Here is a 144,179-nt window from a genome sequence, read left to right as displayed (position 1 = left end):
AGCAAAAATACACTCCCCTATGGGTGTGACGCGGCTACTATCTGCTCGCAGCAGTGCAAAAAACCCCTAGCGTGTGATCATGTCTGAATTAGGCCCATGGTTTTGCCCATTAGCTAACAAATTTGCTGCTGCGATCAGGTCTGAATTAGGCCCTGTGTCCCTTGTTTGCTTTGAATCTTGATTGTAATCTGTTCTGAATGTCTGACATCCAACAGCTCAGTCCAGTGTTAAATGGCGTGGGAGGGAGTTATATCAAATGCAAAACATGCAAGATCCTATGCTGGGAAGATGACGTTTTGCCTCATTTTGGAATCCGAGCAATGTGGGAAAACTCAAACTGACGCTTGGATACCCTCGGATCCCTGAAGTTCGGGCAGGCTTGGTTTTCATTAAACCAGGTCTTCACATCTCTATTTAATATGTTTATAAAAAGAAAATAAATATACATTATTGCTTATTTATGTTGAAGGTTTCCTTTCTTTTACAGTATTAATAGTATTTTTGTACTTTCCAATTATTATATTTTTTTTATGTATCATTTACCTACATTTATACAGCAAATACAGAATTGTGGCAGATATTCTATTTTTAAAATAGGTCCTATGTGTAAATAGAACTATAGAGGCCCGAGGTTTGCATTTGCCAAAGGGAAAAGCATCAGTAAGCACCCAAATCTAGAGATTTACTTGCTGAATTCCTGTGGTATAAAGATTATAATAATCTCACACAGTAATCTTCCTTCATTCTGATGTTGAACTCTATTCTCTTTTCAAATATTTTCTTTCTGAGTAAACTTCTTTTAAATATTACCATTAATCCTATTAGTTCTCAGCAAAAATACTACACTTTCCCTGTCTGCTGTTATCATATGCATTTCTCCAAATTACTCATAATATTAACACATGTTCCAATTCACCTGGCAGCTGTTACAGTATAGAAGAGGGTGATGTATCAGCTTGTTAGGGATCCCATGTGTTAATACTTTCACAGGAAAGCTACAATTTTCCAGCTTTTAACTTACATTTACTTTGGAGTCAGGCTGCCAGTACATCTGGAGTACAATGATTCATAGGAACAGAAACATATAGCTGGTTTACAGCACTTAGCATCCACTAGATAGAAAGGGGTGGATTTTTTGTGCAACCATCATATAAATTAGTCTCCCATTTTTATATTTATTAATCATAAGAGCCTTACATTAGGTATATAATTTATAACAGCATTTAAGGATACATGCTGTTTTCATTTACAGAGAACAATGAACTCCAAGGATTATTTCCTTATAATCTACCCTTCAGAAAGAATGTATTACTTATTTTAATACATAATTGTTAGCAATGAAGAGTATAATAACATATAACATTATTATACTAGTAAATTGCAGTGCATATACTGTAGTTCTGAATAATTAAGCTGACCACATGGGAGTCTATGGAACCATTTACTCTTTCATCTTACAGTAAGCAAATAAAATGAAAAGAAAATTAGAGATGTTTGCGGACCCTCCGAATTTTAGTTTTGGTTCTAATTCATTTCTCAAAACCATTCTCAAGTGATTTGGTACGGTTTTGGATTCCTTTTAAATCGATAAATAAGAACTGACAACAGACCCGAGCCACCACTCGGAATCCCAAAGTGATTTCGAACTGAGACTCGATTCGACTTGGAACCCCTAAGTTCTGATGTGTTCATATTTCAGGAAAACCGAACCACGTATCTCTAAAAAAAAAAAAATTCAGTTGAGCACATGATCACACTTTTCATCTGCTGAATTATTAAGCAGTCCATATATAAACATATTTTAAACATATTTACAATGTTCATTTTTTCTCAGACAAGGAACACATTGCTATGAACATGCAATTAAACAAATACAGGCAAATACTGTAAATTCATTGTAAGAATACTTATTAATTGAATCTGGATTCTAAACTGAATCTTTGTTGAGAACTCAATTGCTTTTAAACGTAGAAACAAAGACACATACAATAGAATTTGACAGCAGATAAGAACCACTTTGTGCATTTTGTCTGACCATGTACATACAAATACTTACACACTAGGGTTCATTTTTATTTTGATTGGGAGCCACTTACCTACCAGTATATTTTATAAGTGTGGAAGGAAATAGTTTCAAACCACTGGAACATTGGACTCTATAGAGGAAATATATGAAACCGTCAAGAGAGATAAAGTGAAGAAGTTGAACATAGTGACCAATCAGCTTATAGCTTTCATTTATCTAGCACATGTTAAGAAATGACAGAAGCTGGTTGGTTGCTGTGAGCAACTTCTTCACTTGATCTCCCTCCAAGGTTTTATACATCCCCCTGTAAGTTGTACGTCCTTGGAGATGTTGGGATTTTCTCTAAATCAATTGGACAATTGGTGTAATAAGTAAATCCCCTGTGATCTTTTGGGGTTACTTCCTGCTCCATAGAAATCTCTTTGGAGGCAATCCAAGGTTGTTCAACCAAAATCTCCTGAACTGATTAAACAGGATGCATTTAATGTGCCGGCTCTCAGGATCCTGGTGGTCAGGATACCTGCACCGTAATCCCAACAGCCGACAATGCTGCCTGCTGGAATCCTGCGCACCAGGACTATTCCCACTTGTGAATGTCCATGACACCCATTTACAGGTGCCTTTCATTCCTTTGAATGTTCCTATATCTTTTTTGTTCTGGGATGGGCAGCAGATATCTGGTTCAATTTCTTAATAGTTGTGTCACTTGAATTTTCTCACTAGTAGTGCCACTTAAATTTTCCATACCATAGCTACTCACAGCAAAAGCTAAGCTGTTCTGCTGTTTTGTGCTATATAATGTACATTTTCTATATTTTTAATTAATATGTTAGTGTTTTTAGATCATTACTATGAAAATGTGACCCCCAAGTACACTGTACACTTCAGTAATGGCTGGTTGGACTCATGTGCCCTGGCTGTGTTTTGGTCTTTTATAAAACTGCATATTAGGGATAAATACTGTATGTTATAGAAAGGAAGATGTAGATTGTACTGTATAAATCATTATGTGTTATATAGAGGGATAGATGAAGAACGGGGAATGCTGCAGAGACCAGGAAGGGTGTAGGTAGGCCACCCACGCATCGGTGTAAAGGGACTGGTGAGTGATGCTCATGAGATGATGAATACTGGATCTGGGAGAGAGATACAGGGAGGTGCTGAGATGGAGCACCATTTCCACACGGCATGCTGAGACTGCTGTCACTACGAAGGCCCAGCTAGAGGAAGCCTCAGCCCATTGAAATCTGCAAAACAGGGGATGGGAGTAAGATTCTGTCTGGCGCCCCCCCCCCCCCATTGTGGGACCTTTTGCATGTGCCTTTTGGCACCTGGGAAGGGGAGTGGCCTCTCAGAATGGGGATGGTCTTATGACAGTGGGTGACTGGGGAGGCAGAAGGTGTCAATGTCTCTTGCCATCTAATCTCTCCCACTTGTGTTTCCAGCCATCAAGTATCCCCCCAACTCATGTCTCCAGCCATCAAATTTCCCCCAGTTGTGTGTCTCCAGCAATCCAATCCCCAACATATCTCTTTAACAAGCTCTCATAATGTTTTTACCTTTGCGGTCCTCCTCCTCTGCCTCACATCTTTGTGGACTACTCTCTGCTGTGAATGTCACTGATGTGACTTCAGGTCACGCCAGCATAACACTGATAGAAGCAGCAGGAGCTGTATGTTTGGTTCTGGGCTGAACAGGCTTTTTGCTGCTTCTCTGCTACCTTTCATATACTGTAATATGTTTGGCAATGGTGCAGCAGTGCTTGAAGGCCTGTACATCCAATCATAGGACAGCCACTGTCAGCTGGGAAATCTGGATCTGGTGAAGTGGAATTTATATGTTCAGCCTGCCCAGATGGCCATAGGGTTTTCCAGATGCCCCTAGGAATTTAACTATACTGCCTATGCCTAGGACTGACTCTATATACAGATATAACTGTGGTACCCTGAAAATGTTTTGTGTGTAAGCCCCTTTAACATACATGTCAGTGGTTGTACCTGATGTTTCATGTTGGCTGGCACAGCAGGGGTTAAGGCAGGCATTCCCAACCACAGTCCTCAAGGCACACCAACGGTGCAGGTTTTAGTGATATCCAAGCTGCAGCACAGATGGTTAAATCAAAGTAACTGAGCTACTAATTAAGTCACCTGTGCTGAAGCCTGGATATCACTAAAACCTGCACTGTTGGTGTGCCTTGAGGACCGTGGTTGGGAATGCCTGGGTTAAGGGATGGACCAGAGTCGGGTCACAAGTTCTGTTGATGAAGTGGCAGGATCTGATTGGACAGCAGAGGAGAGAGCAAGTGGGGCCTTGTAGGAAGAAGAGGGCGTAAACACTGGGAGTTGGAAAGAATTGAGAGAACACTGGGAGAAGGTATGATTTGAGGAATGAAGCTGGACAGCCGTGTAGTGAGAGCCGGGTGGTCATGCAGGGCAGTGAAGAGCAAAGCTGTAGAGTCAAGGCAGCAGGGAAATTTGATCCTTGGGATAATTACTACAGAGACATTTGATTGCTGGGAATTTCAAGATCCGTTTGCTATCCACATCCCTGTGTAAAATCGTACTACAGTGACATTTTCTGGTCTGACCCAGAGAGTCAGGTGCTGGAATCCAGGATCAGTATTTCTTGCAGAAAGTGGCTTAACCCCTTGTGCAGTTTAAACCACAGCCCCATTGCAATATTGTGGCACTGTAGGATCTTTGGGTTCCACCATAAATTGCTGGTGAAGATTTTGAAAATTTATTTACAGACACTTAGAGATGTAGGGATTGTTTTTCATGCAAATTGTATCATCTTCTTAATTGTCTTCTTTGCAACAGTATCTTTTGGAATATGCATGTATCTGTGATTAGACTGATTGAATTCTTTAATTATTGGGTTGTCCAGTGAATTGTAAGCTGTAGGTAAGCCTTATTTTCATCATATCATAAAAAGGGATTTTATTCTTCATTGTAATTGTCTTTTTCCATTGTTATATTGTGATTGTCTAATTGCTGCCATGCAACCAATAATCACCTTCTATCCAGAATTCCTTGCGGCACAATAAAGAAAGTTTCCTATGGAGATTGTTGTCCTTGAACTCTCTGCTTGTGTATCAATCTGTCCTACCTCTCTAAACCACATACAATGAAAAAGGTACAGGGAAAATGTCTTAGGGAAAGGGTCCATCACAAAGTCACCGAACACCTGTGATACCTCTTCCAACCACATAGACACCTGCCAGCCACGGGGTGTTACATAACCAGTGAAATCCTAAAATCACCGGAGAATTAATAAACTGATATACTAGAGATGTGCACTTGAAATTTTTCGGGTTTTGTGTTTTGGTTTTGGGTTCGGTTCCGCGGCCGTGTTTTGGGTTCGACCGCGTTTTGGCAAAACCTCACCGAATTTTTTTTGTCGGATTCGGGTGTTTTTTTTTAAAAACACTAAAAAACAGCTTAAATCATAGAATTTGGGGGTCATTTTGATCCCAAAGTATTATTAACCTCAAAAACCATAATTTACACTCATTTTCAGTCTATTCTGAATACCTCACACCTCACAATATTATTTTTAGTCCTAAAATTTGCACCTAGGTCGCTGGATGACTAAGCTAAGCGACCCTAGTGGCCGACACAAACACAGGGCCAATCTAGGAGTGGCACTGCAGTGTCACGCAGGATGTCCCTTCCAAAAAACCCTCCCCAAACAGCACATGACGCAAAGAAAAAAAGAGGCGCAATGAGGTAGCTGTGTGAGTAAGATAAGCGACCCTAGTGGCCGACACAAACACCGGGCCCATCTAGGAGTGGCACTGCAGTGTCACGCAGGATGTCCCTTCCAAAAAACGCTCCCCAAACAGCACAGGACGCAAAGAAAAAAAGAGGCGCAATGAGGTAGCTGTGTGAGTAAGATAAGCGACCCTAGTGGCCGACACAAACACCGGGCCCATCTAGGAGTGGCACTGCAGTGTCACGCAGGATGTCCCTTCCAAAAAACCCTCCCCAAACAGCACATGACGCAAAGAAAAAAAGAGGCGCAATGAGGTAGCTGTGTGAGTAAGATAAGCGACCCTAGTGGCCGACACAAACACCGGGCCCATCTAGGAGTGGCACTGCAGTGTCACGCAGGATGTCCCTTCCAAAAAACCCTCCCCAAACAGCACATGACGCAAAGAAAAAAAGAGGCGCAATGAGGTAGCTGTGTGAGTAAGATAAGCGACCCTAGTGGCCGACACAAACACCGGGCCCATCTAGGAGTGGCAATGCAGTGTCACGCAGGATGTCCCTTCCAAAAAACCCTCCCCAAACAGCACATGACGCAAAGAAAAAAAGAGGCGCAATGAGGTAGCTGTGTGAGTAAGATAAGCGACCCTAGTGGCCGACACAAACACCGGGCCCATCTAGGAGTGGCACTGCAGTGTCACGCAGGATGTCCCTTCCAAAAAACCCTCCCCAAACAGCACATGACGCAAAGAAAAAAAGAGGCGCAATGAGGTAGCTGTGTGAGTAAGATAAGCGACCCTAGTGGCCGACACAAACACCGGGCCCATCTAGGAGTGGCACTGCAGTGTCACGCAGGATGTCCCTTCCAAAAAACCCTCCCCAAACAGCACATGACGCAAAGAAAAAAAGAGGCGCAATGAGGTAGCTGTGTGAGTAAGATAAGCGACCCTAGTGGCCGACACAAACACCTGGCCCATCTAGGAGTGGCACTGCAGTGTCACGCAGGATGGCCCTTCCAAAAAACATTCCACAAACAGCACATGACGCAAAGAAAAATTAAAGAAAAAAGAGGTGCAAGATGGAATTGTCCTTGGGCCCTCCCACCCACCCTTATGTTGTATAAACAGGACATGCACACTTTAACCAACCCATCATTTCAGTGACAGGGTCTGCCACACGACTGTGACTGAAATGACGGGTTGGTTTGGACCCCCACCAAAAAAGAAGCAATTAATCTCTCCTTGCACAAACTGGCTCTACAGAGGCAAGATGTCCACCTCATCATCATCCTCCGATATATCACCGTGTACATCCCCCTCCTCACAGATTATCAATTCGTCCCCACTGGAATCCACCATCTCAGCTCCCTGTTTACTTTGTGGAGGCAATTGCTGCTGGTCAATGTCTCCACGGAGGAATTGATTATAATTCATTTTAATGAACATCATCTTCTCCACATTTTCTGGATGTAACCTCGTACGCCGATTGCTGACAAGGTGAGCGGCGGCACTAAACACTCTTTCGGAGTACACACTTGTGGGAGGGCAACTTAGGTAGAATAAAGCCAGTTTGTGCAAGGGCCTCCAAATTGCCTCTTTTTCCTGCCAGTATAAGTACGGACTGTGTGACGTGCCTACTTGGATGCGGTCACTCATATAATCCTCCACCATTCTTTCAATGTTGAGAGAATCATATGCAGTGACAGTAGACGACATGTTCGTAATCGTTGTCAGGTCCTTCAGTCCGGACCAGATTTCAGCATCAGCAGTCGCTCCAGACTGCCCTGCATCACCGCCAGCGGGTGGGCTCGGAATTCTGAGCCTTTTCCTCGCACCCCCAGTTGCGGGAGAATGTGAAGGAGGAGATGTTGACAGGTCGCGTTCCGCTTGACTTGACAATTTTCTCACCAGCAGGTCTTTCAACCCCAGCAGACTTGTGTCTGCCGGAAAGAGAGATCCAAGGTAGGCTTTAAATCTAGGATCGAGCACGGTGGCCAAAATGTAGTGCTCTGATTTCAACAGATTGACCACCCGTGAATCCTTGTTAAGCGAATTAAGGGCTCCATCCACAAGTCCCACATGCCTAGCGGAATCGCTCCGTGTTAGCTCCTCCTTCAATGTCTCCAGCTTCTTCTGCAAAAGCCTGATGAGGGGAATGACCTGACTCAGGCTGGCAGTGTCTGAACTGACTTCACGTGTGGCAAGTTCAAAGGGCATCAGAACCTTGCACAACGTTGAAATCATTCTCCACTGCGCTTGAGACAGGTGCATTCCACCTCCTATATCGTGCTCAATTGTATAGGCTTGAATGGCCTTTTGCTGCTCCTCCAACCTCTGAAGCATATAGAGGGTTGAATTCCACCTCGTTACCACTTCTTGCTTCAGATGATGGCAGGGCAGGTTCAGTAGTTTTTGGTGGTGCTCCAGTCTTCTGTACGTGGTGCCTGTACGCTGAAAGTGTCCCGCAATTCTTCTGGCCACCGACAGCATCTCTTGCACGCCCCTGTCGTTTTTTAAATAATTCTGCACCACCAAATTCAAGGTATGTGCAAAACATGGGAGGTGCTGGAATTTGCCCATATTTAATGCACACACAATATTGCTGGCGTTGTCCGATGCCACAAATCCACAGGAGAGTCCAATTGGGGTAAGCCATTCCGCGATGATCTTCCTCAGTTGCCGTAAGAGGTTTTCAGCTGTGTGCGTATTCTGGAAACCGGTGATACAAAGCGTAGCCTGCCTAGGAAAGAGTTGGCGTTTGCGAGATGCTGCTACTGGTGCCGCCGCTGCTGTTCTTGCGGCGGGAGTCCATACATCTACCCAGTGGGCTGTCACAGTCATATAGTCCTGACCCTGCCCTGCTCCACTTGTCCACATGTCCGTGGTTAAGTGGACATTGGGTACAGCTGCATTTTTTAGGACACTGGTGACTCTTTTTCTGAGGTCTGTGTACATTTTCGGTATCGCCTGCCTAGAGAAATGGAACCTAGATGGTATTTGGTACCGGGGACACAGTACCTCCAACAAGTCTCTAGTTGGCTCTGCAGTAATGATGGATACCGGAACCACGTTTCTCACCACCCAGGATGCCAAGGCCTCAGTTATCCGCTTTGCAGTAGGATGACTGCTGTGATATTTCATCTTCCTCGCAAAGGACTGTTGGACAGTCAATTGCTTGGTGGAAGTAGTAAAAGTGGTCTTACGACTTCCCCTCTGGGATGACCATCGACTCCCAGCAGCAACAACAGCAGCGCCAGCAGCAGTAGGCGTTACACGCAAGGATGCATCGGAGGAATCCCAGGCAGGAGAGGAATCGTCAGAATTGCCAGTGACATGGCCTGCAGGACTATTGGCATTCCTGGGGAAGGAGGAAATTGACACTGAGGGAGTTGGTGGGGTGGTTTGCGTGAGCTTGATTACAAGAGGAAGGTATTTACTGGTCAGTGGACTGCTTCCGCTGTCACCCAAAGTTTTTGAACTTGTCACTGACTTATTATGAATGCGCTGCAGGTGACGTATAAGGGAGGATGTTCCGAGGTGGTTAACGTCCTTACCCCTACTTATTACAGCTTGACAAAGGCAACACACGGCTTGACACCTGTTGTCCGCATTTTTGTTGAAATACTTCCACACCGAAGAGCTGATTTTTTTGGTATTTTCACCAGGCATGTCAGTGGCCATATTCCTCCCACGGACAACAGGTGTCTCCCCGGGTGCCTGACTTAAACAAACCACCTCACCATCAGAATCCTGCTGGTCAATTTCCTCCCCAGCGCCAGCAACACCCATATCCTCCTCATCCTGGTGTACTTCAACACTGACATCTTCAATCTGACTATCAGGAACTGGACTGCGGGTGCTCCTTCCAGCACTTGCAGGGGGCGTGCAAATGGTGGAAGGCGCATGCTCTTCACGTCCAGTGTTGGGAAGGTCAGGCATCGCAACCGACACAATTGGAGTCGGACTCTCCTTGTGGATTTGGGATTTCGAAGAACGCACAGTTCTTTGCGGTGCTACTGTTTTTGCCAGCTTGAGTCTTTTCATTTTTCTAGCGAGAGGCTGAGTGCTTCCATCCTCATGTGAAGCTGAACCACTAGCCATGAACATAGGCCAGGGCCTCAGCCGTTCCTTGCCACTCCGTGTGGTAAATGGCATATTGGCAAGTTTACGCTTCTCCTCCGACAATTTTATTTTAGGTTTTGGAGTCCTTTTTTTACTGATATTTGGTGTTTTGGATTTGACATGCTCTGTACTATGACATTGGGCATCGGCCTTGGCAGACGACGTTGCTGGCATTTCATCGTCTCGGCCATGACTAGTGGCAGCAGCTTCAGCACGAGGTGGAAGTGGATCTTGATCTTTCCCTAATTTTGGAACCTCAACATTTTTGTTCTCCATATTTTAATAGGCACAACTAAAAGGCACCTCAGGTAAACAATGGAGATGGATGGATACTAGTATACTTATGGATGGACTGCCGAGTGCCGACACAGAGGTAGCTACAGCCGTGGACTACCGTACTGTGTCTGCTGCTAATATAGACTGGATGATAATGATATGAAATCAATATATATATATATGTATATATAATATCACTAGTACTGCAGCCGGACAGGTAGATAATATATTTATTAGGTAATGATGACTGATGACGGACCTGCTGGACACTGTCAGCTCAGCAGCACCGCAGACTGCTACAGTAAGCTACTATACTATAGTAGTATGTACAAAGAAGAAAGAAAAAAAAAAAACCACGGGTAGGTGGTATACAATTATGGATGGACTGCCGAGTGCCGACACAGAGGTAGCTACAGCCGTGGACTACCGTACTGTGTCTGCTGCTAATATAGACTGGATGATAATGATATGAAATCAATATATATATGTATGTATATATAATATCACTAGTACTGCAGCCGGACAGGTAGATAATATATTTATTAGGTAATGATGACTGATGACGGACCTGCTGGACACTGTCAGCTCAGCAGCACCGCAGACTGCTACAGTAAGCTACTATACTATAGTAGTATGTACAAAGAAGAAAGAAAAAAAAAAAACACGGGTAGGTGGTATACAATTATGGATGGACTGCCGAGTGCCGACACAGAGGTAGCTACAGCCGTGGACTACCGTACTGTGTCTGCTGTTAATATAGACTGGATGATAATGATATGAAATCAATATATATATATGTATGTATATATAATATCACTAGTACTGCAGCCGGACAGGTAGATAATATATTTATTAGGTAATGATGACTGATGACGGACCTGCTGGACACTGTCAGCTCAGCATCACTGCAGACTGCTACAGTAAGCTACTATACTATAGTAGTATGTACAAAGAAGAAAGAAAAAAAAAAAACCACGGGTAGGTGGTATACAATTATGGATGGACTGCCGAGTGCCGACACAGAGGTAGCTACAGCCGTGGACTAACGTACTGTGTCTGCTGCTAATATAGAGTCTAGACTGGATGATAAATTATTGATAATGAGATGAAATCAATATAATATCACTAGTACTGCAGCCGGACAGGTACTATATATATTTATTATGTAATGACTGATGACGGACCTGCTGGACACTGTCAGGTCAGCAGCACCGCAGACTGCTACAGTAAGCTACTATAGTAGTATGTATAAAGAAGAATGAAAAAAAAAAAAAAACCACGGGTAGGTGGTATACAATATTATATATATATATATATTATATACAATTATATATATATATATATATATATATATTAAACTGGTGGTGATTGATTATTAAACTGGTGGTCAGGTCACTCACGTTGCAACTTGCAACTAGTACTCCGAGTCCTAAGCAGACAATCACAAAATATATTATTATACTGGTGGTCAGTGTGGTCACAACAATGGCAGTGTGGCACTGACTCTGGCAGCAAAAGTGTGCACTGTACGTTATATGTACTCCTGAGTCCTGCTCTCAGACTCTAACTGCTCCCCACTGTCAGTGTCTCCCCCACAAGTCAGATAATACAATACACTTACAGTCACACTATCTAATCTATATCACTTCAGCAAGTAGTATAGTAGTATAGTAGTACTCCTCCTAATAATGCTCCCCAAAATTACTACTACTGTGTCTCTCTCGTCTGTACTGTGTCTCTCTCTTCTCTAAACGGAGAGGACGCCAGCCACGTCCTCTCCCTATGACTCTCAATGCACGTGTGAAAATGGCGGCGACGCGCGGCTCCTTATATAGAATCCGAGTCTCGCGATAGAATCCGAGCCTCGCGAGAATCCGACAGCGGGATGATGACGTTCGGGCGCGCTCGGGTTAACCGAGCAAGGCGGGAAGATCCGAGTCGCTCGGACCCGTGAAAAAAAACATGAAGTTCGGGCGGGTTCGGATTCAGAGGAACCGAACCCGCTCATCTCTATGATATACTGTAGGCTCTGAATTAAGACATCCAACTGATAAAGGTGAGAAATGCTATGTTTTATTTAAATGGACATCCTGATGGATGTTTAATTTTTATTTTTGATCAATGAAATTACCTGCAACTCTTTAGTGCTACCAGTCCAAAATGTCCACAAGGATAAAAAATAATATACAGTATACAGGAAATTGTAGGGAATTTGGTGCACTGTTTTTAAAATAACCTGAGGAATCCTCCATGTCACTCCTCCAGTTTCCCTAATTATTGAGTGTCTACAGCTCTGTACTGTCAGTTTAATTGCAGCTCTATTCTCTATGCTTAATTGCTGCAGCAGCACAGAGCCGGCCCTAGGTATAGGCAAACTAGGCAATTGCCTAGGGCATTTGGTATGCCTAGGGGCACCAGCAGCTTCTGTTGATTAAAATGATATGCGGCATGCCTATATTCTGTGTGTAGCATTTTGTATGCAGATACAGCCACAGTTGCACACAGTACAGCATGTTGCATATCATTTTAATCAGCAGAAGCTGCTTGTGCATCTTAGCCAAATTGCAATGCAAATTAGGTGCGTTTTCATCAAAAAAGGCGCCCAACGTTAGCAGAGTTGCCATCTCCTGCTTCATGGCATATTGAGGCAAGATATATGAGAACACACCTATATCCAAGCATAGGCAGAGATCACAGTGTTAGTTGCCGTGTGAGTGCTGTGTGTGGGTAGGTTTGTTGTGCAATAGTGTTTGGCATATGTGTAAGGGGCATTATGCGTGTCATTATGTGTGTAAGGGTATTACTAATGTGTGGCATTATATGTATAAAGGTGCTCTACTGTGTGGTGTTACGTATAGAAAGGGCACTATTGTGTGGTATAATGTGAATAAAGAGCAATATGGTGTGGTGTAATATGAATAAGGGGTACTACTGTGAGGAGTAATGTTTATAAGGTAAAGTGGTACTACTGTGTGATGCAACGTGAATAAGGCACACTATCGCATGATAAAATATAAATAAAGTTGCAGTACTGTCTAGCGTAATATTAATTGGGGGTACTATTGTGTAGCCATGCCCCTTCCCAGCAAGAACACGCCCCTTTTTAGGCTGTGCGCCGAATGTGTGCACTGTTTCTATTTAAAATATATGTGTGAGGGGTGGTGGTGCTGGGAAAGGGGTGCAAGGTCAGAAACAGAACAAGTTGTGGTGCTAGGGGGCACCAGCCAAAATCTTGCCTAGGGCATCATATTGGTTAGGGCCGGCTCTGCAGCAGCACACCTGTTGGAGAAATGCCTTGTTAACTTACTCCAGCATGTGGTTTCTTGTTAAAGTCAGGTGCCTGGTGCATGTGCAGCAGCACAGTTGCACTGAGTTAGTAATTAAAGAGGGCTTGTCTGTACTGAACCTTGTCATTGGTTAGTGCTCCCTTTATATTACCAGTGTGTCCATTATTCCATGTTGGTCATAGAATTGGGTTGCTGTGTGGACCTTTAGTCCTCAGTAGAGATGTGCAGCAGGCATTTTTCGGGTTTTGTGTTTAGGTTTTGGATTCAGATCCGTGGTCGTGTTTTGGATTCGACGCATTTTGGCAAAACCTCCCTTAAGAATTTTTGTCGGATTCGGGTGTGTTTTGGATTCGGGTGTTTTTTTTCAAAAACCCCTCAAAAACAGCTTAAATCATAGAATTTGGGGGTAATTTTGATCCTATAGTATTATTAACCTCAATAACCATAATTTCCACTCATTTCCAGTCTATTCTGAACACCTCACACCTCACAATATTATTTTTAGTCCTAAAATTTGCACCGAGGTCACTGGATGACTAAGCTAAGTGACCCAAGTGGGCGGCACAAACACCTGGCCCATCTAGGAGTGGCACTGCAGTGGCAGAAAGGATGGCACTAACACAAATAGTCCCCAAATAGCACATGATGCAAAGATAAATAAAAAAAAGAGGTGCAAGATGGAATTGTCCTTGGGCCCTCCCACCCACCCTTATGTTGTATAAACAGGACATGCACACTTTAACAAACCCATCATTTCAGCGACAGGGTCTGTCACACGACTGTGGCTGAAATGACTGGTTGGTTTGGGCCCCCGTAATACCAAAATATTATATTCCACTTAGGCGCTCCTCGGATCTAACATGTCATACATGTCATCAGTGGCGGTTCTTGCCACGGGCAAGCGGTACTTTTGCCCGGGGCACCGCCTTCCGGAGGGCGCCGGCGCCGCACCAGTGCAAGATCCGCCACTGTGCCCCCCGCAGTGCCCTGCTGTGCCCCCCCGCTTTGAAGGGAACCAGACGCGTAGCGTCTAGTTTCCCTTCATTGAGAGGACCTTAGTTGTGCGGTGCGCGATGACGTCATCGCGCACCGCACAGCAAAGGTCCTCTCCATGAAGGGAAACTAGACGCTGCGGTCTAGTTTCCCTTCGTCTAGAGGACCTTTGCTGTGTGATGCGCGATGACATCATCGCGCACCGCACAGCATAGTGGCACAGACACTAGGGGTCATAATTGACCTCTAGTGTCTATGCTGTTCTATGGGAGAGACGTAATAATGTCTCTCCCATAGATCGAAGAAAAGAGAGTAGAGGAGAAGAACGGCGCCACCGGCGGAGGGGGTCTGGATCAGGAACGGGGATTGTAAGTATACTTTTTATTTATTTTTATTTTTTCTTTCAGCACGTTGACCACGCCCCCAATTGAAGCCACGCCCCCATATTTTGCCCGGGGCGCCACAAATCTTAGAACTGGCCCTGCATGTCATATACAGGATATCTTTAATGTCACAACCTATATACTGTAGCTTGATGTTCCTCAATAAATGGGAAACAACAAGGATACAGAGGATATAAAAGAAAAAACACACAATAATGTAGAAGTCCTTTTATGAACTGTGAAGAAAAGCTGATTTCAATGCATCACACTCACAAGGTTTTCCAGGAAAAACAAGCACAAAGAGTTTTCTTTATAGTACGAATTTTCTCAGGATGGATCCACAAATGGTCAATGATCCACTTTCACCTTTTTCCTAAAGGTATGCGTCAGGATACCTCCAACACATGGACAACAAAGAGAAGAAGGCGATAGTGCAATAATCCCTTAAACAAATGGATATTTATTTTTCTACACATGCACTCACATAATAAATGAAAAAAAAAGCATATCACACAGCGTTGTCCCAAATTTCCCCCACAGAAGTCCACACTGGCTGGCTGAGTAAGTGATAAAACAGCAGGTGCAGTCAGAGTTCCGGTTACTCACGGCTCCCCTCCAGGTGGAATAGTGAAGGAATAGTAGGATAACGTCGGCGTGCAGGGACAAGTCCGCTTTATTGGTTTGGGCCCCCACCAAAAAAGAAGCTATCAATCTCTCCTTGCACAAACTGGCTCTACAGAGGCAAGATGTCAACCTCCTCCTCATCGTCCGATTCCTTACCCCTTTCACTGTGTACATCCCCCTCCTCACAGAGTATTAATTCGACCCCACTGGAATCCACCATCACAGGTACCTGTGTACTTTCTGGAGGCAATTGCTGGTAAATGTCTCCACAGAGGAATTGATTATAATTCATTTTGATGAACATCATCTTCTCCACATTTTCTGGAAGTAACCTCCTTTGCCGATCGCTGACAAGGTGACCAGCTGCACTAAACACTCTTTCGGAGTACACACTGGAGGGGGGGCAACTTAGGTAAAATAAAGCCAGTTTGTGCAAAGGCCTCCAAATTGCCTCTTTTTCCTGCCAGAATACGTACGGACTGTCTGACATGCCTACAGTGATGCTGTCACTCATATAATCCTCCATCATTCTTTCAATGGTGGCAGAATCATATGCAGTGACAGTAGACGACATGTCAGTAATCGTTGGCAGGTCCTTCAGTCCAGACCAGATGTCAGCTATCGCTCTTGACTGCCCTTCATCACCGTCAGCGGGTGGTTTTGGAAATGTTATCATTTTCCTGGCAGCTCCAGTGGTGGGAGAAAATGAAGGAGGAGCTGTTGGCATGTCATGTTCCGCTTGACTTGACAATTGTCTCACTAGCAGGTCTTTGAACATCTGCAGACTTGTGTCTGCCGGAAAAAGAGATACAACGTAGGCTTTAAACCTAGGATCGAGCACGGTAGCCAAAACGTAGTGCTCTGATTTCAACAGATTGACCACCCATGAATCCTGGTTAAGCGAATGAAGGGCTCCATCCACAAGTCCCACATGCCTAGCAGAATTGCTTCGTTTTAGCTCCTCCTTCAATCTCTCCAGCTGCTTCTGCAAAAGCCTAATGAGGGGAATGACCTGACTCAGGCTGGCAGTGTCTGAACTGACTTTACGTGTGGCAAGTTCAAATGGTTGGAGAACCTTGCACAACGTTGAAATCATTCTCCACTGTGCTTGAGTCAGGTGCATTCCCACTCTTTTGCCTATATCGTAGGCAGATGTATAGGCTTGAATAGCCTTTTGCTGCTCCTCCATCCTCTGAAGCATATAGAGGGTTGAATTCCACCTCGTTACCACCTCTTGCTTCAGCTGATGGCAGGGCATATTCAGGAGTGTTTGCTGGTGCTCCAGTCTTTGGCACGCGGTGGCTAAATGCCAAAAGTGGCCAGCAATTCTTCGGGCCACTGACAGCATCTCTTGCATGCCCCTGTCGTTTTTAAAAAAAATTCTGCACAACCAAATTCATTGTATGTGCAAAACATGGGACGTGCTGGAATTTTCCCACATGTAATGCACGCACAATGGGGGTAATTCTGAGTTGATCACAGCAGGAACTTTGTTAGCAGTTGGGCAAAACCATGTGCATTGCAGGGGAGGCAGATATAACATGTGCAGAGAGAGATAGATTTGGGTGTGGTGAGTTCAATCTGCAATCTAAATTACAGTGTAAAAATAAAGCAGCCAGTATTTACCCTACACAGAAACAAAATAACCCACCCAAATCTAACTCTCTCTGCAAATGTTAATCTGCACCCCCCCCCCCCCCCCTGCAGTGCACGTGGTTTTGCTCAACTGCTAAACAGTTTCCTGCTGCGATCAACTTGGAATTACCCCCAATATTGGTTGCATTGTTCGATGTCACAAATCCCCAGGAGAGTCCAACTGGGGTAAGCCAATCTGCGATGATGTTCCTCAGTTTCCGTAAGAGGTTGTCAGCTGTGTGCCTCTTATGGAAAGCGGTGATACAAAGCATAGCCTGCCTAGGAACGAGTTGGCGTTTGCGAGATGCTGCTACTGGTGCCGCCGCTGCTGTTGTTGCTGCGGGAGGCAATACATCTACCCAGTGGGCTGTCACAGTCATATAGTCCTTAGTCTGCCCTGCTCCACTTGTCCACATGTCCGTTGTTAAGTGGACAGTGGGTACAACTGCATTTTTTAGGACACTGGTGACTCTTTTTCTGATGTCTGTGTACATTCTCGGTATTGTCTGCCTAGAGAAGTGGAACCTAGATGGTATTTGGTACCGGGGACAGACTACCTCAAACAATTCTATAAGTCCTTGTGAACTAACGTCGGATACTGGACGCACGTCTAACACCAACATAGTTGTCAAGGCCTGAGTTATCCACTTTGCAACAGGATGACTGCTGTGATATTTCATCTTCCTCGCAAAGGACTGTTGGACAGTCAATTGCTTACTGGAAGTAGTACAAGTGGTCTTCCGACTTCCCCTCTGGGATGATGATCGACTCCCAGCAGCAACAACAGCAGCGCCAGCAGCAGTAGGCGTTACACTCAAGGATCCATTGGAGGAATCCCAGTTAGGAGAGGACTCGTCAGACTTGCCAGTGACATGGCCTGCAGGACTATTGGCTTTCCTGTCTAAGGAGGAAATTGACACTGAGGGAGTTGCAGGAGCTTGGGTAAAAGAGGAAGAAGGGATTTAGTTGTCAGTGGACTGCTTCCGCTGTCACCCAAAGTTTTTGCACTTGTCAATGACTTTTTATGAATGCTCTCCAGGTGACGTATAAGGGAGGATGTTCCGAGGTGGCTAACATCCTTACCCCTACTTATTACAGCTTGACAAAGGCAACACACGGCTTGACATCAGTTGTCAGCATTTCTGTTGAAATAATTCCACACCGAAGAGGTGATTTTTTTTGTATTTTGACCGGGCATGTCAATGGCCTTATTCATCCCACGGACAACAGGTGTCTCTCCGGGTGCCTGACTTAAACAAACCACCTCACCATCAGAGTCATCCTTGTCAATTTCCTCCTCAGCGCCAGCAACACCCATATCCTCATCCTGGTGTACTTCAACAGGACATCTTCAATTCAACTATTAGTAACTGGAATGTGGGTGCTCCATCCAGCACTTGCAGGGGGCATGCAAATGGTGGAAGGAGCCACTTCTTCCCGTCCAGTGTTGGGAAGGTCAGGCATCGCAACCAACACAATTGGACTCTCCTTGGGGATTTGTGATTTAGAAGAATGCACAGTTCTTTGCTGTGCTTTTGCCAGCTTAACTCTTTTAATTTTTTTAGCGGGAAGATGAGTGCTTCCATCCTCATGCGAAGCTGAACCACTAGCCATGAACATAGGCCAGGGCCTCAGCCGTTCCTTGCCACTCCGTGTCGTAAATGGCATATTGGCAAGTTTACGCTTCTCCTCAGATGCTTTTAATTTAGATTTTTGGGTCATTTTACTGAACTTTTGTTTTTTGGATTTTACATGCTGTCTACTATTAGTGATGAGCGGGTTCGGATCCTCGGGATCCGAACCCGCCCGAACTTCACCTTTTTTTTCACGGGTCCGAGCGACTCGGATCCTCCCGCCTTGCTCGGTTAACCCGAGCGCGCCCGAACGTCATCATCCCGCTGTCAGATTCTCGCGAGATTCGGATTCTGTATAAGTAGCCGCGCGTCGCCGCCATTTTCACACGTGCATTGAGATTGATAGGGAGAGGACGTGGCTGGCGTCCTCTCCGTTATAGTAGAAAAAGACTGAGTATAAAGACTGAGTGACTTACTTATAATTGTGGGGAGGATTGGGGACGGGGAGCAGCTGTTAGGGAGTACAGTGCAGGGTTTTGATTATACCACCAGTGAGTTTAATCCTTTGTTTGTTTCTCTACCTGAAAAATACGCTCCACCATATCTGTGCTAACTCAGTGTGCTGCACTGCTGCATGATATATCTGTGCTGAGTGCACTGCTCACACTGCCTAATTGTGGGGACTGGGGAGCAGTTATAGCAGGAGTACAGTGCACAGTTTTGCTGACAGTGACCACCAGTCCAGTATACGTTTGTCTGCCTGAAAAACACTCCTGTCTGTGGTGGCTTTTTTTTTCTTCATACTAGTTTAGCAGTCTGCTGACAGTGTCCACCAGGTCCGTTATTATTTATTATACAGTATATTATATTTATTTTATATATATCTAGCAGTACGGTAGGCCACGGCTGTACCTACCTCTGTGTCGTCAGTGCACTCGTCGTCCATAAGTAATATAATACTATACTATCCATCCATCTACATTGTATACCTGTGGTGGCTTTTTTTTTCTTCATACTAGTTTAGCAGTCTGCTGACAGTGTCCACCAGGTCCGTTATTATATTATACAGTATATTATATATATATATAAGCAGTACGGTAGGCCACGGCTGTACCTACCTCTGTGTCGTCAGTGCACTCATCGTCCATAAGTAATATAATACTATACTATCCATCCATATACATTGTATACCTGTGGTGGCTTTTTTTTTCTTCATACTAGTTTAGCAGTCTGCTGACAATATCTACCAGGTCCGTTATTATATTATACAGTATATTATATATATATAAGCAGTACGGTAGGCCACGGCTGTACCTACCTCTGTGTCGTCAGTGCACTCGTCGTCCATAAGTAATATAATACTATCCTATCCATCCATCTACATTGTATACCTGTGGTGGCTTTTTTTTCCTTCATACTAGTTTAGCAGTCTGCTGACAGTGTCCACCAGGTCCGTTATACAGTATATTATATATATAAGCAGTACGGTAGGCCACGGCTGTACCTACCTCTGTGTCGTCAGTGCACTCGTCGTCCATAAGTAATATAATACTATACTATCCATCCATCTACATTGTATACCTGTGGTGGCTTTTTTTTTCTTCATACTAGTTTAGCAGTCTGCTGACAGTGTCCACCAGGTCCGTTATACAGTATATTATATATATATAAGCAGTACGGTAGGCCACGGCTGTACCTACCTCTGTGTCGTCAGTGCACTCGTCGTCCATAAGTAATATAATATAATACTATACTATCCATCCATCTACATTGTATACCTGTGGTGGCTTTTAGTTGTGCGCATTAAAATATGGAGAACAAAAATGTGGAGGTTAAAAAAATAGGGAAAGATCAAGATCCACTTCCACCTCGTGCTGAAGCTGCTGCCACTAGTCATGGCCGAGACGATGAAATGCCATCAACGTCGTCTGCCAAGGCCGATGCCCAATGTCATAGTACAGAGCATGTAAAATCCAAAACACAAAAGATCAGTAAAATGACCCAAAAATCAAAATTAAAAGCGTCTGAGTAGAAGCGTAAACTTGCCAATATGCCATTTACGACACGGAGTGGCAAGGAACGGCTGAGGCCCTGGCCTATGTTCATGGCTAGTGGTTCAGCTTCACATGAGGATGGAAACACTCATCCTCTCGCTAGAAAAAAGAAAATACTTAAGCTGGCAAAAGCACAGCAAAGAACTGTGCGTTTTTCGAAATCACAAATCCCCAAGGAGAGTCCAATTGTGTCGGTTGCGATGCCTGACCTTCCCAACACTGGACGGGAAGAGCTTGCGCCTTCCACCATTTGCACGCCCCCTGCAAGTGCGCCTCTTTTTTTCTTTGCGTCATGTGCTGTTTGGGTAGTATTTTTTTGATGGGCCATCCTGCCTGACACTGCAGTGCCACTCCTAGATGGGCCAGGTGTTTGTGTCGGCCACTTGGGTCGCTGAGCTTAGTCACACAGCTACCTCATTGCATCTCTTTTTTTCTTTGCGTCATGTGCTGTTTGGGGAGTATTTTTTTGAAGGGCCATCCTGCCTGACACTGCAGTGCCACTCCTAGATGGGCCAGGTGTTTGTGTCGGCCACTTGGGTCGCTTAGCTTAGTCACACAGCTACCTCATTGCGCCTCTTTTTTTCTTTGCGTCATGTGCTGTTTGGGGAGTATTTTTTTGAAGGGCCATCCTGCCTGACACTGCAGTGCCACTCCTAGATGGGCCAGGTGTTTGTGTTGGCCACTTGGGTCGCTTAGCTTAGTCACACAGCTACCTCATTGCGCTTCTTTTTTTCTTTGCGTCATGTGCTGTTTGGGGAGTATTTTTTTGAAGGGCCATCCTGCGTGACACTGCAGTGCCACTCCTAGATGAGCCAGGTGTTTGTGTCGGCCACTAGGATCGCTTAGCTTAGCCATCCAGCGACCTCGGTGCAAATTTTAGGACTAAAAATAATATTGTGAGGTGTGAGGTATTCAGAATAGACTGGAAATGAGTGTAAATTATGGTTACTGAGGTTAATAATACTATGGGATCAAAATGACCCCCAAATTCTATGATTTAAGCTGTTTTTTAGGGTTTTTAAAAAAAAACACCCGAATCCAAAACACAACCGAATCCGACAAAAAAAATTCGGTGAGGTTTTGCCAAAACGCGTTTGAACCCAAAACACGGCCGCGGAACAGAACCCAAAACCAAAACACAAAACCCGAAAAATTTCCGGTGCACATCACTATCTACTATGACATTGGGCATCGGCCTTGGCAGACGACATTGGCCCTCATTCCGAGTTGTTCGCTCATTGACGATTTTCTCTATATTGCAATTAGTCACTTACTGCGCATGCGCATGGTTCGCAGAGCGCATGCGCTTAGTTATTTTACTCAAAAGTTAGGTATTTTACTCACAGCATTACGAGGATTTTTCTTCGTTCTGGTGATCGGAGTGTGATTGACAGGAAGTGGGTGTTCCTGGGCGGAAACTTGCCGTTTTATGGGTGTGTGTGAAAAAATGCTGCAGTTTCTGGGAAAAACGCGGGAGTGGCTGGAGAAACGGGGGAGTGTCTGGGCGAACGCTGGGTGTGTTTTTGACGTCAAACCAGGAACGAAACTGACTGAACTGATCGCAGTGTAGGAGTAAGTGTCGAGCTACTCAGAAACTGCTAAGAAATTTCTATTTGCAATTTTGCGAAACTTTCGTTCGCAATTCTGCTAAGCTAAGATTCACTCCCAGAGGGCGGCGGCTTAGCGTGTGCAATGCTGCTAAAAGCAGCGAGCGAACAACTCGGAATGAGGGCCATTGATGGCATTTCATCATCTCTGCCATGACTAGTGGCAGCAGCTTCAGCACTAGGTGGAAGTGGATCTTGATCTTTCCCTATTTTACCCTCAACATTTTTGTTCTCCATTTTTTAATGTGTGGAATTATATGCCATATCTGGAATTAGACGGCAGTAACGTCTGGAATTAGATACCATTAGATAGATACCAGATACCACTGTGACTGGAATGATGATGACCTATGCACAGTGACAGGACACTACCACAGCACCCTACAGCAGCAAGATGCAGCACAAGACACTGGACTTTTACTCACCACAATGCAGCACAAGACAATGAGTAGTGATACTGAGCACTGATGAGGATACTAGAACTGACACTGGGAAGCGAGAACAGCAATGGACTATTGTACTGCAGTATTATATACTGGTCACCACAATGCAGCACTGATACTGAGCACAGATATTGAGCACTGTTGAGGATAATAGAACTGACACGGAGCAGCAAGATACAGCAAAGGACTATTGTACTGCAGTATTATATACTGGTCACCACAATTCAGCACTGATACTGAGCACAGATATTGAGCACTGTTGAGGATAATAGAAATGACATGTAGCAGCAAGATACAGCAATGGACTATTGTACTGCAGTATTATATAATTGTCACCACAATGCAGCACTGATACTGAGCATAGATATTGAGCACTGTTGAGGATACTAGAACTTACACGGAGCAGCAAGATACAGCAATGGAGTATTGTACTGCAGTATTATATACTGGTCACCACAATGCAGCACTGATTCTGAGCACAGATATGGAGCACTGTTGAGGATAATAGAACTGACACGGAGCAGCAAGATACAGCAAAGGACTATTGTACTGCAGTATTATATACTGGTCACCACAATGCAGCACTGATACTGAGCACAGATATTGAGCACCGTTGAGGATAATAGAACTGACATGTAGCAGCAAGATACAGCAATGGACTATTGTACTGCAGTATTATATACTGGTCACCACAATTCAGCACTGATACTGAGCACAGATATTGAGCACTGTTGAGGATAATAGAACTGACATGTAGCAGCAAGATACAGCAATGGACTATTGTGCTGCAGTATTATATAATTGTCACCACAATGCAGCACTGATACTGAGCACAGATTTTGAGCACTGTTGAGGATACTAGAACTTACACGGAGCAGCAAGATACAGCAATGGACTATTGTACTGCAGTATTATATACTGGTCACCACAATGCAGCACTGATACTGAGAACAGATATTGAGCTGATATTAGCTTATAATGGGCTTTTCAGGCAGAGAATGTAGCCACGTCCTCTCTGCTCAATCTACAAATGCACGAGTGAAAATGGCGGCGACGCGTGGCTCTTTATATGGAATCCGAATCTCGCTAGAATCCTACAGAGTGGGATGATGACGTTTTACCCGTTCGGATTTTGCGAGTAAGGTGGGAAGAACCGAGGCTGCCTCGAACCCGTGTAAACCACGTGAAGTTCGGGGGGGTTTGGTTCTCGGTGTACCTAACCCGCTCATCTCTAGTACTCAGTATCAAGTCCTAGTCCTGTTGGAACACTGGGCCTAATTCAGACCTGATCGCTTGCTAGGGGTTTTTTGCACTGCTGTGAGCAGATAGTCGCCGCCCGTACGGGAGTGTATTTTTGCTTTGCAAGTGTGCGAACGCATGTGCAGCCGGGCGGTACAAAAAAGTTTTGTGCAGTTTCTGAGTTGCCCAGAACTTACTCAGCCCTTGTGATCACTTCAGCCTGTCCGGTCCCAGAATTGACGTCAGACACCCACCCTGCAAACACTTGGTCACACCTGCGTTTTTCCAGACACTCCCTGAAAACGGTCAGTTACACCCACAAACGCCTTCTTCCTGTCAATCGCCTTGCGATCGGCTGTGCGAATGGATTATTCATACTACAATCCATCGCACAGCAACAATCCGCTTTGTACCTGTGGGATGCGCCTGCACATTGCGGCGCATACGTATGCGCAATTATGACCTGGTCGCAGCGCAGTGAAAAAACCTAGCATGCGATCAGGTCTGAATGACCCCCACTGCTTCTTAGCTATAGTTCCGCAGAATCCTTCTTTGTTTGTCCTTGCAATCAGCCCATCATTTATGTCCCTGTTTTATGTGTTTATGTGAGTGCATTGTGTGGTTCTTGTGAGAGACTGTCAGTTCCATTCTACTACAGTCTCTCTCAGGCCTCTCACTATGGGGGTCATTCCGAGTTGATCGAGCACAGCTACGGTCATGTTCCCTGACATGCCGGGGGACGCCCAGCACAGGGCAAGTCCGCCCCGCATGTCAGACTGGCCCCCCTTCCCGCACAAATACAAATGCATCTCACAGTGGCGATGCCTTTGTATTTGAGAAGTAACTCCCGGCCAGCGCAGCTCCTGCGGCTGGCCGGGAGTTGTTTGTCGCTCCCGCTGGCCGGGAGACATCACGCAGCTGCCGCGGCCCGCCCCCCAACGGTCCGGCCACGCCTGCTTTGGCCGGACCACTCCCCCTAAACGGCAGCTTAACGCCGCCGTTTAGCCCCCACCCGTCCAGCGACCGCCTCTGTCTCAGAGGCGATCGCTAGGTAACGAAAGCTGCCATGCGCCGGCGCACTGCGGCGCCTGCGCAGTTCCGACCCGATCGCTGCGCTGTGACAAACTGCAGCGAGCGATCGGGTCGGAATGACCCCCTATGTACATAGTCTCAGCTCTATCAGTCTGTCCTCAGAGCAATTCCTTGTTTCAGTCTGTCCTTGTTTATTTTCTACACTGCTCCTTTGTGTTGGTGCTGAGGTTGCCAGTAGTAACCAGCGGTGTATCTAGGAGTCCGAGCTCCCCTGGCAAAGTAAGGGACCAGCGCCCCCCTAGACCAGTTACCAACCCCAGTCGGAATTTCAACTGTCGGGATGCCGCTGTCGGCCTTCTGATCACTGGCATCGCCAGGGCCGTTTCTAGACAATTTGGCTCCCAGTGCGAGATTTCAAAATGCGCCCGCCCCCCCCCCCCCCCCCTATTGCTCTAAAAAAAAAAAAAAAAAAGTGTGCCCCCCCCCCCCATATAGCCATAAAAAGAAAAAGCATGCGCGCGCTCCCGACAAGGGTGTGTGGCCTGATTAAAATGGGCGTGGTCTCATTAAAGTGGGCATGGCCTCATCTGATATCATCACACCCACCACAGTGGGGAAAAAAATAAGATTTTACTTACCGATAAATCTATTTCTCGTAGTCCGTAGTGGATGCTGGGGACTCCGTAAGGACCATGGGGATATAGCGGCTCCGCAGGAGACAGGGCACAATAATAAAAGCTTTAGGATCAGGTGGTGTGCACTGGCTCCTCCCCCTATGACCCTCCTCCAAGCCTCAGTTAGGATACTGTGCCCGGACGAGCGTGCATAATAAGGAAGGATATTGAATCCCGGGAAAGACTCATACCAGCCACACCAATTACACCGTACAACCTGTGATCTGAACCCAGTTAACAGTATGATAACAACGAAGGAGCCTCTGACAAGATGGCTCACAACAAGAATAACCCGATTTTTGTAACAATAACTATGTACAAGTATTTCAGACAATCCGCACTTGGGATGGGCGCCCAGCATCCACTACGGACTACGAGAAATAGATTTATCGGTAAGTAAAATCTTATTTTCTCTGACGTCCTAGTGGATGCTGGGGACTCCGTAAGGACCATGGGGATTATACCAAAGCTCCCAAACGGGCGGGAGAGTGCGGATGACCCTGCAGCACCGAATGAGAGACTCCATGTCCTCCTCAGCCAGAGTATCAAATTTGTAGAATTTAGCAAACGTGTTTGCCCCTGACCAAGTAACTGCTCGGCAAAGTTGTAAAGCCGAGACCCCTCGGGCAGTCGCCCAAGATGAGCCCCCTTCCTTTTGGAATGGGCTTTTACAGATTTTGGCTGTGGCAGGCCTGCCACAGAATGTGTAAACTGAATTGTATTACAAATCCAGCGAGCAATCGTCTGCTTAGAAGCAGGAGCACCCATCTTGTTGGGTGCATACAGGCTAAACAGCGAGTCAGATTTTCTGACTCCAGCCGTCCTGGAAACATATTTTTCAGGGCCCTGACAACGTCAAGTAACTTGGAGTCCTCCAAGTCCCTAGTACCCGCAGGTACCACAATAGGTTGGTTCATGTGAAAAACAGAAAACACCTTAAGGAGAAATTGAGGACGAGTCCTCAATTCTGCCCTGTCAGAATGAAAAATTAAGTAAGGGCTTTATATATGATAAAGCCGCCAATTCTGACACACGCCTGGCTGAAGCCAGGGCTAATAGCATCGTCACCTTCCATGTGAGATATTTTAAGTCCACAGTGGTGAGTGGTTCAAACCAATGTGACTTTAGGAAACTCAAAACAACATTGAGATCCCAAGGTGCCACTGGGGCACAAAATGAGGCTGTATATGCAGTACCCCTTTTACAAACATCTGAACGTCAGGCACTAAAGCCAGTTCTTTCTGGAAGAAATTCGACAGGGCCGAAATTTGAACCTTAATGGACCCTAATTTTAGGCCCATAGACAGTCCTGTTTTCAGGAAATGTAGGAAACGACCCAGTTGGAATTCCTCTGTAGGGGCCTTCTTGGCCTCACACCACGCAACATATCTTCACCAAATGCGGTGAAAATGTTTTGCGGTTACATCCTTCCTGTCTTCGACCAGGGTAGGGATGACTTCATCTGGAATGCCCTTTCAGGATCCGGCGTTCAACCGCCATGCCGTCAAACGCGGCAAGTCTTGGAACAGACAAGGCCCCTGCTGGAGCAGGTCCTTTCTTAAAGGTAGAGGCCACGGGTCTTCCGTGAACATCTCTTGAAGTTTCGGGTACCAAGTCCTTCTTGGCCAATCCGGAACCACGAGTATCGTTCTTACTCATCTCCCTCTTATGATTCTCAGTACTTTTGGTATGAGAGGCATAGGAGGGAACACATACTCTGACTGGTACACCCACAGTGTTACCAGAGCGTCCACCGCTATTTCCTGAGGGTCCCTTGACCTGGCGCAATATCTGTCTAGTTTTTTGTTCAGGCGGGACGCCATCATGTCCACCTTTGGTTTTTCCCAACGGTTTACAATCATGTGGAAGACTTCCCGATGAAGTCCCCACTCTCCCGGGTAGAGGTCATGCCTGCTGAGGAAGTCTGCTTCCCAGTTTTCCACTCCCGGAATGAACACTGCTGAGAGTGTTATCACATGATTTTTCGCCCAGCGAAGAATCCTTGTAGTTTCTGCCATTTCCCTCCTGCTTCTTGTGCCGCCCTGTTTACGTGGGCGACTGCCGTGATGTTGTCCCACTGGATCAATACCGGCTGACCTTGAAGCAGAGGTCTTGCTAAGCTTAGAGCATTGTAAATTGCCCTTAGCTCCAGTATATTTATGTGGAGAGAAGTCTCCAGACTTGATCACACTCTCTGGAAATTTTTTCCTTGTGTGACTGCTCCCCAGCCACTCAGGCTGGCATCCGTGGTCACCAGGACCCAGTCCTGAATGCCGAATCTGCGGCCCTTTCATAGATGAGCACTCTGCAGCCACCGCAGAAGAAACACCCTTGTCCTTGGAGACAGGGTTATCCGCTGATGCATCTGAAGATGCGATCCGGACCATTTTTCCAGCAGATCCCACGGAAAGGTTCTTGCGTGAAATCTACCGAATGGGAACGCTTTGTAAGAAACCACCATTTTTCACAGGATCCTTGTGCAATGATGCACTGATACTTTTCCTGGTTTTAGGAGGTTCCTGACTAGCTCGGATAACTCCCTGGCTTTCTTCTCCGGGAGAAAACATCCTTTTCTGGACTGTGTCCAGAATCATCCCTAGGAACAGTAGACGTGTCGTCGGAAAAAACTGCGATTTTGGAATATTTAGAATCCACTCGTGCTGTCGTAGAACTACTTAAGATAGTGCTACTCCGACCTCCAACTGTTCTCTGGACCTTGCCTTTATCAGGAAAGCGTCCATATTTCTTTTAAGAAGAATCATCATTTCGGCCATTACCTTGGTAAAGACCCGGGGTGCCGTGGACAATCCAAACGGCAGCGTCTGAACTGATAGTGACAGTTCTGTACCACGAACCTGAGGTACCCTTGGTGAGAAGGCAAATTTGGACATGTAGGTAAGCGTCCCTGATATCCAGTGACACCATATCGTCCCCTTCTTCCTGGTTCGCTATCACTACTCTGAGTGACTCCATCTTGATTTGAACGCTTGTATGTAAGTGTTCAAATATTTCAGATCTCACCGAGCCGTCTGGCTTCAGTACCACAATATAGTGTGGAATAATACCCCTTCCCTTGTTGTAGAAGGGGTACTTTGATTATCACCTGCTGGGAATACAGCCTGTGAATTGTTCCCAATACTGCCTCCCTGTCGGAGGGAGACGTTGGTAAAGCAGACTTCAGGAACTTGTGAGGGGGAGACGTCTCGAATTTCCAATGTACACCTGGGATACTACGTGTAGGATCCAGGAGTCCACTTGTGAGTGAGCCCCCTGCGTGCTGAAACTCTTGAGATGACCCCCTACCGCACCTGAGTCCGCTTGTACTGCCCCAGCGTCATGCTGCGGACTTGGCAGAAGCTGTGGAGGGCTTCTGTTCCTGGGAATGGGCTGCCTGCTGCAGTCTTCTTCCCTTTCCTCTACCCCTGGGCAGATATGACTGGCCCTTTTGCCCGCCTGCCCTTATGGGGACGAAAGGACTGAGACTGAAAAGACTGTGTCCTTTTCTGCTGAGATGTGACTTGGGGTAACAAAAGGTGGATTTTTCAGCTGTTGCCATGGCCACCAGGTCCGATGGACCGCCCCTTTATACGGCAATACTTCCATGTGCCGTCTGGAATCTGCATCACCTGACCACTGTCGTGTCTTCGTCTGGCAGATATGGACATCACATTTACTCTTGATGCCAGAATGCAAATATCCCTCTGCGCATCTCGCATATATAGAAATGCATCTATAGTCAATAAAATCTTGTCCCTGTCAAGGGTATCAATATTTTCAGTCAGGAAATCCGACCAAGCCCCCTCAGCGCTGCACATCCAGGCTGAGGCGATTGCTGGTCGTAGTATAACACCAGTATGTGTGTATATACTTTTAGGATATTTTTCAGCTTCCTATCAGCTGGCTCCTTGAGGGCTGCCGTATCTGGAGACGGTAACGCCCCTTGTTTTTATAAGCGTGTGAGCGCCTTATCCACCCTAAGGTGTGTTTTAATTTATCTGATTCAGGAAAAACTACAAGTAGTTTATTCACACCCTACATAATACCCTTATTTGTGGTACTTGTAGTATCAGAAATATGTAACACCTCCTTCATTGCCCTTAACATGAAACGTGTGGCCCTAAAGGAAAATACGTTTGTTTATTCACCGTCGACACTGGAGTCAGTGTCCGTGTCTGTGTCTGTGTCAACCGACTGAGGTAAATGGGCGTTTTTACAAGCCCCTGACGGTGTCTGAGACGCCTGGACAGGTACTAATTTGTTTGCCGGCCGTCTCATGTCGTCAACCGACCTTGCAGCGTGTTGACATTATCACGTAATTCCTAAATAAGCCATCCATTCCAGTGTCGACTCCCTAGAGAGTGACATCACCAATACAGGCAATTTGCTCCGCCTCCTCACCAACATCGTCCTCCTACATGTCGACACACACGTACCGACACACAGCACACACACAGGGAATGCTCTGATAGAGGACAGGACCCCACTAGCCCTTTGGGGAGACAGAGGGAGAGTTTGCCAGCACACACCAAAAACGCTATAATTATACAGGGACAACCCCTTATACAAGTGTTTTCCCTTATAGCATTTTTATATATGTAATCATATCGCCAAATAAGTGCCCCCCCTCTCTGTTTTAACCCTGTTTCTGTAGTGCAGTGCAGGGGAGAGCCTGGGAGCCTTCCTCACAGCAGAGCTGAGCAGGAAAATGGCGCCGTGTGCTGAGGAGAATAGGCCCCGCCCCCTTTTCGGCGGGCTCTTCTCCCGGAGTTTGTGAGATCTGGCAGGGGTTAAATACATCCATATAGCCTCAAGGGCTATATGTGATGTATTTTAGCCTTAAAAAGGTATTATACATTGCTGCCCAGGGCGCCCCCCCCAGCGCCCTGCACCCTCAGTGACAGTTGGTGACTGTTGGTGAAGTGTGCTGACAACAATGGCGCACAGCTGCAGTGCTGTGCGCTACCTTATGAAGACTGAAAGTCTTCTGCCGCCTGTTTCTGGACCTCTGGACCTCTTCAACTTCGGCATCTGCAAGGGGGGTCGGCGGCACGGCTCCGGGACGAACCCCAGGGTGAGACCTGTGTTCCGACTCCCTCTGGAGCTAATGGTGTCCAGTAGCCTAAGAAGCAAATCCATCCTGCACGCAGGTGAGTTTACTTCTCTCCCCTAAGTCCCTCGTAGCAGTGAGCCTGTTGCCAGCAGGTCTCACTGAAAGAAAAAAACCTAATTTAAACTTTTATTCTAAGCAGCTCAGGAGAGCCACCTAGATTGCACCCTTCTCGGCCGGGCACAAAAATCTAACTGAGGCTTGGAGGAGGGTCATAGGGGGAGGAGCCAGTGCACACCACCTGATCCTAAAGCTTTTATTATTGTGCCCTGTCTCCTGCGGAGCCGCTATATCCCCATGGTCCTTACGGAGTCCCCAGCATCCACTAGGACGTCAGAGAAATAAAAATAAAAAAGTCCCCTTTTTACACATTACAGCAGGCAAGTGTCCCCATATTACACAGCGCGGCAGGCAGGTGTCCCCATTTTACACAGCGCGGCAGGCAGGTGTCCCCATTTTACACAGCACGGAAGGCTGGTATCCCCATTTTACACAGTACGCAGGCAGGTATCCCCATTTTACACAGTATGCAGGCAGGTGCCCCCATTTTACACAGTACGCAGGCAGGTATCCCCATTTTACAAAGTGCAGCAGGCAGGTATCCCCATTTTACACAGCGCGGCAGGCAGATATCCCCATTTTACACAGCACGGCAGGCAGATATCCCCATTTTACACAGCACGGCAGGCAGATATCCCCATATTACACAGTACGCAGGCAGGTGCCCCCATATTACACAGTACGCAGGCAGGTGCCCCCATATTACACAGTACGCAGGCAGGTGCCCCCATATTACACAGTACGCAGGCAGGTGCCCCCATATTACACAGTACGCAGGCAGGTGCCCCCATATTACACAGTACGCAGGCAGGTGCCCCCATATTACACAGTGTGGCAGGCAGGTATCCCCATAGGCAGGTGCCCCCATATTACACAGTGTGGCAGGCAGGTATCCCCATAGGCAGGTGCCCCCATATTACACAGTGTGGCAGGCAGGTATCCCCATAGGCAGGTGCCCCCATTTTACACAGTGCGGCAGCGGCAGGCAGGTTTCAAGCTGAGGAGAAGGAAGGGGGAGAGGGGGGGGAGAGAGAGAGAATACTTACGTCTTCCCGCTCTTCGGTCCCGCCGCCTCACGTCCCTCGCGCCGGCCGCCTCCTCCTTCTTGCTTCTCCTTCTCGCCTCTCCCGAGCGCTCCTGCTCGGGGGGGGGGCTTTGCGGAATGACGCGTTTGCGTCGTGACGTCACGACGCAACGCGTCATTCCGCGAAACTCCGCCCCCCGAGCAGGAGCGCTCGGGAGAGGCGAGAAGGAGTAACAAAGTGCCGCGGCGGGCGCCCCGTGCGGTTGCACGGCTCGCCCGCCCCTAGAAACGGCACTGGGCATCGCAACAGCCGGCATTTCATACCCAACCCCACATATATAACCCTTAGTACGTATATAGTATACAGCACCCCCATATTATCCTCCAATACACACAGCACACCCATATTTCTCCTAGTACAGTATAAACAGCACCCCCATATTACCCCCCAGTACACACAGTATCCCATGTTACCTCCAGTACACGGTGTCCCCATATTACCCTCACCCCAGTACACATAGCACCCCTGTATTATCCCCAATACATTCAGCACCCCCATATTGCCCCTCCATACACATAGCACCCCTATATAATCACTAGTAAATTCAGCACCCCCATATCACCTAGTACATTCATCACCCCCATATTGCCCCCCAAAACACAGTGCCCCCATGGTACCTGGCTTTTTTCTTTCCTTTGAAGGGCTTTAAGGGTGGCTGAGTGCGGGCGGCATAGGCTTACAGCCGCATGGCCACCGCAGAGGAACAGTGCCGGGTCCAGCGGCACCCTCTGTCCTGAGTGTTAGGCTTTGAGCACAGCCACATCCTGCTCTGTGAGGAGAACAAAGCCGCCAGTGAGGAAGGATAGGGGGCGGGACCATGCATTGTGGTCATAGACGCTTGCGCTGATGCTGCTGCATGGCCCCGCCAGACATCTCCAGGTTCCAGCTTCTGCCTCCGCCGCACATGTGACCACAGGCACAGCTCAGAGAGCAGTGCCCTAAGTACGTATAGCAGCGGCGCTGTCACTGCTGATGAGTGAGGGTGCCGGGCCAGGATGGCATCACCAGGCGGCGCCCCCTCCTCGGCAAGCGCCCCTGGCGTGTGCCATCCTGGCCAATGCGTAGATACGCCCCTGGTAGTAGCATCCACTGGCCTGGAGCGTTCTGTGTTTGTACTGTACGTCTGTTTTGCTCTCCCTCTCTGCAGGCAATTGTTAAACACTTCTGTGGTTGCCAGTAGCAACTACTGTGGGTTCGGAGCATTGCTTGTCATTTATGTACCAGTTGATATGTATCTTATCCAGTCCTGAGCCCACTGTGTGTTATACTTCTGCTATTTACCAGTACCTGCCAGTCCAGTCTTGTCTTATCTAGAGATGTGCACTTGAAATTTTTCGGGTTTTGTGTTTTGGTTTTGGGTTCGGTTCCGCGGCCGTGTTTTGGGTTCGACCGCGTTTTGGCAAAACCTCACCGAATTTTTTTTGTCGGATTCGGGTGTGTTTTGGATTCGGGTGTTTTTTTCAAAAAACACTAAAAAACAGCTTAAATCATAGAATTTGGGGGTCATTTTGATCCCAAAGTATTATTAACCTCAAAAACCATAATTTACACTCATTTTCAGTCTATTCTGAATACCTCACACCTCACAATATTATTTTTAGTCCTAAAATTTGCACCTAGGTCGCTGGATGACTAAGCTAAGCGACCCTAGTGGCCGACACAAACACCGGGCCCATCTAGGAGTGGCACTGCAGTGTCACGCAGGATGTCCCTTCCAAAAAACCCTCCCCAAACAGCACATGACGCAAAGAAAAAAAGAGGCGCAATGAGGTAGCTGTGTGAGTAAGATAAGCGACCCTAGTGGCCGACACAAACACCTGGCCCATCTAGGAGTGGCACTGCAGTGTCACGCAGGATGGCCCTTCCAAAAAACCCTCCCCAAACAGCACATGACGCAAAGAAAAAAAGAGGCGCAATGAGGTAGCTGTGTGAGTAAGATAAGCGACCCTAGTGGCCGACACAAACACCGGGCCCATCTAGGAGTGTCACTGCAGTGTCACGCAGGATGGCCCTTCCAAAAAACCCTCCCCAAACAGCACATGACGCAAAGAAAAAAAGAGGCGCAATGAGGTAGCTGTGTGAGTAAGATAAGCGACCCTAGTGGCCGACACAAACACCGGGCCCATCTAGGAGTGGCACTGCAGTGTCACGCAGGATGGCCCTTCCAAAAAATACTCCCCAAACAGCACATGACGCAAAGAAAAATTAAAGAAAAAAGAGGTGCAAGATGGAATTGTCCTTGGGCCCTCCCACCCACCCTTATGTTGTATAAACAGGACATGCACACTTTAACCAACCCATCATTTCAGTGACAGGGTCTGCCACACGACTGTGACTGAAATGACGGGTTGGTTTGGACCCCCACCTAAAAAGAAGCAATTAATCTCTCCTTGCACAAACTGGCTCTACAGAGGCAAGATGTCCACCTCTTCATCATCCTCCGATATATCACCGTGTACACCCCCCTCCTCACAGATTATCAATTCGTCCCCACTGGAATCCACCATCTCAGCTCCCTGTGTACTTTGTGGAGGCAATTGCTGCTGGTCAATGTCTCCACGGAGGAATTGATTATAATTCATTTTAATGAACATCATCTTCTCCACATTTTCTGGATGTAACCTCGTACGCCGATTGCTGACAAGGTGAGCGGCGGCACTAAACACTCTTTCGGAGTACACACTTGTGGGAGGGCAACTTAGGTAGAATAAAGCCAGTTTGTGCAAGGGCCTCCAAATTGCCTCTTTTTCCTGCCAGTATAAGTACGGACTGTGTGACGTGCCTACTTGGATGCGGTCACTCATATAATCCTCCACCATTCTTTCAATGGTGAGAGAATCATATGCAGTGACAGTAGACGACATGTCCGTAATCGTTGTCAGGTCCTTCAGTCCGGACCAGATGTCAGCATCAGCAGTCGCTCCAGACTGCCCTGCATCACCGCCAGTGGGTGGGCTCGGAATTCTGAGCCTTTTCCTCGCACCCCCAGTTGCGGGAGAATGTGAAGGAGGAGATGTTGACAGGTCGCGTTCCGCTTGACTTGACAATTTTCTCACCAGCAGGTCTTTGAACCCCAGCAGACTTGTGTCTGCCGGAAAGAGAGATCCAAGGTAGGCTTTAAATCTAGGATCGAGCATGGTGGCCAAAATGTAGTGCTCTGATTTCAACAGATTGACAACCCGTGAATCCTTGTTAAGCGAATTAAGGGCTCCATCCACAAGTCCCACATGCCTAGCGGAATCGCTCTGTGTTAGCTCCTCCTTCAATGTCTCCAGCTTCTTCTGCAAAAGCCTGATGAGGGGAATGACCTGACTCAGGCTGGCAGTGTCTGAACTGACTTCACGTGTGGCAAGTTCAAAGGGCATCAGAACCTTGCACAATGTTGAAATCATTCTCCACTGCGCTTGAGACAGGTGCATTCCACCTCCTATATCGTGCTGAATTGTATAGGCTTGAATGGCCTTTTGCTGCTCCTCCAACCTCTGAAGCATATAGAGGGTTGAATTCCACCTCGTTACCACTTCTTGCTTCAGATGATGGCAGGGCAGGTTCAGTTGTTTTTGGTGGTGCTCCAGTCTTCTGTACGTGGTGCCTGTACGCCGAAAGTGTCCCGCAATTCTTCTGGCCACCGACAGCATCTCTTGCACACCCCTGTCGTTTTTAAAAAAATTCTGCACCACCAAATTCAAGGTATGTGCAAAACATGGGACGTGCTGGAATTTGCCCATATTTAATGCACATACAATATTGCTGGCGTTGTCCGATGCCACAAATCCACAGGAGAGTCCAATTGGGGTAAGCCATTCCGCGATGATCTTCCTCAGTTGCCGTAAGAGGTTTTCAGCTGTGTGCGTATTCTGGAAAGCGGTGATACAAAGCGTAGCCTGCCTAGGAAAGAGTTGGCGTTTGCGAGATGCTGCTACTGGTGCCGCCGCTGCTGTTCTTGCGGCGGGAGTCCATACATCTACCCAGTGGGCTGTCACAGTCATATAGTCATGACCCTGCCCTGCTCCACTTGTCCACATGTCCGTGGTTAAGTGGACATTGGGTACAACTGCATTTTTTAGGACACTGGTGAGTCTTTTTCTGACGTCCGTGTACATTCTCGGTATCGCCTGCCTAGAGAAGTGGAACCTAGATGGTATTTGGTAACGGGGGCACACTACCTCAAGAAATTGTCTAGTTCCCTGTGAACCAACGGCGGATACCGGACGCACGTCTAACACCAACATAGTTGTCAAGGCCTCAGTTATCCGCTTTGCAGCAGGATGACTGCTGTGATATTTCATCTTCCTCGCAAAGGACTGTTGGACAGTCAATTGCTTACTGGAAGTAGTACAAGTGGGCTTACGACTTCCCCTCTGGGATGACGATCGACTCCCAGCAGCAACAACAGCAGCGCCAGCAGCAGTAGGCATTACACTCAAGGATGCATCGGAGGAATCCGAGGCAGGAGAGGACTCGTCAGAATTGCCAGTGACATGGCCTGCAGGACTATTGGCATTCCTGGGTAAGGAGGAAATTGACACTGATGGAGTTGGTGGGGTGGTTTGCGTGAGCTTGGTTACAAGAGGAAGGGATTTACTGGTCAGTGGACTGCTTCCGCTGTCACCCAAAGTTTTTGAACTTGTCACTGACTTATTATGAATGCGCTGCAGGTGACGTATAAGGGAGGATGTTCCGAGGTGGTTAACGTCCTTACCCCTACTTATTACAGCTTGACAAAGGCAACACACGGCTTGACACCTGTTGTCCGCATTTCTGTTGAAATACTTCCACACCGAAGAGCTGATTTTTTTGGTATTTTCACCAGGCATGTCTATGGCCATATTCCTCCCACGAACAACAGGTGTCTCCCCGGGTGCCTGACTTAAACAAACCACCTCACCATCAGAATCCTCCTGGTCAATTTCCTCCCCAGCGCCAGCAACACCCATATCCTCCTCATCCTGGTGTACTTCAACACTGACATCTTCAATCTGACTATCAGGAACTGGACTGCGGGTGCTCCTTCCAGCACTTGCAGGGGGCGTGCAAATGGTGGAAGGCGCATGCTCTTCACGTCCAGTGTTGGGAAGGTCAGGCATCGCAACCGACACAATTGGACTCTCCTTGTGGATTTGGGATTTCGAAGAACGCACAGTTCTTTGCGGTGCTTTTGCCAGCTTGAGTCTTTTCATTTTTCTAGCGAGAGGCTGAGTGCTTCCATCCTCATGTGAAGCTGAACCACTAGCCATGAACATAGGCCAGGGCCTCAGCCGTTCCTTGCCACTCCGTGTGGTAAATGGCATATTGGCAAGTTTACGCTTCTCCTCCGACAATTTTATTTTAGGTTTTGGAGTCCTTTTTTTACTGATATTTGGTGTTTTGGATTTTACATGCTCTGTACTATGACATTGGGCATCGGCCTTGGCAGACGACGTTGCTGGCATTTCATCGTCTCGGCCATGACTAGTGGCAGCAGCTTCAGCACGAGGTGGAAGTGGATCTTGATCTTTCCCTAATTTTGGAACCTCAACATTTTTGTTCTCCATATTTTAATAGGCACAACTAAAAGGCACCTCAGGTAAACAATGGAGATGGATGGATACTAGTATACTTATGGATGGACTGCCGAGTGCCGACACAGAGGTAGCTACAGCCGTGGACTACCGTACTGTGTCTGCTGCTAAAATAGACTGGATGATAATGAGATGAAATCAATATATATGTATATATAATATCACTAGTACTGCAGCCGGACAGGTATATATTATATATTTATTATGTAATGACTGATGACGGACCTGCTGGACACTGTCAGCTCAGCAGCACCGCAGACTGCTACAGTAAGCTACTATAGTAGTATGTATAAAGAAGAAAGAAAAAAACAACAACCACGGGTAGGTGGTATACAATTATGGATGGACTGCCGAGTGCCGACACAGAGGTAGCTACAGCCGTGGACTACCGTACTGTGTCTGCTGCTAATATAGACTGGATGATAATGAGATGAAATCAATATATATGTATATATAATATCACTAGTACTGCAGCCGGACAGGTATATATTATATATTTATTATGTAATGACTGATGACGGACCTGCTGGACACTGTCAGCTCAGCAGCACCGCAGACTGCTACAGTAAGCTACTATAGTAGTATGTATAAAGAAGAAAGAAAAAAAAAACAACCACGGGTAGGTGGTATACAATTATGGATGGACTGCCGAGTGCCGACACAGAGGTAGCTACAGCCGTGGACTACCGTACTGTGTCTGCTGCTAATATAGACTGGATGATAATGAGATGAAATCAATATATATGTATATATAATATCACTAGTACTGCAGCCGGACAGGTATATATTATATATTTATTATGTAATGACTGATGACGGACCTGCTGGACACTGTCAGCTCAGCAGCACCGCAGACTGCTACAGTAAGCTACTATAGTAGTATGTATAAAGAAGAAAAAAAAAAAAACAACCACGGGTAGGTGGTATACAATTATGGATGGACTGCCGAGTGCCGACACAGAGGTAGCTACAGCCGTGGACTAACGTACTGTGTCTGCTGATAATATAGACTGGATGATAATGAGATGAAATCAATATATATGTATATATAATATCACTAGTACTGCAGCCGGACAGGTATATATTATATATTTATTATGTAATGACTGATGACGGACCTGCTGGACACTGTCAGCTCAGCAGCACCGCAGACTGCTACAGTAAGCTACTATAGTAGTATGTATAAAGAAGAAAGAAAAAAAAAAACAACCACGGGTAGGTGGTATACAATTATGGATGGACTGCCGAGTGCCGACACAGAGGTAGCTACAGCCGTGGACTAACGTACTGTGTCTGCTGATAATATAGACTGGATGATAATGAGATGAAATCAATATATATGTACATATAATATCACTAGTACTGCAGCCGGACAGGTATATATTATATATTTATTATGTAATGACTGATGACGGACCTGCTGGACACTGTCAGCTCAGCAGCACCGCAGACTGCTACAGTAAGCTACTATAGTAGTATGTATAAAGAAGAAAGAAAAAAAAAACAACCACGGGTAGGTGGTATACAATTATGGATGGACTGCCGAGTGCCGACACAGAGGTAGCTACAGCCGTGGACTAACGTACTGTGTCTGCTGATAATATAGACTGGATGATAATGAGATGAAATCAATATATATGTATATATAATATCACTAGTACTGCAGTCGGACAGGTATATATTATATATTTATTATGTAATGACTGATGACGGACCTGCTGGACACTGTCAGCTCAGCAGCACCGCAGACTGCTACACAGTAAGCTACTATAGTAGTATGTATAAAGAAGAAAAAAAAAAAAAAAAACACGGGTAGGTGCTAGGTGGTATACAATATTATATATATATTATATACAATTATATATATATATATATATATATATAATATATATTAAACTTATAAACTGGCGGTGATTATTAAACTGGTGGTCAGGTCACTGGTCACACTATCAGCAACTTGCAAGTAGTACTCCTGAGTCCTAAGCAGACAATCACAATATATATTATACTGGTGGTCAGTGTGGTCACAAACAATGGCAGTGTGGCTGGCACTCTGGCAGCAAAAGTGTGCACTGTACGTTATATGTACTCCTGAGTCCTGAGTCCTGCTCTCAGACTCTAACTTCTCCCCACTGTCAGTGTCTCCCCCACAAGTCAGATAATACAGTCACACTATCTCTCTCTATCACTTCAGCAAGTACTAGTAGTAGTAGTACTCCTCCTAATGCTCCCCAAATTACTACTGTGTCTCTCTCTGTCTCACTCTCTTCTCGAATCTCTATAAACGGAGAGGACGCCAGACACGTCCTCTCCCTATGAATCTCAATGCACGTGTGAAAAATGGCGGCGACGCGCGGCTCCTTATATAGAATCCGAGTCTCGCGATAGAATCCGAGCCTCGCGAGAATCCGACAGCGTGATGATGACGTTCGGGCGCGCTCGGGTTAACCGAGCAAGGCGGGAAGATCCGAGTCGCTCGGACCCGTGTAAAAAAAACTGAAGTTCGGGCGGGTTCGGATTCCGAGGAACCGAACCCGCTCATCTCTAGTCTTATCCAGTCCTGATTGCACTGTGTTATACTCCTGCTATTTACCAGTACCTGCCAGTCCAGTCTTGTCTTATCCAGTCCTGATTGCACTGTGTTATACTCCTGCTATTTACCAGCACCTGCCAGTCCAGCTCTATCTAGTCCTTGTCTAGTGTGTGCCCGTCTGTACAGCTTTAACCCACTCCGTGCCAGGTGGGTGTCTACTCCAGCATATTTCCTTGCATTTGCCCAGCCTCCAGTAGTTTCCTTGTCCGCATTAAGACCTGGGGGAATCTGAGTACTGGGTGCACTTAATCCACCTGGGAAAGACGGCTGCTAAAAGTGAAGCTTTAGTACGCTGGTGACTTGAGGATTGCTGGGCTTGCGCAATACTCCATCCAGATACATTCCCTGGATCATTTCTATCAACGCTCAGTCCTGGTTTACTCCCCAGATCGTAACATGATGCTATAACAAAGATAAGTGTGATACCTATAAATAATCTGGTCTATTCATTGAAATCATACTGTTATGTTTACCTTCCATATAGTGATGAGCGGGTTCGGTTTCTCGGAATCCGAACCCCCCCGAACTTCACGCTTTTTACACGGGTCCGAGGCAGACTCGGATCTTCCCGCCTTGCTCGGCTAACCCGAGCGCGCCCGAACGTCATCATCCCGCTGTCGGATTCTCGCGAGGCTCGTATACTATCGCGAGACTCGGATTCTATATAAGGAGCCGCGCGTCGCCGCCATTTTCACACGTGCATTGAGATTGATAGGGAGAGGACGTGGCTGGCGTCCTCTCCGTTTAGAATAGAAATAGATAGTGAGAGTGAGACACTTGATTTACTGGAGCTTAGGAGTACTCAGAGAGTGCAGAGTTTACTAGTGACTGACCAGTGACCACCAGTGCAGTTTTATTATTATTTAATATAATCCGTTCTCTGCCTGAAAAAAAAATGATACACAGTGACACAGTATACCATATCTGTGCTCAGCCTCAGTGTGCTGCATCATCTATGTATATCTGACTGTGCTGAGTGCTCACTGCTCACACAGCTTAATTGTGGGGGAGACTGGGGAGCAGTTATAGCAGGAGTACATATATTTAACAGTGCACACTTTTGCTGCCAGAGTGCCACTGCCAGTGTGACTGACCAGTGACCAGTGACCACCAGTATATTGTGATTGTCTGCCTGAAAAAGTTAAACACTCGTCGTGTGGTGTTTTTATTCTATAAACGCATTCTGCTGACAGTGTCCAGCAGGTCCGTCATTATATAATATATACCTGTCCTGCAGTAGTGATATATATATATATATTTTTAATATCATTATCATCCAGTCTATACTAGCAGCAGACGCAGTACGGTAGTCCACGGCTGTAGCTACCTCTGTGTCGGCAGTCGCTCATCCATAATTGTATACCTACCTGTGGTGGTTTTTTTTTTTTCTATCTTCTTCATACTAGTAGTTAACTTTAGGAGTCTGCAGTGCTGACAGTGTCCAGCAGGTCCGTCATTATATAATATATACGTGTCCAGCTGCAGTAGTGATATATATATATTTTTTATATCATTATCATCCAGTCTATATTAGCAGCAGACGCAGTACGGTAGTCCACGGCTGTAGCTACCTCTGTGTCGGCAGTCGCTCGTCCATCCATAATTGTATACCACCTACCTGTGGTGTTTTTTTTTCTATCTTCTTGATACTAGTAGCTTACTTTAGGAGTCTGCAGTGCTGACTGTGTCCAGCAGGTCCGTCATTATATAATATATACCTGTCCAGCTGCAGTAGTGATATATATATATTTTTTATATCATTATCATCCTGTCTATATTAGCAGCAGACGCAGTACGGTAGTCCACGGCTGTAGCTACCTCTGTGCCGGCAGTCACTCGTCCATCCATAATTGTATACCACCTACCTGTGGTGTTTTTTTCTTCTTCTATCTTCTTGATACTAGTAGCTTACTTTAGAAGTCTGCAGTGCTGACTGTGTCCAGCAGGTCCGTCATTATATAATATATACCTGTCCGGCTGCAGTAGTGATATATATATATTTTTTATATCATTATCATCCAGTCTATATTAGCAGCAGACGCAGTACAGTAGTCCACGGCTGTAGCTACCTCTGTGTCGGCAGTCGCTCGTCCATCCATAATTGTATACCACCTACCTGTGGTGTTTTTTTTTCTTCTATCTTCTTGATACTAGTAGCTTACTTTAGGAGTCTGCAGTGCTGACAGTGTCCAGCAGGTCCGTCATTATATAATATATACCTGTCCGGCTGCAGTAGTGATATATATATATTTTTTATATCATTATCATCCAGTCTATATTAGCAGCAGACGCAGTACGGTAGTCCACGGCTGTAGCTACCTCTGTGTCGGCAGTCGCTCGTCCATCCATAATTGTATACCACCTACCTGTGGTGTGTTTTTTTTTCTATCTTCTTGATACTAGTAGCTTACTTTAGGAGTCTGCAGTGCTGACAGTGTCCAGCAGGTCCGTCATTATATAATATATACCTGTCCGGCTGCAGTAGTGATATATATATATTTTTTATATCATTATCATCCAGTCTATATTAGCAGCAGACGCAGTACGGTAGTCCACGGCTGTAGCTACCTCTGTGTCGGCAGTCGCTCGTCCATCCATAATTGTATACCACCTACCTGTGGTGTTTTTTTTTTTCTATCTTCTTGATACTAGTAGCTTAGTTTAGGAGTCTGCAGTGCTGACAGTGTCCAGCAGGTCCGTCATTATACAATATATACCTGTCCGGCTGCAGTAGTGATATATATATATTTTTTATATCATTATCATCCAGTCTATATTAGCAGCAGACGCAGTACGGTAGTCCACGGCTGTAGCTACCTCTGTGTCGGCAGTCGCTCGTCCATCCATAAGTATACTAGTATCCATCCATCTCCATTGTTTACCTGAGGTGCCTTTTAGTTGTGCCTATTAAAATATGGAGAACAAAAATGTTGAGGTTCCAAAAATAGGGAAAGATCAAGATCGACTTCCACCTCGTGCTTAAGCTGCTGCCACTAGTCATGGCCGAGACGATGAAATGCCATCAAAGTCGTCTGCCAAGGCCGATGCCCAATGTCCTAGTACAGAGCATGTAAAATCCAAAACACCAAATATCAGTAAAAAAAGGACTCAAAAATCTAAAATAAAATTGTCGGAGAAGAAGCGTAAACTTGCCAATATGCCATTTACCACACGGAGTGGCAAGGAACGGCTGAGGCCCTGGCCTATGTTCATGGCTAGTGGTTCAGCTTCACATGAGGATGGAAGCACTCAGCCTCTCGCTAGAAAAATGAAAAGACTCAAGCTGGCAAAAGCACAGCAAAGAACTGTGCGTTTTTCGAAATCACAAATCCACAAGGAGAGTCCAATTGTGTCGTTTGCGATGCCTGACCTTCCCAACACTGGACGTGAAGAGCATGCGCCTTCCACCATTTGCACGCCCCCTGCAAGTGCTGGAAGGAGCACCCGCAGTCCAGTTCCTGACAGTCAGATTGAAGATGTCAGTGTTGAAGTACACCAGGATGAGGAGGATATGGGTGTTGCTGGCGCTGGGGAGGAAATTGACCAGGAGGATTCTGATGGTGAGGTGGTTTGTTTAAGTCAGGCACCCGGGGAGACACCTGTTGTCCATGGGAGGAATAGGGCCATTGACATGCCTGGTGAAAATACCAAAAAAATCAGCTCTTCGGTGTGGAAGTATTTCAACAGAAATGCGGACAACATTTGTCAAGCCGTGTGTTGCCTTTGTCAAGCTGTAATAAGTAGGGGTAAGGACGTTAACCACCTCGGAACATCCTCCCTTATACGTCACCTGCAGCGCATTCATCATAAGTCAGTGACAAGTTCAAAAACTTTGGGCGACAGCGGAAGCAGTCCACTGACCAGTAAATCCCTTCCTCTTGTAACCAAGCTCACGCAAACCACCCCACCAACTCCCTCAGTGTCAATTTCCTCCTTCCCCAGGAATGCCAATAGTCCTGCAGGCCATGTCACTGGCAATTCTGACGAGTCCTCTCCTGCCTGGGATTCCTCCGATGCATCCTTGCGTGTAATGCCTACTGCTGCTGGCGCTGCTGTTGTTGCTGCTGGGAGTCGATGGTCATCCCAGAGGGGAAGTCGTACTCGTAAGACCACTTTTACTACTTCCACCAAGCAATTGACTGTCCAACAGTCCTTTGCGAGGAAGATGAAATATCACAGCAGTCATCCTGCTGCAAAGCGGATAACTGAGGCCTTGGCATCCTGGGCGGTGAGAAACGTGGTTCCGGTATCCATCATTACTGCAGAGCCAACTAGAGACTTGTTGGAGGTACTGTGTCCCCAGTACCAAATACCATCTAGGTTCCATTTCTCTAGGCAGGCGATACCGAAAATGTACACAGACCTCAGAAAAAGACTCACCAGTGTCCTAAAAAATGCAGTTGTACCCAATGTCCACTTAACCACGGACATGTGGACAAGTGGAGCAGGGCAGGCTCAGGACTATATGACTGTGACAGCCCACTGGGTAGATGTATGGACTCCCGCCGCAAGAACAGCAGCGGCGGCACCAGTAGCAGCATCTCGCAAACGCCAACTCTTTCCTAGGCAGGCTACGCTTTGTATCACCGCTTTCCAGAATACGCACACAGCTAAAAACCTCTTACGGCAACTGAGGAAGATCATCGCAGAATGGCTTACCCCAATTGGACTCTCCTGTGGATTTGTGGCATCGGACAACGCCAGCAATATTGTGTGTGCATTAAATATGGGCAAATTCCAGCACGTCCCATGTTTTGCACATACCTTGAATTTGGTGGTGCAGAATTATTTAAAAAACGAGAGGGGCGTGCAAGAGATGCTGTCGGTGGCCAGAAGAATTGCGGGACACTTTCGGCGTACAGGCACCACGTACAGAAGACTGGAGCACCACCAAAAACGCCTGAACCTGCCCTGCCATCATCTGAAGCAAGAAGTGGTAACGAGGTGGAATTCAACCCTCTATATGCTTCAGAGGTTGGAGGAGCAGCAAAAGGCCATTCAAGCCTATACAACTGAGCACGATATAGGAGGTGGAATGCACCTGTCTCAAGCGCAGTGGAGAATGATTTCAACGTTGTGCAAGGTTCTGCAACCTTTTGAACTTGCCACACGTGAAGTCAGTTCAGACACTGCCAGCCTGAGTCAGGTCATTCCCCTCATTAGGCTTTTGCAGAAGAAGCTGGAGACATTGAAGGAGGAGCTAACACAGAGCGATTCCGCTAGGCATGTGGGACTTGTGGATGGAGCCCTTAATTTGCTTTACAAGGATTCACGGGTGGTCAATCTGTTGAAATCAGAGCACTACATTTTGGCCACCGTGCTCGATCCTAGATTTAAAACCTACCTTGGATCTCTCTTTCCGGCAGACACAAGTCTGCTGGGGTTCAAAGAACTGCTGGTGACAAAATTGTCAAGTCAAGCGGAACGCGACCTGTCAACATCTCCTCCTTCACATTCTCCCGCAACTGGGGGTGCGAGGAAAAGGCTCAGAATTCCGAGCCCACCCGCTGGCGGTGATGCAGGGCAGTCTGGAGCGACTGCTGATGCTGACATCTGGTCCGGACTGAAGGACCTGACAACGATTACGAACATGTCGTCTACTGTCACTGCATATGATTCTCTCCCCATTGAAAGAATGGTGGAGGATTATATGAGTGACCGCATCCAAGTAGGCACGTCAGACAGTCCGTACTTATACTGGCAGGAAAAAGAGGCAATTTGGAGGCCCTTGCACAAACTGGCTTTATTCTACCTAAGTTGCCCTCCCACAAGTGTGTACTCCGAAAGAGTGTTTAGTGCCGCCGCTCACCTTGTCAGCAATCGGCGTACGAGGTTACATCCAGAAAATGTGGAGAAGATGATGTTCATTAAAATGAATTATAATCAATTCCTCCGTGGAGACATTGACCAGCAGCAATTGCCTCCACAAAGTACACAGGGAGCTGAGATGGTGGATTCCAGTGGGGACGAATTGATAATCTGTGAGGAGGGGGATGTACACGGTGATATATCGGAGGATGATGATGAGGTGGACATCTTGCCTCTGTAGAGCCAGTTTGTGCTAGGAGAGATTAATTGCTTCTTTTTTGGTGGGGGTCCAAACCAACCCGTCATTTCAGTCACAGTCGTGTGGCAGACCCTGTCACTGAAATGATGGGTTGGTTAAAGTGTGCATGTCCTGTTTACACAACATAAGGGTGGGTGGGAGGGCCCAAGGACAATTCCATCTTGCACCTCTTTTTTCTTTCATTTTTCTTTGCGTCATGTGCTGTTTGGGGAGTAGTTTTTGGAAGGGCCATCCTGCGTGACACTGCAGTGCCACTCCTAGATGGGCCAGGTGTTTGTGTCGGCCACTTGGGTCGCTTATCTTAGTCACACAGCTACCTCATTGCGCCTCTTTTTTTCTTTGCGTCATGTGCTGTTTGGGGGGTGTTTTTTGGAAGGGCCATCCTGCGTGACACTGCAGTGCCACTCCTAGATGGACCAGGTGTTTGTGTCGGCCACTTGGGTCGCTTATCTTAGTCACACAGCTACCTCATTGCGCCTCTTTTTTTCTTTGCGTCATGTGCTGTTTGGGGGGTGTTTTTTGGAAGGGCCATCCTGCGTGACACTGCAGTGCCACTCCTAGATGGGCCAGGTGTTTGTGTCGGCCACTAGGGTCGCTTATCTTAGTCACACAGCTACCTCATTGCGCCTCTTTTTTTCTTTGCGTCATGTGCTGTTTGGGGGGTGTTTTTTGGAAGGGCCATCCTGCGTGACACTGCAGTGCCACTCCTAGATGGGCCAGGTGTTTGTGTCGGCCACTAGGGTCGCTTATCTTAGTCACACAGCTACCTCATTGTGCCTCTTTTTTTTCTTCTTTGCGTCATGTGCTGTTTGGGGAGTAGTTTTTTGAAGGGCCATCCTGCGTGACACTGCAGTGCCACTCCTAGATGGGCCAGGTGTTTGTGTCGGCCACTAGGGTCGCTTAGCTTACTCACACAGCTACCTCATTGCGCCTCTTATTTTTCTTCTTTGCATCATGTGCTGTTTGGGGAGTATTTTTTGAAGGGCCATCCTGCGTGACACTGCAGTGCCACTCCTAGATGGGCCAGGTGTTTGTGCCGGCCACTTGGGTCGCAAAGCTTAGTCATCCAGCGACCTCGGTGCAAATTTTAGGACTAAAAATAATATTGTGAGGTGTGAGGTGTTCAGAATAGACTGAAAATGAGTGGAAATTATGGTTATTGAGGTTAATATTACTTTGGGATCAAAATGACCCCCAAATTCTATGATTTAAGCTGTTTTTTAGGGTTTTTTGAAAAAAACACCCGAATCCAAAACACACCCGAATCCGACAAAAAAAATTCGGTGAGGTTTTGCCAAAACGCATTCGAACCCAAAACACGGCCGCGGAACCGAACCCAAAACCAAAACACAAAACCCGAAAAATTTCCGGTGCTCATCACTACTTCCATAGTCCCCTGGGCCTGATCAATTTAGCAAATCTTTGAACCAGTATCCTGAAACACAGCCATGTGATGCTTACATTTGACCAATTTTGTATATACCTTACCAGACTGGTGCAGATGCAGCACTCTGAGAGCCTTGTACACATTGGAGCAGGGGTCAGGGAACGTTTTTACCTTTTACCCCAAAATATATTTATATACACCGATGTTACCCCTTTGATTTGAAAGGAAGGAAATCATAAATTAATGTGCATATATACCGGTTATCACTGTTTATATGGCATTTCTGAGATACTGTGTGTGTGTGTGTGTGTGTGTGTGTGTGTGTGTGTGTGTATATATGTGTGTGCGTGTGTGTGTGTATATATGTGTGTGTGTGTGTGTGTGTGTGTGTGTATATATATATATATATATATATATATATACAGGCAATTGGTGCGGCACTCACAGATATAGACGACAGACACAAAGAATTTGTATCAACGTTTCGGTTTTTACCGCCTTCAGGATATACAAACAAGTTAAAAAACGCTTACCTTTTATTCCTACATCACCCAGTGAGAGGGACGCTCCTACTGGCGCTGGGGCCGGAAGCGGGATGCGGCTCCTGTCAGCGTCGCGACCTAGACACATCACTGCTGCAGCTGAGCGGCGCATGTCAGTGACACACCCATCACCATGACAACTGCATCAACAATCATTAGAACAACTAGAAAAGACACAGAACATTTAAATACAGTAACAGTGCAAATATAAATGTCACCATAATAGAGAAGAACACATTCAAAACAATGTATACCATTAAAGCTGTATTAGATCAATAATAAAGTATGTTGAAAGAATAGTTAATCTATGAGGTGCAGTGCCGTAACTAGACATTTTAGCGCTGTGTGTAAGAAACAGTATCGGCAACCCCCCCCCTTACATACAAAGCAGGGCTGCTGCGCACCTAAAATATATAGGGGCGTGGCTTCATGTGAAAGGGGCATGACCACAGAGCTCCCTTTCACACATTACAGCAGGCAGAGCTCCCTTTCACACATTACAGCAGGCAGAGCTCACTTTCACACATTACAGCAGGCAGAGCTCCCTTTCACACATTACAGCAGGCAGAGCTCCCTTTCACACATTACAGCAGGCAGAGCTCACTTTCACACATTACAGCAGGCAGAGCTCCCTTTCACACATTACAGCAGGCAGAGCTCACTTTCACACATTACAGCAGGCAGATCCCAGTTTTTACACATAACAGCAGGCTGAGTCCCCCTATTTTACACATTAGGAAGGCAGTCCCCATTTTTTACACATTCGGGATGGTTAGAGCAGGTGAGAGGAATGTAGGGGGAGGATTAGAGAGAGAGCGAGTGAGAGGAACGCAGGTGGAGGATTACGGAGAGAGCGAGTGAGAGGAACGCGGGGGGAGGATTAGGGAGAGAGCAGGTGAGAGGAACGCAGGGGGAAAAAATGCAGGGGGAGCATTAGGGAGAGAGCGAGTGAGAGGAACACAGGGGGAGGATTAGGGAGAGAGCAGGTGAGAGGAACGCATGGGGAGGATTGGAGAGAGAACCAGTGAGAGGAGCGCAGGAGGAAGATTAGGGAGAGAGCAGGTGAGGAACGCAGGGGGAGTATTAGAGAGAGCAAGCGAGAGGAATGCATGGGGAGGATTAGGGAGAGAGCGAGTGAGAGGAACGCAGGGGGAGGATTAGAGAGAGAGCAGGTGAGAGGTACGCGGGGGAGGATTAGGGAGAGAGCGAGTGAGAGGAACACAAGGGGAGGATTAGGGAGAGAGCAGGTGAGAGGAACACAGGGGGAGGATTAGGGAGAGAGCAGGTGAGAGGAACGCATGGGGAGGATTGGAGAGAGAACCAGTGAGGAACGCAGGAGGAAGATTAGGGAGAGAGCATGTGAGGAACGCAGGGGGAGGATTAGAGAGAGCGAGTGAGATGAATGCAGGGGGGGGATTAGGGAGAGAGCGAGTGAGAGGAACACAGGGGGATGATTAGGGAGAGAGCATGTGAGGAACGCGGGAGGAGGATTAGGGAGAGAGTAGGTGAGGAACGCAGGGGAAGGATTAGGGAGAGAGCAGGTGAGAGGAACGCGGGGGGGAGGATTAGGGAGAGAGTGAGTGAGAGGAATGCAGGGGGAGGATTAGGGAGAGAGCATGTGAGGAACGCGGGAGGAGGATTAGGGAGAGAGTAGGTGAGGAACGCAGGGGGAGGATTAGGGAGAGAGCAGGTGAGAGGAACGCGGGGGGGAGGATTAGAGAGAGAGCAGGTGAGAGGAACGCGGGGGGGAGGATTAGGGAGAGAGTGAGTGAGAGGAACGCAGGGGGAGGATTAGGGAGAGAGCATGTGAGGAACGCGGGAGGAGGATTAGGGAGAGAGTAGGTGAGGAACGCAGGGGGAGGGTTAGGGAGAGAGCAGGTGAGAGGAACGCGGGGTGAGGATTAGGGAGAAAGTGAGTAAGAGGAACGCAGGGGGAGGATTAGGGAGAGAGCAGGTGAGAGGAACGCGGGGTGAGGATTAGGGAGAAAGTGAGTGAGAGGAACGCAGGGGGAGGATTAGGGAGAGAGCAGGTGAGGAACGCAGGGTGAGAATTAGAGAGAGAGTAGGTGAGAGGAACGCGGGGGGAGGATTAGGGAGAGAGCAGGTGAGAGGATCGCGGGGGGCAGGATTAGGGAGAAAGTGAGTGAGAGGAACGCAGGGGGAGGATTAGGGAGAGAGCAGGTGAGGAACGCAGGGGGAGGATTAGGGAGAGAGCAGGTGAGGAACGCAGGGGGAGGATTAGGGAGAGAGCAGGTGAGAGGAACGTGGGGGGAGGATTAGGGAGAGAGCAGGTGAGAGGAACATGAGGGGAGGGCTTGGGATAGAGTTGAGCGGCATACAGAAGGGAGGAGAGTTATGGAGAGAGCAGGTGAGAGGCCCACAATGGGGAGGAAACGGGGGGGCTGTAATAAGTCCCTAACCTGCGGTGGTGTTGTGCCCACGTGTAAGTCTGACTCCTGGTCCTGCGCTGACAGGTGCTGGTGTATGGGTCCATTTGCTCCATGCCTTCCCCGGCTCTTCCGCGGCTGCAGCTCCCATGTCAGGCTCCATACGCTGGCTGGGCTGGCTAAGTCAGAAGAGGCTGTTTCTGGCTGCCCTGGGAGCACATGATGACGTCACGCCCGGCGTTGAGCAGCGCCGATGAGGGGAGAAAGGATACTCAGCGCCTCAGCCTCCTCCCCTGAAGATCAGCTGCTGCTGCCGGGTGACGCCTCCAGCCCTCCACAATAGTAAAGCTAGTGAGAGGAGCTTCGGCGGCGTGGCGCAGCCCAGTCAGGGATGGTGGGGGTGGCAGGAGGGGGAATGTAGAGGCGATCCCAGCGCCTACCGGACTAGCAGTTCTCCATCTCCACTTTGCTCCTCGGGCAGCGGGCAATAATGTCACGTTGCCCTGCGGGTGCATGTGGAGATTTTTCCGCCCTACAGCGCATAGCGCTTTGTGCAATGCCCCTCTTGCCCATACCTAGTTACGACACTGACGAGGTGTAATGGTATTAATAAAACCAGCATAATACTCATAGATACTTCTTATATGCATTAATCCCTGTATTACAAGAACACAGACCATGATATGGTTTCATTAAGCCCGCGGGGGCTCAATGTATCAAGTCTGTAAATCCACTTATTCTCACGCTTAAGTAACAGACGATTACGGTCACCTCCTCTATGTAGAGGTGGAATGTGATCAATCATCCTATATTTAAGACTGGTCAAACTATGTCCATTTTCCTGAAAATGCAGAGCTACCGGCTGTTCCCTCTTTCCGCTATTTATCGCGGCCCGACTTGCGGACCTATGTGCTGACATCCTCTCTTTAAACTTACATTGGGTCTTTCCAATGTAAGAAAGCCTACATAGGAACAAGATCTGATATACTACAAATGTACTGAAACAATTAAGATGGTGTCTTATCTGGTACATTTTACCTGAGTGGGGGTGGGGAAATTTATCTCCAGGTATCAAAAAACTGCAAGTGCACCTAAAGCACCCCCATTTTTTGTTTGCAAGAAAATGGGTTGCTTTATTTAAATCAGTAATGTCAGTTCGCATGAGCAAATCCTTAAGGTTTCTATCTCTGGTATAACAGGGAATAACTGCATATTGATCAAGATGAAGGAATGTATCAGTCTGTACAATTGGCCATCGATTTTTGGTAGTTCTTTTAATCTCTGGAGATAGATCATTGTATCTGCTAACAATAGGAAATTTATCAGATAACATCACCTTATCTTTTTTACATAAGAGGGAATTCCTATCCAACCTTAATTAATCCTGCACAACACAGTATTACACATTAACAGTAACCATCTGCGTGAACTAATGTTGGGTCTCCCCTATTCACAGATGGTAAGAGTACGCAGGATTAATTCAGACCCTGAATTAGTATGTAAACAACTGGATGAAACAGTTCAAAAATTTATGGAGAGGGGATATGATTATAAGAATCTTCTTAATATAAAAGAAAAGGTATTAAGGTTGGATAGGAATTCCCTCTTATGTAAAAAAGATAAGGTGATGTTATCTGATAAATTTCCTATTATTAGCAGATACAATGATCTATCACGAGAGATTAAAAGAACTACCAAAAATCGATGGCCGATTGTACAGACTGATACATCGCTTCACCTTGATCAATATGCAGTTAGGCCCTGGTTTTTTTTTTTATAAATCTGTTTTATTGAGGTTTTACAATACAACAAAATAAGAAGACATCAGGTGTAAAAGATATATCAGGCATGTAAGGCAGGTGACAGGCAATCCAAAGGAGTAGCAGGAACAGTAATAATAAGGAATAAAATTGCATACAGTGTGGAGGCGATTAAAGCAGGTACCTGGTCTAGGAAAAAACAGAGGCAAGTGACCGATCATATTTTAAGACTCCTAGAGTGAGGTCCTCCCTGGTTGCCTTGGGCAAATCTGCCAATACAATTCCGATTAACAATAAACCTGATATATCAGTCAAACTTAACTAAACGAATCCTGTGGGGGGGTGGGGGGGGGGGGGGTGTCACACATAAGGGGTAAGAAAAAAGGGGAGGGGAGGGGTAGTACAAGGTCAGATGTTCAGCTATGACGGTGGAGACTGTAATGAGATTTGTCGGAGCAGGTACCATTCAGTCGATTCAAAGACCGTGGATATGTGGGCTTGCGTGGAACGAGGGAGTGAGTCAATATATGTTTCCCATCTAGCATAGAATTTAACAACATCTGTTTCTATATGTACCAATGCAGATCTACGATCAAAATATAGTATTTGTAACATTTTCCTGTGTACTTCCGATAATGAAGGCTTAGATCTGGAGATCCAATGGGTGAGAATGATCTTTTTAGACACAGTGACCAATATGTTCAGCAACGGTATGTGCCTTTGTCCATGAGTACCCAAGTCCCACTGAGAGAAATTCACACATAAACAAGCTAAAGGGTCGGGTGTGACTCGAGTGTGGGGTAGAGTGTTGATACAGGTGAGTACCTTACCCCAGAATTTCCTAATGTGGCCACATTCCCAGAAATTGTGATAGAAAGTTGCTGAGTGATAACCACATTTAGGGCATTCCCCTGAAATCAAAGGGTTGTATCGGGCATGGTGGATTTGGGGGACATAAGCCCTTTGTAGGGTTCGGAGATGGACTTCTTGTAAATAAGCAGAGGACAGGGTTTTCATAGTTGAGCAATAAAAAGTGCTTAGAGCTGCAGAGTCAGTAAGGGAGGGAATATCTTTCTGCCATTGGGACAATAACATGGACCATCTATGGGGTGAGGTTATGTCAGTGAGGAGGTTGTACAGCATCCTGGTGCGAAAGGGTACACGTTCACACAAGGTAATCACTGATTATAGTGGATCCGGGGGGCCAGAGGGGGGTGAGGTGTGGACCCTGGAATGAAGAATGGAGGTAAGATAGTGTCGAGCCTGTAAATACATGTAGAAATGTGATTGTGGGATGTCATACTTATCCTGGAGGGAATAGAATAGGACAAAATGTCCCCCCGGGGTCGTAGACTTTGGAGGAACATGATAATCCCTTAGTCCTCCAGAGTTTAAAGATAGAGTTTGTGAGAGATGGAGGGAATGCAGGATTACCCCAGAGAGGAACTCGCCGTGTGGACATATGATTCCTGTGGAACAGTTTATTTATTTTAATCCATGCAGAATAGATATCATGGAATAGCGGGGAGCCAAGGATGTGGGGAGGGATGGATTTCGGAATAGAGTGGAGGAGTGCGCTGGGGGAAAAGGGAGAAAACATGGCCTCATCTAAAGCGGGGTCTGTGTAAGCGTGACAGTCTGTCAGCCAATCAGCAGCCCAACGAAAAAGGGCAGATAGGGAATATGAGAGGAAGTCAGGTAGGCCGACTCCCTCCACGGTACGGGGAGCAGTCAGTTTTTTGAAAGCTATGAGGGGTCTCTTACCTTTCCAGAGAAACTTGGTAAGGATTTTGCGAATGTAGGCCAGATCTCTCGTGGAAAGGTGTATGGGTAACATCTGCATGAGATAATATAGGCGTGGGAATAACACACTTTGTAGAACTGCCACTCGGCCCAAGAGTGAAAGGGGTAAAAGTTTCCTAGAGTCAAGGGTAGTGGTAAGTTTATGTAGCATGGGTGTGAAGTTGGCTTCATATAAGGTGGATAAGTCTGATGGGATTTGTATTCCCAAATAGGTGATCTTATCTAGAGCAGTTTTAAACGCCAGCGTCAAGGTAGGAACAGGTTGGGTGATGGGCGCACGAGGGGTCCCCAGGGGTAGTAACTCCGATTTAGAAACATTGATACGATAGCCTGAGGTTTTCCCGAAAGACGATATGAGGTGGAGAATCTCTGGGATGGAGACGTCAGGTTCAGAAATAAAAAGAAGCATATCGTCTGCAAATAATGCAACCTTGAGCTCCACATCACCAATCCGGACCCCCTGGAATTTCCTGGACTCTCGCAATGCTATCGCCAGAGGTTCCAGAGCAATATCAAACAATAAAGGAGATAGTTGGCATCCCTGCCGCGTACCTCTACCTATTGGGAAGGGAGGAGACAAAACACCATTGCAGGCTACCTGAGTTTGGGGATGGGTGTATAGAAGTCTAATCCAGTCAATGAAAGCCGACTGGAAGCCAAAGCGTGCTAAGGAGTGGTACAGATGGGGCCATTCAACTAGATCAAACACCTTCTCCGCGTCGAGGGAAAGGATATAAGAGGGGTCAGAGGTGGCGGAGGATGCCTGAACCGCTGATAACACGCGTCTGACATTGACTTCCGAGTGTCTGCCCCATATAAAGCCCGTTTAATCTGGATGGATGATGCGGGGAAGGAGTAGTTTTAACCGATCAGCCAGAATTTTGGTCAGTAACTTATAGTTAAGGTTTAGTAGGGAGATGGGACGATAGGATCCCGTGAGGGTGAGGTCTCTGCCCGGCTTTGGTAAAACTTTAAGGATGGCTGAGTTGAAGTGTGGAGGGAGAGTTTGAGATGTAAGCATAGAGTTAAGCGCATGCAGTAATGGGGACTCTAGTTTTGGCAAGAGCAGCTTGTAAAAATCAGCAGAGAAAGCATCTGGTCCTGGGGCTTTGTCACATTTGAAATGACCAATAGTCTGGCGGATCTCTTCCAAGGTAATCGGGGATGTTAGTGACTGGCTAAGCTCCGGAGGCAATTCAGGTACAGGCAGGGAGTCCCAATTATTGGGAGAAGCAGAATCCATAATCAAGTCTGGGGGGGATGGGCGGGGAACTGTGGGGGAGTAGAGATCAGTTTAAAAGGAGCGCATGATTGCAGAGATCTCAGCATTAGTGGTAGTCAGTTTGACCGATTCTGTCATCAGTGGTCGCGTAGACAGGGGAGGATGAGAGTCACGCAAGAGGTTAGAAAGTAATTTACCCGTCTTGTTTCCAAATTTGTGGAACCGATAGCTAACATTGAACATATATTTATCTCCGAGTGTCAACAGGAATTCGTCAAAGTGTGTTTTTGCCAAGAGATAATTATGTTTAGTGGTATCGTTTGGCATGGACTTGAACTGCTGAAAGGCTGAGGTCAGGGCCGTCTGGAACTTGAAATAGTGTTCAGTGTGTTTTCTGCGTAAACCAGCCACGTAAGACATTATCTCCCCCCGCAGTACAGATTTGGCTGTCAACCAAATGAGCATGGGGTCAGAGTCTGCATGTGATGCATTATCAGAGGCATATGTTTCCCAGGCCGCTTCAAGTCTATTCCGAAATTTCAACGATTTGGATAGATAGGAGGGGAATTTCCAAAGTCTGGGGGTGTCCTGCAATTCCGAAATTTGGATAGAGGCCATCACGAGGGCATGGTCAGAAAGGGATATTGGGTCTACGAAAGCATCCACTATGTTAGGAAAGAGGGTGTGAGACGTGAATATGTAATCAATTCAGGATAGGGTGTGGTGGGCAGAGGATAGGCAGGTATACTCCCTATCAGTGGGATGGAGAGCCCTCCAAACATCCACCAATGAGAGTCTATCTGCGAGTGAAGGCATGCCTAGTTTTGGGAGGGTCAGGCCTTTAGGATGAGTGGAAGATCTATCTAACAGTAGGGACGTCACCAGATTAAAGTCTCCACACAGTATGATAGAGGAGGAAAGGTGTGGCAATGAGTGATTGGAGAAATTTCTTGGTATAGGTAGACGGTGCGTACACATTACAAAGTGTCAGAGGCTGTCCGTAAATCTTAAGGGTCAGCAGCACTGTCCTACCTGATGCATCAGAGCGAGTTGTTAAATCTTCATAGGGAATATGTTTTTTGATAAGGATGATTACACCTCTAGCTTTTGAGTTATAGGAACTAAAACATAGGACAGACCAACCTAAGGTGTTTAATTTTGCTACTTCATCTGGAACTAGATGGGATTCTTGTAGGAAAGCTAAGTCAACGTTTTGTTTGTTCAAATAAATGAGTATCTTCCTTCGTTTTGCTGGTGAATTGAACCAGCCTACATTCCACGAGCCAAGCGTCAAAGTAGGCATGGCACGAGGAAGGGAGTCAAAGTATTGCCACAGCTTTCATCATCTAAATAATGCAGGAAAACATAGGCTAATGTTGCGGAGGGGGGGAGGGGGGTTGCAAGGAAAGAGGGGGAGGGAAGGAGGGGGGAAGACAAACAAGACATACAACATGGTAGTTCTAAATGACGAGTCAGGACTTCCCATAAAATAATTTAGCATAAAGAAAGCTATAAACCATATTAAGATAACAGCCGGTAGTGGAGCATGAGGGAGGAGCTCCGCCCACCCAGCCACCTCCGCTAGGAGTGAGGAAATAGTGGCTTTGCCCTGCATTTATATAAAACATGCATGGTGAAGTTGGCCCTAAGTTATACCAGAGCAAAAAAAAAAAAGAAAAAAGATATACAGTTAATAATTAAACTGATGCTCCGCAATAATAAGAGAACCATGGTCCCTGATACTCTAGGTCGTATCTGCAGTATGATATGTCGGGGATATCAGCAGCTGAGACTAGGAAGCCACACATTGTAACAAAACATATTAATATCGAAAAAGAACAATAAAATATGAAATATGAGGATACAGCCTGGGCCTGTGGCGGAGGCATAAAGCATCATAACAAAGCATAACAATGGCATGTGAGACAACGTAATAATGGAAAACAGTGTCGCACAATTATGATAGAGAAAAAAAACCTTCAGGTAGATGGTGAATCGCTGATGTCAGCATCTGGGGGTCGAGAAAGTTCGCTTAGGAAGGCATGAGCATCTGCTGGGGAAAGGAAGTCCTTATAGGAGGAGCCATCATAGATGCGTAAACGGGCTAGATAGAGCAAGCCAAACTTGCGTCCCTCTGTTACGAGTTGGGAGCAAATGGGTGAGAATGCTTTCCGGGCCCTCGTTAGTTGTACAGAGTAGTCCTGGAAAATAAAAAGCCTATGACCCTCCCATTGCAGGTCCTTGACACGTTGTGATGCCGACCAGAAAGCAGTCTTATGTAGAAAGTTCAAGCAGCGGAACAGCGTGACCCTCGGGCGAGGCTTTTTCGGGGTGGGGGCCGGGCCCACACGATGTACTCTCTCAATCACCAGATCCCGACAGTCGTGTTCAATTCCTAGAAGGGTGGGAAGCGTGGTACGGACAAAGTGGGCAAGTGCTGGGCCTTTTACAGATTCAGGTAGGCCCACAAGCCTGATATTATTTCTCCTCGATCTGTTTTCGATTTCATCAAGCTTGTTCCATATGTGGTAGTTGTCTGAAGTCAGAGATTTCACAGCCTGCTGTAATTCATCCACATTATGCATGGCAGCTCCCAATTGGTTTTCAGTGCGGATACACGATTCTGCAGCTGCTGCAGTTGCTGCGTAATATCAGCCACAGCCTGAGTGAGGAGGGGGGTCATGGCGGACCGGATGGCGTCCACCACGTCGGCATATGATACCGGAGTGTCAGCAGCGCGGTCCGACGAAGGCACTATCACTGCGGCCACCTTCTTTGGTGCTGGGGAGACCGGGTCAGGGCCAACTTCGGGGGTCATTGTCCCCGCCGCGCTTTTCCTGGCACTGCGGCTGCGCGCCGGCCACGGCTACGGGCGTCACAAAACGGTCCATAAGGGCTGCGGGTGTGAGGGGGGTGCCAAGCAGGGCAAATGGAGGCCGTCAAAGGCCTTTAGAAGGTGTTTGCTGGCGGGTTGTGGCGGAGCTCCGGGAACTGCTGCCTCACGCCATCAACCCGGAACTGGAAGTCTCCCGCAGTTATGCACTGTTATACCAGAGTTAGAAACCTTAAGGATTTGCTCATGCGAACTGACATTACTGATTTAAATAAAGCAACCCATTTTCTTGCAAACAAAAAATGGGGGTGCTTTAGGTGCACATGCACCACTTGCAGTTTTTTGATACCTGGAGATAAATTTCCCAACCCCCACTCAGGTAAAATGTACCAGATTAGACACCATCTTAATTGTAACTAGAGATGTGCACCGGAAATTTGTTGGGTTTTGTGTTTTGGTTTTGGATTCGGTTCCACGGCCGTGTTTTGGATTCGGACGCGTTTTGGCAAAACCTCCCTTAAAATTTTTTGTCGGATTCTTGTGTGTTTTGGATTCGGGTGTTTTTTTTCAAAAACCCCTCAAAAACAGCTTAAATCACAAAATTTGGGGATAATTTTGATCCTATAGTATCATTAACCTCAATAACCATAATTTCACTCCTTTCCAGTCTATTCTAAAATTTGCACAAAGGTCGCTGGATAACTAAGCTAAGTGACCCAAGTGGCCGGCACAAACACCTGGCCCATCTAGGAGTGGCACTGCAGTGTCAAACAGGATGGCACTTAAAAAAATTGGCCCCAAACAGCACATGATGCAAAGAAAAGAGAAAAAGAAGTGCACTGTGGTCGCTGGATGGCTAAGCTAAGCGACACAAACACCTCAATATCACAGTAATTATTTGTTCTAATCAATGGTATTATTGTTCCAAATCACTGGAAGAAAATGACAAAATCATAGGAATTATTTGTTCTAATCAATGGTATTATTGGTCCAAATCACTGGAAGAAAATGACAAAATCACAGGAATTATTCGTTCCAATCAATGGTATTATTGGTCCAAATCACTGGAAGAAAATGACAAAATCACTGGAATTAAATGGCAGTAATGTCGGGAATTAAATCAAATGGCAGTACCACTGGACATATACGGAAGTTTCAGACAGGATGGCACTAAATAAAATAGTCCCCAAACAGCACATGATGCAAAGAAAAGAAAAAAAGAGGTGCACTGTGGTCGCAGGATGGCTAAGCTAGGCGACACAAACAACTCAATTAGAGATGTGCACTTGAAATTTTTCGGGTTTTGTGTTTTGGTTTTGGGTTCGGTTCCGCGGCCGTGTTTTGGGTTCGACCGCGTTTTGGCAAAACCTCACCGAATTTTTTTTGTTGGATTCGGGTGTGTTTTGGATTCGGGTGTTTTTTTTTCAAAAACACTAAAAAACAGCTTAAATCATAGAATTTGGGGGTCATTTTGATCCCAAAGTATTATTAACCTCAAAAACCATAATTTCCACTCATTTTCAGTCTATTCTGAACACCTCACACCTCACAATATTATTTTTAGTCCTAAAATTTGCACCGAGGTCGCTGGATGACTAAGCTAAGCGACCCTAGTGGCCGACACAAACACCTGGCCCATCTAGGAGTGGCACTGCAGTGTCACGCAGGATGGCCCTTCCAAAAAACACTCCCCAAACAGCACATGACGCAAAGAAAAAAAGAGGCGCAATGAGGTAGCTGTGTGAGTAAGATAAGCGACCCTAGTGGCCGACACAAACACCTGGCCCATCTAGGAGTGGCACTGCAGTGTCACGCAGGATGGCCCTTCCAAAAAACACTCCCCAAACAGCACATGACGCAAAGAAAAAAAGAGGCGCAATGAGGTAGCTGTGTGAGTAAGATAAGCGACCCTAGTGGCCGACACAAACACCTGGCCCATCTAGGAGTGGCACTGCAGTGTCACGCAGGATGGCCCTTCAAAAAAATACTCCCCAAACAGCACATGACGCAAAGAAAAATGAAAGAAAAAAGAGGTGCAAGATGGAATTGTACTTGGGCCTTCCCACCCACCCTTATGTTGTGTAAACAGGACATGCACACTTTAACCAACCCATCATTTCAGTGACAGGGTCTGCCACACGACTGTGACTGAAATGACGGGTTGGTTTGGACCCCCACCAAAAAAGAAGCAATTAATCTCTCCTTGCACAAACTGGCTCTACAGAGGCAAGATGTCCACCTCATCATCATCCTCCGATATATCACCGTGTACATCCCCCTCCTCACAGATTATCAATTCGTCCCCACTGGAATCCACCATCTCAGCTCCCTGTGTACTTTGTGGAGGCAATTGCTGCTGGTCAATGTCTCCACGGAGGAATTGATTATAATTCATTTTAATGAACATCATCTTCTCCACATTTTCTGGAAGCAACCTCGTACGCCGATTGCTGACAAGGTGAGCGGCGGCACTAAACACTCTTTCGGAGTACACACTTATGGGAGGGCAACTTAGGTAGAATAAAGCCAGTTTGTGCAAGGGCCTCCAAATTGCCTCTTTTTCCTGCCAGTATAAGTACGGACTGTCTGACGTGCCTACTTGGATGCGGTCACTCATATAATCCTCCACCATTCTTTCAATGGGGAGAGAATCATATGCAGTGCCAGTAGACGACATGTCCGTATCCGTAATCGTTGGCAGGTCCTTCAGTCCGGACCAGATGTCAGCATCAGCAGTCGCTCCAGACTGCCCTGCATCACCGCCAGCGGGTGGGCTCGGAATACTGAGCCTTTTCCTCGCACCCCCAGTTGCGGGAGAATGTGAAGGAGGAGATGTTGACAGGTCGCGTTCCGCTTGACTTGACAATTTTCTCACCAGCAGGTCTTTGAACCCCAGCAGACTTGTGTGTGCCGGAAAGAGAGATCCAAGGTAGGTTTTAAATCTAGGATCGAGCACGGTGGCCAAAATGTAGTGCTCTGATTTCAACAGATTGACCACCCGTGAATCCTTGTTAAGCGAATTAAGGGCTCCATCCACAAGTCCCACATGCCTAGCGGAATCGCTCTGTGTTAGCTCCTCCTTCAATGTCTCCAGCTTCTTCTGCAAAAGCCTGATGAGGGGAATGACCTGACTCAGGCTGGCAGTGTCTGAACTGACTTCACGTGTGGCAAGTTCAAAGGGCAGCAGAACCTTGCACAACGTTGAAATCATTCTCCACTGCGCTTGAGACAGGTGTATTCCACCTCCTATATCGTGCTCAATTGTATAGGCTTGAATGGCCTTTTGCTGCTCCTCCAACCTCTGAAGCATATATAGGGTTGAATTCCACCTCGTTACCACTTCTTGCTTCAGATGATGGCAGGGCAGGTTCAGGCGTTTTTGGTGGTGCTCCAGTCTTCTGTAAGTGGTGCCTGTACGCCGAAAGTGTCCCGCAATTCTTCTGGCCACCGACAGCATCTCTTGCACGCCCCTCTCGTTTTTTAAATAATTCTGCACCACCAAATTCAAGGTATGTGCAAAACATGGGACGTGCGGGAATTTGCCCATATTTAATGCACACACAATATTGCTGGCGTTGTCCGATGCCACAAATCCACAGGAGAGTCCAATTGGGGTAAGCCATTCCGCGATGATCTTCCTCAGTTGCCGTAAGAGGTTTTCAGCTGTGTGCGTATTCTGGAAACCGGTGATACAAAGCGTAGCCTGCCTAGGAAAGAGTTGGCGTTTGCGAGATGCTGCTACTGGTGCCGCCGCTGCTGTTCTTGCGGCGGGAGTCCATACATCTACCCAGTGGGCTGTCACAGTCATATAATCCTGACCCTGCCCTGCTCCACTTGTCCACATGTCCGTGGTTAAGTGGACATTGGGTACAACTGCATTTTTTAGGACACTGGTGAGTCTTTTTCTGACGTCCGTGTACATTCTCGGTATCGCCTGCCTAGAGAAGTGGAACCTAGATGGTACTTGGTAACGGGGGCACACTACCTCAAGAAATTGTCTAGTTCCCTGAGAACTAACGGCGGATACCGGACGCACGTCTAACACCAACATAGTTGTCAAGGCCTCAGTTATCCGCTTTGCAACAGGATGACTGCTGTGATATTTCATCTTCCTCGCAAAGGACTGTTGGACAGTCAATTGCTTGGTGGAAGTAGTAAAAGTGGGCTTACGACTTCCCCTCCAGGATGACCATCGACTCCCAGCAGCAACAACAGCAGCGCCAGCAGCAGTAGGCGTTACACGCAAGGATGCATCGGAGGAATCCCAGGCAGGAGAGGACTCGTCAGAATTGCCAGTGACATGGCCTGCAGGACTATTGGCATTCCTGGGGAAGGAGGAAATTGACACTGAGGGAGTTGGTGGGGTGGTTTGCGTGAGCTTGGTTACAAGAGGAAGGGATTTACTGGTCAGTGGACTGCTTCCGCTGTCGCCCAAAGTTTTTGAACTTGTCACTGACTTATTATGAATGCGCTGCAGGTGACGTATAAGGGAGGATGTTCCGAGGTGGTTAACGTCCTTACCCCTACTTATTACAGCTTGACAAAGGCAACACACGGCTTGACAAATGTTGTCCGCATTTCTGTTGAAATACTTCCACACCGAAGAGCTGATTTTTTTGGTATTTTCACCAGGCATGTCAATGGCCCTATTCCTCCCACGGACAACAGGTGTCTCCCCGGGTGCCTGACTTAAACAAACCACCTCACCATCAGAATCCTCCTTGTCAATTTCCTCCCCAGCGCCAGCAACACCCATATCCTCCTCATCCTGGTGTACTTCAACACTGACATCTTCAATCTGACTATCAGGAACTGGACTGCGGGTGCTCCTTCCAGCACTTGCAGGGGGCGTGCAAATGGTGGAAGGCGCATGCTCTTCACGTCCAGTGTTGGGAAGGTCAGGCATCGCAACCGACACAATTGGACTCTCCTTGTGGATTTGGGATTTCGAAGAACGCACAGTTCTTTGCTGTGCTTTTGCCAGCTTGAGTCTTTTCATTTTTCTAGCGAGAGGCTGAGTGCTTCCATCCTCATGTGAAGCTGAACCACTAGCCATGAACATAGGCCAGGGCCTCAGCCGTTCCTTGCCACTCCGTGTGGTAAATGGCATATTGGCAAGTTTACGCTTCTCCTCCGACAATTTTATTTTAGATTTTTGAGTCCTTTTTTTACTGATATTTGGTGTTTTGGATTTGACATGCTCTGTACTATGACATTGGGCATCGGCCTTGGCAGACGACGTTGCTGGCATTTCCTCGTCTCGGCCATGACTAGTGGCAGCAGCTTCAGCACGAGGTGGAAGTCGATCTTGATCTTTCCCTATTTTTGGAACCTCAACATTTTTGTTCTCCATATTTTAATAGGCACAACTAAAAGGCACCTCAGGTAAACAATGGAGATGGATGGATACTAGTATACTTATGGATGACGAGCGACTGACGACATAGAGGTAGCTACAGCCGTGGACTACCGTATTGTGTCTGCTGCTAATATAGACTGGATGATAATGAGATAAAATTAAAATATATATATATATCACACTAGTACTGCAGCCGGACAGGTATATTTTATGTAATGACGGACCTGCTGGACACTGTCTGTCAGACTCAGCACTGCAGACTCCTAAAGTAAGCTACTAGTATCAAGAAGATAGAAAAAAAAAAAAAACCACGGGTAGGTGGTATACAATTATGGATGGACGAGCGACTGCCGACACAGAGGTAGCTACAGCCGTGGACTACCGTACTGTGTCTGCTGCTAATATAGACTGGATGATAATGAGATAAAATTAAAATATATATATATATCACACTAGTACTGCAGCCGGACATGTATATATTATGTAATGACGGACCTGCTGGACACTGTCTGTCAGACTCAGCACTGCAGACTCCTAAAGTAAGCTACTAGTATCAAGAAGATAGAAAAAAAAAAACCACGGGTAGGTGGTATACAATTATGGATGGACGAGCGACTGCCGACGCAGAGGTAGCTACAGCCGTGGACTACCGTACTGTGTCTGCTGCTAATATAGACTGGATGATAATGAGATAAAATTAAAATATATATATATCACACTAGTACTGCAGCCGGACAGGTATATATCATGTAATGACGGACCTGCTGGACACTGTCTGCAGAATGCGTTTATAAAAACACCACACGACGAGTGTTTAACTTTTTCAGGCAGACAATCACAATATACTGGTGGTCAGCAGACAATCACAATACTGGTGGTCAGTGGTCACTGGTCAGTCACACTGGCAGTGGCACTCTGGCAGCAAAAGTGTGCACTGTACTTAAAATATGTACTCCTGCTATAACTGCTCCCCAGTCTCCCCCACAATTAAGCTGTGTGAGCAGTGAGCACTCAGCACAGTCAGATAATGATATACAGTATTACATATGATGCAGCACACTGGGCTGAGCACAGATATGGTATGTGACTGTGTCACACTGTGTATCGTTTTTTATCAGGCAGAGAACGGATTAATTAAACTGGTGGTCACTGGTCACACTATCAGCAGCAAGTAGTACTCCTCCTAATAATATGCTCCCCAAAATTTGTGTCTCTCTCTAGTACTCTAGTCTAAACGGAGAGGACGCCAGCCACGTCCTCTCCCTATCAATCTCAATGCACGTGTGAAAATGGCGGCGACGCGCGGCTCCTTATATAGAATCCGAGTCTCGCGATAGAATACGAGCCTCGCGAGAATCCGACAGCGGGATGATGACGTTCGGGCGCGCTCGGGTTAACCGAGCAAGGCGGGAAGATCTGAGTCGCTCGGCCCCGTGTAAAAAAACCTGAAGTTCGGGCGGGTTCGGATTCCGAGGAACCGAACCCGCTCATCTCTAAACTCAATATAACAGGAATTATTTGTTCTAATCAATGGTATTATTGGTCCAAATCACTGGAAGAAAATGACAAAATCACAGGAATTATTCAATCTAATCAATGGTATTATTGGTCCAAATCACTGGAAGAAAATGACAAAATAACTGGAATTATTTGGCAAGATCACTGTAATTAATAATTATAAATCACTGATATTAATTGGTAAAATCTCGCTATCACCTGCGAAGTGAAGTGGAATCTAGATGGGATTTTGTACCGGGGACACAATAACTTCATCAATTGTCTACATCCCAATGCACTAATGGTGGAAAATGGGTGCACGTCTAACAGCGCACTGATTATACTGATAACTGATTATACAGATCACTGATGATACTACGGAGAACTGACACTGAGCAGCGAGACAGCACTGGACTATTGTACTGTAGTATCCTGGTCCCCACAACGCAGCAAAGATATTGAGCACTGATCCGGAGAATAGAACTGAGTCTGACACGGAGCTGCAAGATACAGCAATGGCCTAATGTACTGTACTACTATATACTGGTAGTCACCAAAATGCTGCACTGTACTACTATATACTGCTCACAACAATGCAGCACAGATATGGATACTAGAAGTGACACAGAGCTGCAAGATACAGCAATGGCCTATTGTACTTTACTACTATATACTGGTGGTCACCAAAATGCTGCACTGTACTACTATATACTGCTCACAACAATGCAGCACAGATATGGATACTAGAAGTGACACAGAGCTGCAAGATACAGCAATGGCCTACTGTACTGTACTACTATATACTGGTGGTCACCAAAATGCTGCACTGTACTACTATATACTGCTCACAACAATGCAGCACAGATATGGATACTAGAAGTGACACAGAGCTGCAAGATACAGCAATGGCCTACTGTACTGTACTACTATATAATGGTGGTCACCAAAATGCTGCACTGTACTACTATATACTGGTCACACAACAATGCAGCAGATATTGAGCACTGACCAGCATACTAGAACTGAGTCTGACACGGAGCTGCAAGATACAGCAATGGCCTACTGTACTGTACTACTATAATATACTGGTGGTAACCATAATGCAGCAGACTGAGCACAGATATTGAGCTTTTCAGGCAGAGAACGTAGCCACGTCCTCTCTGCTCAATCTACAATGCACGAGTGAAAATGGCGGCGACGCGCGTTTATTTATATGGAATACGATACTCGCGAGAATCCGACAGTGGGATGATGACGTTCGGCCTCATTTGGGTTAACCGAGCAAGGCGGGAAGATCCAAGGCTGCCTCGGACCCGTGTAAAACACGTGAAGTTCGAGGGGGGGGGGTTCGGATCTTGACAAACCGAACCCGCTCATCTCTAATTGTAACAGTACATTTGTAGTATATCAGATCTTGTGCCTATGTAGGCTTTCTTACATTGGAAAGACCCAATGTAAGTTTAAAGAGAGGATGTCAGCACATAGGTCCGCAATTCGGGCCGCGATAAATAGCGGAAAGAGTAAACAGCTGGTAGCTTGGCATTTTCTCGAAAATGGACATAGTTTGTCCAGTCTTAAATATAGGATATACAGGGGGCGTGGCTTGGCAGCAGACCCGAGCAGATGTGTTGAGCTGGAGCTCCTGCCTTGGGATCAAATTTTATATTAATCACACTGCTCCCTGGTGATCTGGGGTATACTCTCCTGTATAACAGAGACCCCCTGCAACAGCTGGTGAGGTTTGTGGAGCCGACGGGTGTACCCTGCAGATATAAGAAGTGAGGCCTACCAACTCCTAAGAAGCAGGGGCCTCAATTTGTGCACGGCCCGAAACAGAAGACCCTCAGCTTCAACTTGTTCCCGGATATGCCCTTTGGCTCTCCCTGCCGCCCTAGGATCAGCTCACAGCTGTGAAAAGGTAACCTGCTGTGTGGGCCCCCCCCCCCGTTTTTACAGCTCCCTGCAACTGCGGCCTGCTGCACCTCCAGAGACCGGGGACTCGAGTGGCGAGACTGCCCGAAAACGAGCTCCGTGGGCGCGGTGCAGCCCAACGAAGGCTTCCGACGGCCTAAAGACATATCCCCAGCCCGCGGTGACCCTTCCTGCTGCCCCTATACCTTAGCGGGATCCCCCTGGGGACCCGCCAGCCGACTTCCCTGTGCCGCGCTGCCTGTAGCATCCTCCGGCGGCGCGCGGCCTACACGTCCTCCAGGAGCCGGGGCCTGGAGTTAGGAGGCTCCCCGTCGCGGACTTCCGGGAGTCGCGGATTGCGGCTATCTGGGGCCCGGACTGCATACCCTGGTCCCCGCTGGTCTCCACACTCCCCCACCACCCCTCCTACAGATCTGCCCGAGCTCTTACCGGAGGTGGTATCCCCGGGGGGGCCTCTCTGCTCCTGTGCCCTGTGCTGAGACAGCCATCACCCCTTCTCTGCTGGGAGAAAAAAAAAAAAAAAGAAAGGGGATTCTTCTTGCTGCTGCTTGCATAACAGCCTGCCTGACCTGCACAGGTACGAGCTCCGGAGCCATCTGATCGCCGCTGACCTCGGTGCCGCATATTGGGGGTCAGCTGCACTATTATCACAATCATAAAGCCACCAGCTCCTGTCTCTCCCCCCCTGATACAGCATACTCCACACTTGCTTCAGCCTGCAGGGAGTCAAGCTTCTGGATAGCAACATTCCGGGGCGGCTCCTGTCCTTGACACATTACCCGAGATGATGACCTGATACCGCAATTTGTCCTACCTGGACCGCGACAGCTTTCTTAATACCCACCGCACCCCCTTTTTTCTTTTTTCCTTTTTTTTTCTGTATCTCCTCTTTCACGTTTGTGCCGTCCCGCTTATCCTATTAGTCCACAATGGCGCAAAAAAATAAAAAAAACTCACAGGCCCCCACAAACTTTTTTGGGCCAAAAGCCAAAGGCCCTTCTCCTCCTGCATTGCTCACGGACTCTCCTTCCTCCCCCTGCTCATCGGAGACGGGTATAGACCCACAGATCCAAGCAGTTATGACAAGTTTACTTGAGGGGGTCCAATCTGCCTTTAAGCAAGAACTCTCCACAGCTATTGCTGACTTTAAATCTGACCTCACGGCCCTGGGCAATCGTACGGACGCTCTCGAATCTAAGACGGACGACCTCTGCCGTTCTCAGCAACGTCTAGACTCAGAACTCTCTAGACTCCAGGATGAGATGGAGGATCTCAAGGAAAGACAAGAAGATCTGGAGAATCGCTCCCGTCGCAACAATTTGCGTATTCGCAATGTAGCGGAGTCGATTCTTACCTCGGCCCTACCGTCCTTTTTGAAAGACTTCTTTCAACATGTATTGCCTGACCTCTCCGACAGCGATTGTATTTGCGATAGGGCCCACAGAGCGCTCCGAGCGAAACCAGCTTCCTCACAACCACCCAGGGATGTCATAGTACGTCTACATTATTTTCGCTCGAAGGAACGGATCCTAATGTCTGTACGAGACTCCCCAGTGATTGACTTCCGGGATATGCAACTGCAGGTCTTCCAGGATTTAGCCCCGTCCACTATCCAGAAACGACGAGATCTTCAGCCCGTTACTAGGATACTACGGCAACATCAAATACGGTACAGATGGGGATTCCCTTTCATGCTGCAGATTACAGTGAACAATTCCACCCACTCCGTTAAAACTTTAGCACAGGGTCAAGAATTGTTGACTAAGCTGGACCTCCTCCCTGTACCGTCACCTGACAGCGAGACCGCCTCTTCCTCCGGTCAACAACACCTTCGGATCCCACCGCCTGAATGGACAAGGGTGACCCGTCATCGCAATGGCACTACTGGCCCTCCCTGATCCTAGTAGACACTCTTGCTTACAACACGATAGTTCTCACGATTCTAGAGAAATATTTCCTTCTTAAATGTTTTTGCTGGCTGGTGGGGGCCACGGCCCCCGTCTTACTTCTTTCATTCAAATGTTACTGGTTTTGATTCGGCTCCTAGAGCTTTGACATTGGTTATAAGTTGAGCCTAGCTCTATGTTATTGTGCTGGGATGGCTTTGCTTACCCCGATTTTCCCTGGTCTCCTTCTCCTTCCCCCATTCCCCCCCCCCCCTTTTTTTTGGCCCCTGTGCACCTCCCTCTTTTCCCTTGTCCCCCCCCCCTTTTTTTTTTTTTTTTTCTTTTCTCTCTCTACGACACAGTACGTTTTTCTTTAGTGTGTGCTTTGGGTTATATTGTTGAATTTTCGGCAGCTGCCGACACAACTGTTGCGGTCCAGATGGACCTAGTTTTGTTTTTTCTGCTCCCACCACCCCCGTGCTCCCTTTATCTGCGATTAAGTTTATAATGTCTATTATTCGTATAGCGGTCCTTGACTGGGACCCTATGTTTCAGGGTTTTTTCCCGTATGGGTTCTCTATCACTCTCTCTCTCTATATATCTATGCTCCTTCTTTCTTGCTTTCCCTTTACTTCCTCTTTCTCTCTTCCTCCCCGGGATGGGTCTCCGTTGATTCTTTTCCATTCTCTGGTATCACATGGCTCTTAAGCTGTTCTCTGTAAATGTTAATGGGCTTAATTCACCCAAGAAACGTACAGTGATGTTGTCCGCCTGTAGGAGGGAAAAAGCTGACATAGTCTTCCTTCAAGAGACCCATTTCACTGGTACTCACTCTCAACTTCAAGGTAAGCAGTTTGCACAAACCTTTTTTGCCTCGGCTGATTGTAAAAAAAGGGGGGTAGCTATACTGATTCATCGTAATATCCCATTTGTACATACTGCAACAATAGCTGACCCCGCAGGCAGATACATTGTGGTAATTGGTACACTTCGCACAGAAACCCTAACACTTGTGTCTGTGTATGCCCCGAATAAAGATCAATCAATTTTTTTCCGCACACTCTTTCAGCGTCTTAACAGAGTAGCGCAGGGCCACATTATTTTAGGTGGGGATTTTAATACTGTGATCGATCCCCTCTTAGATAAATCTAACCCTCCTAAAAATAAAATGGAAGCATCTCCGACTGAGGCCTCTCTCACGTTAATTTCCTCCCTTGCACAGCTTAATCTGAGAGATACATGGCGTCTTAAACATTCCACGGCTAGGGATTATACTCACTTTTCTGCACCTCACCAACATTATTCCCAGATCGACATGATCCAAGTGTCACAATCACTCACAACACTGATTTCTGATGCAGGTATCACCCCTTGCTCATGGACGGACCACGCGGGGGTCTATATCCTCATAGAAATCTATAGAACCCCTAATAAAGCACGTAAATGGCGTCTAGATGACACCCTTCTTTCGCATCCCTCCACTCTTTTAGACACCAAATCAACATTGGAATTTTTCTTCAAGGAAAATACCTCCCCAGAAGTCTCTCCTAGTCTGGTTTGGGAAGCGCACAAAGCTACTATCCGAGGTCACTTCATGTCCAAGGCCTCTGCTATACGTAAGAAAGCAGCACAGGAAATTTCCTCATTAGAATCAAAAATCTCTGCGCTCCTAACCCAACATAAAATTGCCCCGAGTGACTCCATACGCTCCCAAATTGAAAACCTCAGAGGTCAGTTAAATGCTCTTTTATCGAGACGCGCAGCTGCTATATTACAAAAGCTCCGTCAGAAATTTTATGATAAGGCGGATAAAATTGATAGTCTCCTAGCTAACAAATTGAGGAGCAAACGCGCTATGGGAATGATAGAAAAACTTCACTCCAGTACACTAAATATGCCTACTTATGACCCAAAGCAGATGGTAGAGGAATTTCGGGAGTTTTATAGCTCCTTATATAATCTTCCTGCCCCTCCTCTCTCCTCTGATGGTCCAGGGGTATATGCTCATACCTATTAAACACCCCCCTGCCATGTCTGACAGAGAGACAGATCTCTCTTCTTAATGAGTCCATCTCGTTGGAAGAGACGGTTGCCGCTATCAAATCTATGCGATCGCCAGCCGCTCCTGGCCCAGATGGCTTCACCGCCCAATATTACAAAACTTTTCATGCAGAATTGGCCCCTTATCTTACCTCGCTTTTTAATAAAGTTTTAGAGGGGGCATCGTTTGCACCAGCAACTGTACACGCTGACATTATTGTGATCCCGAAACCGGAGAGAGACCCCACACAATGTTCCAATTATCGCCCGATATCACTACTAAATGTTGATCTTAAGATTTACGCAAAAATTTTGGCCAATCGATTAGCTCCCCTGCTTACGCAATTGATACACCCAGACCAGGTGGGCTTTATCTCTGGCCGTCAAGCCTCCGATAATACCAGGAGAGCTATAGATCTGATATGTTCTATCCATAAACAAAAACTACCCTCATTGTTACTAGCACTGGATGCCGAGAAGGCTTTCGACAGGATATCTTGGTCCTTCACCTTCTCAGTACTCCGAAAGATGGGCTTCTCTGGCAAATTTCTAGAAGGTGTATCAGCGCTTTATAGATCCCCTACTGCCACGGTTTCTGTCAATCGCCTCACCTCCGCCGCTTTCGGAATCACTAATGGCACTAGACAGGGATGCCCACTCTCCCCCCTACTATTTGCCCTGGTTATGGAACCACTGGCGGCAAGGATCCGAGCTAATATAGATATAGCTGGAGTGCGGGTAGGCCATTCTGAGCATAAAATTGCATTATACGCAGACGAAATCCTCTTGTCCCTTGGATCCCCGACTCAGTCGCTGCAGCCGCTCCTTTCTGAAATCGACCTCTACTCTAAGCATTCAGGTTATAAAATCAACACGAGTAAAACCGAAGTACTGAATTTTTACATCCCTGGCCCGGTTAAACTCTCTCTAGAAAAATCCTTCCCATTTCAGTGGCATAAAAAAAAGATTAAATACCTAGGCATTTTTCTGACGCATACCCACCACCAACTATACCAGGCTAATTTCCCTAGACTTTTAGACCGCATTAAATCAGATTTGTCCTCCTGGTCCAGCCTTTTTATCTCTTGGATAGGTAGAGTGAATTCAGTGAAAATGAACGTGCTCCCTCGGATACTATACCTCTTCCAAACTCTCCCGATATTTATCCCTCCATCTGCCTTTAAATTCTTACAGTTTCACACATCACAATTTATATGGGCAAATAGGCGTCCCCGAGTCCGACTGAAACTATTACAACGCCCCTCATGTAGTGGTGGACTAGGCATCCCAGATTTTAAAAGATACTACTTAGCTGCACAGCTCTCACAATGTGTGCAATGGTGTAACCCAGAGTCACAGAGGGTCTGGATAGCTATAGAAGCTGCCGAACTAGGTCTCTCCACTCTTTCTTCTCTTCTTTGGCTCCCGAAACCCCGCCGCCCTAGAAACGTGGCCTCTCACCCCCTGGTGTCCCGCTCACTGATGATTTGGGACTTTGCCAATAAGAAACACAGGTTAGCCCCGGCACCCTCCCCCATCATCCCTATCTTACACAACCCAGCATTTTCCCCTGGTACACACAAGTCACTATTTGCCCCCTGGCAAGATAGAGGTATTCTATATCTAAACGATATCACCAAAGACACTAGTTTTCCCCAGTTCTCCCGGATTCAGGAAGATATTGACATCCCATCCAAATATTTTTATCAATATTTACAACTCAGGCACTTTCATTCCGCAACGAGCCACATCCTCTCCAGCAGACCCCTGACCACATTCGAGGCAACATGTTTCAGACGTCACTCAACTAAAGGTTTAATTTCCCTCTTATATACCACTCTCGATGGTGAACCACCCTCTCAACGTGATCCACATGAGAGGGCGTGGGAACTAGATCTGGGCTCGGCCTTAGATGATGAGGAATGGTCTGAGGCTTGGGGTAACGCTGCATCTAGCTCCATATGCGTTCGCGTCAAAGAGAACGTTTACAAACTATTGTATAGATGGTACTATGTACCATCTCGCTTAAGCAAAATGTACCCAGATACATTGGATAGATGCTGGAGAGGATGTGGCGCAGAGGGCTCTTTCCTGCATATATGGTGGTCGTGCCCTAAAATCGTAGGTGTGTGGAGAGATGTGATTGATCTTATTACTAACTTGTTACGGATTCCCATTACCTATGATCCTAAATACATTCTTCTCCCCGTAAACCTGCCAACGCTGACTAACCATCAAAATAAACTGATGCGGCATATAATTTCGGCAATGACATGTCAACTGGCCGCGGACTGGAAAAACCCCATTCCACCTTCTATGCAGTCTATAATCGCCCGCATATGGTACGTTTACCGTATGGAATATATGACCAGTATCATTAATTGCTCCTCTAAGTCATTTGATAAAATATGGGGACCTTGGTTGACTACACAACATGCCCCTTCACCTTTTAACTAATATTCTATGTTATACCCGATGGAACCCTCCCGGGGATTCCAACTCCAATCTACTATACTATATCCTTCTGTACCTTCCTTCTTCTCTTCCCCTCCTCTCTTTCTTCTCATATCTTATCCTATACTACTAATCAATACTAGCCGGTTGGACCTCCAACCGACTGCTATTCTCTCTCTCTTATTATACCCGCTCTCAGGGTCAAAAATGGATCATTTTCACTCGACACCAAATATATGTACCGACTGTTAAACTATGTTTGTACTGTATTATGCTACAATTGACATCTGTTGGTCTTTGTTTGCTGTCTGTGATCCCATTAATAAAAATTATGTTTAAAAAAAAAAAAATATAGGATATACAGATACAGAAAGAGTTATACTGGCGCCGGCTGTTGGTCAAATAATGAAATTACAATTAATATATATAAAATATGACACTCAATTTATTTATACATTCATAAAAGAGAAAAGAATACTCCCATTTCTCAAAGGAATAAAATATAGCAATTGCTAAAGTTCATATATCTAAAAAATGCAAGGTGCCACTGTTTCCCTTCCAAATAAATTGTCCACGGCTTCTGGCTAAGACTCTATTCCAAATTGCTCACAAGTCAATAGATGACACAATTGTTACCAGACTTGCTTCCGGATAAACGTCCCCCTAGGTATCTCGTGCAAATAAGATCCAGATGGCAGAAGGGAAAGGTCCGGGTCTGTGATGAGCTTGTGCTGGAATTTTGTCCAGTGGATACAAGGAGTCCATAAATCGCCAGGGAATTGATAAAACTAAATCCAATGCAGAGTGTGGCACAATGCGTTTTGCTGGTCTAGTCACTACCAGCTTCCTCAGGAGCATATGCTCCTGAGGAAGCTGGTAGTGACTAGACCAGCGAAACGCGTTGAGCCACACTCTGCAGGACCACTGGCATTGGATTTACTTTTATCAATTCCCTGGCGATTTTATGAATGTATAAATAAATTGAGTGTCATATTTTATATATATTAATTGTAATTTCATTATTTGATCAACAGCCGGCGCCAGTATAACTCTTTCTGTATCTGTATATCCACTTTAGGGAATTGACCTTCCCTATACAGGCTGCCGTTGACAGCGCACTCTCTTTTTCTTTTTTCTTTGCACTTAAATATAGGATGATTGATCACATTCCACCTCTGCATAGAGGAGGTGACCGTAATCGTCTGTTACTTCAGCGTGAGAATAAGTGGATTTACAGACTTGATACATTGAGCCCCCGCGGGCTTAATGAAACCATATCATGGTCTGTGTTCTTGTAATACAGGGATTAATGCATATAAGAAGTATCTATGAGTATTATGCAGGTTTTTGTTTATTATTACCATTATACCTCGTAGATTAACTATTCTTGCAACATACTTTAGTATTGATCTAATACAGCTTTAGTGGTATACATTGTTTTGAATGTGTTCTTCTCTATTATGGTGACATTTATATTTGCACTGTTACTGTATTTAAATGTTCTGTATCTTTTCTAGTTGTTCTAATGATTGTTGATGCAGTTGTCATGGTGATGGGTTTGTCACTGACATGCGCCGCTCAGCTGCAGCAGTGATGTGTCTAGGTCGCGACGCTGACAGGAGCCGCATCCCGCTTCCTGCTCGGCGGCTGGCGCCGGCGCCCGCCAGTAGGAGCGTCCCTCTCACTGGATGATGTAGGAATAAAAGGTAAGCGTTTTTTAACTTGTTTGTATACCCTGAAGACGGTAAAAACCGAAACGTTGGCTTTGTGTCTGTCGTCTATATCCGTGAGTGCCGCACCAATTGCCTGTACATGTGTTGCTGTCTGCTCAGCTTGTGAGGGCACCGGGACAGTTTTCTTTGGATTTCGTGAGTGCCAGTTACTTTGTTTGGTCTATATATATATACACACACATACTTGAAACTGGAAAGAATGGCAACACTCGGAGACAGCTTGCAGAAGTAGAAACTTTGAGATTTTAATTTTCGTCTTCATCTGTACCTCACCTTGACAAAAGGGCAGGTGTAGCCCCCGAAACGTCGGCATTATGAGAAATTAAAATCTCTAAGTTTCTACTTCTGCAAGCTGTCTCCGAGTGCCGCCATTCTTTCCAGTTTCAAGTGTGCATACTTTTGGAAGGCACCGGGGCACCATATCCTGTACCAGGGAGTGCCGGTTCATCTTCTCTCTCCCTATATCTATATCTATATATTGTTTTGTTATATCATTGTTATTTCCAATTGTAAAGCTCAACAGAATTTGCTGCGCTATATAAGAAACTGTAAATATATATATATATATATATATATATATATAATTGAATTTTTTTTATTATTATTTTCACCAATTATTTTTTGGCAATGAATGGGTTAACTAACACTTTCTCCCCAAAATGCCAGAATGAATGTAATAAAGATGGATGAGTGGGGAAGGGGGGACATGACTTTTAGGAGACAGATGGTCACGTCCTCACCTTAGTAATGTCAGTGGGAATTTCCCACTGTTATGTGGGCCACTGTCTGATCCTGGCGGAACTCCGTCAGCAGTCAGCCACAGAACACTTCAAGTTCTGTGTGTGGGTTGATGGGCCGTGGGCAGGAGAACAGTGCAGGGTGGGCGTGAGGGAGCGCGGTGTAACGTCAGCACGTCACACTGCGGCTAGGAGCACAGCGCAGGGCGGGCAGGAGGGAGCGCGGTGTGACGTCAGCACGTCACATCGCGAGCCAGCCGGTGCTGGACGCGGCTGTGTCTCGGCAGCGCGACTGTCCATTACCCCCAGGAATTTCATTTTTACCCCATTCGGGTTAAATTACCCCTGTTCCCTGACCACTGTATTAGAGTATCTGTGATGGTTGGAATGGCCTCTGAGACCAGGGGAGCCCACACCGCACTTACCTTTCCAGAGTACAGAGTCAGTGCTGTAGCCATGGCAAAAAAAAACTGACAAATCAGATTCCGTGCATGCGCAGCAGTGATTTGTCGCAGGAACATGCCATGCGCCATGTTTCTGGAAAGTGTGAGTGCGCAGTAGACTCTGGCATAATGCACTGCTGCGACCAGGTAATCGCCGCCTACAGGGGGAGGGGGTAAGGGCTTTGCAGGGATGCCATGGGCTGTGCAGTGAGCTGCGCAAACAAAAGTTTGTGCAGTTTCTGAACAGCCCAGGACTTACTCAGATGCAGCGATGATCAGGGCCGGCGGTGACGTCAGGATCCCTCCTCTGCAACGACTGGGCACACCTGCATTTTTCACGACACTCCCAGAAAATGGTGAGTAGCCACCCAGGAACGCCTCCTGCCTTTCAATCTTCTTAAGATCGCCCCTGCGATTGCTTTCGTAGTTGAAGCTGCCGCTCTCGAGTGACCCATGTCGCCAGGCAGCAACGTGTCTGCGCACTGCGGGTCACACGCATGCACAGTTCAGACCCATTTGCATGGCTGCGAGAAAATGTAGCATGCGAACGGGTCTGAATGAGGCCCATAGAGAGGAGAGGGCTCAGAGTCTGCATATGGGCTCCCTCCTCTGCTAATCCACCCCTGCCTGCACAGTTGTAGAATGGCCCCACCTCACAAGAGTTACAGATTGATGAGCAGGACCTTGCTTCACTCTGCTGCCCAGTCAGGATCTGGCTCCCTCTTGATACTGCAAATAGCTCAAAGCAGAGCTCTGGATACCCACTATGGGGGAGATGTATTAAGGGGTCTATTTACTAAGCCTTGGATGGAAATAAGGTGGATGGAGATAAAGGACCAGCCAATCAGCCCCTATCTGCCAAGTTACAGGCTGTGTTTGAAAAATGACAGTTAGGAGCTAATTGGCTGGTTCTTTATCTCCATCTACTTTACCCCCATCCAAGGCTTAGTAAATAGAACCCTAAGTCTTGGAGAGTAATATAGTGGAGAGAAAGTACCAGCCAATCAGTTCCTAACTGCCATGTTTAAGGCTGTGCTGTGTGAAAATTGACAGGAGCTGATTGATTGGTACTTTATCTGACTCCACTGTATATCTCTCCAAGGCTAAGTATATAGACCCCTTTATTTCTCTCCACTTTAGCTCTCTCACGTAGGATTAGTAATCTGCCCCACAGCGGGAGATGTACTAAGCCTTGCAGAGTGATAAAGTGGATTCAGATAAAAATCAACCAATCAGCTCCTAACTGTCATTTTCAAACACAGCTTGTAACATGGCAGTTGCTAGCTGATTGGCCAGTACTTTATCTCTCTCTACTGTTTCACTTTCCAGGATTTAGTACACTCTTTAGAGAAAGTTTCCTGTGTACCGTTACTGATAGTGTGCCTTTGCAATGTCCTGGGTTGGGTTGCCTTGGCTGTTAACCAGGCTTATTGTAGAGGATAGTTGTTCTCGAGTTGGTGAGATAACACTGGTAGCTTGTCTGTTATGTGCTATGTCAACATGTGCTATGTTGCTCTGGTGACCAGGGCCCGATTCAGACCTGATCACTGCTGTGCGAAATCGCACAGCGGACGATTACCAAATGACTGCACACCGAGCCGGCCATAGGCATAGGCAAACTAGGCAATTGCCTAGGGCATTTGATATGCCTAGGGGCATCAGCAGCTTCTGCTGATTAAAATGATGGCCCTCATTCCGAGTTGTTCGCTCGTTATTTTCCTTTGCATCGGTGTGATTTTCCGCTAATTGCGCATGCATAATGTTCGCACTGCGGCTGCGTCAAGTAATTTGCTAAGAAGTTTGGTATTTTACTCACGGCATTACGAGGTTTTTTCTTCGTTCTGGTGATCGGAGTGTGATTGACAGGAAATGGGTGTTTCTGGGCGGAAACTGGCCGTTTTATGGGAGTGTGTGAAAAAACGCTGCCGTTTCTGGGAAAAACACGGGAGTGGCTGGAGAAACAGGGGAGTGTCTGGGCGAACGCTGGGAGTGTTTGTGACGTCAAACCAGGAGCAAAACAGACTGAACTGATCGCAGTGGCAGAGTAAGTTTGGAGCTACTCAGAAACTGCTAAGAAATGTCTATTCGCAATTTTGCTAATCTTTCGTTCGCAATTCTGCTAAACTAACATACACTCCCAGAGGGCGGCGGCTTAGCGTGTGCACTGCTGCGAAAAGCGGCTAGCGAGCGAACAACTCGGAATGAGGGCCGATATGCGGCATGCCTATATTCTGTGTTTAGTAGAGATGAGCGGGTTCGGTTCCTCGGAATCCGAACCCGCCCGAACTTCAGCTTTTTTTACACGGATCCGAGCGACTCGGATCTTCCCGCCTTGCTCGGTTAACCCGAGCGCGCCCGAACGTCATCATGACGCTGTCGGATTCTCGCGAGGCTCGGATTCTATCGCGAGACTCGGATTCTATATAAGGAGCCGCGCGTCGCCGCCATTTTCACACGTGCATTGAGATTGATAGGGAGAGGACGTGGCTGGCGTCCTCTCCATTTAGATTAGAAGAGAGAGAGTGAGATTGAGACAGAGACACTTGATTTACTGGATCTTAGGAGTACTAGAGAGTGCAGAGTTTACTAGTGACTGACCACTGACCAGTGACCACCAGTGCAGTTTTATTTAATATAATCCGTTCTCTGCCTGAAAAAAACGATACACAGTGACTCAGTCACATACCATATCTGTGCTCAGCCCAGTGTGCTGCATCATCTATGTATAATATCTGACTGTGCTCACACAGCTTAATTGTGGGGGAGACTGGGGAGCAGTTGTAGGTTATAGCAGGAGCCAGGAGTACATATTATTAAAATTAAACAGTGCACACTTTTGCTGCAGGAGTGCCACTGCCAGTGTGACTGACCAGTGACCTGACCACACTGACCACCAGTATAGTATACTATATTGTGATTGCCTGAAAAAGTTAAACACTCGTCGTGTGACTTGTGTGGTGTTTTTTTATTCTATAAAAAACTAATTCTGCTGACAGACAGTGTCCAGCAGGTCCGTCATTATATAATATATACCTGTCCGGCTGCAGTAGTGATATATATATATATTTTTTATATCATTATTTATCATCCAGTCGCAGCAGACACAGTACGGTAGTTCACGGCTGTAGCTACCTCTGTGTCGGCACTTGGCAGTCCATCCATAATTGTATACCACCTACCCGTGGTTTATTTTTTCTTTCTTCTTTATACATACTACATCTCATTATCATCCAGTCTATATTAGCAGCAGACACAGTACAGTACGGTAGTCCACGGCTGTAGCTACCTCTGTGTCGGCACTCGGCAGTCCATCCATAATTGTATACCACCTACCCGTGGTTTTATTTCCTTCTTTATACATACTACATCTCATTATCATCCAGTCTATATTAGCAGCAGACAAAGTACAGTACGGTAGTCCAAGGCTGTAGCTACCTCTGTGTCGGCACTCGGCAGTCCATCCATAATTGTATACCACCTACCCGTGGTTTTTTTTTCTTTCTTCTTTATACATACTACATCTCATTATCAACCAGTCTATATTAGCAGCAGACACAGTACAGTACGGTAGTCCACGGCTGTAGCTACCTCTGTGTCGGCACTCGGCAGTCCGTCCATAATTGTATACCACCTACCCGTGGTTTTTTTTTCTTTCTTCTTTATACATACTACATCTCATTATCATCCAGTCTATATTAGCAGCAGACACAGTACAGTACGGTAGTCCACGGCTGTAGCTACCTCTGTGTCGGCAATCGGCAGTCCATCCATAATTGTATACCACCTACCCGTGGTTTTTTTTTTCTTCTTTATACATACTACATCTCATTATCATCCAGTCTATATTAGCAGCAGACACAGTACAGTACGGTAGTCCACGGCTGTAGCTACCTCTGTGTCGGCACTCGGCAGTCCATCCTTAATTGTATACCACCTACCCGTGGTTTTTTTTTCTTTCTTCTTTATACATACTACATCTCATTATCATCCAGTCTATATTAGCAGCAGACACAGTACAGTACGGTAGTCCACGGCTGTAGCTACCTCTGTGTCGGCACTCGGCAGTCCGTCCATAATTGTATACCACCTACCCGTGGTTTTTTTTTCTTTCTTCTTTATACATACTACATCTCATTATCATCCAGTCTATATTAGCAGCAGACACAGTACAGTATGGTAGTCCACGGCTGTAGCTACCTCTGTGTCGGCACTCGGCAGTCCATCCATAATTGTATACCACCTACCCGTGGTTTTTTTTTTCTTCTTTATACATACTACATCTCATTATCATCCAGTCTATATTAGCAGCAGACACAGTACAGTACGGTAGTCCACGGCTGTAGCTACCTCTGTGTCGGCACTCGGCAGTCCATCCTTAATTGTATACCACCTACCCGTGGTTTTTTTTTCTTTCTTCTTTATACATACTACATCTCATTATCATCCAGTCTATATTAGCAGCAGACACAGTACAGTACGGTAGTCCACGGCTGTAGCTACCTCTGTGTCGGCACTCGGCAGTCCGTCCATAATTGTATACCACCTACCCGTGGTTTTTTTTTCTTTCTTCTTTATACATACTACATCTCATTATCATCCAGTCTATATTAGCAGCAGACACAGTACAGTACGGTAGTCCACGGCTGTAGCTACCTCTGTGTCGGCACTCGGCAGTCCATCCATAATTGTATACCACCTACCCGTGGTTTTTTTTTTCTTCTTTATACATACTACATCTCATTATCATCCAGTCTATATTAGCAGCAGACACAGTACAGTACGGTAGTCCACGGCTGTAGCTACCTCTGTGTCGGCACTCGGCAGTCCGTCCATAATTGTATACCACCTACCCGTGGTTTTTTTCTCTTTCTTCTTTATACATACATACTACATCTCATTATCAACCAGTCTATATTAGCAGCAGACACAGTACAGTACGGTAGTCCACGGCTGTAGCTACCTCTGTGTCGGCACTCGGCAGTCCATCCATAATTGTATACCACCTACCCGTGGCTTTTTTTTCCTTCTTTATACATACTACATCTCATTATCATCCAGTCTATATTAGCAGCAGACACAGTACAGTACGGTAGTCCACGGCTGTAGCTACCTCTGTGTCGGCACTCGGCAGTCCGTCCATAATTGTATACCACCTACCCGTGGTTTTTTTTTCTTTCTTCTTTATACATACATACTACATCTCTTTATCAACCAGTCTATATTAGCAGCAGACACAGTACGGTAGTCCACGGCTGTAGCTACCTCTGTGTCGGCACTCGGCAGTCCGTCCATAATTGTATACCACCTACCCGTGGTTTTTTTTTCTTTCTTCTTTATACATACATACTACATCTCTTTATCAACCAGTCTATATTAGCAGCAGACACAGTACGGTAGTCCACGGCTGTAGCTACCTCTGTGTCGGCACTCAGCAGTCCATCCATAATTGTATACCACCTACCCGTGGTTTTTTTTTCTTTCTTCTTTATACATACATACTACATCTCTTTATCAACCAGTCTATATTAGCAGCAGACACAGTACAGTACGGTAGTCCACGGCTGTAGCTACCTCTGTGTCGGCACTCGGCAGTCCATCCATAATTGTATACTAGTATCCATCCATCTCCATTGTTTACCTGAGGTGCCTTTTAGTTGTGCCTATTAAAATATGGAGAACAAAAATGTTGAGGTTCCAAAATTAGGGAAAGATCAAGATCCACTTCCACCTCGTGCTGAAGCTGCTGCCACTAGTCATGGCCGAGACGATGAAATGCCAGCAACGTCGTCTGCCAAGGCCGATGCCCAATGTCATAGTACAGAGCATGTCAAATCCAAAACACCAAATATCAGTAAAAAAAGGACTCCAAAACCTAAAATAAAATTGTCGGAGGAGAAGCGTAAACTTGCCAATATGCCATTTACCACACGGAGTGGCAAGGAACGGCTGAGGCCCTGGCCTATGTTCATGGCTAGTGGTTCAGCTTCACATGAGGATGGAAGCACTCAGCCTCTCGCTAGAAAAATGAAAAGACTCAAGCTGGAAAAAGCACCGCAAAGAACTGTGCGTTCTTCGAAATCCCAAATCCACAAGGAGAGTCCAATTGTGTCGGTTGCGATGCCTGACCTTCCCAACACTGGACGTGAAGAGCATGCGCCTTCCACCATTTGCACGCCCCCTGCAAGTGCTGGAAGGAGCACCCGCAGTCCAGTTCCTGATAGTCAGATTGAAGATGTCAGTGTTGAAGTACACCAGGATGAGGAGGATATGGGTGTTGCTGGCGCTGGGGAGGAAATTGACCAGGAGGATTCTGATGGTGAGGTGGTTTGTTTAAGTCAGGCACCCGGGGAGACACCTGTTGTCCGTGGGAGGAATATGGCCGTTGACATGCCTGGTGAAAATACCAAAAAAATCAGCTCTTCGGTGTGGAAGTATTTCACCAGAAATGCGGACAACATTTGTCAAGCCGTGTGTTCCCTTTGTCAAGCTGTAATAAGTAGGGGTAAGGACGTTAACCACCTCGGAACATCCTCCCTTATACGTCACCTGCAGCGCATTCATAATAAGTCAGTGACAAGTTCAAAAACTTTGGCCGACAGCGGAAGCAGTCCACTGACCAGTAAATCCCTTCCTCTTGTAACCAAGCTCACGCAAACCACCCCATCAACTCCCTCAGTGTCAATTTCCTCCTTCCCCATGAATGCCAATAGTCCTGTAGGCCATGTCACTGGCAATTCTGATGATTCCTCTCCTGCCTGGGATTCCTCCGATGCATCCTTGCGTGTAACGCCTACTGCTGCTGGCGCTGCTGTTGTTGCTGCTGGGAGTCGATGGTCATCCCAGAGGGGAAGTCGTAAGCCCACTTGTACTACTTCCAGTAAGCAATTGACTGTTCAACAGTCCTTTGCGAGGAAGATGAAATATCACAGCAGTCATCCTGCTGCAAAGCGGATAACTGAGGCCTTGACAACTATGTTGGTGTTAGACGTGCGTCCGGTATCCGCCGTTAGTTCACAGGGAACTAGACAATTTATTGAGGCAGTGTGCCCCCGATACCAAATACCATCTAGGTTCCACTTCTCTAGGCAGGCGATACCGAGAATGTACACGGACGTCAGAAAAAGACTCACCAGTGTCCTAAAAAATGCAGTTGTACCCAATGTCCACTTAACCACGGACATGTGGACTAGTGGAGCAGGGCAGGGTCAGGACTATATGACTGTGACAGCCCACTGGGTAGATGTATGGACTCCCGCCGCAAGAACAGCAGCGGCGGCACCAGTAGCAGCATCTCGCAAACGCCAACTCTTTCCTAGGCAGGCTACGCTTTGTATCACCGGTTTCCAGAATACGCACACAGCTGAAAACCTCTTACGGCAACTGAGGAAGATCATCGCGGAATGGCTTACCCCAATTGGACTCTCCTGTGGATTTGTGGCATCGGACAACGCCAGCAATATTGTGTGTGCATTAAATATGGGCAAATTCCAGCACGTCCCATGTTTTGCACATACCTTGAATTTGGTGGTGCAGAATTTTTTAAAAAACGACAGGGGCGTGCAAGAGATGCTGTCGGTGGCCAGAAGAATTGCGGGACACTTTCGGCGTACAGGCACCACGTACAGAAGACTGGAGCACCACCAAAAACTACTGAACCTGCCCTGCCATCATCTGAAGCAAGAAGTGGTAACGAGGTGGAATTCAACCCTCTATATGCTTCAGAGGTTGGAGGAGCAGCAAAAGGCCATTCAAGCCTATACAATTGAGCACGATATAGGAGGTGGAATGCACCTGTCTCAAGCGCAGTGGAGAATGATTTCAACGTTGTGCAAGGTTCTGATGCCCTTTGAACTTGCCACACGTGAAGTCAGTTCAGACACTGCCAGCCTGAGTCAGGTCATTCCCCTCATCAGGCTTTTGCAGAAGAAGCTGGAGACATTGAAGGAGGAGCTAACACGGAGCGATTCCGCTAGGCATGTGGGACTTGTGGATGGAGCCCTTAATTCGCTTAACAAGGATTCACGGGTGGTCAATCTGTTGAAATCAGAGCACTACATTTTGGCCACCATGCTCGATCCTAGATTTAAAGCCTACCTTGGATCTCTCTTTCCGGCAGACACATGTCTGCTGGGGTTGAAAGACCTGCTGGTGAGAAAATTGTCAAGTCAAGCGGAACGCGACCTGTCAACATCTCCTCCTTCACATTCTCCCGCAACTGGGGGTGCGAGGAAAAGGCTCAGAATTCCGAGCCCACACGCTGGCGGTGATGCAGGGCAGTCTGGAGCGACTGCTGATGCTGACATCTGGTCCGGACTGAAGGACCTGACAACGATTACGGACATGTCGTCTACTGTCACTGCATATGATTCTCTCAACATTGAAAGAATGGTGGAGGATTATATGAGTGACCGCATCCAAGTAGGCACGTCACACAGTCCGTACTTATACTGGCAGGAAAAAGAGGCAATTTGGAGGCCCTTGCACAAACTGGCTTTATTCTACCTAAGTTGCCCTCCCACAAGTGTGTACTCCGAAAGAGTGTTTAGTGCCGCCGCTCACCTTGTCAGCAATCGGCGTACGAGGTTACATCCAGAAAATGTGGAGAAGATGATGTTCATTAAAATGAATTATAATCAATTCCTCCGCGGAGACATTGACCAGCAGCAATTGCCTCCACAAAGTACACAGGGAGCTGAGATGGTGGATTCCAGTGGGGACGAATTGATAATCTGTGAGGAGGGGGATGTACACGGTGATATATCGGAGGATGATGATGAGGTGGACATCTTGCCTCTGTAGAGCCAGTTTGTGCAAGGAGAGATTAATTGCTTCTTTTTTGGGGGGGGTCCAAACCAACCCGTCATATCAGTCACAGTCGTGTGGCAGACCCTGTCACTGAAATGATGGGTTGGTTAAAGTGTGCATGTCCTGTTTTGTTTATACAACATAAGGGTGGGTGGGAGGGCCCAAGGACAATTCCATCTTGCACCTCTTTTTTCTTTTATTTTTCTTTGCGTCATGTGCTGTTTGGGGAGGGTTTTTTGGAAGGGCCATCCTGCGTGACACTGCAGTGCCACTCCTAGATGGGCCCGGTGTTTGTGTCGGCCACTAGGGTCGCTTATCTTACTCACACAGTCAGCTACCTCATTGCGCCTCTTTTTTTCTTTGCGTCATGTGCTGTTTGGGGAGGGTTTTTTGGAAGGGACATCCTGCGTGACACTGCAGTGCCACTCCTAGATGGGCCCGGTGTTTGTGTCGGCCACTAGGGTCGCTTATCTTACTCACACAGTCAGCTACCTCATTGCGCCTCTTTTTTTCTTTGCGTCATGTGCTGTTTGGGGAGGGTTTTTTGGAAGGGACATCCTGCGTGACACTGCAGTGCCACTCCTAGATGGGCCCGGTGTTTGTGTCGGCCACTAGGGTCGCTTATCTTACTCACACAGCTACCTCATTGCGCCTCTTTTTTTCTTTGCGTCATGTGCTGTTTGGGGAGGGTTTTTTGGAAGGGACATCCTGCGTGACACTGCAGTGCCACTCCTAGATGGGCCCGGTGTTTGTGTCGGCCACTAGGGTCGCTTATCTTACTCACACAGCGACCTCGGTGCAAATTTTAGGACTAAAAATAATATTGTGAGGTGTGAGGTATTCAGAATAGACTGAAAATGAGTGGAAATTATGGTTTTTGAGGTTAATAATACTTTGGGATCAAAATGACCCCCAAATTCTATGATTTAAGCTGTTTTTTAGGGTTTTTTGAAAAAAAACCCGAATCCAAAACACACCCGAATCCGACAAAAAAAATTCGGTGAGGTTTTGCCAAAACGCGGTCGAACCCAAAACACGGCCGCGGAACCGAACCCAAAACCAAAACACAAAACCCGAAAAATTTCCGGCGCTCATCTCTAGTGTTTAGCATTTCATATGCAGATACAGCCACAGTCTCACACAGTATATAGGCATGCTGCATATCATTTTAATCAGCAGATGCTGCTTGTGCATCCTAGCCACATAGCAATGCAAATAAGATGCATTTTCATTAAAAAAATATGCCCAACGTTAGCACTGAGGCAAGATTTATGAGGACACATCTGTATCCAAGCAGAGGCAGAGGTCACAGTGTTAGTGGCAGTATAAGTGCTGTGTGCATGTGAGTGGGTTGGTTGTGCAGTAGTGTTCAGAATATGTATAAGGAGCATTATGTTTGTCATGTAAAAATGCATTAATAATGTGCAACATATGTGTAAGGGGCACTATGTGTGTCATTATGTGTATAAGGGCATTAATAATGTGCGGCATATGTGTAGGGGGCACTATGTGTGTCATTATGTGTATAAGGGCATTAATAATGTGCAGCATATGTGTAAGGGACATTATGTGTAAAAGGGCATTAATAAAGGTTGTCATAATGTGTAAGGCGCATTATGTTTATAATGACATTAATAATGTGTCTCATATGTGTAAGGGGCATTACTGTGTGGCATTATGTGTTTAAGGTGCTTTACTATGTGGCATTATTTATAGAAAGGGCACTACTGTGTCGTCTAATGTGAATAAAGAGCAATAGGGTGTGGTGTAATGTGAATAAGGAGCAATTCAGTGTGATGTAATGTGAATAAGGGGCTCTACTATGAGGAGTAACGTAAAGTGATACTACTGTGGGATGTAATATGAATTATGGACACTATCGCATGATCAAATGTGAATAAAGTTGCAGTACTGTGTGGCGTAATTGGAATTGTGGTTACTATTGTGTGGCCATGCTCCTTGCCAGCAAAAACACACCCCTTTTTGGGCTGTGCGCCAAATGTGCGAACTGTTCCTATTTAAAATATAAGGGGTACAAACACCTGGGAAAGAGGTGCAAGGTCAGAGGCGGATCCAGCCGTGGTGCTAGGGGGCACCAGCCAAAATCTTGCCTAGGGCATCATATTGGTTAGGGCCGGCTCTGACTGCGCATGTGTATGCACTGCAATGTGCATGCACAATGCCAAACAGCGACAGTATTTTGTGAAAATCTCGATCACAAGGTGTTCGCAGGGTGATTGACAGGAAGAGGATGTTTGTGGGTGGTAACTGCCTGTTTTCTGGGAGTGTCAGGAAGAACGCAGACATTTCCAAGCTTTTTCAGGGAGAGTGTGTGATGTAAGTTACGGACCTGATCAGCCTGTTTGTATCGCACTGTAGGAGTAAGTATTGGGCTACGCATAGAGTAGAAAAATCATTCGATGATGAGTGAGTTGCGAACGGATTTGCAGCTGTCCGCTGTCTGTCAAAGTTTTCGCACGGCGTACACATGCATTCACACACTTGCATGGGGCGGGTTTTCACTCTCTATGGGTGGTGGCTATCTGATCGCAGACCGCTGCAAAAACGCACAGCAGTGACTAGGTCTGTATTGGGCCCTCAATACAGTGAGGGCTCTGATTTAGTTATTAGTTATTATTACTCCTGAGTTGCTGCATTTAAGTGCTAGCTGTGCCAATGGAGATATTGCTTGAGTGATAAATAAGTAAACTTGATAGAAAATTACTAACAGCTATTAATAAAGTTCATGCACCATAGTTATCTAGAGATAATTTTGAATTCAATAATCATTTATTAACTTGGGTCTATTCTATTTTTGATCATATTATTGCACATTTGATGAAATTTTTGCTGCTAATCCACTGACATTCTCTGAACTTTCATTACTTTTGAATATTTTTGGGGATTTGTTTGTTGCTGTGTTTAAAATTCTGTATATATGATTTATTTTATGAAATGTCAGTGCTACGTTTGAGGATGCTGGATTACGGGAGGGGCAACAGAGGCGGTCATCCCAGGGCCCCCACACATTAGGGCTCCCCATATATTAGGGTCCCCCACACACAGCTCTTTCAAGAGGTACCCCTTCAAAGGCTGATCTGTTTAGTAACAGCCCTAGCAGCTGTTTGGGAGGTCGACCATCTCCAGTGATTCTCACGATACGGTAAAGTGAAATCCACAAAAAAAAAAAGCATTAAAAATAATTATTCTATTCTGCTAATGCCATCTGAGGATACCATTATCAAAACAGCGAAAACTACCTCAATTCTTGATAAATAAGTTTTCCAGTTGGGGTTGTAGTTAATAATAAACCCATGATTGTATTGATAGGTGAATATTAGCCCTTTAGCATGCAAAACACCTATTTTCTCATGAAAAGGCACTTTATTCCCCTTTGATAAATTGGCCCCTGTGTACTAAACTTCTAAAACTACTTTTTGAGGATGGGATGCTTTCCAAAAGCCATTGTGTTGTTCTGGCATCTCAGGACAGAATTTGCCAACCAACCCCTGCATCAGTCCATATATCTCAAGTAGACCGAAAAGTAAAACCACCGAACTTCCGGTTTCCGAGTTAATTTGAGTCCAGACTCTGTATTTCCTGCCAGATCCAAAAATGGGGCAAAACGACATCCTCTCCGCATCGGATCTCGAGTGTTTTGGATTTGATAAAAGTCCCTTCCTCGGGGTTTGGATGCCATTTGACACAGAACGCCATATGTAGGGTGTGGGGTGGGCTGCAGTGTGATTAAGTGCTACTGTGACTGTGTTTAAGGACTGTGGGATACTAGTCAGTGTCACACTTAGTGTTATTAGTGAGCTAGGGCTTTGGGCTGTAGCACTGCCTGTGACTGTGTCACTGTCATCATCATCAGTAAAGGGCTGTGGGCTACTGTGTCAGTGTCCTCGTCTTCAGTGGACTAGGAATGTGGGCTGCAGCACTGTCTGTGACTGTATCACACTGCCAGTGTCATCAGTGAATGACTGAGGGCTGCAGTGTGACTGTCAGTGAAGATTAAGGGCTGTGGACTACAGTATCAGTGTCATCAGTGAAAGAATGTGGGCTGCTGAACTGTGACTATGTCAGTGCTAGGAAAATTATCAGTGAAAAAAAATGTGTGTGTACAAGACAGATTCAGGCAGTGTACTTAAAAATATAACGTTCAGTAGGTGCCACCGTTACTTACTGCAGTGTTAAAAAAAACAAAAAACGTGTTGTTGTCCAGGCACTGTACTTAACTGTACAGGCTGCTTTTTCACACAGCGGGCGATCTGGGTGGTCATTCCGAGTTGTTCGCTCGGTAATTTTCTTCGCATCGCAGCGATTTTCCGCTAATTGCGCATGCGCAATGTTCGCACTGCGACTGCGCCAAGTAAATTTGCTAAGAAGTTTGGTATTTTACTCACGGCATTACAAGGTTTTTTCTTCGTTCTGGTGATCGTAATGTGATTGACAGGAAGTGGGTGTTTCTGGGCGGAAACTGGACGTTTTATGGGAGTGTGTGAAAAAACGCTACCGTTTCTGGGAAAAACGCGGGAGTGGCTGGAGAAACGGAGGAGTGTCTGGGCGAACGCTGGGTGTGTTTGTGACGTCAAACCAGGAACGAAACTGACTGAACTGATCGCACTGGCAGAGTAAGTCCCCGAGCTACTCAGAAACTGCAAAGAAATTTCTATTCGCAATTTTGAAAACCTTTCGTTCGCAATTTTGCTAAGCTAATATTCACTCCCAGTAGGCGGCGGCTTAGCGTGTGCAATGCTGCTAAAAGCAGCTTGCGAGCGAACAACTCGGAATGAGGGCCCAGGTCTCAACTGCACATGCGTATGCACAGCAAAGCGCAGACGCGTATCACGGGTACAAAACGGATCACCGGGTTTGTGCGAAGAATCCATTTACATGGGCGAACGCAAATAAATGGACAGGAAGAAGGCATTTGTGGGTGTCAAATGACCGTTTTCAGGGAGTGGTTGGAAAAACGCAGGCGTGTCCAAGCGTTTGCAGGGAGGGTTCCTGACGTCAATTCCGGTCCCGGACAGGCTGAAGTGATCGCAGCGGCTGAGTAAATCCTGGGCTGTGCAGAGACTGCACAAGATCTGTTTGTACAGCTCTGCTACACATGCGTTCGCACACTTGCACAGCTAAAATACACTCCCCTGTGGGCGGCGACTATCTGATCGCAGCAGTGCAAAAATTGCTGAATTCACAGGTCTGAATTAGACCCAAAGGCTGAAGAACAATCTGTGTACAGTATGTGTGGAATTATTTTTACCCAAATCCTGACATTTGTGAAGGCATCTGTATCATTTGTGCGGCCAAAGTTAATAGAGGTATTGACATTAACCATTTAGGCAGCACCTCCCTGTTACATCATTTACAGCTAATTCATGGAAGTTATTTATCAAAATCTGAAAACAATCAAAATCCTGTAAAATATTAATAAGCAGTCGAGTATAAGCTACCAGCAGTTTGGACCAGCATATGCAATCTCCACAACCAACACCCTCATCATCAGTGCCGTTTCTTGCGACGGGCGAGCCGTGCAACCACACGGGGCGCCCGCCGCGGCACTTCTTCTGCTTTCTGTTGCCCCCCTCCTCCCTCTTCCCGAGTGCCCAGCTCAGGAGGCGGAGTTTCGTGGAATGACGCGGTTGCATCGTGACGTCACAATGCAATTGCGTCATTCTGCGAAACTCCGCCCCCGAGCTGGGTACTCGGGAAGAGGAAGGAGGGGGAGCCAAGCTACAGGAAGGGCCGGCGGGGTGAGGGAGAGGTGACCAAAGAGCGGGAAGAACCGCTTCAAATGTAAGTCTCTCTCTCTCTCTCTCTCTCTCTCTCTCTCCCCCCACCCTTCCTCCTCTGCCACATGCCTAATGAATAAAATGGGGACTCTTGCTTGCCTAATGTATTAAATGGGGACTCTTGCCTGCCCTATTGGTAAAATGGGGTTTCTTGCTGCCGTAATGTGTAAAATGGGGACACTTGCTTGCCGTATTGTGTAAAATGGGGACTCTTGCATGCCGTATTGTGTAAAATGGGGACTTTTGCCTGCCGTAATGTGTAAAATGGGGACTCTTGTCTGCGGTGTTGTGTAAAATGGGGAGACTTGCCTGCCGTATTGTGTAAAATGGGGACACGTGCTTGCCGTAATGTGTAAAATGGGGACTCGTGCCTGCCGTAATGTGTAAAATGGGGACAATTGCCTGCCGTAATGTGTAAAATGGGGACAATTGCCTGCCGTAATGTGTAAAATGGGGATTTAATGTATCAAGGGCATTGCGGTGTATGGCATAATATAATTTTTTTTCCTGTGGTCGCCGTGATCGGTCGGCGCAAGATCAAAAACTGGGGTGTAAGGTAGTCTATTCAGACGAGGCCATGCCCATTTTAACAAGACCACGCCCACTTTATTGAGGCCACACACCCTTGTCGGGAGCACGCATACTTTTTCTTTCGATATCTATATGGGAGCACATTTTTTTATGTCAATTGGAGGGCGCATTTTTAAATCTCGCACTGGGAGCCAAATTCGCTAGAAACAGCCCTGCTCATCATCAACCTCCTTCTTAATGATCAGAGGTCATCCTTCCAACAATTGTTTTGACTTGCTTTGTTGTTGTGTTTGCCACGGCAGGGAGCAATGATTTGCTTCCATGGGTCTCCAATGATAAGTGAATGGATAGCAGATGGCTTCCACTATGCCACGAGCTGCATGCTACCGTAAGAGGACACTGTAAGAGGACACATCTGTAGTTTCGCCAGCCAAACTTTGGACAATGGGGGTAATTCTGAGTTGATCGCAGCAGGAATTTTGTTAGCAGTTGGGCAAAACCATGGCCCTCATTCCGAGTCGTTTGCTCGGTAATTTTCTTCGCATCGCAGCGTTTTTCTGCTTAGTACGCATGCGCAATGTTCGCACTGCGACTGCGCCAAGTAATTTTGCTATGAAGATAGTTTTTTTACTCACGGCTTTTTCTTCGCTCCGGCGATCGTAGTGTGATTGACAGGAAATGGGTGTTACTGGGCGGAAACACGGCGTTTTATGGGCGTGTGGATAAAAACGCTACCGTTTCCGGAAAAAACGCGGGAGTGGCTGGAGAAACGGAGGAGTGTCTGGGCGAACGCTGGGTGTGTTTATGACGTCAAACCAGGAACGACAAGCAGTGAACTGATCGCAGATGCCGAGTAAGTCTGAAGCTACTCTGAAACTGCTAAGTAGTTTGTAATCGCAATATTGCGAATACATCGTTCGCAATTTTAAGAAGCTAAGATTCACTCCCAGTAGGCGGCGGCTTAGCGTGTGTAACTCTGCTAAAATCGCCTTGCGAGCGAACAACACGGAATGAGGGCCCATGTACACTGATGGGGAGGCAGATATAACATGTGCAGAGAGAGTTAGATTTGGGTGTGGTGTGTTCAATCTGCAATCTAAATTGCAGTGTAAAAATAAAGCAGCCAGTATTTACCCTGCACAGAAACAAAATAACCCACCCAAATCTAACTCTCTCTGCACATGCTATATCTGCCTCCACTGCAGTGCACATGGTTTTGCCCAACTGCTAACAAAATTCCTGCTGCGATCAACTCAGAATTACCCCCAATATTGGTGAACAATATTGTGTACTGTGAGCCTGAGGTGGTAAATATTGACTAGAAATTATTAGGAATTATTGTTAATGAGGTTAATAATATGGTAGGAACAGAAAATTGCCCAAATTACATGATTTTAGCTGTTTTTAGCAATTAAAAAAACACAGGGGTCAGCTCATATCTCTAATCTCAAATTACGTTGAATTTTAATTAAAATACAAAACTGTGTTTTATTTCTCGACAGCATTGATGAATATTCTGGTGATACGTACAAATAAAACTTGCTTACATTCAGGGTTGGCCCACAGGGATACAGGGGAAACCCGGTGGGCCCTATTGCTTGAGGGCCCACATTCTCTTCTAGCGATCTGGTTCCAGCATGTGCACTATTTATGAATTATACATAGGTTACATTTAGTGACGAGCGGGTTCTGTTCCTCGATATCCGAACCCCCCCGAACTTCACCCATTTTACACGGTTCCGAGGCAGACTCGAGCGCGCCCGAACGTCATCATCCCGCTGTCGGATTCTCGCAAGATTCGTATTCTATATAAGGAGCCGCGCGTCGCCGCCATTTTCACTCGTGCTTTGGAGATGATAACGAGAGGACGTGTCTGCGTTCTCTCAGTTTCTGTATTCAGTGTGCTGCAAATATATGTGCTCAGTGTGCTGCAAAAATCTGTGCTCAGTGTGCTTGCAAATATCTGTGGCCAGTGTGCTGAAAATATCTACGTTCTCTGCCTGAAAAACACTCCATATCTGTGCTGCATTGCAGTATATAGTAGGGGGACAGTGCAGCATTTTGCTGTGACCACCAGTATATATAGCAGTACGGTAGAGTAGTCCATTGCTCTACCTCTGTGTCGTCAAGTATACTATCCATCCATACCTGTGCTGCATTTTAGTTGTGCGCAGTATATAGTAGGAGGACAGTGCAGAATTTTGCTGTGACCACTAGTATATATATAGCAGTACGGTACAGTAGTCCACTGCTCTACCTCTGTGTCATCAAGTATACTATCCATCCATACCTGTGCTGCATTTTAGTTGTGCGCAGTATATAGTAGGAGGATAGTGCAGAATTTTGCTGTGTCCACCAGTATATATATAGCAGTACGGTACAGTAGACCACTGCTCTACCTCTGTGTCGTCAAGTATACTATCCATCCATACCTGTGCTGCATTTAATAGTGTGCAGTATATAGTAGGAGGATAGTGCAGAATTTTGCTGTGACCACCAGTATATATATAGCAGTACGGTACAGTAGTCCACTGCTCTACCTCTGTGTCGTCAAGTAAACTATCCATCCATACCTGTGCTGCATTTTAGTTGTGCGCAGTATATAGTAGGAGGACAGTGCAGAATTTTGCTGTAACCACCAGTATATATATAGCAGTATGGTACAGTAGTCCACTGCTCTACCTACCTCTGTGTCGTCAAGTATACTATCCATCCATACCTGTGCTGCATTTTAGTTGTGCGGAGTATATAGTAGGAGGACAGTGCAGAATTTTGCTGTGACCACCAGTATATATATATAGCAGTACGGTACAGTAGTCCACTGATCTACCTCTGTGTCGTCAAGTATACTATCCATCCATATCTGTGCTGCATTTTAGTTGTGCACAGTATATAGTAGGAGGACAGTGCAGAATTTTGCTGTGACCACCAGTATATATATAGCAGTACGGTACAGTAGACCACTGCTCTACCTCTGTGTCGTCAAGTATACTATCCATCCATACCTGTTCTGCATTTTAGTTGTGCGCAGTATATAGTAGGAGGACAGTGCAGAATTTTGCTGTGACCACCAGTATATATATAGTAGTACGGTACAGTAGTCCACTGCTCTACCTCTGTGTCGTCAAGTATACTATGCATCCATACCTGTTCTGTATTTTAGTTGTGCGCAGTATATAGTAGGAGGACAGTGCAGAATTTTGCTGTGACCACCAGTATATATATAGCAGTACGGTACAGTAGCCCATTGCTATTGATATATTACTGGCATATAATTCCACACATTAAAAAATGGAGAACAAAAATGTGGAGGGTAAAAAAGGGAAAGATCAAGATCCACTTCCACCTTGTGCTGAAGCTTCTGCCACTAGTCATGGCCGAGACGATGAAATGCCATCAACGTCGTCTGCCAAGGCCGATGCCCAATGTCATAGTAGAGAGCATGTAAAATCCAAAAAACAAAAGTTCAGTAAAATGACCCAAAAATCTAAATTAAAAGCGTCTGATTAGAAGCGTAAACTTGCCAATATGCCATTTACGACACGGAGTGGCAAGGAATGGCTGAGACCCTGGCCTATGTTCATGGCTAGTAGTTCAGATTCACATGAGGATGGAAGCACTCATCCTCTCGCTAGAAAACTGCAGTGCCACTCCTAGATGGGCCAGGTGTTTGTGTAGCCACTTGGGTCGCTTAGCTTAGCTATCCAGCTACCTTGGTGCACCTCTTTTTTTCTTTGCATCATGTGCTGTTTGGGGACTATTTTTTAAATCTGCCATCCTGTCTGACACTGCAGTGCCACTCCTAAATTGGCCAGCTGTTTGTGTCGGCCACTTGGGTCGCTTAGCTTAGTCACACAGCTACCTCATTGCACCTCTTTTTTTCTTTGCATCATGTGCTGTTTGAGGACTATTTTTTAAATCTGCCATCCTGTCTGACACTGGAGTGCCACTCCTAGATGGGCCAGGTGTTTGTGTCGGCCACTTGGGTAGCTTAGCTTAGCAATCCAGCGACCTTGGTGCACCTATTTTTTCTTTGCATCATGTGCTGTTTGGGGACTATTTTTGAAATCTGCCATTCTGTCTGACACTGCAGTGCCACTCCTAGATGGGCCAGGTGTTTGTGTCGGCCACTTGGGTCGCTTAGCTTAGTCAAACAGCTACCTCATAGCACCTCTTTTTTTCTTTGCATCATGTGCTGTTTGGGGACTATTTTTTAAATCTGCCATCCTGTCTGACACTGCAGTGCCACTCCTAGATGGGCCAGGTGTTTGTGTCGGCCACTTGGGTCGCTTAGCTTAGTCAAACAGCTACCTCATAGCACCTCTTTTTTTTCTTTGCATCATGTGCTGTTTGGGGACTATTTTTTAAATCTGTTATCCTGTCTGACACTGCAGTGCCACTCCTAGATGGGCCAGGTGTTTGTGTCGGCCACTTGGGTCGCTTAGCTTAGTCAAACAGCTACCTCATAGCACCTCTTTTTTTCTTTGCATCATGTGCTGTTTGGTGACTATTTTTTAATTCTGCCATCCTGTCTGACACTGCAGTGCCACTCCTAGATGGGCCAGGTGTTTGTGTCGGCCACTTGGGTCGCTTAGCTTAGTCACACAGCTACCTCATTGCACCTCTTTTTTTCTTTGCATCATGTGCTGTTTGGGGACTATTTTTTAAATCTGCCATCCGGTCTGACAATGCATTGCCACTCCTCGATGGGCCAGGTGTTTGTGTCGGCCACTTGGGTCGCTTAGCTTAGCCATCCAGCGACCTTAGTGCACCTCTTTTTTTCTTTGAATCATGTGCTGTTTGGGGACTATTTTTGAAATCTGCCATCCTGTCTGACACTGCAGTGCCACTCCTAGATGGGCCAGGTGTTTGTGTCGGCCACTTGGGTCGCTTAGCATAGCCATCCAGCGACCTTGGTGCACCTCTTTTTTTCTTTGCATCATATGCTGTTTGGGGACTGTTTTTTAAATCTGCCATCCTGTCTGACACTGCAGTGCCACTCCTAGAGGGGCCAGGTGTTTGTGTCGGCCACTTGGGTCGCTTAGCTTAGCCATCCAGCGACCTCGGTGCATATTTTAGGACTAAAAATAATATTGTGAGGTGTGAGGTGTTCAGAATAGACTGGAAATGAGTGGAAATTATGGTTATTGAGGTTAATAATACTATGGGATCAAAATGACCCTCAAATTCTATGATTTAAGCTGTTTTTGAAGGTTTTTTTGTAAAAAAAACACCTGAATCCAAAACACACCCGAATCCGACAAAATTTTTTCATGGAAGTTTTGCCAAAACGTGTCCGAATCCAAAACACGGCCGCGGAACCGAATCCAAAACCAAAACACAAAACCCGAAAAATTTCCGGTGCACATCACTAGTTACATTATACTGCACTGGACTATCGTGTATTTACTATAGGGCATTCCTGTTCTTAATCTGGTGCATTATAATACATGCACTAGCAGTATTTACTATATATATTCAGAGGCGTAACTAGGGTTTTCGGAGCCCAGGGCAAGATGAAGAGTGGCGCCTCCCCCCCCCCCCAAAAAAAAACACCAAAAGAAGTATGTGCACGCGCCTGCGGCGCGCGGCGATAAAATGTTCGTGGCCACGCAACACAAGGGGTGTGGCCACTGAAAATGGAGTGTCGACTGTCTGCACACTATCACCTACCCCTTGTGTCGTCTCTCAGCACACCTTCATTCAATTTTTGCACAGTACGCATGCAGAGTCCCCTTTTTACACAGTGCCATATACACAATTGCCCCACAGTGCCAGATACACAGTGTCCCACAGTGCCAGTTACACAGTGCCCCACAGTGCCAGATACACAGTGAAAGGAACAGCGCCCCACAGTGCCAGATACATATTGCCCACAGCGCCAGATAATATACCCCACAGTGCCAGATACAATGCCCCACATTGTCAGATCCACACTGACAGATACAGCGCCCCACAGTGCCAGGTACAATGCCCCACAGTGCCAGATACATGCCCCACAGTGCCATATACATTGCCCCACAGTGCCAGATACAATGCCCCACAGTGCCAGTTACAATGCCCCACAGTGCCAGTTACAATGCCCCACAGTGCCAGTTACATGCCCCACAGTGCCAGATACATGCCCCATAGTGCCAGTTACATTGCCCCACAGTGCCAGATACATGCCCCACAGTGCCAGTTACATTGCTCCACAGTGCCAGTTACATGCCCCACAGTTCCAGATACATGCCCCACAGTGCCAGTTACATGCCCCACAGTGCCAGATACATGCCCCAAAGTGCCAGATACATGCCCCACAGTGCCAGTTACATGCCCCCCCAGTCACTCACCGCTTCCTTCCCGTTCCTGTGGCTGTGCCTCTCCTGCCCCTCACCGCTCCAGGTCTCCGGCGGCGGCTATGTGGCGCCAGTTAGCTAGCCAATTAGAGCTCGCGGACCGGCAGCCAATCAGGAGCAGGTCCGCAAACTCTGATTGGCTAACGCCGCTGTAGACTGGACACACGCAGCGCTGCTGGTGCTAGCAGCGGCGGTGAGGACATTGAGGGGAGGGAGAGACGCTGCGCTCTCCTCCCCTCACATTGCGGCATGACGGGGGCGAGTGGGGCATGATGCCCTGGCCGCCGGCAGTGCCCCCCTCTGCTGGGCCTGCCAAGGCACCCAGGGCACGTGCCCCACTCACCCTACCCTAGTTACGCCTCTGTATATATTTATCAAGTGACCCAGACCTTGCACTCTCTAATAGTTAGTCAAGCCTCTATGGTGGATGGCCACACCACTAAGCATGAGACCCTATGACTGCATTCCCCAAGTGGACCTTTATGCCCCAGCCCAACACTGCATACATTAGTAAAGATGTAGTCACACTTACCAGCCTGCAGCTTGCCAAATTTGTGAAAATCCAGGTGTGGCAAGTGTGCCCACAACTAAGAATACATGGGCAACATACTAAGCCGCAACTCAAAGTACGAAGTCACACCAGCAGTGAGTGTGCCAGTGTGGCCGAGCTGCAAGATGGGTGAGCGTTGCTACATCTGTATATCTTTCAAATACATTTTTCGGTTAAATGTAGTGATGAGCGGGTTTGGTTCTCAGAGAACCGAACCCTACCGGACATCACCACCTGAGACTGGATCCGAGCCCGGCTCGGATTTTCCCGTCTGACTCGGAAACCAGAACAAGGCAAAACGTCATCATCCCGCTGTCAGATTCTCGCACGGTTTGGATTCCATATAAGGAGCCGCACGTCACCGCCATTTTCACTCCGGCATTGGAGAGTGTAGAGAGAGGATGTGTCTCCGTCCTCTGTGTCCGTGTCTTGTGCTGCATCAGTCCAGTCATGTGTCCTCTGCTGCCATATGTCCAGTGCTGCTGTATAAGTCCAGTCCAGTGGTGCTGTGTTGTGCTGCATCAGTCCAGTGGTTGTGTGTTGTGCTGAATCAGTCCAGTCACAGTGGTGGTGTCCTCTGCTGCCATATGTCCAGTGCTGCTGTCTTGCATCAGTCCAGTGGTAGTGTCCCTGTGCTGCCATATATGTCCAGTGGTACTGCCGTATATGTCCAGTGATCCTGCCGTATATGTCCATTGATATATGTCCAGCGGTACTGCCGTATAAATCCAGTGATCCTGCCGTATAATTCCAGTGATTCTGCTGTATATGTCCATTGATACTGCCGTATATGTCCAGCAGTACTGCCGTATAAATCCAGTGATCCTGCCGTATAATTAAAGTGGTACTGGTGTATAAATCCAGTCCAGTGATACTGCCGTATATGTCCATTGGTACTGCCGTATATGTCCAGTGATACTGCCATATATGTCCAGCGGTACTGCCGTATAAATCCAGTGATCATGCCGTATAATTCCAGTGGTACTGGCATATAATTCCAGTGATCCTGCTGTATATGTCTGTTGATACTGCCGTATATGTCCAGTGGTAATGCCGTATAAATCCAGTGATCCTGCCATATAATTAAAGTGGTACTGGTGTATAAGTACAGTCCAGTGATACTGCCGTATATGTCCATTGGTACGCCGTATATGTCCAGTGATACTGCCATATATGTCCAGCGGTACTGCTGTATAAATCCAGTGATCCTGCCGTATAATTCCAGTGGTACTAATGTATAATTCCAGTGAACCTGCCGTATAATCCCAGTGATCCTGCCGTATAATTCCAGTGGTACTGACGTAAAAGTCCAGTGATCCTGCTGTATAATTCCATTGATCCTGCGTATAATTCCAGTGGTACTGTCGTATAAATCCAGTGATCCTGCCATATAATTCCAGTGGTACTGGCGTATAATTCCAGTGATCCTGACGTATAATTCCAGTGATCCTGCCGTATAATTGTAGTGATCCTGCTGTATAAATCCAGTGATCCTGTTGTATAATTTCAGTGATCCTGCCGTATAATTCCAGTGGTACTGGCGTATAAATCCAGTGATCCTGCTGTATAATTCCATTGATCCTGTGTATAATTCCAGTGGTACTGGCGTATAAGTCCAGTGAACCTGCCGTATAAGTCCAGTGGCCCTGCCGTATAAGTCCAGTGACCCTGCCATATAAGTCCAGTGATCCTGCCGTATATGTCCAGCGGTACTTTCATATAGATCCAGCGATCCTGCCGTATAATTCCAGTGATCCTGCCATATAAGTCTAGTGATCCTGCCATATAAGTCCAGTGATACTGCCGTATAAATCCAGTGATCTTGCCGTATAATTCCAGTGAACCTGCCAAATAATTCCAGTGGTACTGGCGTATAAATTCAGTGATCCTGCAGTATAATTCCATTGGGACTGGCGTATAAGTCCAGTCCAGTGATACTGCCGTATATATCCAGTGATACTGCCGTATATGTCCGTTGATACTGCTGTATATGTCCAGTGATCTGTACTGCCGTATAAATCCAGTGATCCTGCCGTAGAAATTCAGTGATTCTACTGTATAAATCCAGTGGTACTGGCTTATAAATCCAGTCCAGTGATACTGGCGTATATGTCCAGTGATACTGCCGTATATGTCCAGTGATACTGCCGTATATGTCCAGCGGTACTGCCGTATATGTCCAGTGGTACTGCCATATAAATCCAGTGATCCTGTCATATAATTCCAGTGGTACTGGCGTATAAGTCCAGTCCAGTGATCCTGCCATATATGTCCAGTGGTACTGCCATATAATTCCAGTGATACTGCCGTGTATATATATATATATATATATATATATACTCCTCCACTGGCGGCACTCAAAGGCTTTTCCAAAAAACGACACAAGTCGGCTGTCTGTGGGCAACGTTTCAGCACCGTGTAGTGCTTTTATCAAGGCTTGATAAAAGCGCTACACGGCACTGAAACATTGCCCACAGACATCCGACTTGTGTCGTTTTTTTGGAAAAGCCTTTGAGTGCCGCCAGTGGAGGAGTGTATTGCGTGCAGCCATGCTGGTTGTAATGTGGAAGGCACCGGGCGTATTACATTTATGAGTGTTCGTGAAGTGCCGGAGTTGGATATATATATATATATATATATACCCTGTTACAAAGCAGATTACTGAGGCCATAACAACTATGCTGGTGCTAGGTGTGCATCCGGTATCCGCCATTATTGCAGTGGGACTGCAGTGCCAACCCTAGATGGACCAGGTGTTTGTGTCGCACACTTGTGTCGCTTAGCTTAGTCATACAGCTACCTCATTGCCATCTTTTATTTCTTGGCATGATGTGCTGTTTGGGGTCTATTTTTTATATCTGCCCTCCTGTCTGACACTGCAGTGCCACTCCTAGATGGGCCAATTGTTTCTGTCGCTTAGCTTAGTCATACAGCTACCTCATTGCACCTCTTTTTCTTCTTTGCATGATGTGCTGTTTGGGGCCTAGTTTTTTTAAGTGCCACCCTGTCTGCCACTGCAGTGCCACTCCTAGATGGGCCAGGTGTTTGTGCCGCACACTTGCGTCGCTTAGCTTAGTCATACAGCAACCTTGGTGCACTTCTTTTTCATCTTTGCATCATGTGCTGTTTGGGGCATGGTTTTTTAAAGTGCCATCCTGTCTGACACTGCCGTATAAGTCCAGGGGTACTGCTGTATTAGTCCAGGGGTTCTGCCGTATAAGTCCACCAATTGCAGAATTTTTGAAAAATGACAGGGGCATGCAGGAGATGCTGTCAGTGGACTGAAAAATTGCGGGCCACTTTCGACATTCAGTCACTACATGCCACTACTAGATGGTCCAGGTGGTTGTGTTGCTTAGCTTAGTCATACAGCAACCTCGGTGCACTTCTTTTTCTTCTTTGCATCATGTGCTGTTTGGGGACTAGTTTTTTAAAGTGCCATCCTGACTGACACTGCAGTGCCACTCCTAGATGGGCCAATTGTTTGTGTCACTTAGCTTAGTCATACAGCTATCTTATTGCACCTCTTTTACATCTTTGCATGATGTGCTGTTTGGAGCCTTTTTTATATCTGCTGTGAGGTGTGAGGTGTTCAGAATAGACTGGAAATGAGTGGAAATAAATGTTATTGAGGTTTTTAATACCATAGGATCAAAATTACCCCCAAATTCTGTGATTTTAGCCGTTTGTATGTTTTTTTTCCAAAAATCATCCAAATCCAAAACCAAAACCAATACAAAACCAAAACACGAGCAGGGAGTTAGAACCAAAACCAAAACACAAAACACGAAAATTGCCTGCCGCATATCTCTAATTAAATGTGTTAAACACATAATCAGTTAACAGTGATCACTAGTGTGTACAGTGATTGGAGAGTGAAGTTTAATATATGTGGATGTTTAGTGCTATAGGGGGTGGCACACTTATGTCACAGTGATGGCATTTGTGACTGAACCCCGAAATACCAGGTGCCTGTGCCATAAACCCTCATATGCCTGCAGTGTCAGAGACACCTGGCATACGTTTATGCACCTCTGCTGACACTTGCTATATCACAGTACTTACAGAAACTCAAGAAAGGATCTACAGTACAGTATCTTTTAATTCTCTCCAGACACAGTTAAAATTAAAAAAAGAGTTTAGATATATGCTAGCAATGCAAAAGGCAATGTATTGACATAAATAGGTTACGCACATCTACAAACATGTATATAATCAAAAGATTTTTGAATATCCAAACACAATAGTTCAATCAATTCATATCAATCTTTTCATATACTTCTCATTAATTCAGTGAGCACTGCCTAATATTTCCAAATTTTGACACGATTAAGGAATTAGATATGAGACACAGTAATAGCCTTTGCTGTATGATAAAAAAACAGTTTTTCTCAGCAATTCAAAGGAAGATGAATACTATAAAAATGTGGTTTGTGACATACTAAGATAAACAAGGGATATACAGTAAATATGGTTTATATAATATTCTACTGTTTGAAATTCTAGTTATTCCTGTCTAGACTGTAATTGTATTGAGCAAAAAAATAGAGCCCTGGCATATATGTTCCAGGGAAATACATAACTTATTGTACTTATTTTCAATGACTCACTCACATCAGGCATGGTTCCCTAAGACTGGCGTATAGCGGAAGGAGTGCCAATATTTAAAAAGGGAAGAAAATCTGAACAAGGTAATTATAGACCAGTAAAACCTCTTTTACACTCGCAGTGAAGTTCATTCCCGGGAATGTGTCCCGGTATATTTGCCGGGACACATTCCCGGGAATGACCCTTTCACATTAGCGGGCTGACCCGGCATATTGCCGGGTCAGTGACGTCACCGCTGAGTCTCCCAGAGGCGGTGCTTGGAGATAATCTTCTCCAAGCACCGCCTCCTCCTATGAAGAGAACGGGTGCCGGGTCGCCTTGACCCGGTATACCCCTTTACACTGCCAGCTTCCCGGGACGGTCCCGGGTTCAACCCTGGTCGAGACCTGGGATGAAATCCCGGGATGCTCGTCCCGGGAAATGGACCCTGTACCCATTCACACTGAGAAAAATTCCGGGATGATGCGCGTTCACGTGCAATATCCCGGGATTTTTCAGCGAGTGTAAAATGGGTAGTCTCACATCTATAGTGGGGAAAGCAATGCAAGGTATTTTAAGTGATATAATACAGGAGTTCCTTGCAGCAAATAAGGTTATTAATAGGAACCAACATGGATTTGTGAAGGATAGATCATGTCAAACTAACTTAACAGGCTATTATGAAAAAGTAAGTGCGAACCTAGATCAGGGTAAAGAGGCGGATGTAATGTTTTTAAACTTTGCTAAAGCTTTCAATACAGTACCGCACATGAGACTTATCTATAAATTAAGAGAACTGGGGCTAGGAAGCACAATATGCACTTTGGTTAGAAATTGGTTAGATAATAGGGAGCAGCGAGTGGTGGTAAATGGGACTTTTTCGAAGTACTGAAGCACTAAGTGGTGTGCCACAAGGGTCTGTATTTGGACCACTATTGTTCAACATTTTTAGAAACGATCTAGAAGTAGGTTAAGAGAGCATGGTGTAAATTTTTGCAGACGATACCAAACTATGGCCCTCATTTCGAGTTGATCGCTCGCTAGCTGCTTTTAGCAGCAGTGCAAACGCTAAGCCGCCGCCCTCTGGGAGTGTATCTTGGCTTAGCAGAAGGGCGAACGAAAGGTTAGCAGAATAGTGCTGAAATTTTTTCAAGCAGTGCCAGAGTAGCTGCAGACCTACTCCTTCCTTGCGATCACTTCAGTCTGTTTAGTTCCTGCTTTGACGTCACAAACACGCCCTGCATTCGGCCAGCCACTCCCCCGTTTCCCCAGGCACACCTGCGTTTTTACCTGACACGCCTTAGTTTTTTAGCACACTCCCGGAAAACGGTCAGTTACCACCCAGAAACACCCACTTCCTGTCAATCACTCTCCGATCAGCAGAGCGACAGAAAAGCGTCGCTCGACCTTGTGTGAAACGGCATAGTTTTTTGTGAAAGTACGTCGTGCGTGCGCACTGCGACCCGTATGCATGCGCAGAAATGCAGATTTTTAGCCTGATCACTACGCTGCGAACAACGGCAGCTAGTGATCAACTCGGAATGACCCCCTATGTAAGGTTATAAATTCGGAAGGGGATGCTGAGTCTCTTCAGAAAGAATTATTTAAACTGGAGGCATGGGCAGCAAAATGGAAAATAAGGTTCAATATAGACAAATCTCCTATATAATTTCCCAGATCTGTCACTCTGTGACTGTGTGGATAATGCTGGGAGTGGCTATGAGGTCTCATTGGGTTAACAGTAGGTCTATCACACCCAGTCCACAGCTGATTGGGCGAGAAACGCTCTCCCACACAGGATACATCCAATGGAAGACTCTGCCCTTTGGCTGGTGTGTGTGTGTGTGTGTGTGTGTGTGTGTGTGTGTGTGTTTGTGTGTGTGTGTGTGTGTGTGTGTGTTCCCAGAGCAGGATTAGCCATGGGGCTGATGGAGCTGCAGCTCTAACTGCACACCCCAAAATAGGTCCACTGCATCTGCAGCAACATACCCTCCAACAATTTACACATAAATTTCGGGTCAAATTCAAAAAGGGGGCGTATCCACAGGTAAAGTGGCGTGACCACGCCCCTTTTCCTATACTTTCAATGGAAGTTTGGACTGGAGAGCCAAAAATCGGCAGAGACCATAAAAAAAAGATTCTGTACCTGCCAAAAAGGTACAGCTGGAGGCTATGCCACTGTATCTGCAGCAAGTCTCTGCGCTGTAGATAGGAAAAAAAAAACTTTTACTGCAGCGTCCTATGGAGGTCATTCTGACCTGATCACTTGCTGCAGTTCATCGCAGTGCAGCGATCAGGTCAGAACTGCGCATGCGCCGGCACCGCAGTACGCTGGCGCATGGCTGACAGCCGACGCCTGTCATTGCCTAGCGATGGTCTCTGTCTGATTGACAGGCAGAGGCGGTGTCTGGGCGGGAGGGGGGTCACGGTGGCGTTTGGCCGCCATATTGTGGGCAGTGTCCAGCCAATGCAGCCACTGCGACCAGGGCACCGACGAGTAACTCCCGGCCATCCGCAGGAGCTGTGCTGGCTGGGAGTTACTCTTAAAGTACAAATGCATCACAACTGTGCAATGCTTTTGTACTTGTGCGGGGGGGGGGGGGGGGCAGCCTGACATGCGGGGCAGACTAGCCCTCTGCTGGGCGTCCCCCCGCATGTCAGTGTAAGTGATTGTATCTGTGCTAAATTTAGCACAGCTACGATCAGTTCGAAATGACCCCCTATGTCCTGCTGCCAGTCCGCCTGCCCCCTCCGGCATCAACAATCCTGACTCCCTAACCATGGCATAGGTGGAACAAAAGATGCTGTAGCCACCGGCATAGATGTGTATGAAAGCGGAGCAGTGGAAGGCTTTCATAGCCCTCCCTGCACTGCATGCTCTCTGAGCCCCGGAGCCTCCTCTGCGCGTGATGTCACAGAAGTTCCTCCCCGCCACAGCTGCGCACAGATTCCCAGAGGCCCTGACTCCACAACACAGCACTTGGGCTGCCGGCCTGGAAGCCCCGAGATGGCTAATGTAACGGATGGAGTGGGTGATATTGTAGAGGGTAATGTCTGGACGCTGAATCAATGTAAAAGGTGACTGTGCAGTGCAGTGGGTGTGCAGTGTCACTGACAATGCACAGCACTCTTACCTTTTACATTGATTCAGCGAGTCAGTCAGTTCAGCCAACCAGTCACTATTGTTAGTACCGGTGTCCCAACGCGCCGCATTACAGAGAAGTAGACGCACTAAATAAACTACAGCTCTCAGCAGCCATTAGAGCCGAAGCATTCCGGCGCTAAGGCCTGCTGGGAGCTGTAGTTTATTGAGTGCATCTTCTTCCCTGTAATGCGGCGCGTTGGGACACCAGAGCTAACAATAGTGATTGGCTGCTGTGGGAGTCTCTGGGAGAGCCACTGCCAAAGGGAGGACAGCAACCTAGCTGCATCCAGGAGAAGAAGCAGGAGAAGCATTACCCGTCACTCCCCCACTAGCAGTACCTCTGGGCCCCATCCGCAGAATCCGCACACACACCCTCCACCACCCATGGTGGCTCCGGACCCCTTCTCCACCTGCAGGACCCCTGCACCCGCCCCTCCCCTACACGCTGCACCACCGCACTTGCCCCTCCCCCACCCACGGCACCCCCCCACCCGCGGTGACTCCAGACCCCCACCCACGGCACCCGTCCTTCCCCCACCACCACCACACCAGCCCCACCTGCAACCACCCCTCCCCCACCCGTGGCACCCCTGGAACCCCTCCCCATCCGAATCTCCCCCGCACCCGCCACTCCCCCAACCACAGCACCTACTAGGTGATTCATCAGGCCCTGCATGCGCTGTTCACGCCGTTGCAAGGGGCTACAACCCCTTAACCATCGCACGCCCTTTGTCCATGCAATATTTAACCACTCACACAATTATGATTGGAGGTAATGCTCCATATAATGCAAATATTGCATGCCACAAGGGTGTGCAAGGGATAAGGGGGCATAGCCCCTTACAACGGTGTGAAGAGCGCCCGTAGGGCACGATTAATCACCTAGTGTAAGGTAATGCACTTTGGTAGCAAGAACAGATATACTACCTACATACTAAATGGGGTAAAACTAGGGGATTCAGTACTAGAAAAATTTTTTAGTTGTTCACATAAATAACAAACATAGAGTAGTACTCAAAGTAGGAATGCAGCAAATAAGGCAAACAAGGTACTATCATGCATAAAGTGGGGAATTGATGCAAGGGATGAAAGTGTTATACTCAGATCATATAAATCACTAGTGAGGCCACATCTTGAATACTGTGCACAATTATGGGCACCATTCTACAAAAAAGATATCCTGGAACTAGAAAAGGTTCAGAGACGGGCAACCAAATTGATTAAGGGGATTGAGATGCTAGAATACGAGGAAAGGCTTGCTAGGCTAGGCATGCTTACATTGGAAAAAAGGAGATTAAGAGGGGACATGATTAACATTTACAAATATATAAGGGGACAATACTCTGAGCTAGCAGGGTATTTTGTTTTTGGTGAGATCAATACAAAGGACACTTGGACACCCACTTAGGTTAGAGGAGAGGAGATTTTACACACAGAGATGGAAAGGTTTCTTCACAGTAAGGACAATACGTATTTGGAATTCCCTGCCTGAGAGAGTAGTAATGGCAGACTCGGTCACTGCTTTTAAGAATGGGCTAGATAAATTCCTAATGGATAAGGATATACAAGGTTATGGTGGGTAAATCAGGTACTATATTAATAAAAAAAAAAAAAAATAAGGAATAGACAACGGCTAATTCTCACCACTGTTAAAATTAGTTTTAAAAAATATTAGTGCAGGAGATCACTAACAGGTTGAGCTCGATGGACAAATTGTCTTTTTTCAACCTCAGAAACTATATTACTACTGTATTTATGTTACATTATTTCTATTGCCCTTACTCTCAGTTGCTGGCCATTTGCTGAAGATAGTGTTCAAAATTAATACTGGATACCCGAGATTATGGTTGTCTCAGGTTTCATGTTGCTAAAAATTAAATCTGTAACATTAAAAATGGTGAAGTCTTCTTGGATTTTCAAGAGTAGTATTTTAGTAATCTACCATGAATTCCAGCACTGATAGATTTAATATAACATTGCCCTGTATGTAACATTGTCTGACATGGGGTTGGTTTCAATTAATTGTTAGTTATATTGTCAAAATTCATCATGTTGACATAATAATGTCAACAAGGTTGAACTATCAACAAACAACGTGACAGTGAACTGTCAACAATCAGTGACCGTGGTCTAGAGGCTCCTTCTGCCAGGTCCCGGCAGTCATGTGAAGATTAGCTCCAGCTCTCAGCAGCGGTGTTCCGGTATTTTCAACACTATCATTATTCCTAATCTCTTTCCCTGCCAGTAACCATTTCCCCTAATGCCTAACCCTAGCCTCACCACACAGCCTAAACCTAGTACTCCCAGCAGTGCCTCACACTAGCCATTGGCAACCTCTGACTTTCACATGGCGACAGTTCAGATATCAACACTGTGAACATGTCGACATTCTAAGGATGCCGATATGGTGCCTGTCGATAGTTTAACCAATGTAGGCATTCTAATGAATCGTGAATGTCAACATGGTTTCTGGCGTCCTTCTCACAAGATACTATGACATGCTAAAAAAGCTGATGTTAGAGTCAGGTTACACCATATACACTGTCCTAATTCTGGCAATTAGGCAGGCACTCTGATGAAAAATAAAGAAATAAAAAATCTGTAACAATAACATTAACTTTTAGTTTTATGGTTAAATACATATTGTACTTCCTTGTCATGCAACGTCACCATGCCTTGTATCTTTATATGCTGTATGCTATGCTGTATACCATATGTATATAGTTGGGAGAACTAAGGAATTCATTTTGGGGCAACTGTTAATATTATTATTATTATTATTATTATTAAAAATAATAATCATCATAATTGCAATGCTACACAAAGCAGTTAAAATATATAAATATATATTTTTTATTTTCTTTATTTTTTTATTTTTTTATTTTATTTTATTTTTTACATACATTTAAACTACAAAACATGGCCACATGATAAAGACATAAAATGTAACCTCTTTCTTGAAGAAAGGATGTTTATGGCACTATCATGAATTGTTAAGTTGTAATTCTTTTGTATAATAGTTTAACGCGCCTCTCAAAATGCTGAATTGCACTTAGAGACCATTTTAACGATGAGTGCTATTGATAACTATTTTATAGATAAACATATACAGTTAATATTTTTACAACAACCATTATGATGCTACTAATTATACAAATGGTTAGTTAATAAATAATTGCAGTTTTATGGAGACTGGGAGGTCAGATTGTAGTTAAGGCTACAACAAACAAAACTCTAATAAAACCATTTTATTTGTCCCTTTTTACCTATGAAAAATAATATGGGCAGATGCATACAATCACGCATTTCGATAATTAACTTCTTGATTAAATAACAGAAATTATGTAAAATACCAACATACAGTAACATAACTTATCTTCCTCATTATATATATATATATATATATACATATATATATACTGTATATATCATTTCCAAAATGAATCAAAGGGCGCAATGCAATAACTGTCTGAATATACCAGCAATATAGTTGACCAAATATATAAATTTATTAAAAGCTAAACATCAGCAGAAAAAATCAGCAATAAAAGAGATAACCCTTTCAAATACACATTGTGTCAATAAATTTTATGAAGGGTACATCATTTTCTCTCTCTCTTCAAGCCTGACGCGTTTCGTCCTATACGGACTTCTTCAGAGGGAAGGTCTGTATCGTTATATCATCAATCCACACGACAAACAAAAGAATATTCAAATTTGTGGAACAGTTCTACAGTTCAGCATTGTCAGATGATTTTATTAACTAGTGTGACCTCTTTTCATCGTATATGATGGTCCAATCAATAAAAAGTAATAATCAATCCCACTCTGGGTGAGCAGCTAAATATAAAGTTTTATCACCAGGTGAACTAAATAAGCTCCTGTGTGCTCCTATGTGCTTCTCTCCCAAAGTTACATTTTGATCCTTGCTAACAGAAGGATTGTGTTAAAGGGCAGCAACATTACAGCGCAGGATAAGGGTATATTTTGTTACTGATATATATATATATATATATATATATATATATAGAGAGAGAGAGAGAGAGAGAGAGAGAGAGACAGAGAGAGAGTGAGCATGAGACTGTTATGAGCCACGGCTGTGTCTCATTCCTGTTTTGCATTTTGGTTATGTATTTTATGTTATACTTCTGTTTCTGTTCCCCGTGGGTGTCATGGGGTGTTCGGAGCCCACCCTTAAGGAGAGGGTACTGTTATGAACCACAGGTAGTGGTTCATTCCTGTTTTCCGTTTATGTATTTTATGTTTATAGTTCTCTTGCAGGCCAGGATTTCCCTTTGCTCTGGTTTAGAAGGACTCTTGTTTGCTGCCAGTGGTGAGTCTGTGTAATTGCAGCCTGTTTCCATGTGTTTGGCCTCACCTGTCTGTTAATTGCATCTTGTCAGTTTGGAGTCGTGCAACAGGGCAGCTGCACGACATAATTAATTAGGGCTCTCTGTTATATTCTGGCTCAGTGCAATACACAGACGCCGGTGATAGTTCCTGCCAGTTCCTGAGTTTCTGAGCTTCTGTCTAGCTGCTTCCAGCCTTGATCCAGTGTCTGTTCCAGTGTCTGATCCAGTGTCTGATCCAGTGTCCTGCCGTGAAGCGTTCCTGTCAAGAAGTCCTGTGGCTTTGTCTGTTCCTGATCGAGTATCTGGCTTCTTGGTGTCCACCGGTCTGTCATTTGGGATTCTGCCTGTCCTCCAGTTCTGAGAGCCTGTGTCTGCTACATTGGGGGTTCCTGTCCGTTTGCCAGTATTTGTACCAGTTTTGTGAGTAGCGACTTTACCGCATCCGTCGGCCTAGGCCGCTGTATTCTTTAGTTATACTTGTTACTGGTGTTTTGCAGAGGGTTCTGCATATGCTGTCACCGCCGGTACACAACAGTATTGTGTCGGCGTGTGCACAGCATTTCCTTTGTTGTTGTTTATCCTGGCGGCTGTGCCGCATATACGTTTTAGTTTTAGGTCTCTTTGTAGCCCCTAGCTCTCTGTTTGGTTTAGTTAGAGGTCCCCTTGTTATCATCCCGTCTGGAACTTTGTGGTCAGCGGGTGACCGAAAGTAACCTCACCGCTGACCACAAAGTTCCCACCATTGGTTACAATGGAGCGCATAGGCGCTACATTGTAACACTGCCGTGTGCCGCCTGTCATACACTACAGGAGCACACAGCCAATCAGGAGGGTGCCACAACGTGGCGCTCCCTGATTGGCTGAAGAAACCCTCTTAGACATAAGTCAGAGGGGGTTTCTGGCATTCGGGGAAAGGGGTCCCATGTGAAAATATGGGGCCCCTTTCAGTGCGAGGTCGGGTGTCCGTTTTTTTATTTTGACAAGTTCCTGCATTACAAATGGATTAAAAGAAGAAGAGGCTTCTACACTGGAGTATGTGAGTATAATTTTTTCCACAGGTACACCATGGATTCTACATGGAGAAGTGGGCCGACCCTCGTGTGAACATAAGGCAAGTATGTGTATATGGAGGTGTGTATGTATGTATTAAAGTTATACTTTCAAGGTGTGTGTCTTATGTTTTTATTGGGGTATTTTTTTAGTAGTAGTACTACAGGTTCCAGCGGGCCCGGTTTTCCTCCGCATGCTGGTACTTGTGGTTCTCCAAGTACCAGCTTGCAGGGGAGGCTTGCTGGGACTTGTAGTACTGCTACTAAAAACAATATTCATTTTTTTACACAATGGCTATCAGCCTCCCATCCGCAGCCCATGGATGGGGGGGACAGCCTCGGGCTTCACCCCTGGTCCTTGGGTGGCTGGCGGGGGGGGACCCCTTGATTGAAGGGGTCCCCACTCCTCCAGGGTACCCCGGCCAGGGGTGACTAGTTGGTTATGTAATGCCAGGGCCGCCGGGAGCTATATAAAAGTGTCCCCCGGCTGTGGCATTATGTATCTGGCTAGTGGAGCCCGGTGCTGGTTTCAGAAATATGGGGGACCCCTACGCTTTTTGTCCCCCCGTATTTTTGGAACCAGGATCTGGCGCAGAGCCCGGTGCTGGTTGTTGAAATATGGGGGAACCTCTATCATTTTTTTTCCCATATTTTTGCAACCAGGGCCGGCTCAAAGAGCCCGAGGCTGGTTTTGCTTAGGAGGGGGGAACCCACGCATTTTTTTTTTTTTAATTTAACACTGATTTTTTATAAAAAAAAAGTGCACAATGTAGCCCAGCACGGATCTCTCAGATCCGGCCGAGATTCATTGTATTAAAGTCGGCAGTGTTTTACAAGTCACTCACGTAAAACACTGCCAAAAAAACCGAATGACATCGACATCGGTAAAACGGAAAATGCAGAATACGACAGCTTAGTAAATTAGCCGTAATAAATTCAAAAAGTTGCAAATTTACACTTGCGATGTCATTCGTGATTGAACTTTGACCTCAAACGGGAAAATACGAATCTTAGTAAATTTACCCCGCTGTCTGCCGTAATGTGTTAAAAGGGGGACTGTCTGCTGTAATGTGTAAAAGGGGCTCTACCTGGTGTAGTGACGCTACTGTGCAGCGTAATTTGAATAATGGAGACTACTGTACACTGTAGTATGAATTGGCATTATTTTGTGCCCACGCCCCTTCCCCATGAAGCCACGCCCCTATTTATTTTCCGCTTGCCTACGGCGTGTACTGCCCCTATCTTGCATGGGGGGGTGTGCCAATGCCGTGTCTTGCACACAGCACTAAAATGCCTAGTTACGGCACTGATGGAGACAGTGTACGGCTGTATGTATGGAGGCAGTGTATGGATGTTTATATGTATGTATGTATGTATGAAGTCAGTGTATGGATGTTTATATGTATGTATGTATGTAGGCAGTGCATGTATGTATGTCTGTATGTAATTATGAGAGGCAGTGTATGTATGTATGTATGTATGTATGTATGTATGAAAGAGGCAGTGTATGGATGTATATATGTATGAAAGGGGCAGTGTATGTATGTATGTATGTATGTATGTATGAAAGGGGCAGTGTATGTATGTATGTATGTATGTATGTATGAGAGACACAGTGTATGGATGTATATATGTTTGTATGAGAGACAGAATGAAATAGAAAGAGATAGGCAGCTGGGTAGGGTGCCAGGATCTGGGAAGGGGGTGCCACGGAGTGTACCCATCAAATTATTAAGGATATCTTTGAGAGATACATCCTTGTGCTCAATACAGTCAGACGGCTGGGAAACGTATAAGACACCGCCTCTGCACTTTCACCTTATTGACTGGGGAAGTGAGTAATTGATGGTGTTGGGGGGGCAGTAGGCAGGAGTTTTGCCTAGGGTGATGCTACATCACGTCAGGACACTTGCCGCCCACCGCAACTCACCCAGCGGCAATGCCGAGACTGGATAGTTTAAATCCACCGCACAAAAGCGATCTGCCTGCTTTCCCGGTCGCCCGCCCGCCACAACTACTGAGATGGGTAGAAGAACAGGAGGAATCTATCCTCCTGCACTAAGGTACAGCCTCAAAGTCATGCTGTCCTGAGACATGACTGACAGCATCCAGCCCACACGCAGCAAGCACTAAAGGACTTGCCATACCCCCACCCTTTTTGCTCTGTGTATGATCTCATGTTGATTGTTACACACAGTGGGGGTCATTCAGAGCCGATCGCACGCTGCAGTTTTTTTGCAGCCGTGCGATCAGGTCTGAACAGCGCATGCATGGAGGCCGTAATGTGCAGGCGCTGGTTGGCGACGGCTGGCGACGGGCAGTGATGAGAACAACAAAGAAAGCGCTTGCAGTGGCGAACGCTAGATGATTGACAGGAAAAGGCCATCCGGGGGATGTTAACTCACCGTTTTCTGGGAGTGTCAAATCGAACGCAGGCATGTCCAGCCGTTTCCAGGGAGAGATCCTGACATCAGCTCCAGCAAGGATCAACGCAGCGGCAGAGTAAGTCCTGAGCTGTGCAGAAACTGCACAAACTTTTTGTTTGTGCAGCTTTCTGCACAAGCGTTTGCAGTCCTGCACAGCGAATCCCCTCTCCCCTGTAGGCGGTGATTACATGGTCGCAGCAGTGCAAAAAATAGCCTGCATGCGACCAGGTCTGAATTAGGCCCAGAGTCATTTAGATTTAGTGCAGCTGACCCATTTATCATGTATTGCATGTTGAATGTGATCTGGGAGGGATCTTATGTCCCTGAATGTATAATGCAGCATAGGCATTGATAGGGGCTCCGAAAGGAACCCATCCCTGCGATGTCTGTGGTATCTGCCGAGAATTCTGCGCATGCATGCTCAGCTCAGTCCACACACGCACAGAGGTTACTTCGGGGAAGGTGCCAGGGGAACCCTCTGCCTGGCCAGCAATGCAATGTGTAGCCCATAGGCTACAATGGGCTGAATGGCAATAGCTGCGGGGAATAATACCGGGAATGCTTTAAAATCCAGATATTGGTAAATCAGGCAGCATCGCATCCCTCATAGAAACCTGTAAGGGATGCGGCTGCAGGTGACAATGGAGGGATCGCAGTAGGTATCTCCGATACCTACTGCGATCCCTCCTTCATACATTCAGTAGATCTCTAATATTTGCAGGTAACCTTCAGGGATATAGCCGCAAATATGCTTTGATAAATGGGCCCCTTAACCCCATGCTACACATTGCCATTGACAAAGCTGACTTCCTAACAGGTTCATATTTATTAAGTAAGCATTCTAGCACCTCTCCTCTAACCCCTAATCCCCTAACCCTCCCTTCCTGCAGCCTAACCCTAACCTACCCCTTAGTTTTTCTACCACAAAGTCCTATTTACACCCCTGCCTCACACCATCCTGCATCAGCCGCCTTGTCATTGCCTATCCAACCCCCAACCCCCTTACCACAATGGCCACCAAATTTTTGCTGGACCACTGCCTCTGGCCTGGGAGCCCGCTAGAGCCCCTGCACAATTGCTGCCTAGCCGGAGAGACGATGCAGCCTCCTCCTGGAGACCTCCATGTAACTGCTCTCCTGAGCACGTCACATTCTGCTGCTGCTGATATACCCCTCTCTCTGTCTCTATGTCGCTCTCCGTGTATCTCTCTCTCTCCATGTGTCTTTCTCCAGGTCTCTCTCCTTCTCTCTCTCTTCATGTCTCTCTCCATGTGTCTCTCTGTCTCCATTTTTGTTATGAGGTATAACACAGAGGGGGCGACATTTAGTGATTTAGTGGCGCCAAACTGATATTATATTTTGCCCCCCAACCTAAAAATGTTCTAACACCCCTGATATATATATATATATATATATATAGAGAGAGAGAGAGATATATATATATACCACAGCAATCGGTGGCACTCATAGCTCCATAAAAAATGCAACATTTTCATCAGGACCTCATGAAGAAGTCTTGTTATTAAAAATGAAACTCGTTGGAAAAGTACCTGGACCCTCTTGTGATAGACCGATAAGCTTTTATATTTTTTTATTCTTGTAGTTTAATACCTGATCAAATGTCGTGGATTTTTTTTTATCTTTTTTAATAAAACTGTGTATTGCGTATGTTAAATTCTTGTGGAGTGTGATATATTGGGAACATTGGGGGTCATTCCGAGTTGATCGCTCGCTAGCTGTTTTTAGCAGCCGTGCAAACGCTAAGCCGCCGCCCTCTGGGAGTGTATTTTAGCTTAGCAGAAGTGCGAACGAAAGGATCGCAGAGCGACTACAAAAAAAAATTGTGCAGTTTCAGAATAGCTCCAGACCTACCCCTGGCTTGCGATCACTTCAGACTGTTTAGTTCCGGATTTGACGTCACAAACACGCCCTGCGTTCACCCAGTCATGCCTGCGTTTTTCCTGGCATGCCTGCGTTTTTTCGATCACTCCCTGAAAACAGTCAGTTGACACCCAGAAACTCCCACTTCATGTCAATCACTCTGCGGCCAGCAGTGCGACTGAAAAGCTTTGCTAGACCTTGTGTGAAACTACTTCGGCCATTGTGAAAGTATGTTGCGCGTGAGCATTGTGCCGCATACGCATGCGCAGAAGTGCCATTTTTTTGCTTCATCGCTGCGCAGCGAACATTTTCAGCTAGCGATCAGCTCAGAATGACCCCAATTATGTAGACCAGTGACACTCTTACTAACACAGTATATAGAATATATGCAGGTTAAAAACAGTACACACTATTATTATTAGCTTTGCTTCTTTGTTTCTTGTTTCATGTTACCATGAGTTACTGCTGGTCAGATGACCGAAGACTACATTATCGAGTTAAGTGTTTTCTAAATCTTCCCAGAACGTGTCATAAAATCTAATTATCTTGCACTAACATGCACTGGTTACTTTTATTTACTCTTTATCTATTTGCATACTGGTTACTAGCTGCCACTCGTGATCCAGAGGAGTGCATGTATACCACCATTTTCTCTATATGTGTTGTATAGATATTCTATCTCTGTAAGTTAACAGACTGTAAATTATTACCTGTGCGCATACTATTACATTGACCTGATATAGATAGATACTGTATACATTTAACAACTAATCAAACAGAGGCGCTTATGACAAAATTTCCAGTGGTACCAATTCTATACTCAGTACCCAAGATCCACAAGGACAGTCGTTCTCCCCCTGGCCGTCCAATAATTTCGGCCAGAGATTCATTATTCCAAAAAATATCTATATTTTTAGACCATCATCAGCAGCCGTGCATCCAATCCATTGGACATTGCCTGAAGGACACCACAGATTTGTTGAACAAACTGTCGGATATTCCATCTATTCCAGACAATTGCTTATTAGCAACAATTGATGTTAAGAACTTATACACGTGTATTCCGCACGCAGAAGGATTGCATGCTGTTGAGTTATTGATACGCAATAATCCTTCCTACAGTGGTCCCACCATTGAATTGTTTTTGCAGCTATTACAATTAACTCTGCAGAGAAATTATTTTTTATTTAACAAAAATTATTATTTACAGCTAGCGGGGTGCTCAATGGGGAGTAACGTCTCGCCCTCATTCGCAAACAGTTATATGTTGCGAGTTGAGGATGAACTGTTCCTTTCCAATGAGGCCACTAAACCATACATCTTGCTATACCTGAGATTTATTGACGACCTGTTTCTCTTGTGGACGGGGTCACGTGAATTATTAGAGTGTACCTTAAATACACACAATTCTTCCACGTCCCCCGTCAAATTCACTTTCCTCATACACGAACAAAGTATCAACTTTCTTGACGTACAGATTTCTGTTAATGAAGGTAAAATTGTTACATCTTTGTTCACAAAAAGCACGGACAGAAACAACCTCTTACAGGCTTCTAGCCATCACCCTGTATCTCTACGGAGAGGTCTCCCATATTCCCAGATGCTGCGCCTTAAGCGCATCATTAGTGATGAATCAAAGCTAGAAGGTGCATGTGACAATTTGATTACCAAGTTCACACAACGGGGCTACAACCAACTTGAGCTCACAGCTATCAAAAATAAAGTACTTAAAATTCCCAGAAGTAAAACGTTAGTGTCTAATAAAAAACCAGATACCCATGATAAATTAATATGGGTTAATCAATTTTGCACCCAAAGCCCCATCATTAACAAAATTACTAAAAAATTCTGGCCTATCATCCAAACAGATAAAAAAATAGGAATATCATCCTCAACCCGTATTATGCCGGCATATCGGAGGGGCAAAAATATACGGGATTTTTTGGTAAAAACAAACGTTGAAAGTAAACCTAAAAAGAGCACCACTACATTTCTTAAATCCTCTTGTCCAGGGTGCTACAAATGCCTTTGCTGCACTACTTGCAGCCATATGTTAACGGGTGACAATTTTTGTCATCCTTACACAGGCAAAAAATATAAACTCCGTCACCGAGTAACCTGCACCACACGCTTTGTAGTTTACCTGTTAAGCTGTCCCTGCGGTCTCCACTATGTGGGGAAAACAGATTGCATGTTTAAGGAGCGTATGGCTGGCCACAGAGCATCGATCAGAGCAGCCATCAATACTGGCAAAAGTGATCAGCCAGTTGCCAGACACTTCTTGCATGCCAAACACTCAGTAGCTGCTTTGAGACATCGCATAATTGATCACATTCCCCCACTTATACGGGGGGGTGATCGATCTCAGCTACTATTAAAGGCAGAAGCCAAGTGGATTTTTGTACTAGACACATTATCTCCACGTGGATTAAATGAACAGCTTGGCTTGTCAGCCTTTATTTGAATTACTTTGTTATTTTGACTTGTTACATCTTCCTATGCATAACACAGTTGTTCATTTACATAGTGTAGTAATACACTGACTCTTCTAGCACATTAACGGGTTAATCTATACTCAATATTTTGTGCATTAATGGCACAATAATAAACTTCTGTTTAGCGGTTACAAGTTACAATATGACTGCATGAGTGATACATTATTATAAATTAGACCCTAATGTTGCATTGTTAATAGTCACTATATTGTTTTGTTATTTATTTTCACTTGCTTCGTTTTGCACTTATTTCAGGTGTTTTTATATGTGCTCCGGTCCAGGTGTTCCCTGACGCCGATGCCGGCATCTCGTGATGACGTCATTGTTGTACGGAACGGGACGCGACGGCTGATGGCGCCTCGGACCACCAGACGGAGATAAAATGGTGAGTAATGCTTGTTTGTAACTTTATCCTGACGAAAATGTCACTCTGGACATTGAAACGTTGATGACTTAAAGACTTACGTGTCTGTCTTCATTTACGCCGAGAGTGCCGCCCGCAACTATACTCTATACTATATACTGTGTATATATATATATATATATATACACACACACACACACACACACACACACACACACACACACACATACATTTACATACTTTATTGTCATTTTCCATAAAAAGTAAAACCCCTACTTCTCTTTTGACTGATATTTAGTACTATAAGTCATATCTTTCTCATTATTTTATTTGATTCCTTTGACTTCAAGCTTTAATACAGTATTTGTATAGTTTTAATAATACATGCTAGTTTAAATTTACTGACATATATTTAATCATGACTGTTAGTAAATTGTATATCACACCTGTCCTCCATCCTGAACGTTTCCTTTTATATTTTATGCAATAGGCTGGAGAAATATTTACAATATACACACACATTTTGCACATTAAATGTTACTGCAGCTTAGTTGCTTTATCTAACGGTGTAAGGGCTAACCTGAGAAAATATGTTACTATGGAGACATGCTCTAAGGCGAGAGTGTTCTATACTACAAAAGCAAGCATGCCTTTAAAAGTGCTTATAATTAACCTTTTTGACTAGCATTTTTTTCCTTTTAACCTTCCACTGAAGCCTACAATTCAGAAATGTCAATGTTTCTATGCTCTTCTTTCATTAGAACAGTGTTTTGATATCTTTTGAACATTACACTGATTTTAGTTTGCCACCAGTACATCCTTAAAGCTATTTTGATACCATTACTATTGGTTTTATATGAATTATGATATTTTTCAGAAGAATTGAAAATAAATTGAGAGGCTGGAGTCAATTATTTAAAGGCCGGTTGTCCAAATATTAGTGTTCTTGCTTTCTGATGAATGTTGTGTAGGCCATGTGATGTACTAAAGGCGAACCTGTACATAAAACAGTTCTATATCAAATAACCAGACCTCAAACCGTAATGCTGGTTTTGGATATGGAAAACACATAAGCAATGCAATCTATGAAATTGCGGTTCATAAAAGTGTATGTAAAATCACCAGAAAAAAAGGCAGACACTTTAGATTTGGTTCTGATTGGCTCTTTTTACTATCTGGTGGTTTTTGCAAGTTGTTGATTCTCAGTGGACTTGACCCTGAATGGAAACTCTAGTAAAGGCAAACCATGCCTGTATTAGTTGTATTTCCATTTTAAATGCCAGAGTCAAACCCACAGAGAATTAGCAGCATGTAAAAGCTACCATTTAGCAAATATTGCTCCAAATGTGTCTTCTACTGAGAATCTGTGGAAATGGAGGTGCTTGGAAAAATAGATTTCATTCTGAGTCTATTTGCTGTAGAAAGAGGCTTATTCTGAGTCACACGGATCTCTTCATGGATGCAAATAGCAATATTTGGAACACAGAGCATGTGTAGAAGTGAAGTTATGTATTTATGTACATGCCCACCCCATTCTGAGTAAGACACAACTTGGTTAGATCTGTCTTTTTGTGAAATGGGGCATTTTGAGGCGTGAACTGGGGGGTGGCAAAGCAATCACACAGAACCGACCTGATTTGTGGGACAGTCATAGACTTGTGTGTCTTGGGAGTGTCAAAAGTGTGAGTTGTGTGTATGGGTTAGGGTGAGTTGTGTGTATTGTGAAGCTGTTTTCTGATGGATCTCTTGCACCTAACATGGTGCTGGTGCAAGTGCCAAAACTGATGATGATGGTTGCGGCAGCTAGTATAAAATCAGTTGACAGCATTCAATTCCCCACAGTTTTTGAATGGATAGTTTCATTAGCATGAAGTATCAAAGCAGGCTACAGCAGCAGTACACAACTACAGCGACTTAGACTCAGTCCCAAAATGTAGAAGAGGAAATGGTCAAGAAAAGTAGGATAGAATAGCTGCAGAGTTTGGTGCTGATGTACAGTAGTGCAGTGATAGAGATTTTAGAGACAGATGATCCCTGGAATACCTTTCTAATAAAGATGTTCCTCTAGCTCAAGGATCAATTCGAACCTTTAACAACATACCTCAATATAACTTCTGCCGAGCACAAGTTATTACGTGCTTGATTCTTGATGCCCTCTGTGAGCTCCAGAGTTGTAGGCATGACACACGGCAACATTCTCTAGGCCCTTTACTAAAGACTTACAGTAAATGCACAGAAAAAAGTGGTGACATCAGGTGTCTGCTTTGCTAGTCAAAAGACACAATGGCGTGACTGGACTATAACCTTCTATATCTCTTTTGATGAACTAATGTCTGGGGAGCTGCACATTGCATGCATGTTGGTCTGAGCCATATCAAAAAAACAGACAGATGTATCCTCCGGGGCCATCTTAACAGCATAGTAGGCTCTGGGCAAAGCAATGCACTGAGACTCCTACACATCCATTAAGGGGAACCAATTAGAAAGAAATAACATAAAATCTCCTGAGGAGCTCCAAACTGAACAGAGTCCTGATTTGGATCTTCCAGAAGTTTGGAATTCAGATTTTAAATCCACATTTTGGATTTTGGATATCAAAAATGACATGGTTTTAGCTATATTTGTTGATTTTCAAGAAATCCAAAACCCAAGATTCAAATTTTAAATCTGCATTCTGAACTACAACCCTTGAGGCTGGTTTTGCAAAACCGAACTGAATCCAAAACACAAAGGTGAATACTGATCCAAGACCAAATCCAAAACCAAAACAAAGGGAGTCAATGCATATCTCTACTACAGTGACATGTGTGCAACACTCCCCTATAACACCCTTAAGATGTACCATCTCTCTGTTTGTGGTACCCAAAAAAATGGTGTGTGTTTCCATTTAAGGTATCTTTATATTATGGAAACGACATAAACTTGCGTACCACACTCACAGAATTGTAGATTTTCTATTCCTAACTCGGTTTCTTTGGTTTTCACTGTGATAATTCCTCTCCAACTCTTTAGCTCCTGCAAGATGTAGGGTTCACAGATTCCACAATGTCGATGCGTTTTGGCTCAATAGGAGCATTTTTTAAGATGTCTTGAGGGCTAAAGAGTTGGTGAGGAATTATCAGAGTGAATACCAAAGAAACTGAGATAGGAATAAAAAATCTACCAATTTTTCAAATCTACCATTTATATTTGATGCACTCTTAGCGCCTAAGATTGTGCCACTGCTTCACACTTTGTACTTAATCCATGTTCAAAGGATATGGTGATACCCTATTTCTGAAGTAAAGGCACCACTTATTGGCTGCTTTGTGAACCAACAACCCCTTTTGTGCTACAGTATAGTAGCCTTTCTGTGGGATTTGATCACGCGGGCTAGCCACATGCATAAATGAGCCTTGGGCACCCACAACCCTGTTGCTGGTCCACTACTTGACCTTCCTTGGACCATATTGGTAGGCACTAACCATGGCATACACCTCACAAGCCCTTCCGTTTTGGAGATAGTCATACCCAGTCTTCTAGCCATCACGATTGGTCCATTGTCAAATGATCAATATAAGAGGATATTTTAAAGTATTTATATCTATGTTTATGCTTTTTTGCATACTGTCATATATTAATTTATATATTAAAATTAAACTTAACAGAAATGGATGACAATGCTGTTTATTTGATTAAATACAGCAAAATAATACTGGTATTTTTTTTTTTTTGTCTTTTTATCTGCTTTATGCCTATATGAACATGCCCTAACAGAGTTTGAAATTATAGTTTCATCCCTGCATGGAACAGCAGGGGGAATGACTGGCATCATGTTGTTACTTTTTTATTTAATTTATTGAATTTTGAGCAAACGAAAAAAACAACTGTCTTTTTAGAACATAGGTCTTGAGGTATCATTTTCCCTTGATAAACACAGTTCTGTTATTTGCTTGCTGTAGCTAACTTTAAGAATATAGTAGAAATATCAGGCATTATATCTCATGAAATAAAGAATTGGCATACACATTTACTTGAACAGCAACTGGCATGAGTACACCATGCATTGCTAGTTTTTTTTTCTTAAAGCTGCAGACTGAATAGGAACATAAATTCTTATAGTTAATGCAATCTTAATGCAGCCTTTTGGTTGCCTGTAGCAAACTAGCAACCCATTATTTTAATCTCACTCGCGTCACTATTATTTTCCCTTGTTTTAAGACATACTGTAACCTCCAATATATTGCGTACAGAAACACACTCAATACTGCTCTTTTACTGTAGCTGGGACAGAATTTTTGTGCAGCAGCAACATCTGTAAGCATTCATTATTAATAGTATTTACTTACCCTTTCACAGTTCACTATATTTTTTAATTCCTCCTTTAAATGAAACTGTAGGCTAATTTCAGATTTCACAAAACTAGCTTACCAGCTTTGCTATACACAGAAACTTTACATTATAAATTTGCAATTTTAAGTGATGCTGCAACATGTAAATTATTTATCAGGCAGATATTTTTGCACAATTTATTTGTTATATATTTAATAAATAAGACATGAAAATATTTATCACATCAACTATTTGTGGGGAATGTAACATTTATGACCAGCATTTTTGTATACTAACATGCCTGATTGCAGAATTATTGCTCTGCAAAATAAATAGATTAATGTATTAATAGAAATTAAAAATGAAATAAATGAACTCTAAGAGCTGTTCAATCAGAAAATAAAAAAAAAATAAAAATTAAGCAAATGCAATATATGCATAAAATAGACTTGTTATGCTATTTGTAATGGGAATTTAAAATGCAGTCAGTGACAGGGGTTTGAGGGCTATAACTCCCCATAATGTTAATAATATTTTTGTACATGCGGTGGTATGGCAAAGTAGAATTCACACCAGCAGAATATTCCTGATACAAAGAGCAGTCCAGTGACTAAGGAGTATATTTACTAAACATTATCATTTATCTAGCACCTTCTAGAAGATAATAGCTAAATATGATTGGTTGCTATGGGCAAGATCCCCACTTCTATAAACCCACACTTTAGTAAATATTAAAAAAATGTATGTATAACCCTTTAATTGCAAGAGAACATTGTTTGCTATCCTTGGGATAGTTTTGCTGGCACAGCAGGGGTTAATGGAATGGAACAAAGCCTGGTCACAAGTTCTGTGTGGTCAGGTGGTAAGATCTGATTGGAACGAGTCTGAGGAGCAACTGGAGTCTTGTGGGAAGAAGAAGGGAGTGGATAGTCTAGCTGGAGAGGAGCAATTGAAGAAGCTGTATGTGTTGCGAGGCGCAAAGAAGGAGAGCTGATTTGGTGTACACCGGGTAGTCACGCAAGGTGATGGAGAGCAGTGCTGCAGAGCTATAGCATCAGGGTGCTTCTGTGAGTGTGGAGAACCGGGAGAGTGGGCCGTCAGGTCTATGCAGAGGAACAGACACCATGGCCTTTTTGAGAGAGCTGGAACCACTGAGACAGATCCACGGAGAGAGCGGATTAACCTTTGAGTAAGTAACAGAGACTGTTGTTGCTAACCACAGGAGGGTGAGTGATAAGCCCTATTGTCCACTGTCACACATATACTACTCATGACCACATGGAGTAAAGGGATGCTACCAGACCCTTGACTGAGAATCACCCAGAGTGACCCCTGTTTAAATGCAGTATTAACCAGGACAGAGACACTACTTGTGAGAAGACCTTCATAGAGACATTGAGCTGTTTTAGGGAGTAAAAGACTGAGTTATTCATTCCAAGTGATAATTACTACAGAGACAGTTACTTGTCAGAGATTCTATGACACCTTTGCTACCTACATCCTTATGCATCATTGGAGTACAGTGACTTTTACTAACAGAAACCCAGGATAAATCTTTCTTCTAAAAATGCAGTTATACCACAGCCCCCACTGCAACACTGTGGCACTGTAAAATCTTCATCCCTTGTGCAATAAGTCCAGTTGTACCACAGTCCCCTCATTGCAATACTGTGGCACAGTAAGATCCATGAGCTCCAACATATATTGCCAGTTAGGTTTAGGACATTTTTTGAGTATCAGAGATATTTAGAAAAGTAGCCATTGAATTTGAAAACTGTATTCTTAATCACCTTCTTCACTTTTTTTCTTGAATAATTGTTCTTGGAATATACATATATCTGTGATTACATTTATTGAAACCATTGAATTATTGAATGTCACAGTGTAATGTGAGCTGTAGCCAAATACATTTTTTTGTAAACTTCCATCTTTGTAATCTAATCTTCTTCTCCCATTTTCATTATTGTGATTATTCAATTACTGCCATATACCTAATAACCATCTTTAGTCCAGAAGTACTTGCGGCCTAATAAAATAAATTATTGTCATTGAATTATGGTTGTGTATTAATCTATCCTACCTTTCTGAACCCAAAACAATGAACAAGGTATGTGGGGCAACATCTAGGGAAAGGGTCTATCACCTAGACACCAGAGAGTCTGTGACACCTCTTCCAACCACTTAGACACCTACCAACCCCAGGGTGTTATAAATATAATCATTACGGTGACCAGTAATGTGGTTTATTGAGTCTTTTAAGTACATCTATACTCGCTGTGTTTACAGTTGTTAAGGCATAATGCAGAGCTTGTAGCAATGCAGGGTTGTAGTATCTCACCAGCTGGTGACTGTACACAAGATGCAGGTAGTGATGCAGGATACTTTGAGCTAAGGCAGAGTTGTCCATTACCCACTATGTCACTCTTCACAGCAATAAGATTGTGCCGAGCATGCACAGTACTTTGGCAGCCATTTTTGTTAGGGAATTTATTATCCCTGGAGGAACCATGTTGGAATATGCACAGCAGTGCTCTCCCATTATAATACCCCCTTTGCTACAAGCTTCTCCATGTTACACAAATATTCAAATAAAGCTTTCTCTTAGCAATCTGTAAGAATGTGAGGTTAAGCTCATGATAAAAACATCAAAATAAATTATCAAGTAACTTTGGTTTGTCTTTCTTGATAGTTTCACCAAGGCTGCTCTCACTGACAGCATGGACTGTGGCAACAGTCTCTTTTAAATCTTGCAATGTCTCTTTTCTTATTTTGGATTTCAACTCACACCAATCAGTCTTAGACTTTGGCTTCTGTATATCTTGAGGTTCACTAAATGCAATGTTTGTAAATATATTATCATATCTGTGCTATAAATTTATTTTACACCTATTAACATATTTAGACTTGATGATGGACCCAAGTAGAGGGAACTGTAGTGAGGTCACTACATCCACTGGTCTAGGTGAACTGGGCAGGAACAGTACAAGGCTAGCATACTGTATGTGGTTGAAGAACCATTATATTAAGGATATGAACCAGGGCTGTTCTATCTGCTTCCACTCTGATTATCCTTCTATTTTCATGCAGTGCCTACTGGATCCTATAATCCAAAAATTGGGCAGGTAGTAATGTCAAGATATATATATATATATATATATATATATATATATATATCCATTGTAGAAGAGCCGCACTCACATGTCGTTAATAATCACAGTTGCTGGGGTGCAAAATCCAGGAACAGGTCCTATCAGAACAAAGTTCCACGATACATGTGCACAAATAAGGATGCACTCACCAGACATTTCCAGGGTGAAATTGATAGATTTTAATCCAGACAGCACATACTCACAAACAGAAGGTCAACGTTTCGGCTCACAGCAGAGCCTTTGTCAAGACCAGATTACCAGGTTGCCATCTCCCTGGAAGATGGCAACCTGGTAATCTGGTCTTGACAAAGGCTCTGCTGTGAGCCGAAACGTTGACCTTCTGTTTGTGAGTATGTGCTGTCTGGATTAAAATCTATCAATTTCACCCTGGAGAAGTCTGGTGAGTGCATCCTTATTTGTACACACACACATATATATATATATATATATATATATACTAGGTGCTTCATCGCGCCCTACGGTCGCTCTTCACACCGTCGCAGGGGGCTACGCCCCCTAAACCCTTGCATGCCTTTCTGGGGTTCAATATTTGTATTATATGGAGTATTACTTGCATTCCTTTGTTAGTGGTTAAATATTGCACAATGAAAGGGCGTGCGATGGTGAAGGAGGCGCAGCCCCTTGCGATGGCGTGAACAGCACCTGCAGGGCACGATGTACAGAATGTAGCGGGTGCGGGTGGGACTGCGAATGGGGGAGGGTGTCTGTAGATGCTGCGGGTGGAGGGGGGGCGGAAGCGGGGGGGGCAGGATGGGGAAGGGTCGGGAGGTGCTGCGGGTGGGGTAGGGGCAGAGGAGTGGGGGCTGCAGTTGGGGGAGGGGTCCGGAGGCACTGTAGGTGGGGGAGTGGCAGGGCTGCCACGGATGGGAGAGGGGCAGGTGCGGGGATGTTGCGGATGGGTGAAGGGTTACGTAGGTACTGTGGGATGGGAAGGGGCGGTGGTGCTGGGAGTGGGGGAGGAGGTCTGGAGGTGCCGTGGGTGGGGGAGGGGCAGGTGTGGGTGGTGCAGCGGATGGGGAAGGGGGTCTGGAAACGCTGCAGGTGGTGGAGGAGCAGATGCAGGGGTGCCATGGGTGGGGGAGGGGTGGGTGAGGGGGGGACCGCGGATGTAGGAGGGTGTCTGCAGATGCTGTGGGTGGAGGGGGGAAGGTGTGGGGGGAGACATATATGGGAGGTGGATGGTGGAGGGGGTCTGGTGGTGCTGTGGGTTTTGGAGGGGAGGAGGAGTGGGAGCCACAGGTGGTGCAGGGGGTCTGGAGGCACAGCGTGTGGGGGAGGGGTGGAGTGCCGCATGTGGTGGAGGGGAAGGTGCGGAGGTGTGGTGCATTGAGTAGGGGTCTGGAGGCTCTGCGGGTACTGTACCTGCCAAAAAGGTAGTTGGAGGGCATGCAGTAACAGGGCCAGGACAGAAGTGACAAGGTCAGAACAGGGGTAACAGGGCCAGGACAGGGCTGACAGGGTCAGGACAGGGGTGACGGGGCCAGGACAGGAGTAACGGGGCCAGGACAGGGGCAACGGGGCTAGGACAGAAATGACAGGGACAGGATAGGGGTGACAGGGCCAGGGTAGGGGTGGCAGGACCAGGACAGGGGTGACAGGGCCAGGATAGGGTTGACAGGGCAAGCACAGGGGTGACAGGGCCAGGATAGGGGTAACAGGGCCAGCATAAGGGTGAAAGGGCTAAGATAAGGGTGACAGGGCAAGGGCAGGGGTGACAGGGACATACAGAACACAGGGCACGGGAGAGATTGGTATTAGGGACAGAACAGTGGTGACAGACAGATGTGTGTTACCGGAGTCACTGCTGCTGGCTGCTGCTGTTCCACTCCAACCTGTTGGGATCTGCTGCTGGTGGAGACTTGGCATGACTGACTCTCTCAGGCTGGAGTCCTGCTTCCTCTGCCCGTCAGCATCCCTCCCCCCCTCCTCAGTCACACACCGCAGACCTCGCGCAGCTGCCGTGGTAAGGGGAGACTGGGAGTGACTGGTTAGCCCCCAGGAGACGCTGCGACTGGAGGGAGGAGGGGGTCATAGCATGCACACGGCGCGGACCTCGCGGCTGCTGGGCACTGTGGTAAGGGGAGACTGGGAGTGACTGGTTAGCTCCCAGGAGACGCTGCAGCTGGAGGGAGGAGGGGGTCGGAGCCTGCAAGCAGCTCGGACTTCTGCAGCGCTACCTGCTGGCTAAAGTGTGTGAAGGAGCTGGACGCACCTCACTGCGAGCGGCAGCGCTGCAGCTAGCGGTGGGGTTGCCGGGGCTGGAGATAACAGAGGCAGTACGGAACCTGCACAGCAGCAGGTGCCCCACAAAACTGCAGCTAAGAAGCGTGGAGTGTGCTAGAAAGTGACGCTCCTCCGCGCCAGAGAGACCCTGCTGAGTATGCTGATGTGGGGGGTCAAGCACACAGTGAGCCGGTGCCCGTCTGTCTGTACGGCATACCCCCTCACACACCCCCATACCTCCCAACTGTCCCGGGGTTCTGGCAGCATAGCCGGATTAAGGGGGGGGGGCAGGGGGTATGTACCATGGGCCCCACAGTTTTAGGGGGCCCCCCAGCTGGAGTAGCTCTGTCCCAGCTCAGAAGCTCCCCCGTCCTGCCAGCAACAGCATTGTGCTACAGTCAGCACACGCTGCTGCGTGTTGGCAGGTCTGTGGTGTTGCAGGGAGGCAGCAGTCTCCCTGCTTTCTTCTGCCTGTGAGGGTGTGTAGGGGGGAGCGACCACCTCCTCTGGATTTAGCCCTAGCTGAGGGGCCAAAATTCCATATAAAAAAAGCCCGGAATTTGCATAAGGGGGCGTGGCCACACGTACCACAATTAGGCCACGCCTCCAGCCCCACAGCAGGCACAGCAATGAGATAGGGCTCCCCTGTTTCAAGTGCCCTGGCCCCCCCGGACTCATAATCCGCCCCTGGAGGCATGCCAGCAGCTCACAGAGCGCTGGGCATGTCCCCTCACTGACGAAAACGTGGGGCCTCCAGTGAAGCCACGCCCCCTTTTCATTGTCCATGCCCCATTTTGGCCGCGCGTGTGTCCCTCCTTCTGCCTGAAGAAAGCTGGGAGGTATGCACCCCGTCTGCCTGAAGAAAGCTGGGAGGTATGCACCCCTGCCTGTGCCATGACCATACTATCTGCTTCTGCTCCTAGTCTCCTATAGATTTGCCCAGATCTGTGACTCATTTGACTAACTCCGCCCAGTGTTGTGACTCCACCCAGCGTTAGCAAATGAGTCACAAAGTCACAGATCTGGGCTATTATATAGGAGATATATTAGTGATGAGCGGATTCAGTTTTACTCGGTTTTACTCGGTTCTCAAAACGGCATCTTATTGGCTATCCAAACACGTGACATCCGTGAGCCAATAAGATGCCGTTTTGAGAACAGAGTAAAACCGAGTAAAACCGAATCCGCTCATCACTAATAAATATATATATATATATATATATATATATATATACAGTATAGTATATTAGTGATCACATGGCACCAATTTTTTTTTAGTAAGCAGGGTTCCATTGTCAATATTTGTATATTGGGACTGATTCTAAGTAGCATGTATCCACTGCACATTTTCTGCATGACCACCACGCATGTCTGTTTGCTACATAATGGTAATGCAAGAATCTGCCTTTGTGTAGTAAAAATCTATGCAACTGCATGTGGAACTCTGTTCTTCTACTCACCACCACAGACATCATTTAGTATGGGGAATTTACCTGCCACTCACTTTGTGCAAAAGAACCTGCTGAAACAAAAGTCCCATTTACATGCTACCATCAAGCAAAAAAGTCAGCTGACATGCTTATGGCACTCCCATGACACCTAACAAAAAAAGAGAGTTCTGCATTATTTCATAATGGCCACCCAGTTACCGCTCAGAAAAACATATTTCTGCAGCGGGGTACACTGGTATTCTACAGGGAAAAACATTGGAGTGTAGAGTTGGATCTCTATCCGAGGCACCAACAGGCTAAAGCTTTGACTGTTCTCAAGATGCACTGCACCGCCTCCTCTATATCCCCACCTCCAGGCACTGGAGCTCAGTTTGTAAGTTGGTGCCTGCAGTTCAGGCAGCTAACAGGGATGGCTGCGCTAGACAGCCCTGAAAAGAGCTTTTCTGACAAGAAAGAAGACTTCAAAGGCCACAGCATATGCATTTGGTGCTATATGTCATACTGACATATCTTGCTGCAGCTCCCTCACCTCCCCCAGCTGCGCTGTATACTCCCAAGCCCTCGTTGCCGGGTACTTACAGCGGAGGCGCTCCGGACTCAACAGGCAAACATACCGCCGCTGCTCTCCTGGATCACGTGGCTGCACAATAGGGAGACCCCAAGCAGGACCCGCCAAAATTGTGATCCCCACTATATCCACCAGGGCAAGGATCACAGGTCTGATTTAGTAATATCCGTTTAGTATAGGCTCCATAGTACCCGATGGTAAAGTCCATCAGAGGGGATAAGGCTCTGACCTGTAGCCCCTCCCCCAGCCGCCATCTACAGCAGATGTTCCCACCCTGGAGCTGTATCTCTCTCCCTCACTCCTTGTCTGCGTTTGAGCGCCATTACACAGAGCTGCGCTGATTCTCGGACTGCTGGGAACTGTCTCCTCTGTAAAGCCGCCTGCCTCATCAGCGATGTGCATTTACAGTACACTTAAGTATTCTACATGTCGATTAGACAGTGTTAGTTAAGAACAAGTGCATAACTATAGGGATATTTAGTACAAATATCCTGTGATACACATCCAGTATTTACTGTGCATTGTTATCTCTGTATACATTGTCAAAGTTGAAAAATATTGCAGTACACACATCACATACAAACAACACACAGATGGCCTCCACGCATGTACTTGTTCTGCTGTGCGTGCACATATTCGCAATTTGCGTATGGTCGCTCCCGCGGTCATGCGCATCAGCGCGTGGTATGGATATTTACGGTACAGTTTGTGAATGCATGGAGTGCTATCAAAACACATTACATATTTAATCCAAATAGTGCACAATGTACACATAGTCCCCCTGCACCACACCAGAAAATAACAACAGTTTAAATGGTTTCAGAACAAAGGGATTCACCTTTACAGAATAGGAGGGGACAGAACAAGGTTACAAGGTGGTGTTTGGTATCCAGCTGTAGGGTATTTTAAGGGAAACATTCCGGTGTTGGTTTGAGGAAGATCGCATGTTCCTGCGGATAGTTATGTGCAGGAGCTGAATATAGATATAAACTGTATTTACTGTACATTATGTATGCGGCGGGAATCCAGAGGAGACCACCCACAAGAGCAGGGAAAATAGACATCGCCCACCTATTCAAATAGACCTATGACCTCTCCTGTACTGTAAAAGTGCATTCCTGTGTCCAATGGACAAAAGGATTACAGTATCTATTGTATTGCTTTTGGAAGAAGTGTATAAAGAGAGCCTGCTTCTGGACTGGTGACACACAAGGCTCACAACATTATCTATCAGATGGCGGAGGACCGGACCGGGTAGCGCAAGCGAATCCACTCACGTATGTAACATTGACTGTAGCCATTATTCTGTTATATTGTCTTATATTGTATATATTGTAACCCCCTTTCAGCAATATTACGCTGTGGTGTCGGAACCCAGTGATTTAACTACAAATCGGTGTTGTGTCTTTCTTTCCCTGCTAAGGTTTAAAGTGTAATAGCATCACACTGAATTGCTGCATAAGGTTTAAAGTGTAATATCATTGCATTGCATTACTGTGAAGGTTTAAAGTGTATCTCTGGGTGTGTGCGTGCTGTGTGTACTTTGTACCCCCATCGCGTGTTTGTACGCTAAGTACGTACAGTGATACGGGACTCCGTATGCAAACAGTGTATAAAGTAAGTAGCGTGTGTACTAGGATTAGCGGCCGCAGTGGCTCCATGGTAAAGTGTATTCTAAATGTGTATAAGGTATAGCTTTCATTCCTGTTAGATAATCAACATTATCAATTGAGGGCTTTCCGATTTTCCACATACTTACTACCTAACAGGTCACAGCAGACATAATCTATCAGCAAAGGGTGGGAAGTTATCCTACGTATCCTTTTCTTGGTCGATGGATGCACTGAAAACCCTACTTAATTGCTGATTAGATGGCATCTGCTCTGTATGGTTTGTAGAGATACTGGTAGAACTTGTAAGGTACACAGCAAAAAAGCTATTTAAAATCTGTGAATTATTTTTTTTTGGCGAAAAAAAGCATACACAGCACCCATACTCTTTGCATACTCTCTCATATTGTTGCAAAACAAGGTTCAAATAAGTCATATTGTGTTTGATTCAGACTGGATTGCTTATCTGTTAAGTAGGGTTAAAAGTACATTTAAAAGTTGCTGCATAGCATTGATATAGTTTTTATGTTTAACTCAGGCCTAAAATAACTTCAGGGGCTTGTATGATGTGTGATTTCTTTGTGACAAAGAAAGCCGCATGGTCTGTCCTCCATTTTGGACTAACCACATGGATGTGGAAGGGGGAGGAGCAGCGGCCATTTTGGGAAGGTCATTTTTCTAAATGGCTGATTTTCACTGCCCAGAATAATCAGCTCTCATTGGTCACATCAATCACCATTTATGAGTTACCAATGCATTTATTTAACCCATGCCATAGTCAATTACAAATAGTTTCAGATGGGCCTAGTGAAAGTTAATAGTAAGATGAATACTTGATGTAAGAATTACACACAGATATAAGCAAAGTTTTTTTTCTTTTACCTCTAGAATTTAGTTAGAATCTGCTTGCTATAAGATAGCCATTGAAATGCAAATTAACCTGTGTAACTGCTTTTTCTTAGCAATGAAAAACCACTTTTACAGGCAGGCAAAAGCACATAGCTTTCATATGAAAATTAGAAGCACTGAATGGGTAAAAGAGTCTCAGGAGACCAGTGAATGGTACATATATATAATTATTATAATTATGTGTATATTTATATCAGTGTATGTTCTGCAAGATAGCTATCCAATCTGAATCATATCATTAAAATTATTGGTTATTGCTAGAGTCATTATAGATCTGTGTGAAATAGGATACATTTGTTGCTATAAAGGTAAATATATAGGTAAATTTGAAATAACAGTATTTTAAGGAAGTAAGCATAAAGACACAAATGCAGTTCTGCATAAAGGTTTATACAGAAAGAAACTGTGGCGTGTTAAGTGAGCGATTATAGTTAATATTGCTCACATTTATAGAAATTGTGTGAGTTGTTTTATTGCATCCGCACATTGGTACACGTGGTACGGAAAGTGAGGACAGCGTACACAAAATGTGCACGTGGCGCAAGGCCGCACACGTGGCATAGAGGTACGCACGGTTATGTAATTACGCAAGCTTGTGTAGCGTTGTGTGCGCATAATAAAACCACATGATAGTTCGTTTAGACCCCTTTCACATCGCACAAATAACCCGGTACCGACACGGCATATTGCCGTGTCGAACCGGGTCAGTGTGCGATGTGAAAGCACACTGGGTGATTTAGCGGGTCGCCTGACCCGGTAAATCAACCCGGTAAAAAAGAAGGGTTTTACCCGGGTTGATTACCGGGTCAGGTGCGGTGTGAATGGGAGCCGTGTCGATGCGACACGGTTCCCATTCACAAGATAGGGAGAGGCGGCGCTGGAGATGAGCTCATCTCCCGACGCCGCCTCCACCCCCGCCCCTGCTGCAGCCTCCGTTGTCATGGCAACCGACCCGGTATATTGCCGGGTCGGGAAGCCTGCAACGGAGCGCAAATGCCGGATCCCACCCGGTAAGTACACGTTTGTCTTACCGGGTAGGACCCGGCATTTGCAGTGTGAATGCAGCATTAGTTTAAAGGTGGGACAGTAGCCACGCTACAATAGCACAAGATTGCCCAGTTTCCAAAGTTTAGTATAAAACTCTTATTTTCTGTATTGCCTCTGGGAGTAAAGCTGCTTGTCTGAATGAATGATAATTTTCTGTACAGAAAAACCAAAGTGTATTTGAGTGAGCGAACGTAGGAGCGAGTGGAAATTTGAACCCCGGAATTCGGGATCCCGTTGTGCGGTTCATCAAGTGAGTGGAGACTTGGTGGCGTGAGGCAGCTGACTCATGTTAGTCTAAGGTTTAAAACGCAAATCGTGAGGTGATTTGTAAAGGAGCGTTATAGTGCATTGTATTGCGAAGTATTGAAGTTAATAGGTTTTTGTATTATGCTCCAGACTGAGGGTCCCAGTTTGTACAACGACCCGTAATCGTACGGCAGATAGGTAACAAGTACCTATATGCTGTGCGATTGGACCGCGCATTTGTGGATGCGATATATATAGCGCAACTGGATACCCCTTTACGTGCTTTGCGTAATATCGCGGTACCATTAGCACTGTATAGAGCATACGCAAGTGTGATTTGTGTATAAGTGTATAGGGAGTTTTCGCTGGTCTCTCTCAGGAAAATCTCCAACGGTGTATAGTCACTGGAAATAGGTAAGTCACTCCTAAACACTTCCAGTGAATAGAAATCAGATAGGGACTTTACTGGGTACGCGGTGGTCATTCTTGGAGTGAGTCTTGGTACCCGGCGGAGAAGGAGTCGGTGAAAGCGCTTTAAGAACTATCACCGTCTATTCGTATTGTGCATTGGGGATTGCGTAATAAGGAAAAAGTCCGCGATGGGATCCAATTGCACAAGCGGTGGACGTTTAACCAGGGTTCAGGTTGAGGTGCCGCGGCCTAAGGGGTCAGCGAGGTTTGTTATGTGTGGTAAATATGGATCACACACTGAAGACTTTTTGTCTGAATGGGTACGTATGACTGACAAAGATAGGGAACCATTCCCTAAGGTGAGCAGCTTTGAACCAGAGGTATTACAGAACTTAAGGTTAAAGATATGTCTGATTAAATCCAGAAAACAAAGGATTAGACATAATGATTGTATAAAATTATGGCAGCAAGAGGGGGAAATGCAAAGGGAATTAGCTCGTGCAGCAGGTTCCAAACCTAGCGGGAAAACAATGGCGACCGCACCACCACTACCGTATATTGCGGGGGAGAAGATGGCTACAGTCAATGGTATATCCGTAAAATATAGTAGTATGTCAAAACAATATATTAACCTAATTATTTTTTTGCAAGATGTATCCTGTTTTCTTTTTTTAAGTCTTTTCAAGGTTATAGGTCACAAGAGGATGATGGACTTGCTGGCAGATCAGTTCCTGTATTTATTTACAGAGAGAGAGAGACATAAGATGCATTGGAGGGAATGGTAATTGTATCGCTGGCCTGTAACTGTAATTGTATGTAACTGTATGTTTTAACTGCTTACTGTATGAGTTGTAACTATAGGTATACTGTACTTTGTAATATATATATATTGAATCTGTATCTTTTTTTTATAACAAATATATCCAGCCAAATCGCAGCTCTCCTCCAAGCAGTCACCTCGCTGCAGGAAACTCAGGTGGGGCCTGTCCAACCAGGTAGAGCAGTAACAATATTCCCCAATGAAAGAACTGGTGAGGTCACAGCTACCGGTAAGTGTGAGACAGTTCATTGCACAGAGACAACAACACCTCACAGTAAACAGATTAGGAACGGAATGGTAGGATTACACCCTGTCTTGGAAATAGTAACCCCCAATGGGGGAACTGATAGTCAGGGAATAATCCTCACCAGGAATAATGAAATGTATTGCCCGTGGCCCAGAGATGAGCTGCGATCAATCATTTCAGAATTCCCCGACCCTCGGAAGCATTTAGCCAGATGTCAGAAATTTTTCAGAGATCTGGGTAATGCGTATGAACCGACAAACAAACATTGGCGGATATTTTTAAAAGCGTGCCTACCTCCTAATATTGACACCCAAAAATGTATCACTGATTGTAGATTAGAGTCGGATAGTCTTATGACTGACAAAACACAATCAGGAGAATTTAGAGCAAATTAACATGCAACTAGAGTTGTATTTCCCCACAACTGTTAAGTGGAGAAAAAATTGTCTCCATAAAACAGAGGGAAAATGAAATGACATCTGAATACTTCCATCAGGACCTGCAAATAATAAATAGATACATGGGGTATCAGATACAGGGAACGGTGCGAATTACAGGAAGGCAGCTGTTTCTGTATTAATGGACGGACTCAATCAGACAGTAAGGGACAGGGTACAAACTTTTTTTTCCTGATTGGAGAGGGGCCACAGAAGCTTGTCGTAGAGAGTGCGCGGTTGAACACCATAAGAATATTGCTAGGCGTAGAGAACCGCAGGAGGAGAGGCTGGGGATTGAAAGTATACAGGCTCTTACACCAGAGTCTCATCAGCCTAAACCCCAAAAACCCTGGTGGTAAGAAAAGACCGAGAAATTGTTACATTTGTAGAAAAAATAAAGGACATTTTGCTAGAGATTGCAAGAGTAGTAGAGCACATAGCCAATATAGACCCCTAGACAGAGAAAACAATCCACGTTATTAAACACATAGACGGGATCAAGGGACATATAGTAAGGAGTCACGAGCCATATAGAAAACACAGATTCGGTTAATGGGAAGAATGGAATAAATGCAACTTTACCCTTTTGACAGGACTTACTGGGGTTAGGAGGAGGTCCCTAAACTTCTGCTTCTTCCTCTAGCAGAAGTCACCTCTAATTAATTTAACAGAAGTTTTGTTAGAGATGGTATACATATAGCGTGCTCCTGCCCAGGAAGTACGAATTATGTTGGATACCCACGAAGACTAAGGTTGCATTTCGCTGTTCTAGATACTGTACATGTCCATCACAGGTAGAGGAAATTATCTCAAAGATACCGGGTTCCCTATGAATTTAGAATGGACAGGACACTGGATTGATGGCTGGAATAGTCCCAGTAGAGATTTAACACACATAGATTTTTTTTGGGGGGGTGCAGACCGAGTAGAGAATCATTCCCCTTAGTGCCCAATCCTGATGTCAAAATTTGTAAAATCTTCTTTGCCTCTACCAACTTATCTGTTACTAAACTCTATGTGATTTGTCTTCAAAGCTTCCTCTTCATCTCTTACGTCCACCGACAGGGTTACAGTTCAGACGCCACAGGCCTACTCGGTCTTTCAGAGTTCTGCCCAAATCCAGTATATCTCACTAGCATAGGGACACCAGTATTAACGCAGTGTGCCTGGTCATGCACAAATGGTGGAGAATGAGAATACTGGTGAAGGGAGACTGTGCACAGACACCGATATGCATGATGGCGTGACAGCCTGATGGTGAACGCAAATCTGAAAAATGTTCTTTTTATTATTTCCTTTCTCTTTTCACTTTCCACAGATGGTTTACTTCACACAACAGATAATACACAACAGTTAAACACATTGAAATACAAGATTTATGTTCCCTACAGAAAGACCGCTGACCCGGAGAGAACTCGTGACAAAAAGCAGAGTGTAGAGAACCTCGTATCACTGGAGTGTCTGTTCCGGGAAGGTTGAGAGGCAGGACTGTTGAAGGGCATCCAAGCACAGATCTAGAACGGTTGTAGTATCATTTTTTTTTCTTCACCTCCCCCTGCATTTTCCTGTTTTTTCCCCTTCTTATTTTCCTCCTTTCCCTAAACGAAATGGATCGATCACAAGAGACTGCGTTTCGGGTTCTATTAGTAACTCTGGTTTTGATAAGGACAGTTTGTTTTTGTGAGGGTCCCAGAGAGGTCGAGCAGGGATCTGGAATGGGTTCTGATGGTAAGTATGAATTTGTTGGATCTCAGGATCAGCACATCACTTTAGTAAAGGCTGGCATCAGTAAGCGCTCTGGTAGTCAGGGAGTTCGGAGGCACTGTGAGGGGTTATTGTCTGATGAATATTGTATTTGTAGGAATTATGAGAAAATAGTTGAGGATGGGTGCATCCAGAGATGTCAGTCCAACCTTAATATCGACATGGACCGTCATCCGTTGAGTGATTACCACTCACTAGTGGGTAAGGTCTTAAACCAGACAGAATGCTGGGTGTGCTCACAGGTACCTCAAGGTCAGAGCAAGTCAGGATTAGTACCGTACCCTTTAGCAATAGATGAGGTACTCGAATTGCGGGGTGGGAGACCGGTGGACAAGAAATTAAATATTTCTAGGCCCCCTAGTTTGAAGCTCCACCAGTATCATGTAGATAGATCCTTATTGTGTTTTGATATTTCCAATTACCGAAAACCGGGAAATTGGGAAGTGACGTGGAATAACCAGACAATGACCTTTTCACACAGAGCTGATAGGATACCCATAGACTCTGAACTTGTACGCCAAATAGCCAACAGTGGGAGGTATTTTCGGTATAGGTATACTCGTGGAAGCAAGACCATGTGGGTTGGAAAAGTATCGCCAGGGTATTGTGCTCATATCATCCATCCTGATACTTGTACTGAGCAGATGGGAGAACTAGGGATTGGGTTTTTCACTTGGAAAGTTTGTAATATGGTGATGTTATATTTTGTCCCCTATGTTCTCCCAGATGATGCCTATTTCATATGTGGGAGGAAGGCGTACAAGTGGCTTGCCCCGAGCTCAGAGGGATTGTGTTATATTGGGAGAGTACTGCCAGAGGTCATGACCATAACCCATGATAAGATGAGAGATGTTCACCGCAGTGCTCAGGCTCCTTATACTCATACTCACTATGAACACATCGTCAAGAGACACCTCATAGATAGGACAGAGCACGCAGCCTTTGATTTGATCCAGGAATCCACCGGGATTCATTTCCTTCTCGCATTAGACATCACCCGTACTGCCAGAGGAATTATAAATTATAGGTATATCCATGCGCTAGCGAACTTGATAGATAATATCACTGAGATGTATGATGACACCTTCAGGTATACGGGAAGGGAGTTACAAGCTTACAAGAAGGAACTGATCCAGCACAGGATGGTCCTTATTTATATCACGGCCGTGACAGGTGGGTACTGTGTCACTTTGGCAACTCAATATGGTGTGAAGTGCTGCACGTATATTACAAACAGCACTGATGACCCAACCGAGATTATCGATCAAAAGATGGACGATATCTTGCAGTTGAAGTGGGAGTTCCGGAGGAGACACAACCTTACCCTGACAGCTGTGGGTAATGAGCTGACCGGCTGGGTCTCATGGTTGAACCCACAAAATTGGTTCTCAGTATTAGGAGAGTGGGCTCAAAATTTTATTATGAGTGTAGGGGAGTTTCTCCTTTGTATCCTGGGAGTCGTCATAATTATTGGCTTTATATTTAGGTGTGTTCGAATTCTGACGCGGCGCAAGCACGGCACAAAGTTGATGAGTCTCAGGAGCAAGGGTACTGTTATAGCAGCAGATTTAATTCATGACTCTTCAATAGAGACAGTGATATGATAAGGATTGCAAATGAATTTCATGGCCTGTTTCGTTCACCAGTTTTTCTTTTGTCTCCCCCTCTGCCCAGATACACCCATCCGGAAAAGACATCAGCCCTACCCAAGAATGTTTATGTAAATGTTTATGTGAATGTATTTTAGATATGTGTCTTATCTTCATCTCTACAACCTTCAGTTAACGACACACATAGTCGACAGGTGATATCCACATATACTAGCACTCACATATGTATCATCAACTAAATGTGCACCCCATTTGTTGGAACAAGAAGCTGAAAAGAGCTCGGTAGTGTTTGTTGGCCCATTTACAGACCCTTACTACGGGATGAGAAGGATTTAATGTATACTTCGCAATACCTCGAAGCTTATTTAGAACATTTACGGCACGATGATAAATGCCCCTCAGACATGGATTCATACATTCATACATTTCCTACCTACCACTCTCCCCCGACCATCCAAAACTTCTGTAGATATTGTGTAGATATTTTTCTGTTTAGTGATTAGATAGTAGCAGTTATTGGTGACTGCCAAAGGGTGGACTGTCAAAGTCGAAAAATATTGCAGTACACACATCACGTACAAACAACACACAGATGGCCTCCGCGCATGTACTTGTTCTGCTGTGCGTGCACATATTCACAATTTGCGTTTGGTCGCTCCCGCGGTCGTGCGCATCAGCGCGTGGTATGGGTATTTATGGTAGAGTTTGTGAACGCATGGAGAGCTATCAAAACACATTACATATTTAATCCAAATAGTGCACAATGTACACATAGTCCCCCTGCACCACACCAGAAAATAACAACAGTTTAAATGGTTTCAGAACAAATGGATTCACCTTTACAGTATAGGAGGGGACAGAACAAGGTTACAAGGTGTTGTTTGGTATCCAGCTGTAGGGTATTTTAAGGGAAACATTCCGGTGTTGGTTTGAGGAAGATCGCATATTCCTGCGGATAGTTATGTGCAGGAGCAGAATATAGATATAAACTGTATTTACTGTACATTATGTATGCGGCGGGAATCCAGAGGAGACCACCCACAAGAGCAGTGAAAATAGACATCGCCCACCTATTCAAACAGACCTATGACCTCTCCTGTACTGTAAAAGTGCATTCCTGTGTCCAATGGACAAAGGGATTACAGTATCTATTGTATTGCTTTTGGAAGAAGTGTATAAAGAGAGCCTGCTTCTGGCCTGGTGACACACAAGTCTCACAACGTTATCTATCAGATGGCGGAAGGACCGGACCGGGTAGCGCAAGCGAATCCACTCACGTATGTAACATTGACTGTAGCCATTATTCTGTTATATTGTCTTATATTGTATTGTATATATTGTAACCCCCTTTCAGCAATATTAGGCTGTGGTGTCGGAACCCAGTGATTTAACTACAAATCGGTGTTGTGTCTTTCTTTCCCTGCTAAGGTTTAAAGTGTAATAGCATCACACTGCATTGCTGCATAAGGTTTAAAGTGTAATAGCATCACACTGCATTGCTGCATAAGGTTTAAAGTGTAATATCATTGCATTACTGTGAAGGTTTAAAGTGTATCTCTGGGTGTATGCGCGCTGTGTGTACTTAGTACCCCCATCGCAGCGTTTGTACGCTAAGTCCGTACAGTGATACGGGACTCCGTACGCAAACAGTGTCTAAAGTACGTATTGTGTGTACTAGGTTTAGCGGCCGCATCGGCTCCATGGTAAAGTGTATTCTAAGTTTGTGTAAGGTATAGCTTTCATTCCTGTTAGATAATCAGCATTATCAACATGCATAGCTTTAATTAGTATTTCTAGTCCAGTGCTGTTTTTTTGTTGTTTGTAATAATTTCTGCATTGCATATGTGACTGTGTGTGCCAATAGCTGCTGTGTGGTTCCTATTCTGTGTATCTCACACATATTTCTATTCCTATATTCTTTACCCTGACGGGGGCTAAGTGCATCATAGGATATACTGGTTGGTATTTTTCCCTGTGTATTTCAGTCACCATATACCACTTAAATCCTCTGTTTGTGATCTGCATTTGCAATCGCACTTCACAGGGTTTTTTTGTCAGGTACTGTGTCTGGCTATATTGTACTGTTACGCCCTAAAGCTACATTCTCCAATAATGTCTGCATCACAGGGCTGGAGATCTGTGGCTGATCCTGTGACATGTAGTGCTGATGCCAAAGATTTATCTGAGGAAAATATTCCAGCTGAAGGTCCAGGTATTGAGGGTTCTGTCCCCTTGGTCAGCCTGCAGCACCGGTGGCACACCAAGATCCACCTTGGGCTGCTCTTTCTAATTTACTGACTACGCTAGTAACGAGACTTGCGCCCCCTGTGGGACCTCCTGTGCCTGTACAATCACATATTGTCCCTGTTGTAAATCCACCATGGGTGGATTCTCTGTCAACTCAGTTACAGCAGTTAAATCAGTCCTTGGTTAAACAAAAGCCTGACCCTCGCCCCACTAGGACCAAAGGGTCATCTAAGTGGCCCATTTCTCCCTCACAATCCACGCATATTTCGGATACTTCATCCGATGAGGATGGCATATATACTGACCCGCAAAGATGGGGGAGATGGTTCCCATGTAGTACTGGAACCAAAGGAGAAAAGAAAGACTATGTGTCTCTTCTGGGGCACACTTGTATATTTCAAATGTAAGAATATTTGACAGTTCACTTGCAACCCTGGATTAAAATATAACTTTTATTATTATCCCTCCTAAAATTTTGGCTCAAGACAACAAAAAACAAGAAAAGAATTATAGTGTGTATAGACCAATAAAAATAGTGTCACTAATTGTAAATACTGGCGTAGTAGCTGAATGAGCAGAAATATGTATCCAATGTTAAGGATGGATCTCTTCTTCCTGTTTGGTTATAATATTGACTGTAATAGAGATATATCAGGAAGAGAGAAAGAATGTGTACCGGGCTCTAATCAATTTACTGGTGAGGTGCTGTTCTGAAAAGAATATACCATGATACTTGGTTCTGGGTCCTGTGTCCTTGGTTAGGATAAAAATACCTGCGGTACCCGGTATTCTCTGGTGGTCTCCCAACCAGGTTCTGACCTGGCCCACAGTGCTTGGCTTCCAAGATCAGACGAGGTTGGGCATACTCAGTGTGGTTTGACCGTTGGTAACTGTATCACACCTGATGACACTGGAAACCATGTATTGTCTTGATCTGAAATGCCTGTGGAGCATAGTTGGGAAGAAGATTGTCAGAAATTAAAATACTTATTACAAGGCCAAACCAGAGTCATTTGGGACTTAACGAGCCTGGAAAACTACCACAAACAGAAAATCGTACCAAGAGGTTTCAGAGCTAAACTTTTCCCCTCATATGAATTATTTACAGATAATCTGAAACAGGAGTGGGAGACAACACTGTTGAAGTGTTCACAAGACCTGATCTGTATACTAATTAAACATAACAATCTTGTCCTGGATGACTGTTCAAGAGAAATTGAGAAATTAGGCAAGAACTTAGACAGTTCCAGAGCAAATTTGAAAATATTAAGAAGGACCTACAGGTCTATGAGCAGACCATAATAGACCATAAGTTTTCAAGGGATAAAAGAGATTTTATCAATAACAGGGTCTTCTATTGGACCAGGCCCTTCAGGAAGGGACGTTTCACAGGACACCCTCATACTCCATCATCTTCGGAAATGGAACTTTCAAGTATAGAAGAACACGATAACCAGGTTTGGGATTCCAGGAACAACACTGCCTCTAGAAGGGATAACAGCACACTATCTGGTTTTTTAGAACAAACCCGAGGTGTACGGGACTTCACCATAAATGGAAAAGAAAAACAAGGCGAAGCTAGAAGAAGAGGTCGAGAAAAATGGGGATATCCATCCCCCAACCGATACCCGAACCGCAGGAATCAGAAATAAATCACGATCTTAATCAGTTACAGATTATTAATTTATCAGAACATGTCCTGATGAAAGATCAAAAACGGGTATTAGGGAAGGGTTTGAGTTTCTCACCCACAGCCAAATTCAACAGATTCCAATGGAAGATCAATCTACAGCTATTTGGTCGCAAACTGTTACTTGCCAAATATTTTTCTAAACAACCAGTCTAAGTAGATTCAGAACCTTACAGTTCACTTGCAACCCTTACATCACCACAGGAACTAGAAGCATTGGAAGCCCTGGAAGAATGTATGGGTACTACAGCATCTACACCATCCAAAAGAGCAGTATTAAAGAAAAAATCTACTTTTTTCCCTAATGAGAATACCTGCCCGGAGGTCAAGGTATTCATCAATTTAGTCTCCCGTGATTTGGACAAACTTTATTATAAAAGAAAAACCTTTAGACCAGTGGGTAATCTCTCTAAGAATGAAAGAAAAGCCATTAGAGAAATCCAATCATGGAAGAACATCCTGATAAAACCATCCAACAAAGGGGGTAATGTTGTGGTATGGCCAATGGAGATGTACTTGACAGAAGCCAATAAACAATTGGATGATTAATCATGTTACAAAAAAAGCCTATTCAATCCCACGGCTAATTATATGCAACAGTATATGAGAATCATAGATCAAGCCTTCCAAGTGGGTACCATAACCAAAACGGAACATGAACATCTATCTATTACCAACTCTAGAACTACGACATTTTACCTTCTACCGAAGGTACACAAGACTCTTCACAACCCTCCAGGTCGGCCAATTGTGTCAGGCAATGGAGGTTTACTCGAGAAAGCTTGTATCTTCATAGATACACATTTAAGAGACCATGTAATGAGCTTCCTATCTTACACTTAGGACACTACAGATGTCCTGCATAAAATCAATAATGTAGAATTAGGAGATACACATCTCTTGGTTAGTTTAGATGTGGAGGCCCTGTAAACATG

The sequence above is a fragment of the Pseudophryne corroboree genome, chromosome 1 (genome assembly GCF_028390025.1).
Source record: "Pseudophryne corroboree isolate aPseCor3 chromosome 1, aPseCor3.hap2, whole genome shotgun sequence".
Taxonomy (NCBI): domain Eukaryota; kingdom Metazoa; phylum Chordata; class Amphibia; order Anura; family Myobatrachidae; genus Pseudophryne; species Pseudophryne corroboree.
Note: the sequence above shows the minus strand (reverse complement) of the source record.